Raw genomic sequence first — 144,179 nt, 5'->3', positions numbered from 1 at the left:
GTATAATCATTAATAAAAAAATATGGATTTTTTTTTTTACATTAAATACATAAATCTAGATGCTTTTAATGCGTACTGTACATACAATGCATTTATATAGTCAATTTTGCTTGCATACACATGTTCTGTCAGTCCTCACTATCAGTCACCATTTTCACCTATCTTATGGCTGGTGCAAGTGATATGGCTGAAGCCAAGCATAATTATGAGAAACACATGAGTTGGATTGGCAGCATCTGTGTTGGCACACAGATGCCCACCCTTGATGTTCATGACCTATGTTCATACATCCATGTGAGAAACCATGTGAGCAGCAAGTGTGACTGATCAGCTGCTAAGTAATGAGCAGTGTTGAGTCTAGCAAAAGCTGGTAAACAGCTGCTATATGGAACATTAGCTAGCAGCTAAGGAAGCAGGGTGAGTAAAATTGCTCATCAAAAGACACACAACAACTCTGCTATTCAAAAATCTGGAATGGATTTCAGAGACCGAGCAGAAAACAAAACACAGAACAGAAAAAAACATAACACCAACATTTAGAAACACAAAATTCTAAATGCTAAATCCCGCCCATTTTGAGACTAACGAATCAAGATATCCCATTAAAATTGGGACAGTTGTGAGGTATGTCACTGTCTCCATATATATTTATTTGTTTACCACATCTTCTTGTTTTTACACAGGTGTATTCATTACTGACTGACACATTGTAACAGATCCACAGGTGGTGCTAATTATTTACCTTGTTTCCTGGAAAACCTGCACTGTTAAGGGTCCCGAGGACTGGGTTTAAGAAACACTGGTTTAGTAAACATATCTACAGTATTTCAACTATTTATTTTACAGTGGAGAATAACCTTATTTTTCTTTTATCCCTCCACTGTTACACTGTTTCTAAATGGTGGAAACTCTTGTACAATATTTAATTACAGCTTCACTGATTCTGGGATAAGTTCTGTAATATCAATTCAGCATTCTGTGGATGCGGAATAGTTAATGATGAGTGGGAGTAGTCCAAGAAGCAGGCCAAACGCTCAGGGTCTCAGGAGAATATTTATTAGGGTGGGGCCCTGAAGAGCAGCCTCTATGTATAAGATGCAGGGATCTCTGTTTCTTAATTAGACTACTCAGCTGCAGTTAGGTGGTTCCCCTGCCTGGGTTTTCCCAGTCAGTTTTATCTGGTGGTGTCCAGACAGGGAAATTCCCACCAGTGTAGATTGTCAACGTTTTGGTCTATCAGCTGCAAGTGTCAGCGGACAAGCCACAATGGGTCTGGACACCGTCCTGCAGTGAAGAGAGGGCAAGACTCGTCTCCCAGTTAGTTCAGGGGTTAGTAGGGAGATAAGGAGAGAGTACAAGTCACCAAGGTGGGTTCCTCTAGTTCAGGGGTGGCCAAGCAGTCAGAGATCAAGAGCCAAAAAATACCTATAGGTGCTGCAAAGAGCCAACTTTACCTTTTATATGTGTGTGCATATATATATATATATATATATATATATATATATGGTAGGTGCAACAGAAGGAGGGCGCAATGGTGATGTTAACAGATTATACGGAACAAGGTGGGTACAGAATAGGTTGGCATAAGGATGTGATACAAATCTCTGGGTTGGTATCCAACAATAATGTAATTGAACCAGTTCACAAATCCAAATGCTAGACAGAATGTTCAAACATAACAGTCACTGATGTACAGAAAGTCAATTTCTAATGCCACAGTATGAGGTGTGCTAGCTAACCATATGGAGCTCGTTGAACAGGAGTAATACTGCTTGCGATTCAACAGATAGACAGGGATAAGTGGAAATGTGATGGGGCCTCAACGCGTTTCGTCTTGACAGACTTCTTCAGGAGGAAAAATCTCCTGAAGAAGTCTGTCAAGACGAAACGCGTTGAGGCCCCATCACTTAGCTATAAGCTTGTGTAGGTCACACTACTATCCTGGACATCTATTGTGTATACCCTGATACTTCTGTGTGGAGATCGTTGGTAATACCTGTAAAGCTCTCCAGGGATCCATACTGGTACAAGCTGACCTACTGCCTAATTACAGATAAGCTTACTATTATCTTGTTAGATGTGAGTGTGCATTTATATGATTTCTGAATAAATTTTTTGTACATAAATTACTACACTATATGGCTCCTCTATCTCTACTATTACGGTTAATTGGAGACTGTGAGCGGTGACTGTATGGGGACGGCTGCCCGAGGCTAAGAACTACTGTATACTGCAGTTGCTGTCTTGCCTGTTCCTGACACACCAGACGGAGCTGAGATTTCCTGTCGGAGACCCTGATACAGATAAGCTGGTTTTATTTTACTTTCTGGTACGCTCCCACCTATTTGATTTGTTATCTGGTGAACTGTATCATTACACACATTTCCACTTATCCCTGTCTATCTGTTGAATCGCAAGCAGTATTACTCCTGTTCAACGAGCTCCATATGGTTAGCTAGCACACCTCATACTGTGGCATTAGAAATTGACTTTCTGTACATCAGTGACTGTTATGTTTGAACATTCTGTCTAGCATTTGGATTTGTGAACTGGTTCAATTACATTATTGTTGGATACCAACCCAGAGATTTGTATCACATCCTTATGCCAACCTATTCTGTACCCACCTTGTTCCGTATAATCTGTTAACATCACCATTGCGCCCTCCTTCTGTTGCACCTACCATATCTATTTTCGGCCTTACCAGCCAGAGTTTTGAAGGAAGGCTGCCTCCTCACATGGAAGAGGTGTACATGTGGGTTTAATTTTTCATCACTTCATTTATACAATACTGCATTGAGCGCCAGTGTTTATATCTTGTTGTCTACATATATATATATATATATATATATATATATATACATACATATACACAAGTTAACCCGTTACTCATGCATTCTAGTCAAATCAAGCTACTTAAGGTGTTAAAAAGGTTCTTGTCATGCATTTGGGCCATAGCCCAGGCCTCCTCAGGGGAAGAGCGTTACTTCCCGACGTAAGCGCCCTTTTTTAACGTGATTTTGTCCACATGTCACCACCTCATCATTCTTCTCCATCACCTCATCCTTCATTTTCATCGCCACATCTATCCAGATGTCTATCCAGACACAGGAATCTCTCTCAGCGGTCCTGAGTACCACACTCCTCTCACTCTGTCACCCCCGGCAACCACCAACCACTCCCCACTGTCACCCCCAGCAACCACCAACCACTCCCAACTGTCACTTCTCCTTCAAGAAATATATATATATTTTTTTTAAATCTTTATAAACACTTTTAACAATTAACAAATTAAAAACATCTTAGTATACCAAATTTCAGCCCTTTCTGAATTTTTTTTCCCACACACACTAAGAATTTAGTAGGTCAGTGTATAACTCCGCCCAGCAGGTGGCGCTGCAGCTTGGTTTTATTTTTTCCACACGCAGACAGACTAACACACGCCACTAAGCATTTATATTATAGATATATATATATATATATAAAAAACAAACAAACAGATATATAGAATGGCGCTCACAACCACAACGTAGTCACAATATTGCAGTATAATAAGCAGAAAAGTTCCAGATGTATAGATAGCTCAAGTATGAGCGGCAGCCACGATACCCTGTAGCCAGATGGTTAATCCGGAAATGAAGACACTGTAACAGAAGACAGACAGGGCGCCTCAATGTGTATTACCACTTGTATAGTATAAATGGATATAATATCATGCGTACCATAAGGTATTGGTAGGTCGTCTAATCAGAGAAGGAAGATCCTCTTCATAAATTGTTCCTCCCAGTTGGTGAAATAATGGACAATGCAGAAAACAGAACACAACATAGAGTAGTATTGTCAGGATGTGCAATCACACCACCTGTGGAATATACACCACCTATGGGACTTCCTCATCGTGCAGAAACACATATGCCCAGAAATCAACAATTATGATACATAGGACACCCGTGTGTACCAGCCCAAAAAAGGGTATAAAAATATAAACTGCGTACCAGATGGTCTCTTCAAATTGGCACAAAATCAATCCTTTGGAGGATCAGTTGTATAGTCCCTCTCTTCAAATCTCAGTCATTGGCAGCAATAATGACAAGAAAGGAGGTGTAAAAAATACAATAGTGCTTTATTAAAAAATAAATATATGCACTTACATCAAGGAGTGCAGATAGATGTTAAAGGTAGTAGGCTCAACACGTTTCGTCCCGGTAAAACGGGACTTCATCAGGAGCAGGAGAACAGCAGATACATATACCACTACATTACCGGCTTTAAATAGAGCCCGGACGCCATCTTGGCGCATGCGCAGATGCCGCCACTTACTGCGCATGCGTCAGAACAACTTTATTGATATTCACAAAAACACTAGATGGAACAGTACTATAATTCCGCATATGTAGCATGACACTCCAGTGGAGCCACCCATATGCCCCATAATAGACACTAATAATATATCAAGATATTTACTCTCATTAGCTACGTTATATAGTAAAAGGATATGGTTACACATATTACATAATCCCCATAACGCCAGCGGAATTTGTAGCATAACATCCATATACAAAAAACATTAAAAACGGTTATACATGATGTGATATACAATATATAAAACATATACAAAAAACACATATATGCATACACATACATAATCACATACAAACTAATCAGATCTACCAAACAGTGGGTTAATCTATATCCATTATACCTAAACTCAAATCTGGTGATAATATACCAGATACAGATACCAATTTTGCTGCTTAGTACATATCATCAGCCTGACCAAGCAATAATATCCTAATATTATGAAATGACACCTAATGACTATATCTCTGAACCTTGAATATAATAACTAATAAGAGCGATAAAGTTAATAAAACCACTACCACCCATAAATTAGCATCCTAATATTGTACCCGATATGGTGACTGTACCTTCTAAGAAACTAAAACATTATATGTTTACCAAGGATACCAAGCTGTATAACCTGGGTTTAAATCAGAGAACCATTAATAACTTTATAGAAATACACTACCACAGATAGGGGGGAGGGGGAGGAGGGGGGGAAGGGGAAAAAAGGGATGGGAAAAGGGAGGTGGTGAACACACTTGTGTTGCCTATTGTATCTTATGACTATATAGTAGAAATCAATTCTTAGGAATCATTATATTGCAACCGATGTGTAGCCCCAAAAAAGTAACAACCTGCACCACAATGGATAACAGTGTAAAGAGAATGTTTAGAACTACAGTAAATATCAAGGACTCCAAACTTCCAAACTACAAGAAAGGGGCCAACTCATAGTTCTCATTGAGTCCAGATGGGGTCATAGTACCTAATTGAAAAATCCAAAACATTTCTCGTTGAGAAAGTTTACGCTGTAGATCTCCTCCCCTTGAATTGAGAACTACTCTTTCCAGAGCCATATATTTAAGGTGTTTTGGATCCCTATTATGGTTTAATGCAAAATATCTGGAAACTGAATGACTTTGAACTCCATTTTTGATGTTACAGATGTGCTCCTGGATACGTAATTTTAGAAGTCGTTTGGTCTTACCAACGTACTTCAATTTACATGAGCATTCCAACATATAAACAACGGAGGTTGTTAAACAATCCATCCGCTGTTTAACATTAAATTTTTTACTGTTGTCATGATTGTAAAAAAAGGTTACCGCTGGATTCATGTACTGACATACATTACAATGAGTACATTTGACTGACGCTTGGTTTTATTTTTTCCACACGCAGACAGACTAACACACGCCACTAAGCATTTATATTATAGATATATATATATATATATATATATATATATATATATATATATACCCAGTTTAAACATGCAAATACATACCGTACACACATACATTGGAAACATAATTTACAATAACTTGCTAAGCAAAAAGCAAAATATCTAACACATTGCCAAAATGTTTAGAATAATCATAAAATCCTGACCCCGTGCCTCTAGATCTCACACATGCTCTTTAAATGCTATCAGACCTCCCCACGTACCATCAGATCTACCCAAATTCACCATACATGCAATCAGACATTCCCATATACTCCATACATGCCAATGAACCCCCCTCCACCACATGCCTACAGTCCTACACACATTCCATCATATCTCCCCAAATGCCATCACATTTCCTTACATGCCCCTCGGCCTCTTTACATGCCATCAGCCCTCACATACCCCTTACTTGCCTGCTCAGAGGAAGGAGGAAGAGCACTCTGTCCTCCTCCTTCCCTGATTAGTTTATCTGTAACACTGGGACCTCCCTGCATTGTTCAGAGGAAGTCACAAGATGCAGCTGCCCTCTGTCAGTCTTGCAGCTGAATATTATCTACCCCTGCTGGCACCTGGACAACAATACTTTGTTGATGCTCCTGGCCAGGAGCCACATTTTAAAGCTCAAAGAGCCACATTTGGCTCTAGAGCAGTGTTGGCTAACCTGTGACACTCCAGATGTTGTGAAACTACAAGTCCCAGCATGCTTTGCCAATATATAGCAGCTTATTGCTGGAAGGGTATGCTGGGACTTGTAGTTTCACAACACCTGGAGTGTCACAGGTTAGCCAACACTGCTCTAGAGCCACAGGTTGGCCACCGCTGCTCTAGTTGATATTTCACAGGGCAGTTTCTGAGCCTCGCCACAGACCGCAAATGTTTATTTGACAGTTATGCAGCAACATAATTTTCTCTTGACCGGTCAACTGGACTAATGGTCTAAAATACCCTCTTCTTAGATGTTAGTATTATTATTATTATCATTTATTTGTTAGGCGCCACAAGGTATCCGCAGCGCCGCACACAGTACTAACAGTAGACTATACAGGGTGAAACCATACAGAACAATGAACAAAAAGTACCAATACTTCAGAAACTCCGGCCAGTCATATGCAGTAAAGACGGAGCGGAAGAACAGGAGACAGGAGGGGAGGGGGCCCTACTTACATCCTAAGGGAGGGTAAACAGACCAGGCACAAGAGGAGCCAGTTGAGGCAAGAGGAGAGAAGGGAGGACAAGCTAAAGGGAGGCGATGGGGGTTAAGTAGATGGTTGGTAGGCTTTGAGGAAGAGGTGAGTTTTGAGTGCACGTTTGAAGGAGCATTAGTAAGTAAGACATTAGGGTAGGGTGACACCCCAAATATAAGGATGGTCTCAGACAGTAGCGGCAATCACCACCTCTCTCTTTCTGCTACGAATTCATCTTCCTATACAACCTAGTATAAATCTGAACTTCCTCAACACTTTGTTTTATTGTTTGCTTAAATTTAAGTCATGTAATAGTGACCACCAGATCCCTTTCCTCCCCAGAAAGTGATATTTTAGTGCTGTTAACACTATTCTCAGTCTTTGGCTTTTTCAACCCAAAGTGCTGTATTTTAAATAAAAAATTGCATCAAACTGCAGATATCTTGTATCGTCTTACTCAGGAGTAAGCAATAACATGTTGGAGTAAATGTCGGGTATGTGAGAAACTATAAAAAACATTTAGGTCTACAAATAATGCAAATGTTTTGTGATTGTGCAGATTTGCCTATAAACTAGAAAAAAAACCCTCCAAAATGCTACCAATTAAAATCCCTATTTCACTATCTCACTGAAAAAAATGTAATAAGCACAACTAGACTTAGAAATAAAAAAGTTATTCCTGGCGAAGCAAATGCAGAATGATAATTCAAAAAATGTTTTGGTCATTAAGACGCAAGAGGCTCCAGTCATGAGGGGGCTAAATAAGCAATTGCAAATCATTTTGTTTTAGATTAGTAATCACATTTTAGTTGAGTAAACAAAGTGCAGAAAGAACAGATTTGGTTGCTTTTCTTGGTACTGTAATGAAGAAATGACCCACTAGAGTGCGCTGTTGTTTTACTTTTGCATTTGTTTCTGTTCTGCAGCACATATGAAATTGAATTTAAATTCCTTCCAGGTAATAATCATCATCATCATCATCATTTATTTATATAGCGCCAACATCAGGCACGGGCTGGCAAGTTTAAGCCCGGGGGCGCACAGGCGGTCGCATCACGTGACATGCGATGCGGCCGCGTTATTGATGACGCGCCCACATCGCGTGTCATGTGATGCGGCCGAAGGTAATAAATTGGAAATATTGCACGGGGGGGGGGAGGGGGGGACTGAGTTGGACTGAGCGGCCCATGGGGGCACTGCCCCCCTGCCCAGCCCGCCCCTTGCCAACATATTCCGTAGCGCTTTACAATTGGGGACAAACACAGTAAACTAATAAACAAACTGGGTAAAACAGTGAGAAGGCCCTGCTCGCAAGCTTATAATCTATGGGACAATGGGAGTTTGACACATGAGGCTAAGGCTAAGTCTACATTTTGCATTTCGGCCCAGCCAGACTGCAAAGGGATAATTCATGACTTTTTATGTACAGGTTAATTTTTGTTATTAGTTTCTAAAGTAGAAATTAAAGTACATCTACCTCCTTGTTTTTCTTACCACTTCAGCTCTATTTATGAGGGAGCTCTTGCACTTCCGTAGTGGTTTTCTGGGCCCTAGCTCCCTGGTAGGTGGAGAGGGATGCACAAGCAGCTGCAAGCTCTGATATTGGTCCACACAGCCACCCTCCATGTGTTGTTTAATCCTGCTATGCTCACGGTAGTGGGGCTAAAGCCATTGCATACTGTGCATGCGATACTGTGCATGCAATATGATCTCCTGACTTGGCCCTAGCTGTGGTTGATTATATATTCTGCTGCTCTGGGCAGTAATATATAATACAACACTTCTGCAGGCACCCAAGGCAGGCCCGGATTCCCAAGAGCATAGGTAGCAGTTTTGCTCTATTTAAATATTGAACATTATGGTAATAAAATGCATCATTAGGTATACTTAGAAAGCTACAACCATTTACATTGCATGTGAGCAAAGATGCATATTCACACTTAAGTTTTAATGTCTCTATTTTGTGATACATGTATCTTAAGATACATGAAACTTTAAATCTAATGTATAAATGTGTCCAGAGCAAAGATATGGCAGTCATATTCAACTCATAAACTTGCAAGGCTTACGGACGCACATAGATATGTCTTATAAAAGGTGTTTATAAACATATGTGTAACCCAAATTAGAAGGCATTTCAATGGAGTGTGATTAACTTGTCTCTCCGTGGTTGGGGACCGGGGCAGCACGGTGGCTTAGTGGTTAACACTTCTGCCTCACAGCACTGGGGTCATGAGTTCGCTTCCTGACCATGGACTTATTTGTGTGGAGTTTGTATGTTCTCGGCGTGTTTGCGTGGGTTTCCTCCGGTTGCTCCAGTTTCCTCCCACACTCCAAAAAACATACTAGTAGGTTAACTGGCTGCTATTAAATTGCCCTTAGTCTCTCTCTGTCTGTGTGTGTATGTTAGGGGATTTAGATTTTTTAAGCTCCAATGGGGCAGAGACTGATGTGAATGAGTTCTCTGTGCAGCGCTGCGGAATTATTGGCGCTAAATAAAAAGATGATGAAGATGATGAACCAGGTGCCAACCCAAATATCGATGATGTGGCTAGGGCCATTGGAACCATTGGTTTAGCTGTAGAACTCACGTCTATTCAATCATCAAAGGGAAAGCGTCAGCAAAACAAATGTGGGTTGCAGACAGCGTATGAAGATTCAGGTCTCATGAGCACCATAAATGGAGCCAAGTTGTAAACATGAATGAATACATTGATAATATGTTATCCCCTTCACAGCAGTTAATGTCTGGCGGAGTCCAGGTGGATGACAAAAAGGTCGCCATGGCAATGTTACAGATTCAATTTCCTTGTATTGGCAATGGAGTCATGTGTTACCAAATTAACTACAGAGTTTGTAAGGGTGAAACTTTTACAATTCCAGTAGCAGATAAGGATGAAACAACTGCTTTGTCACTAATGACATTAAGGGGGAGATTTACTTAACAGTGATGTTCCTCGCGGAACATCGTGGCTACAAGATTTTTACAAGAACTCTCCGCTGATTTTTCCTCAGCCCCATAGAGGTGCGAAGAAAATTCAGCAGAAAATTTACCTTAGTAACTGTAAAAAGGCGCAGTCACGATGTTCTCAGGAACATCCCGACTAATTGAATCTCCCCCTAAGTCTAAAAGACTAAAGTACAAGTGCCTCAGAGTGCAGAGTGAAATTGCAGAGTGGCACGAAAAGTACCCGTGATAAAAACGAGTCAGCTATGAATGTGGCAGACAGTCGCAGACAGGACTATTGGTAAATGGACTCGGGAGCCAGCAGACACTTCAGTTGTAAAAATAACTAGTTTACGTCATTGATCCTAACAGCATGGGAAGTAAGAATAATTACTGTCCGCCTGAAAATAAAAGGTAAATCTATTATTACACACATTTCGTACTAGATTATGGAACTAATCTGATTGTCATAAATGTCTTAGAAAACAAAGGTTATAAAAGTAGAATTCATAGAAAGCGTGTGGACTGTGCAAAACAAAGAGGGACTTTAATAGCCACAGAGTCACGGCAATAGGGAATAGGGTTTATGGGAACCATCTCGGAACCCATGGGACTAGCTGAAGCAGAGGTAAAGTGAACACTAGGAGGCCGGATAATGATCTTGCTCATGGAGAGAAGCTGTTCTCTGTTTGTGACTAGCAGATGACAGGAGGAGGAGAACTGGACTGTGCCTGGTTGCTAGGCAACAAGACGCAGTACAACAACTAGAAGGCGGCCGTCTCGACATGGAAGAGGGATGGCGCCTGACAATGTCCTTCCTATACCACACTTCCATGTGTTGCATGCTAGAACATGTGTTTCCAATCAAGAGCAACTATAAACATTCATTTATTGTACAGTAGACATTAACAACATCCTGATAAATGTATTTAATGGGAGAAAGAAAATCTGATTAAAACTCACTTTTTTAAAATGTTTTTTCATTAATGACCATATTATTAACATGTGTTAATGTATGTAATAATATTTCTTTAAACTGTGCATTCTGATGGGATATATATATTTTAATTCCCTCTAACCGCACTCTGGAATACCACATCCAAATAGAGAGAAAGGAAGCGCTCTGTGTAGTAAATTAAGCACCAAAGATGGTAATCAGATTATCTGCTGATAACCTCTTTGGCAATCAGATATTCCTCACTGGATCGAAAATCAGCCTCAATGTCTTTACACTGCAGATAAACCAGGAAAACAGCCGCGCATGTGCAAAATCCACCATACAATTTTTATTATAAAATACTAATTAAAACCCTTACAAAGAATTCAACCGCTTATCTGTGGAAGAGGCAACTCCTAATCCTGATCAAAAAGGTATTTTGTCCGGACACTGTTGTTGGTATAACACGAATGGAGAGAGAACCTCGCTGGAACAGATAACAACCAACTACTTTATAAAACTGTGAGAGACAACTATCCTACGCGTTTCATTTATGGAATGTCATCAGGGGTGTTGTTGTTCTCACGTCTCACAGTATATACGGTTTTAAAGCATAGATAACTACAATACTAGCCTAGGTAATAAGCCACTACAAAATCTGTAGCATTACACAATCAAGAAAATATAAACAGAACAATATACGGATATGTAAGGGACAAAGGAAACAATACAATCTGTAAAAATCAATAAAAGAAGAGACACTAGAAAATACAACTACATTAGAAGACACAACTAGATCAAAGGAAACATAAAAAAAAAAAAAAAAAGAGGACAAGGATTTAGAGAGGGTCACATTGGAAGTTAACATTCAAGAGGGGTAGGGAAGTAAACACAGATAATAGGGGTGGAGGGAAGTGGTAGGTGGAGTGAGAGGAGGGAATTGTTTAGGATAGGGTGGGGCAGCAAATATAGATAATAAAGGTGGAGAGAAAGGAGTGTAGATTAAGAAGGGAATTGACTAAGGATGGTGCAGGGTAAACAAGCATTGAAAGGTGAGTTTTGAAAGATTTGAAGTCTTGTCAGGCAGTGCAGGGAATTCCAAAGGTGGAGAGAAGCCTTCAGGTGAAGATCTGAAGGCTGGAGTGTAAGGTGGTGATAGGAAAGGAGGAGAGTAGAAGGTCATTGACAGAACAGAGTGGGCGGAAAGGGGAGTATTTCTTGATAGGGCTGGGAATGTAGGAGGGGGAAGTGTTAAAGAGGGCGTTATAGCTGAGGGTAAGCAACTTGAATTGTATTTTGGAGGGAATGGGGAACCAATGGAGAGCTTTGAAGAGAGACACAGCAGAAGAGCTGGGTGTTGCCTTCAGGACTCACTTTGACAAACAGGCCGGAGAGGAGAAGATTGGAATAATCAAGGCAGAGGATGATGACAAGAGCATGGATGATGGTCTTGTGGGAGGGAAATTGAGGGCATAGTCAATGGGGCAGGCATTGACGATGGAGTGGGAAACATCATAAATCTTAAGGGTCATAGGAGGAGGGGATGTGAAAGTATGAGGGAAAAGTCAATAAGCCCAGATGGCAGAGAGGCAGGCAGCCATACATGAGAGGAGAAGGGTCAGGAGAGAAAATTAGAGTGTCACCAGCATAGAGGTGATATTGAAGGCCAATATAAGTTGACCAAGAGGGGAGGAGGTATAAATGGAGAAAAGTAATGGGCCAGGAACAGATCTATGGGGGAACAGATAGAGGAAGAGGAGGGGAGCAGGCATTAGTGGAAGAGACACCGAAGGACGAATCAGAGAGGTAGAAGGTAAATGAGGAGAGGACAGCGTGGCAAAGGCCAGGGGAGTGAGCAGAGGATTGAAACTGTTTCTAAAGTGGAAAAGAGGTCAAGGAACAAGAGCAGAGAGAAGTGGTCCTTCAAGTTAGCAAAGAATAGGTCATTAGTTACCTAGTAGGTGATGAGAGGAGTTTGGAGATAGAAATACCATTGGGGTAAACAATGGGGATGTTGAACTCCCCAAAGATGAAGGTGAGTAGATTAAAGGACAAGAAGTGGGAGGAGAGTCAGGCAGCACAATTGATGCAGAAATGGGAGGTAGGGCCCGGGGAGCGGTACATGCAACATGGAGGTGAAAAGGGAACTAAAGACATACGGTCATGGCCAAAAGTTTTGAGAATGACAAAATATTATTTTTCAGAAAGTCTGCTGCCTCAGTTTTTATGATGACAATTTGCGTATACTTCAGAATGTCATGAAGAGTGATCAGATGAAATGCAATTAATTTTAAAGTCCCTCATTGCCATGAAAATGAACTTTATCCCAAAAACAACATTTCCACTACATTTCAGCCCTTCCACAAAAGGACCAGCTGACGTCAGGTCAGTGATTCTCATCTTTAACATGGTGAGTGTTGACGCGGACAAGGCTGGGGATCACTCTGTCATGCTGATTAAGTTAAAATAACAGACTGGACGCTTTAACAGGTGAGTGGTGCTTGAAATCATTGTTCTTCCTCTGTTAACCATGCTTACCTGCAAGGAAACACATGCAGTCATCATTGCTTTGCACAAAAAGGGCTTCACAGGCAAGGATATTGCTGCTAGTAAGATTGCATCTAAATCAACCATTTATCAAATCATAAGGAACTTCAAGGAGAGAGGTTCAATAGTTGTGTAGAAGGCTTCAGGGCGCCCAAGAATGTCCAGCAAGTGCCAGGACCGTCTCCTAAAGTTAATTCAGCTGTGGGATCGGGGCACCATCAGTGCAGAGCTTGCTCAGGAATGGCAGCAGGCAGGTGTGAGTGCATCTCCATGCACAGTGTAGTGAAGACTTTGGAGGATGGCCTGGTGTCAAGAAGGCCAGCAAAGAAGCCACTTCTTTCCAGGAAAAACATTGGGGACAGACTGATATTCTCCAAAAGGTTCAGGGATTGGACTGCTGAGGACTGAGGTAAGTAATTTTCTTTCACATTGTTTGGGGCATCTGGAAAAATGGTTGTCAGGAGAAGAAAAGGTGAGTGCTACCATCAGTCCTGTGTCGTGCCAACAGTAAAGCATCCGGAGACCATTCATTTGTGGGGTTGCTTCTCAGCCAAGGGAATGGGCTCACTCACAATTTTGCCTAAGAACACAGCCATAAATAAAGAATGGTACCAAAATATCCTTCACAAGCAACTTCTCCCAACCATCCAAGAACAGTTTGGTGATGAACAATGCCTTTTCTAGCATGATGGAGCACCTTGCCATAAGGCAAAAGTGATAACTAAGTGGCTCGGGGATGAAAATATCCAAATTTTGGGTCCATCGCCAGTAATCTCCCCAGACTTTAATCCCATTGAGAACTTGTGATCAATCCTCAAGAGGCGGGTTGACAAACAAAAACCCATAGATTCTGAGAAACTCCAAGCATTGATTAGGCAAGAATGGGCGGTCATCCATCAGTATGTGGTCTAGAAGTTGATTGATAGCATGCCAGGACGAACTGTAGAGGTCTTCAAACAGAAGAGTCAACACTGTAAATCTTTGCATAAACTTAATGTAATTGTCAATAAAAGCCTTTGACAGCTATGAAATGCTTGTAATTTTAATTCAGTATACCATAGCAATTTCTGACAAAAAGGTCTAAAAACACTGAAGCAGCAAACCTTGTGAAAACCAATACTTGTGTAATTTTCAAAACTTTTGGCCATGACTGTACAGTCTCAGTGTTAAGGAAGAGGAGAGAGGTGGGACAAGGGGAACAATTCTGAAGGTGCAGTTAGGAGATAAAAAGATGCCTACTCCACCACCGTGGTGGCCGTCAGAGCGGGGAGTGTTTGTAAAAGATAGACTGCTAAATTTCCATATTTCAATATTTTAGATGGAGCTTATGGTGAACGTCCTATAGTGAGGAGTGCTGATTTTGGTTCATGGATCTCTCAGTTCCACTTGCATTCAAAGCATATGTCCCAATGTGCAATTTCCCCTGACACACAACTCCCTAAATATAGCGTATTTCTGTGAGTATGAGGATATTTTGGTATTTGAATTGTTGCCATATGTATTAATCCAGTTGTGTGGGGCACCAACAAAAATTATAGCACTGATACGTCAGTATAGTTAAAAGAAATAAGGGTCGTTACTGAAATGGCAAAGTATTCCTGCACAACTTTTACATGTATTTGCAAATCTCTCGTATTGTCTAACAGAAAACTCTCAATTTATTACTTGTTACAGAATAGATAAACCGTTCACAAACAAAACGGTTTCTTATTCTAACACACCAAAAATGTATCCATTTATAAGTAAGGTCTGTCAGTAACAACAGTTCATGTGGTATTCTTTCCACTGTTTCACAAAAAAAGAGGCTTCATTTTACACTTACTGCGTGCAGGGGTGGATCTTGGAGGTTCCAGTTCCCTCTAGGTTCCTTCAAATCTCTTCTCCATAGAAGTTATTTGAGAGCCGGTTCATCCTATAGTTGAGCAACTAATTCTTGCTCGTATTTCTCTTCTCCCAATGTAACATTTCCACTTGTGTTCCTCTCTCATTGTATAAAGTACTGATGTCCCACAAGTCCGACAGTTGGAACTCAGCAGCACTGCTGTTCTCTATGTGCAATGGTTTTACAATTCTTATAACAAAGTAGTATAGTCTGTGAATATATGTCTCTTAGAAAGTGTACACTTCTTGTGTACGGTACTTCAAAACTAAGTTTATCCAATGCGTTTCCCCTGGTGTCCTTCAGGGAATGAGTGTATGTTGCCAGTGAAGGTAAATTTCCAGCAGATGCAGGTTTTTTTTTGCCACCAACATAACACTACCAACAACTAGAGATGTTCACTGACCCCCGTGTTCTGGTTTTGGATCTGGATTAACTTTGTGCTTTGGTAAAACCGCCCTTGCGTGTTTTGGTTTTGGATCCCGATTTTTTTTCTAAATAACACTAATTTCAAGTCATTTGCAGTTAATTTTGACCACTTCACAGGTCACAATATTATACATACACTTTCAAACTAAGACTGCTGATGTAGAAAACCAAGCCTGCCAGACCTATTTGTATTTCAGCACTGACAATTAGCAATGGAGCTCTCCTCTTTGTATGTTACCTATATAACACAGTACAATGTGACTGCAGATTTATACCCCATTCATACTGCACCAAAATCCCGGGTTTTTGCCGGGGCGAGCTCAAACGACCCGGGTCTTGGTGCAGTATGAATGGTACAAGTCAAAAATCCCGGGTCTAAAAACCCGGGTCTTCAACCCGGGATTTATCGAGGGGTAATTCCCGGGTCGAACCCGGGTTGCCTGCACTATGAATGGTGCAACCCGGGTTTTTCAACCCGGGTTGCACAGAAAACAAGCGGATTGGCTGTCTGCCTGTCTCTGGAGGATGATGTCATCGGTGGGACCCCGTGGAAGATTGGAGAAGGAGTTTAGGAGAAATGGAGAAATATTTCAGCCAATGAAAACTGCTCTGGTGATGACTCCCACAAATTGCCAGGGCACAGACTTGTGCAGTATGAATGGGGTCAACCCGGGAAATTCCCGGGTCCGAGGTGCAGTATGAATGGTGTTTCTGAGCTGGGACGCTCCAAGCCCCGGCAAAAACCCAGCTTGAAAAACCCGGGAAAAACCCGGCAGTATGAAAGCGGTATAAGAAGACCAAGCCTGCCAGCCCTATTATTTCTATTTCAGCAATGACACTTAGCAATGGACCACTGGAGCTCTCCTGAATGTCACTGGAGACTTTGAAGAACACTGCTACCCCCTCCTCTTTCTTTTCTACCTATGACGCTGCCAAACTGCACTAGATACTGCCAAGAACTGTGCTACCCCTTCTGTGTCCCTCTGTGAAATGGCGCTGGATCACCGGGGAGGGCGGTACTTATAGAATCCAAAGCTCGTGAGATCCGACGATGTAACAATGACGTTTTGCCTCGTTTTCAAATTCCGAGGGCACGCAAAAGTACCGAACCCGCTCGGCTCGGTACTCGGATCTGCTAAGTTCGGGTGTGTTCGGTTCTCGGGGAACCGAGCCTGAGCATCTCTACCAACAACACACCGGCTACCACAGCAAGTAGGAATAAACAGAGTAGTGGAGGACGTCAAGGGACCCACTGACTGACTATCCTAAATTCTGGGCCCCATCATCATCATCATATGTTTTAATGATCACAATTTACTTAAGGGTTTTCCGCACAAAACTGAAAATTCTGAATTATCCTTTAATGTTTTTGTTATAGTGTAGTTTTGTGAGAAAATAATCTGTCATTCATCAGATGCAATATGAACATTGCTTGTATAGACACATATAAATTGTTTTCCTGTGATAGAGGAATAGTTCACATGTCAAGGAGACAATACGCATGTGAATGTTCTATTTTTATTACAATGGCTTCTTTCATGTCTATTTTCTCATTCACACCCTACGTCATGGGACTTAAACTCAGTTACATCAGCGCTGCCATGTAATCTAGCTGCCAGGTTATGCAGAAAAGATAGTTGCCTAGGAACTGATACACTGAGCACCTTTGTATGACCCTCTGCAGCTACAGTAACTGCACCACTGCCTGCCTCTCTTTGTTTACAGTTCATATCAAAAGATATTATAAATGATTGCTGTCCAGGTTGACATTGCTTGTTAGGGAAAAAAATAACAGGCATAACTAATGTCTATCTTCTTATTTCTTCCTTGGCGAAAAATGCATTTATATAATATATTCAGATTGCAATATATTCCATCGTTGCCAACTGTCCCTAATTGCCAAAGACAGTCCCACGTGCTTAAGATTTATCCTGGAAATTTCCTTGGTTCTCAATTTTTTCCAACTACACAGAACAATTCCTGTTATTTTATACACTGAATGTATTGAACATGCAAATAAATGACAATATAACCAAGTTCTCTACATGTTACATGAAGTGGGCCTTTCCTGTCTACCTATACATTTAAATGGTGACAAGTGTGATATATTAATTAATGGCGCCGGTAACAAGCCAATGTTGGAAAATTTGTGAACTAAAAATCAAGCATCTTAGTACAAACTATTATGTATAATGTCTGTATAATACATGTAGTATCTCATGGCACCCAACTGTCCCAATCTAGGCGTGATTCTAGATGGTTGTCTTGCTGTTCTGACATCAGAACTTTTGATCCAGCTGTCAAGTCTGCCAAAGTAGCGGTAAGCAAGTGTCGCATCCTTTCATTAGCGGTTTGGCTTTTTCAGTCTCTTTTTAGGGGGGAAGGGAGAGGGAAACGCTGTCCTAGTGCTTCATCATGACCAAGTCAACTGAAGGTCGGGGAGTGAACATGGTATGGAAATGGTCGGGGAGTGGACGTCGTATGGAAACTTACAGATGTGCGAGGTTTTAGCGCTCTCAAAAAATGGAGCATAGCCTAAAAAAACAAAACAAAATATAGGGTAATCAGTAGAAGTGTGGCAAAAGAACACAGCACACATAGTTACATTAAATATCATAATATATAAGTATGTCCATACTGAATATAAAATAATTTATCATTATATATAGTCAACTACTCAACCACAGCTGAAAAATTGCAATTGTGGATAAATATTAAAGAAAAAGGTAATGCAAAGTGATTCCAGGACATGGACAGGAAACAACGGCAACCCGCCACTGAGTACTCATTGTAGTGCAACTGATTAAGGAATTAGGACTCCTGTAGCTTCAAACCCAGTGGTTTGTTTTGTATTTTTAATTGTTTAAATTCTGATTGATGTAAACCATTCCTTAGATTCATTAGCTGGGGAGAAAATTGTAATTTGAGTCTTTCGCAGAAACTTGGGAGAGTTTTAGTAACACATTTAAATAATGTACATTGCAGTAGCGTTATTAGGGTGACATTAATATTAATGTTTTTTCAATGTACTATGAATCCCCTGATGTTCATGAGTTGTGCGGTCACTTACTTGTGAACCATGATGTAACGTGGTACGTACTAGCTAATGTCCTCCTCTTCTGATCCAGCTAAGGTGTGAGTATGGCATCCGCGTCCAGGAGGTCCCCTGGATACTCAGGGATTTAAACACGTGTGTGGTGAGGAGTGGAGGTGCAGTGCAAACTTAAATAATTATTGGGCTCCAGGCCATCTCATAGCAAAAATAAAGAGGTTTTATTTTCCAATGCCTTCTCCTTCTGCACATATCATAACGGATGAAATGGACATAGATTCGAATGAAAAATTCCTCCAGCACAGATTATAGTGGTTACAAGTACAGCTTGCTCCAAACTCCCCCAGCACATAAACTTCAGCAGATTAAGTTAAGCTATTGTCATAAGATCGGGTTAGGGGTTCCATCTTCTGGGGTATACGGCTGCACTTCACACGCAATCAGCCAAATATATCACACCAGTCCAGCGCTTTGGCTTTAAATAGCCTCAGCTAGTTTTATTTACTACTATGAAAATAAACAAGACAGTAACAAAATCCTTGCCTGTCTGGCTTCTTACTAATATATAGGAACACCTCTCTAAAGTGAAGGACCTAGTGCCCCACACATATACAAAGTAGAAGAAGTTACTAATCACACAAACAAATAAAGTGCCACTTAAGTCAAACAGGCGCTCAGAAAGGCAGCTTGTAGCTAAATCAATAAGGTCACAACCATAACCTAAAAGTATATCACATCACAAAAGTAATGGATAAACTGACAGGTGCAAATCAATAATTAAGAAGACGAATGATCTTCAATACATTAAATAATGAATAGCATAATAAAATGTACTGTCACGGGCACTAGGAGTCTTGCCCAGGATTTCACCAGATGACTGGGCTTACCAGAGTAGTACAGTTCACACAACGGTCCTCTGGTAGCGGGGTGACTAGCGGAACAAATATCACAGCAGATGGAGAGAGAATGCCAATAAATAATAGGAAAGTCAGTGACTTGCAGCAATCTTTGGTCAATGAATCAGCGACTAGCTGATATAGTGGAAAGGCAGATTTGAACACGGAGATCAGGATGGATGTGAGTAGATGCAGGGAGGTAGCAGGGAAGTCAGTGGTCTGCGTACAGCAAGTTGTACCACTGCTTATGGTGAAGAGACTTGTCCAGGTGCAGGTAGGTAGCGGGGAAGTCAGTGGTCTGCGTATAGCAAGTTGTACCACTACTTATGGTGAGAAGACTTGTCCAGGTGCAGGTAGGTAGCGGGGAAGTCAGTGGTCTGCGTATAGCAAGTTGTACCACTGCTTAATAGGTGAGGATGTGTACAAGTGTTGATGAGTGGAAGCATACAAAGAGAATAGGATGCAGACACTGAGAGCACAGAGGAACTTGATCCCAATAGGTATGCAGCGTATCCAACAAAGTCTATATAACGATATGTGTGGCGCTGCTTGGTAGAGACTTGCTCAGCACAGATATGCAGGCCAATAATGGATAGTCAATCACAGTTATGCATATAACGACTGAGTAGTACAGTTAATTCCAAACAGGTATGCAGCGTAACAATAACAGTCTATAGCGGGTATGGATACCGCTGTTGAGCGTGGAAACTTGTCCTAGCGGATATGCAGAGTAAACGTAGAAAGTCAATAACAGATAGTCATACCGCTATTCAGTAGAACAGTCTGTCCACAGGGAGATGCAGGAACTGCAGAGACGCTGGACGGCAGAGACGAGTGTAGGAACCACAGGTGAGTAGATCCGGTAATCAGAGTCCAGCTGAGGACACAGGCAGGAAACAGGAGACTGTAGCAGGTATGGAAACCAGCGATGAGTAGCACAGGGAATCCACAGGAACTGAAGACACTAGTAGTACACAGGAGATAGTAGCGGGTATGGAAACCAGCAAAGAGTAGATCAGGAATCAGCAGGAAACTGAAGACACTAGTAGAACACAGGGAACACCTTCAGAGACTCACAGGGAATGAGACTCCAAGATCAGGCAATGAGGTAATGTACACAGGTGCCTTAAATAGGGAGTTGCCTGATGAACCAATTTGGATTAAAAGCAACAGTCACAAGAGTTCTTGGGAGCTGCGCATGCGCAGAGCATCAGGATGGCGGACGGCCGCGGTTCAGGATAGGTGCCGGCAGGAAGGCTAGGGAGCCACGCACCAGCGCAGAGGCACTCACGGTCCGGTGAGTGACATGTACACATCAAAGTCAGCAAGAAGGAGTGTTATTGAAGATGTAGATGCTCCCAGAAATGATCCTGTCATCAGGATCAGCAATAAAGCTCCTTTAATAAAATACTCCTTATATTATGAATGTAAGTCAATGTCTCTATAGACTTGATAAATGAACCTGATACTCTCCGTGTAGATCTCCGTTCTCCCATCACAATAATATAGCGGATCCGTGGTAACCTCTCATAGGTCTGTCAGACGCTGCTCAGATCGTATCAGATCACATTCACAAAAGAATGGCATAGACTTCAAAAGGGTCTTCTCGCGGATCAATCGATTGGTTCTCAAATCGGGTCAGATAGTGGCAGAATCGGTCAGCATGGCCACCCACGGTTCTTTCTTCAACATTGCAGGATCTCTCAGGAGCCATCTGATCTCCTCCCTAGGTATTGAGAGACTGATTGAACTCCTTAACAGCAAATCATCAGGTGCAACTCCTGTTTAGCAACAGAGTGGCTGGTCTGTTAGAAGCCATGGAATGGATGACTAGAGCCCACGGTTCTCTCTTCATTTAAAATCCCAGGGATCCTTATACCAGCCTTTCCTAAAGCTGAAACAAACTAAGAAACTTTTCCCAAACACAAATAATCTCCCTGGAGTTTTTAAATGACAGAAATTCAGGACTTATTTACCTGCCACTTATTACTTTCCAAGTGCTTCTGTCACATTCTCTATTACTCCTTTACTCAATTTCAACTTTACTTCCTTAGGACCATTAACTATAATTATACAGCTGCATACCCAGTGTTGCTGGTTACAGTAGTTCCACACACTCTAGGGGGTATATTTACTAAGCTGCGGGTTTGAAAAAGTGGGGATGTTGCCTATAGTAACCAATCAGATTCTAGCTTTCATTTATTTAGTACCTTCTACAAAATGATAGCTAGAATCTGATTGGTTGCTATAGGCAACATCCCCACTTTTTCAAACCCGCAGCTTAGTAAATCTAGCCCTAGGAATACTTTTCTCTCTCTGACAGGTGTTAGCACACAATGGGCATACTTCTGAGGTTCATTCTCATGCTCCAACAAGGATTAACTGACATCACACTACCCAGGGATTCTCCTTGCCACAGTGCACCCAATCCCTCACAGCGACCCTCTTACTCCAGCCCCACTGCTACATTTCACAGTGCCACTTTCCAATAGCATCCCCATATCCAGGGACCCTTCAAAGCTTGGGAACCACGCTGCAGTACTGTGCAATTCAAGGACAGTCACTCCTCAGGCAGACATCTTAAACACATCCCACTGGCCAGGGACCCTGCCTCACTTGCTTGTAATAATTTCTACACCACAGGACTCCATCTACTTCTCACTGTGGGGACTTCTTTTTAAGAGAGCAGCTGACAGCCAACTTGCAGTGTTTCCCCCTCTCTCAAATCACATGACTTCCAGCCAGTCACACTCAACCCTTCCAAGAGTCTCTCTCCATACATGACTCACTTCCGACACTCTCATCCAAAAGCTCTCCAACCTTTCTGAGAACTTTGCTGCTGGGGACTCTCCCCCTCCTGACTAAATGCTGCTCTCATGCACCCATTATCTGGTGCCTCTTCTGGGTTACCCCTGATATTGCATCAAACAACCCTCTCTATGGACTTCCATTATTGTGGGGCTTTTACCCCCTCTATTACCACCCCTCTTAATAAGTGGGGGCTCTTTCTATTTCCTTTACTAGGCTCTTTTCATAGTGCCTTGCGGAACCCACCGCATACCCCCCACTTGCCAGGGACCACCATCCTTCTTCCCGGGTCCTGGCTATAATGGCTTGCTCTCTTCTAGACGGGATGTCAGAGCAGGGCCGTAACGAGGGTGGTGCCGTCGCCCAGGGCGCAAGGCCAAGGGGGGCGCAGCAACCGCCTGCTAACTGTCTCCGAGTCCATACCTTCAGTCCTTAAGATAGTAGAGGTCTAGCGGGGTAATCTGTGACTCCAAAAAGTCCTCATACTTGCTGTACTAAGAGATCATCGCGTCCATAACAGCTCCGGTCCCCTCTTTCTCCATCTTCTGATCTCCAGGCTCACAGCGTCCTTAGCAACGAGGACTGCCGACTGGGTGCCTGTCATAAAGGCCGGGAAACATTCACCTTTGTGACGTCATCAGGCAGCACCCAATCAGAGGTCGGGCTGTGGTAACCCCGCCCACATGTGTCAGGCAGAACTGCTCTCTGATTGTTGGTTACAGAGCTGCTACTGACAGGTACTCTAAGGTCAACAAAACGTTATCCCAGTATACTGCTTGCCTTTTAATTCGGTGGATTACATTTAGAGTTTATTTTTATGTGCGTATTGTAAAAAAAAAAAAAGATACAGGTATTTGTTATTGTTTTTGTACTGTATACTAAACACAATATTTATCTAAAATATAAGTTGTTGCCATAGGAAAGATAATTTTTAATATAATACCACTTATTATTATAAGCAGTATATGTAAATAAGAATGTTTTCATGTAAACAATAATATTTGCAGAACTTAATAAATATTTGAAAATGTAATCACATAATAGCTTAGTGTACAAAAGCCAATACTCATTGGTGAGCCCTGTCGAACATCACCCCCCTTCCTAAAGTAACTAAAAACTCCCTCACCTGCAGCCTAATGGTGCCTGGAAATGCATTATTTGACCCCTGTGTGGCTACTGTGCATTTGTTGCTAAGGTTGTGCACACGCATAGCAATGGGACCATGTGTTGGGTGCAGAGAGGCTTATTTGAGTGCGATGAACACCCATACACTACATTGGAAAGATGAGCTAACGCCATATGGCGAAAGCAAAGCTTGCTAAATGTGGTCAGATCGCAGTCCCCATAGAGGTCTACATTAGGTTGGCCACACCCACTTGTCAAATGCCACTCCCACTTAGATGGGGGGGCGCCGGTGCCCTGTCTCGCCCAGGGCACTAAAATCTCTAGTTACGCCACTGTGTCAGAGTCTATATAAACTCTGCGTGAGAAGAGGTAATCAGAGGGGAAGAGAGGCGACGATCATTGGTCGATCACACTGGGCGGAATGGAGTGTGAATAGAGATGAGGTTGGAGATGTAGGGAACAGTCGAGTTGGCGAGGGCCTGGTAAGTCACAGTGAGGAGCTTGAAAAGGATTCTGTAGGGGAAGGGGAGCCAGTGGATGGCTTGGTAGAGGGGGGAGAGTACAATCTGCCTAATTGTTATTTGCTGTAACTTGTACTTACTTGTACAGACAGAACAGAGTGCAGTACATGCACAAGCATATTTGCAATATAAAATCACATCACAACACATACAACAAAATGTATATTATAAAATAAATGAACAACTCTAAACAGTAAATTAATGAAAAAAATCTGGTTGCTTAAAAACAGATTGTATATGTTATACATTTTTTTACATTAAATACATAAATCAAGATGATAGGCAGTAGTGTCATTTGAGCTCAGACATGAATTGCAACCAATTGCGTTTATTGGTGTAAGGTCCGTTTCTGATCATGCATAGAGCTATTTCACGCAAGATACAGCACGCAAACGGACTTATGTCCGATCATGAATCAGGCCCATGATGACATTTATCATTTCCATTGGCAGCAATAGACCAATTGTACCTGTTATTTCCATTGTAAGTGTTGGATTTCTTACATGTAAAGTTGACTTGTTGCCATGGAATTACTTTATGAATCAATAATTTGTGATTTGATTGTAATTAATAAAGTCCATATACTGTACAAAACTATTAGTCATTCCCGTTGTATCTGTCCCCTCTTTTTCTGTCTGATCTCTAATGGAATTCTTTGCTTATAAAACATAGGGAGATCTTCTATGAATATTGGTACAAAAGAAAAAGTTATTGTTACCCATAGCAACTAATCAGATACTGTAATTTTTTCAGTAAAATGAAAGCAGTCAGCTGACTAGCTGCCATCGGCAACACATCTTGTTTCTTATATGTGCAGAATAAGTAAAAGTTTTCATGAATATCCTCCATAGGATTGCCAGGTCAGCCATTTAGAGCTAGAAAGTTACAAAAATACAAAAACAACATTTCGGGCTTCACAGAAGTTAATTGAGACACTGTACATGCAAGATGAAATTATTTTTTAGCATTTATACCAGTGTTTATCTGTATATAGAGTATTAGGACCTTATTAAGAGTGGAACACTATGCATAGCTGTAACTTGCAATTGAAAAAGTTGCATGCAAGTCTATGCATATGTATGCCATATTCAGAACTGAAGATGCCTTCAGGTCTGAATGAGTAGCAGATGCCTCTGCTTGACAGGAGACACACCCCTCAGATACATGTATCCAACTTGCTACAATCATCAGCATCAGCTATTTATATAGCGCTACTAATTCCGCAGCGCTGTACAGAGAACTCACGTCAGTCCCTGCCCCATAGGAGCTTACAGTCTAAATTCCGTAACACACACACACACACACACACACACACACAGACAAGGGTCAATTTGATAGCAGCCAATTAACCTACTAGTATGTTTTTGGAGTGTGGGAGGAAACCGGAGCACCCGGAGGAAACTCACGCAAACACGGGGAGAACATACAAACTCCACACAGATAAGGCCATGGTTGGGAATCGAACACAGGACCCCAGTGCTGTGAGGCTATAATGTACAAAAAGTGTTTATTTTATATGTTAGGAAAATAATTGCTATGAAGCATCATTTAAACTTGAATAACCTATTGAGCAGGAACATGTTCCCGACATGCGAACAAAAAAAACTAAAACATTTTTTTACAATCTTTGCTACAACCCGCTCACCAAATCCTAATCTATGGCCGAACGACAACTAAAGTCTCAATAAGCATCTGTGAATCATTTGCAAACGTTTAATTACAAGCGTAACGTTAGTTTGGTTATTCACCATTATCATCATCCAGTACACCTGCCCCTGTGCACCCTCAAATAAAACTGCTTTATCAGCCGTATCTGCGACTTCCCGGTTTGAATCCATACGCAATCTCTCGAACACGCTGTCACCGAGCAGCCATGCACAGTGCGAAAAACGCAGAGATACGCTACGCAAACAGGCATACGTCTGCCTCCGGCCCTCTGTCCATATTTTGTCTTAAATGTAAGCTCACAAACCAAGGCTCAGAATCCTCATTATACTTCCTCAGGATCCTAGTGTACTCACAATTAGGCACTAAATAACACTGAGATACTACACAACCATGTTATGACACAAAACTAAAAAGACAGAAATGTGTCAGAAAGATCATTTTTTTCTGTTTACAAGAAATGAACCATTTTTCACACTGGTTACACTACTTTTACTTATCTACCACTAGCTTTTCGCCAGACAAATAGAAGTCATTATTATTATTTTCCTAATGTATTTACATTGTTAGTGTAAACAGGATACAAACCCTGAATGCACGAAATATTACATCCAGTGGGTTAATATTAAACCCAGTGCTGCGTCTGCAGATCTCACCATTGAAACAGCTTTCTGACCAGTTTAGCGTTTCGCCTGCATCTATTTGGTCCGTATCAGACACCGTACAGTGTATACCGTCCTCTCCCCTCTCCTGTGTACTGAGCGGATCATCCCTGCAGTGACCTCACTGTGTGCACTGGATACAGCGCAGGTAATTACTGTACACAGTGTGTGTGGTGTGTAACTGTGTATGTGCTGTATACTGATGGGGTTACTGCCTGCACCTCACCCTGCTGCTAGCACAGTGTGTAACACGTATATACTGGGTCATCAGGACTGTGAGTATAACACACCATTATCTATACTGCTTATCATATAGTGGGTATAGAGAGTGTATATTAATAATCACAGTAGTGCAGCCGGTATGTGCATTGATGCTAGAGGGAAATGTGTGTGTGTCTTTTCAAGGTTATTTTTTTTTTTACTATGTAATATGTTTATTGTTGTCAAGTTTACTTTTAAGTTGTTCACCTCTACCAGGCACTAATTATGTGCAACTTGGATTTGCTGCAGTATTCTATGTATTAGCTGATAATATATATACCATATTGTAGCTGAAAACGCAGATGGGAAAAACCAAGTACTTTTATAATGGGCCAGCAAACGACAGAACCAAAGCACAGAGAGCGAAGTCTAGCATTAAAAACAAATGGTATTTGCATTGCGCATTCATTGTGTTATTAGATATAGAGAGAGGGAGATATATGCACACACAACCACAAACACACACATTTCATGCATGTGCAATGAGATATGTTCAGAATAAACTATAGGTCTCCAATGCCAACCACTGTAAACAAGACCTGACTTTCCAAATGTAAACATGTCCCCTTCAGGTAACTAAGAGACCATACACAGTAACCTGCAACTAGCAACTTTAGTTTATACCAGTGAAATAGTAATCACTAGTAGACAGTAAAAAGTAGAAACTGTACACAGGATAACTAGAATAGTGCTATTTTCTCTGTAATATAATATTTACAAATTTAAAATCTAAACACAATGCTGAGTAGTGTGATGAAGATTGCGGCATTTCCATACATGTGTGAACAAATTGGTGATTCCGCAATAATAAATATTGTTCATGTGTTTAGTATCATGTGTATAAATAGTGCCAACGATAATACATATGCAGCACTTTACAGAGCATATGTAATCATTCACAAAATGTCCTGCCCCCATTGAGGCTTACAATCCACATATTCTAACACACACACACAGGTCATCATCATCACCATTTATTTATATAGCGCCACTGATTCCGCAGCGCTGTACAGAGAACTCATTCGCATCAGTACCTGTCCCATTGGAGCTTACAGTCTAAATTCCCTAACATACACACACACACACAGACAGACAGAAAGAGAGAGTGACTAGGGTCAATTTTGATAGCAACCAATTAACTTACTAGTATGTTTTTGGAGTGTGGGAGGAAACCGGAGCACCCGTAGGAAACCCATGCAAACACGGGGAGAACATACAAACTCGACACAGATAAGGTCCTGTATGTTTTTGACCTGTGGGGAGAAACCGAAGTACCCGGAGGAAATATTGGAAGAACATACAAACTCCACACTGATAAGGTTCGTAGTCAGAATTGAATTCATGACCCCAGTGCTGTAAACCAGCATTGCTGACCACTGTGCCCCAATCTGCCCCCGTAGAGCTGTAATGGTTTTGTAGTGCTGTACCCTGAAGGACTGTACAGTGAGTCACACACAAACTGGCATAAATGTACACAAAAAGCTTACCATATTTGGTAGTATTCCCCAGAGTTTTACAGTGTTTACCAGATAGGTATAGTTTTTATTATAGCAGTATCTTTTTTTTAAATCTCTTTATTTTCACACTTTGTACAAAAAACAGTGTTGTAGAACATATTCAGCAAAAGTATTACAGAAGCATCAGTTCATTATTGCAGTTTCTTATCTCTCCAGTTTTGTTTTCAGCTGGTTACATCTGTCAGCATGGCCATAAATACAATGTGTAAAATCTAAATAAACAATGATGTTTAGCAGAGTAAGTTCATGTGAGCATCGGCACTCCCCTGGCTCGGCTCCATGAATAGGGCGAGGCTGGAAAAAGAGGAAAGCTTGACTTTCATAAATCCAAAATTTTCTTGATTAAAGAGGCACAAGAGGAAGTTTAAGTTCATGTAGCTGCTTACAACTCTGGTCTACACTTGTTGGTTTGACCTTTATGTTACCTTTCATGTTAACCATTAGATGCACTTAAAAATGTAAGCACTATCCTCAATGGGTCTGTAGAGTTCCCTTCTGAAAATTGCTGTTTTATATTTTTGTAGGATACTTTTAACGTTCACAAGCATCATATTTCAGCAGCAGCAACCCGACATGAGAATTGAAGGAAGCTCCTGGCTGTTCATAGTCTGGGTCAGAGTGTGCATGAAAAACTGTGAAAGATCTACCGTGAATTGAAAATGGAAGTCCTTCCAGAGTGGACATTTCTCTTCTGTTACCATTTGACTGTTATGGTACCAACCATTTTAAATCTCATGGGTTATTGACCCATTTTTAATTCACACAACAATGTGTTAGTGAGTTTAGTCTTCATGCATCGTTATACTGAGAAAAAACCTGATGTGTGTGAGCCGAAACACTCAATTCTGGAAAAAATATCAGTAACTGATCTTCAGATCAAGTGTCTCAAACAACGGGCCTAACTGGCCAATTAAATTCTGGTGAGTCTTTATGGATAGGTCGCTGTGCATTTTTTGCAATCGGATGTCATTGGGAAAATTTTACTTTGTTTTAAGTGAGTTTTATCTCCTTAAACTCTCTCCCAGTGTATTTGTTTTCCAGAACATTGAATAAAAAGTTATCATTCACTCTATAAAGCCACCCTGAAATATGGCTGGATGAATTCATCACATTTCATGGAATAAAACATTACTCTAGCTCCTTAGAGAATATTTGGGTTGATCGGGATCAAGGCTTGGCTAGTGTGGTAATTAGGTGTAAATAAATCTGCAATAATAACTAGATACCTGACCTTTCTCTAGATGACCATCTGCAGGAAGCCGTCTGGTAAGACCGTGCCAGAAAAGGAGGGTGAGGACAATGCTGCAGATCTTCCTCAACGTTCTCGGAGGAATGGCTGGAGTTGGCCTCCTCACCCATTGCAGTTTGTGGCATGGATCACGTATCTTCTGTTTACAGTCATAGGTTTCGGCATTCTTGTCCCTCTCTTGCCTGGACACTGGGTAGCTGCTGGTTACATTGTATCCTTCAATCGTAAATAGTTTTTATTAAATCTTATATCAAAATTAGGGGTTACAGCAAGCAAAACAAGGGAATTAAACATAAAATATTAAACTCGGAGGACAAGGGTAAAGGTGGGGGGGGGACACAAACAGATAGGTAAACATATTACAATATGAACACATATACATTTAGTTTTCTCTCTGTGTCTCATAAATCGTTTCGATTGGTTATGAATGTCTTATGGTTGTTATTGTATTCATTTTATTGGCTGAGAATCAGTCAGGTTACTTCTCCATTGGTCACATATTCATGCCATTTATACCATTTTATGATAGGGGTAAGGTACACCTAATGTCACTATCTGAAAACTCTAGTTTGGTCACAATTTTGTATAAAGGTGAGGGTGAAGCATTTTTCCACTGTTGGGCTATTGCTGCCCTGGTAACTTCATATGTGACCCAGTATATGATTAGCATGCTTTGGGTACAGGTGTAGAAGTGCTAGTTCTGGAGAGGGATTAATGTTGCATTAGTGACTTTACTTTGTTATCTCCTACTCGCGCCAGCAAACTTTAGAGAGGGTGGGCCACATTTTGTGGTGTTAGGTACAATATACTTAATTTATTACATTGTATGTTTCCTTTATCTTTATTTTGGTGGGTCAAAAAGAATAATAAAGTACAACAATAGTTCCAAAAAAAGGTAAAATTTTACAACATGTGCAAAGTTACATAACAATGCTAATATAAACCAGTGTGAACAAGGACGTGACTTATTCTTTTAAAAATATGTACAGTGGGGATACAGGTACGTATCCTTTTAATACAGATGTAAAGCAGGGTTTCTTGTCTAGTAAAAATCAGAATGTGAGTTATAAAACCAAACAATGTTGATAATAGCAAGAGTAGACAGTAGTTTTACAAACGTGACATTCAGCAAAAAAAAAATCTTGCATTGTATTTTATACAAACCTTTTTTTATATGTTAATGAAAGGTGCAAATATAAGATAAAGGGGATCCTGGGATGAGACAGCCAGGATCATTGAAGGGAGCTTAGCTGTTTGATCTGGAGTGTGAAGATACCGGGTTTTCTGGACAACTCTACCCACTTCACACTGGCTGGCCACCCACGAGTGCCATCCTAGGCCAGGGAAGCTTACCCTGTAATCTTCTAAAGTTCTTATTAGTCACTCAGGCAAATGCAGTTAGAAAAGTACAACAGTACATTTATTGTAACAAAAACAATCACTAGATTATTATGTACACGTAATAAATAAATGCCAGGCAGGTTCACCACATCATCTGTCCCTCACCCCACTAGCTTAAGGAGTTACAGTCACCTGACTGTCCAGACTTGACGACCCATGGATCTGCCTATGTATTTCACTGGTAGAGCCACCAGCTACCCTGCAGCTTCCAGCCATCAATTCCCAGAATGAACATTACCTTTCCCCCTGGAGTGGCTCCTTATATCTCGGGTCAAATTTCCACAGTGTTTTCCCCTCCCTGGGCAAACCCCAGGGTCTCTCCTTGTTAAACATTGGTGAGTCCAGGACTAGGGGGTTGGAAAGGGGAGTGGAGATGAGCTGTACTTCCACAGAGACTCCCCTGCTAGATTGTAGACCAAATGTCTGGAGTAGTCTTGTGTGAACAATGGATACTAATTAGCCTTCCCCCTCACCTGTAACTTGCAACCTGATCCCTATCCATAACCCCCTGGCTCCACTTTAACAACAATGAATAACGGCTTCCATGCAATAATATCAAGATACAATATACATATTTACAATGAGCTACAATGTCCACTTGTCCACATGTAATTAGACACTGCAGTTGTACTCTATTGAGCTGGAGAACAAAAGTAAGGGCTATAAAAAGTACATGCTATAATCCACATATTGTGAGAAACGAGGGACAGGCTGGTTAAGGTGTTATGAAACTCATTTCGTCACATGGAGCATCAGCAGTTGATCGGAAACACATGCTTGCTTTTTAAAAACACTCCAGGGGGTATATTTACTAAAATGCGGGTTTGAAAAAGTGGAGGTGTTGCCTATAGCAACCAATCAGATTCTAGCTGTCGTTTTGTAGAATGTACTAAATAAATGATAACTAGAATCTGATTGGTTGCTATAGGCAACATCTCCACTTTTTCAAACCCGCAGTTTAGTAAATTTACCCACAGGCTTTAAAGCAGAGAGAGGTTGAGTTCTTAGGAAAAAAAACATGTGTATAGTCAATGCATTATTGTTAAAAAATATGAACTACACATTTAAACAGTGGATAAAATAAGGTTGTACAAAGATAAGCGACATTTGAGTTCATGGTTGGAGTACATTTCTACAAATAGACCTCAATCTCCTGCATTGTGTGCTTGTAGCTGTATTCTGTGATATTTGTAAAGTTATATAATAGAGGATGTGAAAAATTATCTTCATGTAACCATTAGAGCAACAAAGGAACAAGTTATTTACAGTGTGTTGAATACAGGATTGCTTTGAATATACTAACTGGTGCTGCCTTCTGTCTGAATCCAGTGACTTACAGGCCTAGTGCATCCACTGACATTATATTCTAAACTTGGTGTTACTTTTCATTCCTTTGCATTATTGTTCCTTAGTCACCTGTATGCAGTGTATGGGAGCGATGTTTGCTTTACATTGTATAGTCCATTTCTTGGCTGTAACCATTGATCCAGCAGACGAGAATGTACGTGCCAAGAACTCTCCTGGTCCACTTCCTGTGTTCGACAGGAACAAGCATGCTCATGTCATTGAAAACATGCATTGTTACATCTGTGAGGTGGACGTGTAAGTAGACATTTTTGTGATTTGTGCTACAGTCATACAGGTGAAAAATCTCTTGATTAATTTAATTGAATGCACCTTGGGGGCCTAAGTTGCTTTCTGAACTGAACTTCATCTAAATGAGGACTGCTCTGTCTCTACATTGTAATTCTGTGTAAGACAAGCCATTTCCAAACAAGGGGCCTGATTCATTAAGGATCTTAACTTGAGAAACTTCTTATTTCAGTCTCCTGGACAAAACCATGTTACAATGCAAGGGGTGCAAATTAGTATTCTGTTTTGCACATAAGTTAAATACTGACTGTTTTTTCATGTAGCACACAAATATCAACTTTAAATTTCAGTGTACAAATAAGCTATCAAGTATTTGTGTGCTACATGAAAAAACTGACAGTATTTAACTTATGTGCAAAACAAAATCCTAATTTGCACCCCTTGCATTGTAACATGGTTTTGTCCAGAAGACTGAAATAAGAAGTTTCTCAAGTTAAGACCCTTAATGAATCAGGCCCCAGGTACCTACAGTTGGGTTACAGGTGAAGAGACTGCAGTTTGCTTTTTTTTTCCAACCTCTGTTAGCCAGAAATAGTCTGCTGACACCTCTCATAAGGGCTGTGTGTGTTTAACCGCTTAGTGGCTGAAAGTATTATAGATTCTCCTCCTACTAAATTTTATTTCCTGTTTTCCTATAATGTTTTTGGACAGCAGAAAAGTTGTGTACAGTGTTAGCCATTGATAACAGTAGGAACAAGTGGAATTAAAGTGATACCTTTTATTGGCTAATTGGTATGTCAGCCTATGGAAGAGCTATTTATCTCTAAGACTTGCAATCCTTTATTGGCTTGAAATTGGCCAATAAGGGTATCACTTTATGTCTCCTTTTCTTATTAATTTTTTTAGATAATAAATCCTGTGTTTGAGTAGGTGAAAGCGTTAAATATGCAAAATATGTAGAAAATTGAGAGACTACCAAGCTTATACCCTTGGGTATTTTAAAGCAATTAGTGCAATACCCAGAAATCTATTCCAAATTTTGCATCTTCTCCTGGTTTTAGGAATACCAAATATATGTAGTTTATTCAAACTCTGACACCTTTACAGGGTCCAGAAACGTTATTCATGCAAATAGTATTTTTTGTTTACGAGTAAACAATATGTCATCCACCCTCTTAACTTCACTAGGTTACCCTATTACCACCCTTTACACAATTCACACAAGACAACAACCGTCTGACCGTAGACCAACTTTGCTGTGTGGCTGTATCACATAGCATACAAATCCCTTTTACCTTTGCAATCTGGCTGGACCAATATGCAGTATGTAGATTTAACCTCATGTATCTGACTCCCATTGCCCCATATAGATTGTAAGTTTGCGAGCAGGGCCCCCTTACCGCTTTTTCTGTTTTACCCAATATTGTTTATTACCGTGTTTGTAAAGTGCTCTGGAATATGCTGGCGCTATATAAATGTTCATGATGATAGGTCTGGCCTTCTTTTAGATCATTTTTAAAGCTGATCTAATATTGATTGGCGGATTGCTAACTTAACCATAGTATATCTGGTATTCAATCGCTGCTTCACTGTAATTTGATCTAGCAGTACTGGGGGTCAAGGGTATCCTGACATATAAGCCCCCATCCACGGTACAATTCCCTGGTGATACTATTCAATTGCTGTGCCAAGACTTGAAACAGCCTCTGGGGGTCCAGCAAATTAATCTCCCTAATGATGGAAGATGGTTACAATAACTCTTATTTGTACGTCATGCATATACAATAACAACTAACGCTTAAGCCATAGATGGCAGTAAAGCCGTATCCAACACATACAAGTATATGAAAACATACTTCTTGATCAATGTCATTCTTCTCGAAACGTTGAAGAACAGAACGCCAATTTTAAAAATAAGGGAGATAGTATCACCCAATTAAAGTGTGTGCATCACCCAATTAAAACCATCTGGGTGCAAGTAAAATTCTTCGAGTATGAGGAAATGTGTTTCTTAGAAACAAACAAACCTTTCAGTTCTTAAAGGAGAAAGAGTGTATACAAATATATCTATAATATGTAAAAATGAAAAGTATCTAACAGGGGTAGCCTAATTGTGTCTCCACCACTTACTCCAGAACATATATTTAGATCCTGTTAGGGCTTTAGAGTACAGACAGTACAAATGTATGCTCTTGGTAGCCTGCACGTGATTAAGGGATCATAGTGTTTATACATAAAAGCACAGTTGATTGTGCTGATCAAAGATGTCAAAATTGTTTAGGGGAAAGACCTCCACAATTCGGTCGTACAAAAATGTTTCAGTGCTGCTGTCTATGAAAATACATTATTGCTCAAGATATGTAACTCGCATAGTGATGTCAGGCAGCCCTTACTTATATCCCTGTTCTTTCCCTGCTGGATTGACTTTGCACCAAAAGCTGAATCAGTCCTTCCCCGATCGGCATTTCTGTTGGCGGAAGCCGGAAATTCAGACATTTTAACAGCTTAATAAGAAGAGGAACAAGGTTGATTTGAAGATGATTAGGTTGCAGATCATAAAAAAATTGTTTACCAAGATACAAATTTGTTGGATACAAAATATTTGACTGGATTTAATACAAATGGATTATTTATTTTCATAGCTCAAAATATATCTATAAGAAGGTCTTCTCGGTGGTCAGATGCTGCTAGAGGGTATTGTGAAAATATCACTGAGGTCAATAGAATTGCTTTTACTATACATTATTTGTTAATGCATTTATACTCTCACTGGCACATGTATGTTGCAGATACTAAACATATTTCTCTCCTGTCTTCACAGGGGAGCCAAATCAAAGCACTGCAGTTTATGCAATAAATGTGTTAGTAATTTTGATCACCACTGCAAATGGCTCAATAACTGTGTAGGAGGCAAAAACTACTGGTAAGGTCCAAAAATGTGTTGTTTGTCAATAGACCATCTGGTATGTCCACATTATATTAATATTTCCATATTGTTCAATTTGGTTTTAAATCTTCTACTCTCCTATATATAGGTTGGCTATTGCAAATAGTCCTTGTGGTGGACTTAATAGTAGACCGTTGCAACTAATTAAATTGTTCCAATGGTAGGCTAGCTACTCAGGGAAAATTTTTCTTGACTGTTATATTTTCAATCCACCACACCCTGAGCATGCCCTCACTATTTGCTACAAGATTAAGGCTGACAGGTGGGTTCTGGATGGAGATAAAAGCGGTGGTAGTCTCTTCGCCGATGCTGATAAATTCGACACTGAGGACACCTACAAAAGAAAACCGATTTGAGAAGAGAACGACAAGAATATACACAGACTTACCTGATCAGCGACCGTCCACATATTCGATCCTAGCAGAACACTGACAGGAGGTTTTTCCCGAATGCACAGGTGTCCGGCAGTAGTGTCAGACGTCAGTACGCCCTCAATTTTTATTTTAAAGCAGCAATGTCGGGACCACACAGGTTAACTGTTAAGAAAGGGATCCCGACATTGCCACTTTAAATAAAAATTAATTGAGGGCGCACTGACATCAGACACTACTGCCGGACACTTGTGCATTCGGTAGAACCTCCTGTCAGTGGTCTGCTAGGATCGAATATGTGGACAGTCGCTGATCAGGTAAGTCTGTGTATATTCTTGTCGTTTTCTTCTCAAATCGGTTTTCTTTTGTAGGTGTCCTCAGCGTCGGATTTTTCAGCATCGGCAACGCGTACCCCACCCGATTAAAAGGATAATGATACAGGAAGAAAAAGAATGTTAGGCTGCTGAATGAGCTTTTCTAGCAGACTTATTTGCACCTTAATACAAAATTGGAAAAGTATAAAAAGTGTATTATAAATTGATCTCATTGTTTAAAATCTGTTTTTGCACACACTGCCACTTGCTTTCCTCTTGACATTAGTCTTGCAGGGCTCCTCATAGTAACTACAGGAAGAAATGATTGGTAATCATGTTTGTAGGAAAATGACATCACAGAACAGCCGCAAATATTAAATTTTTTATTTTCTGGTTTTCAGAACTGTTTTGGACATTGGCTTTCCGAACAACAGATGATCTATTTATATATAGGTTTAAAAAATCTGGGTATACTTAAAAGTAATAATTCAAATTTTGACAGGATTTATGCATTTGTTGACAAAATACTGATCCTCTTTAACATTATTAAATATAGAGAACTTTTAAGTTATTGACAAAATCTTGCGTTGAATGGGCAGTTAGAGCAACCAATACAACAAGGTTTAAAGATTTTAAACGTTCTCTTATGTGTTTAATTTTCTAGGCTGTTTTTCAACTGTCTTATATCTGCATTCCTGGGCACCCTTTTGCTGAGTACAATTTCTTCATACGTGTTTGTTGCATACTTCATAGATCCAGCAATGTTAAGGACGGACCAACATTTTCAAGGTTATTTTAATTTGATGCCATTTTTTATCATTTGTATGAAAAGATTTAATACCAAAGATGATTGGTTTTAACAAGCAAGTAATTGACACTTAAAGCAGCATGAAAAAATGCAGTGTCTTATTTTAACATAAATCACAGTGGCAGGGTATAAGAATACACTTGGCAATTGCCATTTTTCCTTGGTGTGATTCCTCAGGATGCCATTAATGATTATAATGCTGCAGTGTTTCCATGGTGACATGTGACTACCATGGCAACCACAGTCACATGGCACATAATTTAGTAAGCAGAGCTAACAAAAATGACTATTGGATACATTTTTACAAGATACTTATCTTGCTATTTAAAGAGGTAAAAATACTTCTATGTGTGATTGCTGCTTTCAGTTTATCAATACTCTGTATTATAGAGATGAATGATATACAAAACATAACTGAAGGGTCAATACTTAACTGAATAAATATGTCCCTCATGCATTTTTATTCATTTCCAGCAAATTGACATTGTAGGCAATACGGTTTTCTCTTTCAGCAGGCAGTATGACTTACAGGCTTGCTTTCCACAAGTGCTTTGTGTGGATTGGTGGATTCATGCACATGACTGGTTATGTCACAGAAACTCAGATCTGTAGTGTCAGATGTTTGACCAACACCAGATCCTGTTAAGTTTATCCTATAGGTCTGGGAGCCGTTTCAGTTGTCTGTAATGGAGAGGGGGAAATAACATACTTATTTAACAGCTGAAGTTTAATGTCAGGGTAGTAGTTAACAATGTATTTTACCTTTGTGGTTTCTATCTGATAAATTAAATAAAATAGAGTTCAGTGCTCCTTTAAAATTTTAGTCATATGAATTTAATTTTACCATTCAATTTCCAAATCCCTCATCTGTAAATTAGGCAGGGTTACCGGTGAAATTTATGCTGATCCCAGCGTGTCACAATCTGATAATTCATACATTTTTTTTTAAATTAAATTCTTTAGTAATCAAGGGGTGGATGATAATCAGTCCAATGCAATATGTTTTGTAATTGTACAATTAATGATGCTACTTTGCACATGCACTAAAAAGGCTCACTCTGATCAACATTTGTAATGTGTATGAAGCAATCATTAGTTTTTAGATTTCCGATAATTTTTAATCTTCTCATATTTAACACAATCGGATTGTAATGTGTGTGCCCCAGTTGTATGTTGATAGGATTGTATAGCAATGCAGTTATTTATTGAACACCAAAAATAATGATATAGTGTCTAGCCCGCATTCAAAACAAAGTGCAGCATTTTACAGGCGTGTTCCATCCCAACCAATCAGATATGAGGTTTAATAAACCAGTAAATAAACAAACTGAGAATTTTATTGTTGGATCTTTGCCGTTAAACTTTATAAGTGGCCAAGATGGGTGTTGCTGTTTCCCCAGCACCACTTTTTGTAAAACTGTCCATTTACATAAGCATTTATAGATGTACATAATCACAAATAACTGTAACATGTTGGGATGCTTATGTATATATTTAATTTGTTTTCCAGTTGTCGAGAACCTTTCGGATATGTGGTTTGTGTTTCTTCCAGCAGCACCAGTTGAGACTCGGGCATCAGTGATTTTGGGTCTAGCAGCTCTTGTTTCAGTAATGGGACTCATTACTTTACTGCTGATAGGACAACTGTTCTGCTTTCACATCTACCTCTGTACGTATCACGGAAACTCGCTCTCTGTTCTACTAAATGACTGTATCAGGGTGAATATACTGTGTAAGATGCACATAGGTACTGCACTTCTGTGTTTGACATTAAGGACCTTATATTTACTGTGTGTGCAGGAAAATAAATTTAAAAATCCAGATTTTATGTTCTATCTTTGTATAAAAATTTGTGTAGCAAACAATAGATAAATAAAACAATAAATGTAATTTATGAACAGCAAATACGCATTAGGCGAACAAGTAAGCCTACTTTTGTATTGAAGAAGTGCAGAAAATAGATTTCATTTTGGCATAATTAACAGTTACCTGATTAATATTGGGAAGTTGTAAGGTCTTCTAAAATGCCTACAAAAAGTCTTGAGAAAAAAGTATACAGTAAAATAATCTTGATTGGTTGGATGTACGGTAAATAAATCCATCAAATACAACTTTTTATTTATGCATTTGAAAGTAATTTTGCTAATTAATTATTAGTTGGTAATCTGTAAATAGAATTAAAGTTATTTTTTTCATTTGTGTAACAATAGACAATGTTGCTCAATGCTTCGTTACCTTTCTGAGCTTGTTTCCTAGTTGGCTGTTACTTATTGTTGCACTTCCGCCAAATAAATAATACAAAAAAGAACTGCATATCCCTACTTCACACATGTATCAAATAGTAATATTAGTAAATGAATTATACAAGAGCATTTTGACATTGTGGTTTTGTTTTGCCCATACCTCCCAGTGTGGAGCAAGCTCAGCACTTATGAATACATAATGCGCCAGCGACAGAAGCAAGACATGAAGTCAAACAGCCGGCACCCAGAGGAGGGGGAGACGCCGCCCACAGGCAGGGCCCAGGTACAGAAACCCCGTTCTTGTAACATGACACTGCTGTACTGGGCTGGCTTCTAAGTATAAAGAAAACATAAAAAATAAAGCAATGACTATTTATTCTTAGTTTCTTAGATCGAGTCTTATATTTTTATTCCGTAGAATAGCAGAATATATTCTCGTTATTAGAAGTATTTATATATAGACTGCCACAATGCTCTGCAGGGCTGTACAAGGCGGTAGTGCAAACAGGTAGACATTTGGCACCTATTTACATAGCAGAAGAAGAACTGAAAAGCATCAGTAACAAATACAAGAACTAATAGAACTAATTTAACATAAATAAAGCCCTGCTACAAAGGGCAGTTATGAGGATGGCAAGGGTAATCGAAGATGACAAGGGGGGCATGGGATCAAGTGTGGAAGGTGGGGGAGGGGGTGTTAAAGAGAAAGGTAGGGGGTAATAATCTTTCTCTTGTCTTCTTGAGATTCACATTCTTCTTTGTTCCCCAGGAGGAGAGTTATGGCGGAAGCCTCATTTACACTAACCCAGAAGTGCTAATTGTGGGTCCTTCGTCTGAGTCGCTGAACACAAAGTGAGTACAAAACTAAAAGATAGATGATAACACATCTTGACATTAGTTTGTTTTCACATTAAATCGGTGTGCAGCCAGATTCTCTGGTAGCATTAATTCTCTGTAATTACATGCTCCCAGGCTTAGTGTGGACAGTAAATAAAAGTCTGCTGGTCCCCTACTGACTTGTAGCATTGTGATTGATAGCTCCAGGGATTACAGCGGCTCTGAATGCTATCAGGAACCTCTACTGTGTGTAATTTTGTACATATTGCTAGTAGGTACAGGTCTATGATAACTAAACTACAGGGGCGGAGGGGCGCTGCCCCCCCGGGCCGCTCAGTCCTACCACTGATACGGCCGGGCGGTAGGCCAGCCGGCCGCCCCCCGGATAAATTATCTCCTGTTTTTACCGGCGGCCGCATCCCATGACACGGGATGCGGCCGCATCAGGTGACACAGTAATAAAATAGGACAAGTACTTATGGATAGGCAGAGCGACAAGAGGGGCCATGGGAGTAGGATACATGAGGACTAAGTACCACATATTGCATATTGGTCCAGCCTGCTTGCAATTGGAAAAAGTGCTTAGTGCGGCCATTTGATTTAGTCACATAGCAATGTTGGTTTGAGGGTCAGTAGGATGTTTGAGTATAGAAATAGAATGAATGTGTATATTGTACATAGACCTCTGTTATGAAAAACACCTGCAGAATATTTGAAGCTGTAAATCTCAGTGCCATTTGGAAGCCAGAGAGTAATATATAAAACAGGGCCAGCATTCGATGTCTCAACCATATCACTAAGGATTCCTCCTTCCATTCATTTCATGATTTCAATACTAAATTCGCTATCTCTAACAAATATTTCTTTCAACACCTACAATTACAGAACTTTCATTTCACTAATAAATCATATTTAAGTATCAGACCATTGACCTGTTTGAAGTCACTTTCCCTTAGGCCAGGCCTGTCCAACCTGCGGTCCTCCAGATGTTTGTGAAACTACAAGTTCCAGCATGCCCTTCCAGCTATCAACAGGTTGTCTACTGGCAAAGCATGCTGGGGCTTGTAGTTTCACAACACCTGGAGGGCCGCAGGTTGGACAGGCCTGCCTTAGGCAATCCTCAACTATCCCTTCTATATTGGAAATTTAAAGCCCCTTAGTTCCTACTAAATTGCACAAAATCTTTCCTGGCTTGCCCAGGAGATGCTGGAGTGGTTGCGCAGTTGACGGATCATTACTCCATATATGGTGGCAATGCCCTAAACTAGTCCCATTCTGGCAGGAACTGTGAAACTTTGCCCCCCAACTATTTCAAATCGTCATCATCCCCATCTCCCCCAGGTTCTTCTCCTACCACGTTGGATCCCGTCCACTACTATCCCTCAGATGAAAATGTTCAGACACATAGCTTCAGCTGCCCTATGTCAAACAGCCACTGATGGGAAACGGCGCTCGGCTCCAACACTACAAACGATCATTGGTAGAATTTGGTACACATACAAAATGTAATATATGACTAGCATTATCGCCAACACATCCAAGTTGTTCAGTAAAGTGTGGGCAACATGGGCTTCTTATTTCCATGTCCAAACCCCCTTCTTAACATAACAATCTAATTTCTTAGTCTTGATCCTCATGGTTCCTGCCCCTCACCCTCTCCTTCCATCTTGCTTTTCTTCTCTGTTCCCTATCTCATAGTCCCTCTTTCCTAGCGGAACACCACACCGCCTCCTCTCCTGAACCTACTCTCCAACTCTCTCGTCTATCTCTCTTCTCTGAAAAAACAGTTCAGCCCCTATTACTACTAACCTCCCAGATGACAGCTCAATGTTACTTCTATGTTCATTCACTCTTATTCCCTACAAATTCTCTTTACACGTCTTACTCCGCTTTTGAGAGTTTAGACATGCACTTTTCTCCATGACGTTATTTTTCTGATGTTACCTGCTGCACTTTGAATAAATAAAGTTATTGAAAAAAATAAGAGTACAGCTGCTTCTCTGACAGTCACTGTCAGCTAAAATTTTCATGCAGATTTAAGCATTTCTCATACTTGAAAAAGGTACTGTCTATTACACTGCAGGGTAGTATTAGCAAGTGCATACTATTACTGCAGAGGAAAATTGGAAATGTAAGCTCCCTGTTACATATTTAAGCTTCTTTACTTTGCTCAGGGTGTGTTTTAACTAACATTTCTACTGTAAGGCGATAGTTACAGCTTGTAACACTACATTGCATTTTCGGGGAGCAGCAGTCAAATATCATAAGGATATTAATATTTTAATTCTACTCATATGTGTAAATAAATAAATCTTGTCCTATGGGGAGGGCTTAACATTAGATCTAGATGTAAAATTTACACTAACCCATAACGATCAATCGGACATTTGCTTGCATTGTCTAATTGACACTAGACGGCTAATTGCTGACTGTTTTCCGAGTTCACTCTTAGTTTTGTAACTGTAAATGAACCATACTGATCTAACATACTATATAAATGCAGTCTGTTCTACACTATCTTTCTAAGTCATTTAAAAGCTCTATGGGATATGCCTGTTTTTATATGTGCATAAGAGATGCAAAGGATTAATCCCTTATCTAATAGTCCTTGAAATATACTCTCTAGTTGGGTGTATCTAAAATGTACATTTCCTGCAGTTATGTAGACCCTATGATGTCTGTTAATAATACAGAGTTGGGGAGGGTGATATATGCAGAGGACATCAAAGATAAAAACCCTGTAATTGAGGTAACTGTTAAATATCTTCTACTGAAAGTGTATGTCACAAGCGGTAAGATAAGCCCTTGTCGTTCTATGGTTGCAAAATGGAGAATTTAGTTCTGTTTTGCGTAGATAACCAAAATAAAGTCTAGAAAGGTGGTTGTTTTTAAGAAGTCTTTGATTTAAACTACTTGTGAATTATTCATAAGAAGATAGAGCAGAAATAAATATACACCAGTGGTTTGAGAGCTAACCGTACACAGTGCAGATATACCAGTATATTTGTTTCAGTCAGATTAACTGAACTACAGATTCTATAAAATGTAAAAATATTTTTTAAATGTTGTAATTGTCTGTGTACCATACTCTGATTTCAGTGTATCCGATGTATAGTGTTTGCTTCCCTTTTGTGGAGGCCTTAATAGATCAGGGGTACTCACTGCATTACACCGAGTAAGAGGGTCTTGGATAAGGGACCTCCAACGGTGAAGTATGATCTGCAACTGTTTGTATTAGGATAAATCATCCTGGCAGCTCTAGTTCAGTAGATGCTGAGATTATAAACGAAAACAAAAAAAAAAATTATTTATATATATATATATATATATATATATATATATATATATATATATATATATATATATATATATATATTTATTTATTTTTTTATTATGTTTAGCTGTTTATCATTTTTAGGAGCTTGAATAAAATGTTTTCACTTTTCGTGTTTAGTCCCATTTTGATCTAATTACAATTATCCAGGGACATTAAATCTGTCTGCATTGAGGACCTGTGTATAGAGACATAGATCCATCCATTTTTCTGCACTCTTACCTTTGCACAATGCAGTTAGCTTATAATATTGTACTCCTTGCATAGAATAGTTGTGCATTTACACTTACTAAATATTGCAGTCTACTGATTGATTACATTTTTTCCATTATTTATTTATAATGTTTATACTCTTGTATCATTGATTTAAAGTGTTCCTTAAGAAATAACACACCTCCCAATATAAATAATTACATTTTATCTTTGCATTGCCAAGTTACTTCTAGTAGGGGTACGTTATTCTATATATTTATCATTTATGGGTTAACTTTTCTTGATAATTCTACCTTCACTAATTAGAGGTTTGAAGTATTTTATCCTTCTATGCTCATAATTTTCTAGGCATATGTCTATTTTGGACCCAAGTACTCCTGCCCCAAAACAGTCCCTCAGTTCTTAGACACTTATATCAGTATCCATTGTATGAGCTTTAATTTATGTAGGTGTTTGTAGCTGACAATACTGTGTTGTGTTTATGGTTAATAATATAATAAAGCCTGTGGAGTTGTTTGTGAATGTGTCCTTGAGACAGTGTATTTGTGTGCAAAAATCATAAATCTCCCTTTCATTGTCATTTGATATATATATTGTAGGGCTGGGGGTATAAACCTTACCATAGCCATAGCACCTCTGACATATCTGTATCTGGTTTGTAGCTCTCCATTGCCCATGAATGCAGCCAATGTAGATGGGTACCCAGACTCTGATCCTAAACCATCACCAACTCTGCACAAGAAGCCAAAGAAGGTATTTATTCATTACTTTTGTCTCCCAGATATCTGTGATACTAGATAGCAATCTGGATTACCTTTCTACAACAGCATTCCTCACGTCACATTAAAACCTTTTCTTCTTTCATCGAACATAGTATGAATCTAATGTCATTTGTACTTTCACTGCATTTGTCCCTGATATTACAGAAATATTGTCTAGTTAGTTTCAGGTAAATTTCTACAGCAGAAAAAGGGTTAATACAAAGAACGTGTGTATATGTCTATAGATATAGAGGGAGAGAGAGATAGATGTGTGTGTGCGTGTGTATGTATGTATGTATGTATGTATGTGTGTATATATATATATATATATATATATATATATATATATATATATATATATAAATCTTTTGAGGGTAGACAATAGATCATCTTTGTTGACAGAATTCAAAACACACATTTCCTGTACATCATAATTATCTGCAACAATGCTAAATGTGTGACAATGTAATGTCACTTCTCTTAGAATATTCAAATATGCTAGAAAGAATTATCACTTCTCAGGATCATTCTGGATGAGTTGTGCGATAATTCAGGTCCCCCGTTGTCTCTGTGCAGCTGTGGATGGTAGATAACACTTTATGTATCGGCCACACCGTGCCATAAACAATGTCCTTCTCCATATCCAAATTGTCCTCCTTATTCAAATCTAGATCCTCAAGCTCTCTGATAGAAAAACAAGAATTGTTCAGAAACATTCAGTTCTAAAACTGTCTGCTAATGCTTTTCAGATTTTACCTTATGGTAGACGGAGCCCTGTGCTTATTGATGAAAGAAATACATGATGTCCACTGTAACAGCCTAATAACGGCACAGGCCATATGCTATGTTAATTGTGTTCTTTTTATGTTGCTAGATCAGGAATCACTTCTTATTCTCAAAACCACAGTTTAAGGAAGGGGAACAGGTTATATATACTCAATATTCGTTCTTATACACATAGAGATGGGGGTGATGTGTTTCTCCTCACTGCTCCAAGGCTCCCCGCTCTGCTCTTCTGAATATACATGGGAGCATGATCAGCAGAGCCTCATTTGGGTCTTCACTTCCTTCATTGAAAGGCAATAAAAGTTCCACTGTGCATGCCCCGGCCTCCACCAATGCTCCGAAACGGAATGTGGGGGTCTCCAGAGTGGTCCACACATTGCCTAGCACCCCTCCACGCAATGCCCTATAGCAGCTTCATGGCCTGCCACAGTGGTAGGCATGCACCTGCCTAGAACAGTGACAAACTAGTGTTTTGAAATTGTTTCTGCATCAACCTAATTATGTAGTGCCAGCGTGACGTCTTACTGTGTAAGCGATTCATTTATAATTCGTACTATGATATGTAATTTTTTTTAACTCCTACCAGAAGAAGAAAAGGAAAAAAGGCAACAAAATTTCACCAGAAGACACGAATAAAGATTGTGGAGATGGACCTGGCCACCACGTTCTTCTGCCTTCCCACGAAGAGAATGGTGAGACATGAGGATGGTTATATTTGGGGTAGGGCATGTCCTAAGTCCACTTTAAATTTCAGTGTACAAATAAGCTTTCAAGCATTTGTGTGCTACATGAAAAACAGCCAGTATTTATAATATGTGCAAAATAATAAACTAATTTGCATTGTAACATGGTTTATCCAGGAGAAGACTTATTTTTTTGCCTTACTTTCCTCAATGACTGACGCCCTTAATGCTCAGGCTGAAAGAATAGATCTGCCCATGTGTATGGTACCTTGCATCATGGAGTTAGCTTATTTTGTTTGCTATTTCTATATTGTGATATTATATTTATTGCATCATACTAGCTGGTGATGTGAATTTAGATTGTGGTGGAGTTTTTGAGTAGACACAAATGTTCCTCAATTTCCACTCAATATCATGTGTTATATTTTTCTAGTTTATGTTGATATATTCCTATCACTGTTTTTATTAGGTGTTCATTTATTGTCAAGTCCAACCCTTTTGTAATTTTACCTATAAAGTAAAGATACAATTATAATTGCATACACCATCACCTATCCTCTGAGACTACAAACAAGGCAGATGCAAAATTAGTAAGTTATCCCAGCTTTGTTGATGATTTCTATCCTGAAATACTCAGATACTGGTCTCCAAAGACTATAATTATAGCTGCAAAAATATCCAAAATAGTGGTCTGCGATGTATCTCTAACATGTTGTGACTTTGGAGCAGTTATTAAGAATTCGGTTTTAGATATAAGTATATTTATTTATTATTTTTTTCTCTTTCCAGAAATTCCAATATCTCCATCACCTCCAAGTTTGGCCATTCCTTCCCCGAATTTCCCATCACGCTCTTTACCTGTCTTGGCTCCCATAAATATCCACCCAATTCAGGCTGCTGGACCTCCTGCAGAATATCACTCCGATTCTGCCGAGTCCATGGAAGAAATCCCAGTAGCCCAGACTCATCTTGGCAGCTCTTCCATGAGTGAAAACCTGTTTATCTCCCCGAGAAGTCCCAAAGACACAGTGCGCGAATGTGACAATGGACTGAAACAAAGTTACCTTTGGCCTGTTAACTTGCAAAAGTTTGAACTGCTTCCAAAAGCTCCATCTGTGTTTGTCAGTGAGAGCAGTGGAGAACCTTTATCCAATGCTCTTGAGATTGAATCCAAAGCACAAGACTATTGCTCTATGCGATACAAAAAGATGTGGGTGGCAAAGGGCAAAGAAGGAGAGCAGGTTCTTTCCATCTCTAATGCAGAGGTTTTGTCCTCCATAAATACTAAACCGTAACTTAATTCTTCTTTTCTATGAAAACTTATAAGCATTTTTTACTAATAAAATCTTTCTTTTATACTTCTATTTGGTTGTATAATTATACAATTTAAACATAACGTGCCAATATAAATTATTGGCAGAATGTTTATTGTATGTTCTGTACCATGTGACAAATTGTAGTTGCAGTACAATCCACTCCACAAAAAAGGTTTAAGTATGAAGTTCATTTCATAAATTTTAGTATTTCACACTTAGTTTGTTGTATTATCTTATCCACCTCTTAATATTTGTATTGTAAATGTTGGGGTGTGTGTGTGTGTGTGGTTTTGTCGGGGGGTGGGGGGGTTCTCACAGGCCTATCGCCTCCACAAAATAGACAAAGCCCACCAGTTTTGTCTGCAATAGAAATTGAAATTTGAAAAAATTACAGCGAAACGCTGAGAATCTGCGGTTTTTCACAGCTGCTGCTTGATAAACATACCCCCTAATTTACTACCAGCAGGAGGGGTTAAGATGCATTCAGACAATCGGGTGACTGCCAATTGTCATCAACAACAGTGTGTATTTAGCACCAGGCGTTGAGCACCCGGAAGAGATACAGCTCCTGACGGGCATGTTCTCGTCTAGGTCTACATCAATCGTATTTTATGCAAAAAAAAAATGCAATTGCATCCTACTCTACATGAGCCCCTCAATCTCCATCTAAGGAAATCACTGTGCTTTTTAAATGAGAAAAAGTCAACATTCATTGTAGACTAGACCCATAACAATTTATCTCAATTAGTTTACAACTCATTGATGCTGAGTGAGTACATATACCAGCCTGCACCTGGAGGGGCCGGTGCATTCTTACATAGGCGGAGGACAGTAAGGGAGCGTTCACAAAATTGCAAACAAATGCAGACAGGGTAAAAGACGCAAATTTTTCTAAGTAAGCCGTATTATTAGTTTAGGTGCAGGTGTAAATCGCAAATGATGACGATCACAGTCTCGGGCACTAGTGAACCATTTGTGATTAGTTATTTGCGATTCACTGATGCTGATTGGTGCTTTCTTCATCCCTCTGACATGTGCTTTGGTTTTGTGTGGATGTTTTGTTTTTGGTTGCGTACATAAGTTAGGGAGTTGTTTCTGCTGTTTCAGAGGGGTTTTTTAAATATGTTTTATTGATGACTAATAGCGAATGCACATAACATTTCGTATATATTGCTGTTATCTGAAAAAATGCTTTAAGCCTGTAGTTATACTGTCAAGTTTTCTTCAGACAATGACAACATGTTAGATTATTTAATTTCTTGTATTCTCACCTCCCTTATTAGTTAAGCTTCCTCACTCCCACCTCATCTACACAACCCACCCTTGACCACCAACTAGTTATACCACATGCAATGTCCACATCACTCTATAGCCAAAATACGACAGATATAGTCAAAGCAGTAAGGACAAGAATGTCCATGTAAATGTTCCTTTTTTTTGCCAATGTAACTTAGCGATGTAATCATATTTGTTTTCGTACAATAATGTTTTTTCTTTTGGTTAAACAAATGGGCATTAGTCCCTTTTCATTTTCACTTTTTTGCTGTTTTTCTCTTGGTTTACTCTAATAAAAGCTATGAGGACTTTAACAATTTAAATCAATTAAGCAGAAAAACTTTTGATGCTTTTAAATAGGCAAAATAAGATTGGAAATGTATTTTGATCTAATTTTAAAGAAACCTTTGCCAGACAGTTGGTAAAACAGAGGATACGTAGATAGATCAAATAAATTCAGATGTAAAAGAAAAAGATAGGGGATGGGCCCTGTTTATAAGAGAGCTTACAATCTAGTGGAAAGGGGCAGAACTGAGACAAGTGGAACTTAAGTTAGCATTGAGGGAGTAGAGTAAGCAGTGCCTGACAGTGACCTATAGAGGGGAGTAGATTCTTACTAAAGATTTGAAGGCTGGGTGTAAGTAGAATTAGTCAAGGTAGGCAATTCCATAGGTGGATATCTGCATAGCAGAAGTCTTGCAGAAAGAAATGAGATGATACCTGATTAATGTTTAACTTTTTTTTTTTTTTTTTTTCCTTAACCATACCTTTGGGTTAGTTTACCCATAGGCAGCCTTATGTTACCAGCCTGACACAACCACGTGGTATGAAATCACTTAAGCAAAAGAAAAAGTAAAACCATTCTTTATTGTACAAAATACACACCAGGATCCAGCCACATAATTCACTCCTCTACTAGCAAAGTAGGGACAAAGCCCAATGTCTTCCTGCTTTTTTCAGCTGGACAAAGTACTTGGAGTCCTTCAGCTCCACTGTACTAGCAACAATACATGAACAGTCTGACAGGAGACATAAACTCAAGTCAATATTGTTCTAAGTAGAAGACTCCAGTTAGCAGGGGGAGGCCGGCTTTTATCATTTATCTAGTCCCCATGGTACAGTGCTTCCCAGAAGAATGATAATTAGATAACAAAGTCTCCCAGGATTGAGATCTGCTCAGTAGAGGAGCTGTCGCCAGCTTCCCCCTCATCTCACATATAGTCAGCAGAACCCCTGCAGTGCTGACCGGTGCGAAGTCTGCTTGGTTGAGAAGTTAAACAAGGGATCCCACTTGTCCACACAATGATTACCCCTGTATCAGGTGTAATCACTTCCTAATATAACCTTTTCCAGTCTTTGGGATGATATTATGTTTACAGCTGACTGGCACTTCCTGTGTAATATGCTAACAGTCTCTATGGTGCCAGAACCCACTTGGTGACATTTTAGAACAGTTGCAATGATATAACATTATAACATACATTAACATTAGCAGTGCCATTATAATATAATTTATAATGGCAAGAGGGGAAGCCGATTGCGATTATCCTTTATTTTCAAGCAGCCTGGCACCCTGCTCTCGCCATAATATGGGATATTACAGGCTAGTCGGTGGCAGAGCGTGGAGGGTATGGGTAAGCGTTTTTGAGATGAGGATTGGAACGTATAAAAGTGGTGGTATTGTTGAGGGCTTTATAAATGAGGGTAAGTAATTTTAATTGGATAGTAGAGGATATGGAGTGTCAGTGTAGAGATTGGCAGAGTAGAGCAGTAGATGTAGAATGGTGAGAGGAAGATCAGTCTTGCCACGTCATTTAGGACCATTTGAATCGGAGACAAATGGTTAAGGAGAATGCCAAATAGGAGAAGATTCCAGTAGTTTTGCTTAAAACAAATGGCAAATTCTACCAATATTTTGATGATGAAGTTGGAAGGACAACAGGAGAGACTGGATGTGAGGTGTAAAACACAGGGTGGAGTCAAGGGTGTCACCTAGGCAATGGGCTTGGAAATTATGGTGTTGTACATGTTGAAGGAGATTTTAGGGAAGGTGGTGAGTCTGGCAGGAGGAAAGATGGTAAGCTCACACACACATACATTCATCAGATGCTGCTTTTTACACCATTTCAGCCACAATATGTATTGCTATAGGCAATGAAAACTTGAAGCTGACGACATTTTAGTACAGGCTTGGTGAACCTGTGGCTCTTCAGGGGTTGTGCAACTACCCAACATACCTTGCTAGCTATCGGCTGACTACTGGTAAGACATGCTGTGGCTTGTAATTTCACAACATCTGGTAGCCATAGGGTAGACAGACCTGTTTTAGCTGATCATCCACCCATAATTGAAGTTCAGGAATCTTGCAAAAATCAGGCAATTGTAAAACAGGTGCAAGTGGTGTTGCAGCTTGTTTCATTATAGGTAACTTGGCTTCCAATTAAATAAATAAATATTTCATTTTAGTCATATCTATGTTGGAACTAGTGTACTATAATGCACATCTATAGTAACTCAATAATTTTTTTAATTGATGGGGTCTATTATCACCAAGTCTGTGGGATTGCTATGAGGACATGATTTGCACCTTTGTTTGCCAATCTCTGTATGGGATGGTGGGAGCAGGGGAAAGTTGATTGACGTGTTTCCTCCTTAACATAAATTTGGGTGGAGATATATTGATAATGTTTTGCTGATTTGGGAAGGAAGTAAAAAGATTATTTGCTAGACTTTGCTAGGAAATCTGTAAGATTCTAACTCTTACCTTAACGTTACCTACAATTATTCAAAATAAAAATTCCTTTCTTGGATTTGGATATTAGTATTGTTGGAAATAAATGTATGACCAAAACAAATTTTTATGGATATTAATGTTAGTCTAGATTTTACTAGTTGTCATCAATCTAGTTGCATAAAATCTGTATCATATGGGCAGTTCTTATCCTTGAGGAGAAATTGTAATTATAGATATTTAATTTTAACAGGCAGAATTTCTTAAAACACAATTTTTAGAAAAGCGATATAAGCAGTTTCTAACTTTAGCAGCAGTTATAGATAAGCCCATTATTAAAGGAGGGTTAAAGATCCTTAGATAATATATACCAGAGCTGCAAATTTGAAGCAATTAACACCTGAAATGTAAGGAATAAAAGAAACTGAGTTGATACAAAAGTGCCCATCTTAAGGCATGCACTTATCCACTAATACTCGGGAAGAATTTAAAATATTATAAATAATATTATATTGTAAATTGTCCCTTATATATTTATATATAGGTGAGCATTATAGGACTATTTTTTTCTACTATATTTTGCTACAAATTTTTTCTGCTTTTGTGTTTTTTGGGGCGCAGACCTCTTGCATTTTAAACTTACGACCACTACCGTCACAAGCGCTAAAGGAACATTACTCTTTTCTTTGATATATAGGTGAGGAATCTTTTATGTATGGATCAGGCATTTTATAATAAAGAAGTATATCTAAACTGTATATATAACATTTTTGGGGGTGCAGTGTTCCCCACAGCACCTATTTCCCGGGTGCTTCACCTGCCTGTTTTTACTTGCCACCCGGCTCTTGTGGTCCAACAGAGTCCTATTATAATAGGATAAACCATTGTTTCTCCTATTAGAACAGTCACTATGTGAGCACTACAGCCAGCAGTGTGTGTTAGACCCCCGACCACCAGTCCTGGCAGGTGTAGGAAATAACCTCCAAACTGTTTCAATATTATTACAAAGTATTACAACTGCCCTCATCCGGCTACTTCTGCCACCCGGCTGGCAACATTTTCTGGGGAGAACACAGGTGTGTAATATTACATTGTAGTAATATATTCAATAGACAAAAACCTTAAGGTTTAGCATGTCCGAATAAAGTTACTTACACTTACCATCTAAAATGTAAGGAAATGATTGAAACTCTGGAACTCGAACGCCAAAAAGTAATGCAATTACAACAGTTAAAGCAGAAACCTTAATGCACGTGTTCCTTCCACAGCACAGACATGGTATGCAATCACATCCTGTGGTTTGCTGCAGACTCAGCTCTATCATGTAGTGAGATTACTGTTGCTCAAAAAATGGTGGAGCTGCTAATTCACAGATTTGTTTGCTTCTCTATGAGCTATAATTCTTTCCTATATCCCTCTTTTACCTTCTCTTTTGTCTGTTCAATTCTACCCAACCTTCCCCTTTCTGTGCCAGCTTCTCTGCCCTTCCCCTTTCTGTGCCAGCTTCTCTGCCCTTCCCCTTTCTGTGCCAGCTTCTCTGCCCTTCCCCTTTCTGTGCAGCTTCTCTGCCCTTCCTCTTTCTGTGCCAGCTTCTCTGCCCTTCCTCTCTGTGCCAGCTTCTCTGCCCTTCCTCTTTCTGTGCCAGCTTCTCTGCCCTTCCCCTTTCTGTGCCAGCTTCTCTGTCCTTCCCCTTTCTGTGCCAGCTTCTCTGCCCTTCTGCTTTCTGTGCCAGCTTCTCTGTCCTTCCCCTTTCTGTGCCAGCTTCTTTGCCCTTCCCCTGTCTAAACTGGCTTCTCTTCCATTTCACTGTTTGCACTTTATCATTCCCCTTTCTGTGGCAGATTTTCTCTACACTTTTCCAGTCTGTGCCGCCAGCTTATCTGCCTTTCCCCTGTCTGTACCAGCCTCATTGTTCTTCCCTTGTGTATGACAGTCTCACACACAATATATCATACCATACCTTTGCATTACCCCTGTGGGCATTTATGTCTTTGTATTCTCAGTTGCACTTTTTGTACACATTTGAAATGCACGATCATTTTTATGTATGTCGTGCTGTCATTCCTGAAGGTATATATATATATATATATTTATTATATTGCACACAATTTCCACTGGATGGCACTGTATATATGCATAAGATACATAAATCAGGATGTTCCTAATGCATACTGTACATAAAATGCATTTGTATAGTTTCTCTTACTTGCAGACACATGTTCTGGCTCATATACAGAGTCAGCACTTACACCAGCCCATTTGCTGGTGCACATGAAACGGCTAAATTACATGTACGGACAAGATGCCCCGAACATGTACATTACCTGCGTTAGTTCGAACCCTTCCCACCCCTGTTACATCCATCAAGTCATAGCCACTCGTGTCGTTTGCGTTCGGACATGCAGCATGCAATTGCGTTCACTAGCGTAAGTCCCGTTCTAGCGCATGTGTTAGGGATCAGTATCACCTATGACAATGAGAGTGTGGGAGATGATGGGGTGGTGCAGGATTTAGAGGACAGTGAGGGCAGGAAGATTTTTTCCCTGTTTTGTCACCATGTGTCCTAACAGATCTGTGCTTGTAGCAAGTACAACTGGGAAGTTCATGTAACAGGAGCCACACACGGCCTGAACAGATGGTCCAGGAGACGATCAACAGCTTCGCTGTAAAGTTTGGACACGTGTGGCACAATGCATAAGTCTGCGATGCAGTGTATGTTTTTGCTTTACATTCTTTATTTGCAGACTATTTGAATAACAGAAACATGAGGGAAGAAAAAGGGATTACAAAATAGAAGCATAAAAGAACCTAAAAAACACAAACGTAAATCCTACAAAAAATATACTTCAATGCCTTAAAAGGCAAAAAGTCTATGCTCTTGTTTTAACTGCCTGGTTTGTGGAAGCTCATTTATATCAAGATAGCATCATGTCCCTTTAAAGCTAAATCTAGATATAAATAAATGCTATCATTAACATACCACACTATACTATGTTAGTAAAAATTGTGATCTATATACCAGAACCAAAGAACACAGTACAGAGTAGACTCCCAATCAAATAACATAGTTCTGGACATAAAACCATTAGATAAAAGAGGTAGGACCGAGATCCAAGATCAAACTAATTACATGTTTGAAGCTAATCTTAGCTGTTCTATTCAATGGCTTACATATGTCAGCCAAACACAGGCTGATCTTGCAGCTCAGTGAAGGTGCCGGACAACAGGTTTAATATCCAATTTGTGCCAGAACATGACCAATTTAGATGAGGTACAGCCATTTGGCTCCAGGGGCGGATCTAGAAAACTGTTGTACCCGGGGCGAGATAGGGGGGGGGGGGGGTGATTTAGGCCCCGCCCCTTTCTAACATCTTAGGCTGCTGACGGCTGCACACTATGTGCAGGTCCGTCCAGCCGTGACAGGCAGGGACAGTGTGCTGCCCGGCTGCTCTGATTGTGTTTTAAACACAGTCCGAGCAGCCGGGCAGCACACTGTCCCTGCCTGTCACGGCTGGACGGACCTGCACATACTGTGCAGCCGTCGGCAGCAAGTGTCTGCTAGGGGGGGCGATCGCCCCGATCGCCCCTCCCCCCCCCCCCCCCCTGGATCCGCCACTGTTTGGCCCATAGGGCAGAGCAGCCTTAAAATGTTCGGCATCATTTGTGCCCACGCATGCTGAAATGGGACATCTGCAATCATATTCCCACCATCTTTACACATGCGATAATGCGCATACTTGTTTTGAGGGTCAAGATTTAGCATTCTAGTCATTTTTAAACCATACGCCTGCAATATTGGGCCAATTGCCCGATATTGTCTGTGAATCTGGTTACAATGAAAAAATGGTGTTTGCATAATATTCTTCCAAGCTCTTCCGATCCGCATATACCATTGTGTACAGGTAAATATGCAGCACAGCATAGAGATCAATAGGTGTCTCAGCTTTGCTACATTCCCAGCTATTTTCTCCTACTGCATTTCCATCTGTTGTGGATGAGCGCTAAGTGGGATTACTGGACAAGACCGATCAATAGGAGGCTAAGAATAAAAGGAAAGGTAATTTGAACCACATAGGATCCCATAATTTTAATCTATTGTCACCTTATAAAGATTGGTGGAAAGAGTGGAGAGTGATGATGAGAAAATTGGCACCAACCAAACTTTTTATTCATACATTCATTAAAATAAGTTCCACTTACAAACGCCAGGAATGCATAGTGCAGTTGGTATATCAATGAATTAGTTATGTATTTTAGCATTAAAACTTCACTTAGTATATATGCCTATTTCCTTTTCAAGCTCTCTCCAATATTTCCACAATTGATCTCAGCAATGTAGCAGAGTCTTTCTGGGAACAGTCTAATTCCATAGGAGTTGCTGCTGGAGATTAAAAGCCTGTTGGTTCCTGGGAGCACTCACCATCCCTTGACTGGGAATACTTCTATCATTAACTTCTAAAGATTAACCCCTTCTTACCTTTGTAAATAGACATTTTGGATGTTAGGTGCAGGAGCAGCCAGAGGTCTGCTGGGGAGGCTGCTACCTTGTTAGAGATGAGGAGTACATTGTCAAACAGAGGGGGTCCTTTACCAGGGACAAGAGAAGACTAACATCATTGGTTGTGGTGACTGTGAGAGAATCATTGTGGAACAGAATGTGGGAGACGGTTTACCTGTGACCAGATTTTGAGAGCTACCGGGTAAACTTTGTTACTTCTTGCTGAAGTGTGCTTTACAAGCAAGAAGAGGCCTGCTCCAAGATAGTCCATGGTGAGTCCAATATACTACAGAAACAACGGTTACAGATAAGAGTATCAAAATATGACATAAAGTGGTACACTGTACTCAAGATACTGAGCCAAAAATACACCTGCCCAATTGTCCCAAAGGCATCGAATACACACCTCCTACACTTTATTGCATATTGCAAGTCTACATTTTTCAGCATTTAATCATAGCCCAAATGAGAACTTGCCACAGACTTTACACTAGGCTGGGCTGGCCCACGAGGTACCGGGGAAATCCTTAGTCGGCCCCGCTGTATAAGGGGCCCCTTTCCTGAGCCCCTCCCACTGGCTACCAGTGGACCAGTGCTCTAATACAGAGTAGTTTCCCGCTCAGCCAGGAACTCTTCTGCAGACCCCGCTATGGTCCGAGTCACTCAGCCAATCGAAGCATGGGTGTGCCCCCTACGTACACTCCCCTAGGTTGCTGTGCATTGTTTGTTACTGGACCCACCACACCAAATTCAGGGTAAAAGTAAAGTGAATAGTAGTTCATCATCAATACAGGTTATTTATTAAATGTTTATGAAAGAAACACTTATAATTTTTTAAATAAACAAATCAATCAATCTGTATTAAATCTATACAAAGGCAATTTATAATAAAGAACATTTGGTAGTTATACTATATAATTTAGAAAAGTTTCACAAGTTTAAAACAGTTACCATGACATCAGAAAGTAGCATGAAGGACCTTCTCCTACAATTTATCGAAAATACATTTCCCCTCTTCATTTCTGGTAACAAACTTTCTCAACACACTGTACAAGTTCAGTGCAGCCGTGTGGTCTTGGTGAACATGAAGTACCAGGATCTGCGTTAGGCGTTTCTCTCGTCATGGTAGACCTCAGATACGTTTTCAGACGGCGGAGTGCGCTAAAGGTGCACTCCGATGTCGCAGCTGAAGTGGACACAGTCATGATGAGCACCAAGAGCTATACCACCTGCTGGAGAAGGGCTTTCGTTCTTTCGTTGTGTCAGACTCCTTACTGAGCTTCTCAGTGAAACCACTGCAGGAGGAGGGGGCTTCGTCGGGCAGATTTTTCAACAGCTGGAGTTGAGTATGCATACCCACAATATCAAAATCTTCAGCGAATAGGCCCAATGTCTCAATGAAACTACATCTCCCACAAGGCTACTGTGAGAAGGGGGCGGGCCTTATAGGCCTGTGGGTGGGGAGACTGAAAAATCCCAGAGCAGAGGAGGAGGGAGATAAAAACCATCCTGAGAGATACTGAGCAGTGTGATAAATCCAGGGAAGCTGACCCCAAGCAGAAGGGCACTGGATTGGTGGTCTGGGCAGAGAGAACAGACAGTCTGCAGGAGGAGGTTTACAAGCACCTCTGAAGAAGGACATTGTGAAATTCAGGCATTTTGGGGGGAATCAAGTTCAGACCCTGGGACCCACACTGGTGCAGATAAGAAACTGTGATTAATTTACCTATCTGTTATTCAAGTGGGGTTTGGACCATATCTGTCCACAATGGCTGAAGAGTAAGGGATAGATGGGTGGGCAGGTAAACGTGCACAAAGTTTTTGTTTAATCAGCATTGGAGCTTAAACTACAATGTGATCCCTCTGGTGTTAAACTAAAGTTGTAGAATTACAAGTCTCAGGATTAAGCAGGGATACAAGCTGAGGATTTTACAGTTGTTGCATACTGAGACTGTTGTACCTTGCTGCAAGTGTTTGAAAGACCCCTAAAAGCTGCAAACTGGACACATGCTGACATCCATACAGAAGGGCCCCAACGTGCAGTGCACTGCTCCATCTATGTGGTGTGTTTGAGTGCTGCCAGTGTGTGTGTTTGGCAGTATATTGTATAGATATAAGTAAGTATATATACATTCACCGTTGAGATAATTCCCAGTACCAGAAGCCAGTAAGGATAGCATATGATATATTGATCCAGTGTATAAGACACCTCTAGTCTTCGCCAGGGACCCCCACAAGGGAGTCTGGGGTTTGCTGCAGGAGACGTGCAGGTTGTATCCCTCCAAATTAGCCACTACCAAAGTAATAAGTGAACAAACGTAGTCGCACAAGCTGAGGTCAAACCATGCAGACCAACGAGGTACCAAAGGAGCAGGCAAAGGAGAGTCAGGAAGCCAGAGGTCAAACCAGGAGATATAGTCAGACCAAAAGGGATATACAAAAGCAGAGTCAGGAGAAACTGGGTCAATACACATGAGGTCAAGAAGGAAGCTGGAAAACAAGCAGGAATGCTGGAGCATAGGGAGACCTAGATCCTCTGGCACCCTAATGGTGCCACAGCCTCCCTTAAATAGAGTGAAAAGGCTTGTGATTGGTGGGCAGTGGAATTGGCGGTCAGAAAACAGCTGACCGCCGACAGGAGAAACTAACAGTGTCCCGTTGCCTAGCAACAAGGACGCAATGGGCTACGCATGTGCCCACACCGGAGGGCCCGACAGGAAAGAGGCGTCCCATTCTCGTGTAGGCAGGCAACCATCCCTGGCTGCTATGGAGCGTGCGGTAATGGCGCCTGACAGATTTATTGGGAGCCCCCCCTCCTGGTTAGGCTCTGAAAAAAGTGCTCACTGACCTGCAGAGTGGGCAGGGTGTGCTGCAAGGACATGTGGCTTCGTAGTTTTGTCTCCACCCACACGATGACATGAATTGATTCATGAAGGGGCAAGGTGACTCCATTCCTGTCATATACCATCGCCCACTTGATGGCATGAATGGCTTCATCAGGTCATGCCTACCTCGTTTTTTTATATCTGGCTACTGCATCTCCGTAAATGCAGATTAAAAAGTACGCAAGTATGATTTTCTGTAAAGAATAAGTGTGCCAACATTATTGTATAATTAAGTGCATCATATTATATAGTGATGCACCTGTGTATCCACTTGGAGGAATTTGTTAAAATGTTACACAGATGTAAGCACTGTGAGTGTGTACATGGCATCACATCCAGGGCAAGCAAAATTGCCTCCCTCTTACTCGTACAGTAGCTGCTCACCCCTCTCTGGACTGTGTCCTCCGTGCTGTTGGTGATGGTGACTGTAGGGGAGTAACAATGCCATGTCTAGACAAAGTGCAAGGTTCACAACACGCAGACGGGTGCTTACATCTAGTGCGATGCTGGGCAGGTAAGGTGCTCACCCTCCTCCAAAGTGTGGCAGGAGCACTGCTGACTCTGGTACTCCGACCAAACAAAGCAGAGATGTCAAGAGGGCCTCCTGCATAAAAGTACCAGGAAGCCTCTGGTGCCCAGATGGCTTCCTGATCTGTCCCATCTCAATTAGAAGGGGGCGATGTGCCCATATTACTGCCATAACATATAGGCAGCATGGTGACATAGTGGTTAGCACTTCTGCCTCACAGCACTGGGGTCATGAGCTTGATTCCCGATATTAAAGTAATTTTATCGTTTTGAAATAAGCATTGCCCAATCAATTGTATGTGTTTCCAAAGCACAAAGTGATTTATTTTAGCAGATGTAAATAGTCAACAATTCAATACATTATTATATTATGATAAAGTACAGTACAGCACAGCCAATACCAAAAGATAAATACATACCAATGCAATCGCATGCGCTCACTGCGCACCCACGGGACCCGATGGACAGTATATCTGTTAGAATACTGTGTCAGAGTTGACTCAGGCTGGTGGGGGATGCAGCTATTATATATACAGTCAGTGTTTCATTGTGAACAATAGAGATGACGTAGCTTGCTTCTATAGGTCCAGACGTTGGGTGGGTTCAGGGTAAACAGATCATAGGCTGATTCAATCTAAGGAATCCAAAGAAGGGGGTCGTCTCTCCAGGGGGTCTGCTCCTTTCATAGCCAGCATCATACAAAGGTTTATTCTCTAATATCAATAACTAAAGTATGCAATGTGCGATCTCTTCGCTGACTGCACCGGACAGCTGCTGATGAATAGGGCTTTAATATGACACCAGGCGTGTTACCTTTCCTATACCCTGAACCTTGAATATCACTGAAGTGTACATATAATCACTATATATATATATATATATATATATATATATATATATATATATATATATATAGACTAATAATAAACCAAATACTATCTGCTCCTGAATTACAGTGTAACGGAACCAATATGAATATGAATTATATAAATAACTAAATGTTGTAACGCGAGTGTGTGCGTGCGTATTTTACCGTTGTCTTATGTAAAAAAATAAAGATATGTTTTAGCCCCTTTGTTGAGACTGTGTCTGATTTTATTTCTACCAGAGCAGAGAGTTACGTACGCCACGTGTTATGTGGCGTACGGATCGCATTTGCATGGCTAAACAATATTAAACCAATATACTTTCGTTTATCCAATTATACGACTTCAACGCCGACCATGGCCTTATCTGTGTGGAGTTTGTATGTTCTCCCTGTGTTTGCGTGGCTTTCCTCCTGGTGTTCCGTTTTCCTCCCACACTCCAAAAACATACTAGTAGGTTAATTGGCTCTGACAAAATTGACCTTAGTCTCTCTCAGTGTTTGTATATTAGGGGATTTAGATTGTAAGCTCCAATGGGGCAGGGACAGCGCAATGGAATTTAGTGCCGCTATATAAATAGATAATTATGATTATGTAAACTGCGACTAGTGGAGAGAACACAATAACATTTTACTAAATGGTAGGTACTCATGTGTGGGTATACAACCAGCTTTGGTGCGTTAACCTCTGTTGTATGGCAGGTGAGTGTAACCTTGCTCAAGGACCAGTGAGCTTGGATTACTGGAACCTGTTTCCTTGTATGGCTTTATCTGACAAATGGGTGGATGGTGACCCAAACTGGTTTCTTCATGGGGCTCCATGGGGTATTACTGAAACTTGATAGGCAAATTGGCATCAGTCTTACCTGTTCTGTGAACACATTTTGTATTAAATTGTCTCAAAATTAGTAATTTTAGCAATAAATCTGCAACATGCCTGCAGACTTTTTTTTTACCTCTACTCCAGGAGAGGGGGGAACATACAAACTCCACACAGATTAGGCTATGGTCAGAAATCATGACCCCAGTGCTGTGAGGCAGAAGTGCTAACCACTGAGCCACCATGCTGGCATATGCCTATAGTTTTTCTGCTGCTGCCGCATTCACATAATGACCAACATATAATATAATAATAATTGACCCTCATAATAAAGCACCAAATATATCACAAGAATTTTTTCATTATTATTAAGAACCCAATAGCATTCTATGAATTATATATAAAATAATATATCCAATCTAAACCTCCATAGCTTTGTTTTAAGTTTCTGTACAACCAATTTATCTAGCTATCAATACGAGTTTAGGAGCTTCTGTACCTGTACATTGTATTATAGTGTATTCTACTACAGTAACTGGAAAATAAAGATTTGACAATATTCCAATCTGTAATAAAAATACTTTTATTTGTAAGTCAACATAAAAGCAGATTAATGCTACACTGAAGCCATGTAAACTTTGGCATCAGAGATCATCCTGTTGGATACATCTCAGGGTCTGCCGGCTCTTGCGCTCCTCCGAGCTCTTTTTGCTGGTGGTGGGAGAGGGGCCGGGGCTCGTGTTTCTGCTGCAGCAGGATTTTGGGCAGCAGGAGAATTTCCTGGCCGGCGACGGCCACCTCTGAGCAGCTGGTTGAGCTCTTCGTCACTGTGGAGCGCCAGCCGCAGGTGCCTGGGGATGATCCGCGCTTCATCGTTGTTCTGCGCTGCGGTACCTGCTTTCTCCAAAATCTCTGCAGTCAGATATTCCATGACAGCTGCCAAATACACCGAAGCGTCCGCTGCGATTCTCTTGGTGTAACGACCCTTCCTGCGCATATGGTGAACATGTTCAGCTGGGCACAGGAGCCCGGCTCTGCATGATGCAGTCTTGTCCATGGAACAATTTTCTCCTTTACCAGCCATTAATGACCTCTTATTAGCTGCTATCTATCAGCACAATAAATGTCAGACCTGGGGGTCACTGTTATTTATAGCCAGCTGTATTATTACATATCTGTGAGGGAATAATCCTGCTCTATGACATCATAGAATTTAGAATGTCAAAGGCCTGTTATGATTGGTCGCCCAGCAATACACTGTACAGTATGTATTCAGTATGTACATAGTGCAGTAAATTAGGGAGTGGGGCCCTGGGGTCCAACATTATTTTTACAGTATATATAATAAAGTATATTAGAGAGTTATCATTCTGTACAAAACCCACCATAAATTTCAACTGAGACATAAATTGTTCTGTAAAAATGATTTTCACATTAATTTCCTTAGTGAATAAACACTTTTTTTTGTGTAAATCCCTTTTTATTAGAAATTAAACAGCTTTTACAAACATCCATGACTTGCATTGAACAATAAATTGAAGATGTTACAGAGTAACACAAGAAAAATAATAGACGGCAATCAGGCATACAACATGCTATTTAGTTGTAAAACATGGGGGGATGGGGGACAGATAAAGATGGGTAAGAGGTGAGCGGGTAAAGCAAGACTGCAGGTGGGGGGTAGGTAGGAGGGTTCAATTGTTCCACTGGGAGTATAGTGGTGAGTCTTTGAATTCGAGCCACTCGAACCATACAAGATAATATTCCCTTTATTTATCCATTGACGAGTAAAGTATATCATCCATATTCCTGTAATATTACAAACATGCAAACCATTCTTTAATGGTAGGGATATTCTGCACTTTTTCTTCTATTTGATTTATTTATTTTTTACTCTCATTTACTTAACTCTGACCAGATTAATTCAATAGTCAATTAACTGTCTTAAAAGGTATCATTGCATGTGTCTAAGGCAAAATATTGGGATGTAGTCAGGGCTGGATTAAGTGGGGAGCGGGACCCCCTCTCTCAAGCTCCCCCTAGGACTAGCAGGGGCTGGCTGTGCTAGCGGCAGGGCAAGGGGGGCATTTAATACAGCAAATTATGTTCTTTATTAATACTAGCCACATTTGTAACAAGACAAAAGTCATTCCTGAGGAGACATCTCTGGGGCTATTTACTAACATAGGGGTATGCCCAGTGCAGTAACCATAGCAACCAGACACCTCCTGTCAGTGCATTATCCTGCAAGCGAGTGAAGCTACTTCCTGGTGCGTTGCTAGGGGCAACAGGACTGGGCACATTTCCCCCTATATTTCTTCTGTTATGGGAAAGTTTTACCAAAATACTCAGGTGTCATATTAAACAAATGTCTTCAATGTTTCTGTAACACAACATGATACATACAGACAGGCCTGGCGCTCCCATTAGGCAACGTTAGGCAGTTGCCTAGGGCGCCGGACTCTGAAGGGCGCCACAGGATTAAAAAGCAGATATACTTTATATTGTAAAACTGTGCGGCGACCGCGGGCATACCTTCCACGGCCGCCGCATAGCTATGGATCACCATCACTGCAACGGCCCGCTCCAACAGCTGATGGGGCGGGCGCACCTCCGTCTCCTTCGCTCCCCCTCACTGACTGTCGAGCGTCACATCATCAGGGCCCGACAGTGTCAGTCAGTGAGGGACGGGACCCTGCAGAGAGGAGCAGCGTTATGGAGTTTAAGTTAAGGAAAGTCCTGGGGGCGGATATTTTGGGGGGGGGGGTCGATTTATTTTTGGGGGGGCGGATATTTTGGGGGTGGGTGGCGGACTTATTTGGGGGGGGCGGATTTCGAAATTGCGCCTAGGGCGGGCGCCGGGGATCCTAGCACCGGGCCTGCATACAGAGGATGTTAGCGTGTGACATCACTATTGTTGTGTGGTAGATCAATGGGCGAACACGCCTCTTTATATGACGGTAACCCCAGTGACCCCTGCTACTTCTCCTCAGGTTTGGTTTTCTCAGGTGTTTTATTTGTATTCTTAAAAAGAAAAAATTACAAAATAGACCAATATCTACACCAGCTCTGCTTGCTATTGAGATGAAGAAAGAATATGTATATATTATGCAGCAAGTTAAATTTGGATCTATGTGTACCGATTTGTAGAGATGCTCACTGACCCACTTGTTTTGGTTTTGTTTTTGGTTTTGGAACTGGATTACCGTTGTGTTTTGGTTTTGGTTTACCCAAACCGCCCTTGCATGTTTTGGTTTTGGTTTTGTTTGGTTTTGTTTTGCAATTTTGTTTAAAAATCAATGTTTTTGGGCATAAAATAACCGAATTTAGTGCTCCAACTGTTTCTTGGATAAGTAATATAATTGTAAAGCTATATAATTATGAAAAAAATCCAGTTTAATTCCTGGTAGGCCGTCATTAATTCTACACACAAACCAGATTGTCTTCCTCTCCATCTATGCATATTCGCAATGCAGCCATCGTCTTTGGGTGTATATTACACCCTACACTTATAGTTAAATATCTAAAAAAAATGGACAAAGGCAGTTTGGTTTCTGGTTGCATCAGACCCCCTCTCCACTAGGAGTAAAATAGAAAATTATTCAGCCGCTATAGACTGTAGACTATAAATAGAAATTGAGAAAGGCAATTTGGTATCTGTCTGCATCATAATCATCAACATCATCATTAGCGCCCTCGTCGCCTACACAAATCTCCCCCTCATCCTCTTCTAATTCCAAAGTGGCATCCTCAATTTGTGTATCACCGGCTACACTCGGGCTGTTCAGGCACACATCAGCAGAACTGCTGAAAGGACCCTTCTTTATGGGTACACTAACAGAATGCTCAAGATTACACATACCACTGGTGGATGGACTCTCCACAGGGATTGGTGTCATATCTGATTCAGAGCAAACATTATCCTCTAATGCCTTAATGTTTTCTTGCAGCTCGGCTTTCCCGCGTAACAGTAGTTGTGCACCACTTTTAGACTTCAAATTACTTGATCTTGCTTGGTCACGAGTGACCGTACAAGAAGGCTCAGTAACATTTTTTGATTCGGCACTAAGAGAGAAAGGCGAAGGCTTTATTCTTTCTTTGCCACTGCGTGTGTAGAATGGTATGTTGACAAAAAAATTTTTAGCGGCAGTTAACTTTTCCTCAGTTACACTTCTTTTTCACTTCAACACGGTAAAAAATTTTTGGGTGTGTGTTTTTTTTCCCCGATTTAAAAAGACTATGTACTTTTACATAGACTTTACTAGATGACGTACTGGGAACACTACCATCAGAACTGGTGCCAGCACCTGCTTGCTGATTCTGCTCATATGTGGACTGCTTTGATTCCATTTTAATGAGCCCAAAGCACCTGTAGTGCAAAATATTGTATAGATAGATACTGCTGCTAAATATGACTTTTGGCAGCCAGAAAAATATTTGTTTCACACTGGGGATTATGGGACACCCCAAAGCACTTTTAGTGCTAAAAATTGTATAGATACTGCTGATAAATATCACTTTTTGACAGCCAGAAAAATTAGTGTTTCACACTGGGGAATATGGAACACCCCAAAGCACTTGTAGTGCAAAATATTGAAAAAAAAAAAAAAAAAAGCCTCCTCTATCCTCCTCTCTTCCTGCTCTAACAATTGCAAATAGAATTGGTAATAATAATAGAATTGAATAGATTAGAATTGAAATAATAATACAAAGAATAAGGTGTACAATTATTGCTCAGCCCCTTCTCTAATACAGCCTGTGACCTAACCCTGCTCTCTCCCTCTGTCAAATGGCGATGGATTGCTGTGTAGACTGGTATTTATGCTTTTCAAATATCGCGAGAACCGAGCTCTGAAATACGAATACGTCACAATGACTTTTTGCCTCGATTTAGATTCAGAATGGGCGGGAGAGTACCGAGCCGAGCTCGGATAGGCGAAGTTCGGGTGGGTTCGGTTCTCGGGGAACCGAGCCCGCCCATCTCTACTGATTTGTAATAGATTGAGATTGGAGCCACACTTAATTCACGGTTCTCTGTATCAACTTTACCCCCTCCACACACACACTGATTATCAAAGTATATATTTTGGGTGGAGGTAACCTTTATGTTTTAACATGCTATTTAGCCTTCTACAGCTAGACTTTGGCTTTTATACAGTGCCTTTCAATGGTAAATAAAACGTACATGATAAATCCATAGTTTTCCTTTCTTTTGCCACGTTCATGTGACCATCTGCATTGTGCACTGTCTGCACACACCCTGTTGATCTGTTTCTCAACCTTAATTCTTGCACCTGCTGTTTTATTATGACTTGTTGGTTTCACTTATGCTGTTGCTTGTGCTGCGCACAATTGAATATGCCCCATAGTTTTTTTTGCTCAAAAATGTATACCTGTCCTATTTAAATGCCACTTTTAAAGCAGATAAATTACAACCATGAGCCTCCAGTGGCCAGTTATAAAAGGGCGGTGGCAGCCTCGGACTGGCCTGCCGGCCAGCCGGGCTGTAGACCGGTAGGCCCGGCCGTGATTAAGCCCCGCCCCCTCCGACATTGGGGCGGAGCTTGCAGGGAGCACCTTGTAGACGGTCGTCTGCGGCGGCAGTGTAACGTTCCTTGGCTCTCTGCGCCTGCGCGGTAGTGTTTTGTGAACTTCAGCAGGGGAGGAGGATGGAGTTCCTACCGCGGCTGTCTTCTTGTCACTAGCCGCGCCGCCCAGAGGAGCAGGATGCCGGAGCTTTTCAAGGTAAGGTAAGTGGCAAAACGAGGGGTTACTATTACTACTTGTTTCCCACAGTGAATGAGGGATACTTTTCACCTCTTTTTTTGCCCCCTCTTTGTACTGCAGGTACTGTTAAAATGCACACAGATAGCTGACTAGCATTCACCATAAGTGTGTACAATGCTCTGGATCTTAGGAAAAAGCTATAAAGGGTTAAGTAAAATCAGCAGTGATTAGACTCCTTTGTTGACATTTATTGTGGGAGTCTATTACATTCAGAATTTATGGAGCAACAACCAATGTGAGGTCCAGAAGTAATGCGTAGCACCTCACTCCCTGCCAATCGAGGAGCCAGAATTGGGAGTGCCCAACCTGTACCCAGAAGCCTCCACAGGAGGGGGATCCAGGTTAACCAGTACTAGCAAGAGGTTACGACTCATGCTGTACCAACAAGATGCAGAGGCTGCAAGGACCAGATATCTTTTTCCTCATTGCCTGTGAGCCTTGTATAAGCATGTGCCCCAAAAACAGGCTGTCATTGGAGCAGGACTGCCTTGCTGGCTGTAAGAGGGGGAGAATGCTAGTAACCACAGGACTGTGCCCAGGGGTTGGCTAAAGAGAGACTGATAATTATAACGTATTCAGTTGTTATGGTATAATTGTTTAACCTTTTAATAAAAAGTACTATAGCTCCGTTGTGTTAAATAAACTTAAGTTTTCATTATTCAGATGTTTGCCTGGATGTGAAAATACCAGTGTACACATTTTAATGAAAAACTTTTGTTTTATACATCACGGAAACATTATCATTGTAAAATTCTGTAGATGGTTTAGCCAAACGGTATTGTCACAAGGCTTAGCAAGAGAGTTCCCCTGCTTTGGTTCTATACACTGTTAAGAACACCACAACTCCTGGGAAACAATAAAGAATATATATATATATATATATATATATATATATATATATATATATATATATAGTGTGAATTGAGAGTACTATAGCTACACAGAGAACACTAAATGCTGAGTTGGTTTGGGTCTATAGTTGAATGTGGGGCTGAGTGTGGGGAGGGGGGCTATCTATTAAATGTGAATATTAATTATTTAATGCTAGCAATGGTAGTGGGAAATGGCTGTATTAAACGTAAATGCTATTGATTTATTGCTGGGGTCATTTGGAGGGAGGGTAATAGGTTTATTTATTAAATGGGAATACTATTAATTTAATGTTGGGGTTGGTTGGACGGAAATAGATCTATTTATCAAATGTGAGTGCTATTACTTTAATGTTGAGGCTGGAGAGAGGCCTAATTATTAAATGTGGGTGCTGTTGATTTAATGGCAGGGATGGTTGGCGTTTCTAAATGTACCCATTATTTTTTCCAAATAGGGCCCTCAACATTCCAGGATGCAGACAAGCCGCAACTAAAGAAACCAGCAGCCACAGGTGGTAAAAGTGACAACAACAGGTAGGACAGTCTGTCAAATGTTCTGAGTCTAGTGTAGGCTTGGCTAACCTGTGGTACTCCAGGTGTTGTGAAACTACAAGTCCCAGCATACCCTTCCAGCAATAAGCTGCTATATATTGGCAAAGCATGCTGGGACATGTAGTTTCACAACACCTGGAGTGCCACAGGTTAGCCAAACCTGGTCTAGTGGAACAATCCTGATTTTTGGTGACTGTTCTGCCCAATCTAAGAGGCAGGTCAAGACTGTGTATTCTTTATACACACACTGCATTCTTTATATACTACACTAAGGTGCTAGCTGTCCTTTGTGGGCTGACCACTCCCCCTCTAGTGTCTGGTCCCGCCTCTATGATGGCTGACCACACCACCTCTGGTGGGCACCTAGTGTTGCATTCCCGGTGGGCCCTTCATGCCCCAGTCCGACACTGGGCGGTGGGTAATTCCACTTAACTGTCCATGCACTTGACATGTTCTTCCCTCACTCACCTGGCATCTGTGCTCTCCCATAGTGGATTGTGTATGCACATGTTCTAGCAAATGCTGGTGTTGCCATACACTCCTCTATTTAAGCCATTCTGCCTTTTTTACCTGCGCCTGAGCAACAGGAAATGTGAAGCGACTTGTCTTGTTTGGCTGTGTTTGCTTATGATTCCTTGCTATTCTCTTTTGTACTTGTGTTGCCTTCTGCTAACCTTATATTAGATTCCAATTTTGCACTTGAGCTGCCCTCTCTACCATCAGCCTGTATCCACCATTCTTCAGTCTGTCAGCAGCCATCTAGCTAGATTAGCTTAGGAGCAGCAAAATTCCATGATTTCACAGCAGAGTCCATCAATCCCTTACAGGGGTCCCAGATAAAGCCAATTGCTAGTGATATAATGAGCCAACAGTGGGACGTAACAGGGCTGGGTGATGTTGAGTGGATGGTATTTTTCTAGATGTAAGCACTGTGAGTGTGTACATGGCCGCAAAATTGCCTTCCTCTTACTCGTACAGTAGCTGCTCACCCCTCTCTGGACTGTATCCTATGTGCTGTTGGTGATGGTGACTGTAGGGGAGTAACAATGCCATGTCTAGACAAAGTGCAAGGTTCACCACACGTAGACGGGTGCTTACATCTAGTGCGATGCTGGGCAGGTAAGGTGCTCACCCTCCTCCAAAGAGTGGCAGGAGCACTGCTGACTCTGGTACTCCCACCAAACAAAGCAGAGATGTCAAGGGGGCATCCTGCACAAAGTACCAGGAAGCCTCTGGTGCCCAGATGGCTTCCTGATCTGTCCCATCTCAATTAGAAGCAGGTGATGTGCCAGTATTAGTGCCATAACATATAGGCAGCATGGTGACATAGTGGTTAGCACTTCTGCCTCACAGCACTGGTGTCATGAGTTTGATTCCCGACCATGGCCTTATCTGTGTGGAGTTTGTATGTTCTCCCTGTGTTTGCGTGGGTTTCCTCTGGGTGCTCCTGTTTTCTCCCACACTCCAAAAACATACTGGTAGGTTAATTGGCTCTGACAAAATTGACCTTAGTCTCTCTCAGTGTTTGTATATTAGGGGATTTAGATTGTAAGCTCCAATGGGGCAGGGACAGCGCAATGGAATTTAGTGGCGCTATATAAATAGAGGATTATGATGATGTAAACTGCAACTAGTGTAGAGCACACAATGAAATTTTACTAAATGGTAGGTACTCATGTGTGGGTATACAACCAGCTTTGGTGCGTTGCCCTCCATTGTATGGCAGGTGAGTGTAACCTTGCTCAAGGATCAGTGAGCCTGGATTACTGGAACCTGTTTCCTTGTATGGTTTTATCTGACAAATGGAGGGGTGGATGGTGACCCAAACCGGTTTCTTCATGCGGCTCCATGGGGTATTACTGAAACTTGATAGGCAAATTGGCACCAGTCTTACCTGTTTCTGTGAACACATTTTGTATTAAATTGTCTCAAAATTAGTATTTTTAGCAATAAATTTGCAATATGCCTGCAGACTTTTTTTACCTGTACTCCAGGAGAAGGGAGAACATAAAAACTCTACACAGATTAGGCTATGGCCAGAAATCATGACCCCAGTGCTGTGAGGCAGAAGTGCTAAGCACTGAGCCACCATGCTGGCATATGCCTATAGTTTTTCTGGCTGCTGCCGCATTCACATAATGACCAACATATAACATTATAATTATTGACCCTCATAGTGAAGCACCAAATATATCACAAGATTTTCTTTCATTATTATTAAGAACCCAATAGCATTCTATGAATCATATATAAAATAATATATCCAATCTAAACCTCCGTAGTCTATGTACAACCAATTTATCTAGCTATCAATATGAGTGAAGGAGCTTCTGCACCTGTACATTGTATTAGAGTGTATTCTACTTCAGTAACTGGAAAATAAAGATTTGACAATATTCCAATCTGTAATAAACATACTTTTATTTGTAAGTCAACATAAAAGCAGATTAATGCTACACTGAAGCCATGTAAACATTGGCATCAGAGATCATCCTGTTGGATACGTCTCAGGGTCTGCCGGCTCTTGTGATCCTCCGAGCTCTTTTTGCTGGTGGTGGGAGAGGGGCCGGGGCTCGTGTTTCGGCTGCAGTAGGATTTTGGGCAGCAGGAGAATTCCCTGGCCGGCGACGGCCACCTCTGAGCAGCTGGTTGAGCTCTTCGTCACTGTGGAGCGCCAGCCGCAGGTACCTGGGGCACATCCGCGCTTCATCGTTGTTCTGCGCTGCGGTACTTGCTTTCTCCAAAATCTCTGCAGTCAGATATTCCATGACAGCTGCCAAATACACCGTAGCGTCTGCTGCGATTCTCTTGGTGTAACGGCCCTCCCTGCGCATATGGTGAACATGTTCCACTGGGCACAGGAGCCCGGCTCTGCATGATGCAGTCTTGTCCATGGAACAATTTTCTCCTTTACCAGCCATTAATGACCTCTTATTAGCTGCTATCTATCAGCACAATAAATGTCAGACCTGGGGGGTCACTGCTTTTTATAGCCAACTGTATTATTACGTATCTGTGAGGGAATAATCCTGCTCTATGACATCATAGAATTTAGAATGTCAAAGGCCTGTTATGATTGGTCGCCCAGCAATACACTGCACAGTATGTATACAGTAAGTACATAGTACAGTAAATCAGGGAGTGGGGCCCTGGGGTCCAACATTATTTTTACAGTATATATAATAAAGAATGTGAGAGAGTTATCATTATGTACAAAACCCACCATAGATTTCACCTGAGACATAAATTGTTCTGTAAAAATGATTTTCACATTAATTTCCTTAGTGAATAAACACTTATTCTTTTAATTTGATTCATTTATTTTTTACTCTCATTTACTTAACTCTAACCAGATTAATTCAATAGTCAATTAACTGTCTTAAAAGGTATTAGAGCATGTGTCTCAGGCAAAATATTGGGATGTAGTCAGGGCTGGATTAAGTGGGGGAGCGGGAGCCCCTCTCTCAGGCCCTCCCTAGGACTAGCAGGGGTGGACTGTGCTAGCGGCAGGGCAAGGGGGGCATTTAATACTAGCCACATTTGTAACAAGACAAAAGTCATTCCTGAGGAGACATCACTGTGGCTATTTTCTAACATAGGGACATGCCCATTGCAGTAACCATAGCAACCAGACACCTCCTGTCAGTGCATTATCCTGCAGGAGATGGAAGCTACTTCCTGGTGCGTTGCTAGGGGCAACAGGACTGGGCACATTTCCCCCATATTTCTTCTGTTATGGGAAAGTTTTACCAAAATACTCAGGTGTCATATTAAACAAACGTCATCAATGTTTCTGTAACACAACATGATACATACAGAGTATCTTAGCGTGTGATATCACTATTGCTGTGTGATAGATCACTGAGCGAACACGCCTCTTTATATGACGGGGTACCCCCAGTGACCCCTGCTACTACTCCTCAGGTTTGGTTTTCTCAGGTGTTTTATTTGTATTCTTAAAAACCAAAAATTACAAAATAGACCAATATCTACACCAGCTCTGCTTACTATTGAGATGAAGAAAGAATATGTATATATTATGCAGCAAGTTAAATTTGGATCTATGTGTACCGATTTGTAGAGATGCTCACTGACCCCTGTGTTTTGGTTTTGTTTTTGGTTTTGGAACTGGATTACCGTTGTGTTTTGGTTTTGGTTTTGGTTTAGCCAAACCGCCCTTGCATGTTTTGGTTTTGGTTTTGTTTGGTTTTGTTTTGCAATTTTGTTTAAAAATCAATGTTTTTGGGCATAAAATAACCGAATTTAGTGCTCCAACTGTTTCTTGGATAAGTAATATAATTGTAAAGCTATATAATTATGAAAAAAATCCAGTTTAATTCCTGGTAAGCCGTCATTAATTCTACACACAAACCAGATTGTCTTCCTCTCCATCTATGCATATTCGCAATGCAGCCATCGTCTTTGGGTGTATATTACACCCTACACTTATAGTTAAATATCTAAAAAAAATGGACAAAGGCAGTTTGGTATCTGTCTGCATCAGACCCCCTCTCCACTAGGAGTAAAATAGAAAACTATTCAGCCGCTATAGACTGTAGACTATAAATAGAAATTGAGAAAGGCAATTTGGTATCTGTCTGCATCATAATCATCAACATCATCATTAGCGCCCTCGTCGTCTACACAAATCTCCCCCTCATCCTCTTCTAATTCCAAAGTGGCATCCTCAATTTGTGTATCACTGGCTACACTTGGGCTGTTCAGGTACACATCAGCACAACTGCTGAAAGGGCCCTTCTTTATGGGTACATTATCAGAATGCTCACGATTAGACATACCACTGGTGGATGGACTCTCCACAGGGATTGGTGTCATTTCTGATTCAGAGCAAACATTATCCACTAATGCCTTACTGTTTTCTTGCAGCTCGGCTTTCCCGCGTAACAGTAGTTGTGCACCACTTTTAAACTTCAAATTACTTGGTCTTGCTTGGTCACGAGTGACCTTACAAGAAGAAGGCTCAGTAACATTTTTTGATCTGGCACTAATAGAGAAAGGCAAGGCTTCATTCTTTCTTTGCCACTGCGTGTGTAGAATGGCATGTTGGCAATTTTTTTTTAGCGGCAGTTAACTTTTCCTCAGTTACACTTCTTTTTTACTTCAACACGGTAAATTTTTTTTGGTGTGTGTTTTTTTCCCCGATTTAAAAAGACTATGTACTTTTACATAGGCTTTACTAGATGACGTACTGGGAACACTACCATCAGGACTGGCGCCAGCACCTGCTTGCTGATTCTGCTCATATGTGGACTGCTTTGATTCCATTTTAATGAGCCCAAAGCACTTGTAGTGCAAAATATTGTATAGATAGATACTGCTACTAAATATGACTTTTGGCAGCCAGAAAAATTCTTGTTTCACATTGGGGAAAATGGGACACCCCAAAGCACTTTTAGTGCTAAAAATTGTATAGATACTGCTGATATATATCACTTTTGACAGCCAGAAAAATTAGTGTTTCACACTGGGGAATATGGAACACCCCAAAGCACTTGTAGTTCAAAATATTGAAAAAAAAAAAAAGCCTCCTCTATCCTCCTCTCTTCCTGCTCTAACAATTGCAAATAGAATTGGTAATAATAATAGAATTAAAAAGATTAGAATTGAAATAATAATACAAAGAATAAGGTGTACAATTATTGCTCTGTCCCTTCTCTAATACAGCCTGTGACCTAACCCTGCTCTCTCCCATCTGTCAAATGGCGATGGATTGCTGTGTAGGCTGGTATTTATGCTTCTCAAATATCGCGAGAACCGAGCTCTGAAATACGAATACATCACAATGTCTTTTTGCCTCGATTTCGATTCCGAATGGGCGGGAGAGTACCGAGCCTGCTCGGCTCGGTACTCGGATAGGCGAAGTTCGGGTTGGTTCGGTTCTCGGGGAACCAAGCCCGTCCATCTCTACTGATTTGTAATAGATTGAGATTGGAGCTACACTTAATTCACAATTCTCTGTATCAACTTTACCCCCTCCACACACACACTGATTATCAAAGTATATATTTTGGGTGGAGGTAACCTTTATGTTTTAACATGCTATTTAGCCTTCTACAGCTAGACTTTGGCTTTTATACAGTGCCTTTCAATGGTGAATAAAACGTACATGATAAATCCATAGTTTTCTTTTGCCACGTTCATGTGACTACCTGCATTGTGCACTGTCTGCAAACACCCTGTTGATCTGTTTCTCAACCTTAATTCTTGCACCTGCTGTTTTATTATGACTTGTTGGTTTCACTTATGCTGTTGCTAGTGCTGCGCACAATTGAATATGCCCCATAGTGTTTTTTGCTCAAGAAGGTGTACCTGTCCTATTTAAATGCCACTTTTAAAGCAGATAAATTACAACCATGAGCCTCCAGTGGCCAGTTATAAAAGGGCGGTGGGTAATTCCACTTAACTGTCCATGCACTTGACATGTTCTTCCCTCACTCACCTGGCATCTGTGCTCTCCCATAGTGGATTGTGTATGCACATGTTCTAGCAAATGCTGGTGTTGCCATAAATTCCTCTATTTAAGCCATTCTGCCTTTTTTACTTGCGCCTGAGCAACAGGAAATGTGAAGCGACTTGTCTTGTTTGGCTGTGTTTGCTTATGATTCCTTGCTATTCTCTTTTGTACTTGTGTTGCCTTCTGCTGACCTTATATTAGATTCCAATTTTGCTCTTGAGCTACCCTCTCCACCCTCAGCCTGTATCCACCATTCTTCAGTCTGTCAGCAGCCATCTAGCTAGATTAGCTTGGGAGCAGCAAAAGTCCATGATTCCACAGCAGAGTCCATCAATCCTTTACAGGGGTCCCAGATAAAGCCAATTGCTAGTGATATAATGAGCCAAGAATGGGATGTAACAGGGCTGGGTGATGTTGAGTGGATGGTATTTTTCTAGATGTAAGCACTGTGAGTGTGTACATGGCATCATACATTGGTCCAGGGCAAGTAAAATTGCCTCCCTATTACTCGTACAGTAGCTGCTCACCCCTCTCTGGACTGTATTATATGTGCTGTTGGTGTTGGTGACTGTAGCGGAGTAACAATGCCATGTCTAGACAAAGTGCAAGGTTCACCACACGTAGACGGGTGCTTACATCTAGTGTGATGCTGGGCAGGTAAGGTGCTCACCCTCCTCCAAAGTGTGGCAGGAGCACTACTGAATCTGGTACTCCCACCAAACAAAGCAGAAATGTCAAGGGGGCATCCTGCACAAAGTACCAGGAAGCCTCTGGTGCCCAGATGGCTTCCTGATCTGTCCCATCTCAATTAGAAGGAGGTGATATGCCAGTATTACTGCCATAACATATAGGCAGCATGGTGACATAGTGGTTAGCACTTCTGCCTCACAGCACTGGTGTCATGAGTTTGATTCCTGACCATGGCCTTATCTGTGTGGAGTTTGTATGTTCTCCCTGTGTTTGCATGGGTTTCCTCTGGGTGCTCCGGTTTTCTCCCACACTCCAAAAACATACTGATAGGTTAATTGGCTCTGACAAAATTGACAAAATTGAAAAGTGTGTGTATGTTAGGGGATTTAGATTGTAAGCTCCAATGGGGCAGGGACTGATGTGAGTGAGTTCTCTGTACAGCGCAATGGATTTTAGTGGTGCTAAAAAAAATAGATGATGATGTAAACTGCGACTAGTGGAGAGCACACAACAAAATTTTACTAAATGGTAGGTACTCATGTGTGGGTATACAACCAGCTTTGGTGCGTTTCCCTCCGTTGTATGGCAGGTGAGTGCAGGGCCGCCATCAGGGGGGTACAGACAGGGCCATCTTTTCCATTGGGCACGATGGGCAGGTGCCCGGGGGCCCCACGGGCAAGGGGACCCCATAGGCAACCCCACGGTGACAGCCAGGCTGAAGACAGCAGCGGAGATTCCGGGATTGGAGGACAGCGGGCCCCCCTGGTAAGAGAATGCAGAATGCGATCGCAGGGGCGGAGCAACCATTCCCCTGGTTCGCCTCATACCTCGCTAATCGCTCCTTCTCTGTATCCACGTCTGGTTCTTCCTCCTCCCCCTACCCTCTCCCCGTAGGAGTCCCGCAGGGCTCTGTTCTTGGCCCTCTACTCTTTTCGCTCTACACTTCCTCTCTTGGTGCTCTCATCTCCTCCTTCGGTCTTCAGTATCACCTTTATGCTGACGACATTCAAATCTATATCTCCTCTCCTGATCTTTCCTCCACCCTCCTCGCTCGGGTATCCGACTGCCTCTCTGCCATCTCATCCTGGATGTCCGAGCGCTTTCTCAAAATCAATATCTCTAAAACTGAACTCATTGTCTTTCCTCTGCCCAGACTCCCATCCCACCATGACCTCTCTATTGTCGTCAATAACACCACCATCTCCTCTATCACCCAACTTCGCTGCAATGGTGTCACCCTCGACTCCTCTCTCTCTTTTGCCCCCACATTCATTCCCTTGCCCAAGCCTGTCACTTCCAACTACGCAATATCACCTGCATCCATCCTTTTCTCTCTCAGGATGCTGCCAAAACTATCATCCATGTACTCATCATCTCCCGCCTTGATTATTGTAACCTCCTCCTGACTAGCCCCCCCCCCACTCCAGTCTCTCCCCCCTCCGCTCTATACTGAATGTGGCCGCAAGACTCATCTTCCTCTCACGCCGCTCCTCCTCTGCCTCGCCTTACACTGGCTCCCCTTCCCCTACAGAATCCTTTTCAAACGCCTCACCACCACTTACAAGGCTCTCTCCAACTTTACTTATATCTCTAACCTCCTCTCCATTTACACTCCTGCCCGCTCCCTGCGCTCGGCCAACGACCACCGCCTCTCCTCCACTCTTATCACCTCTTCCCACTCCAGAATCCAAGACTTTTTCCGTGCAGCCCCCCTTCTTTGGAACAACCTCCCTCGTTCCATACGTGTCTCTCCTACTCTGTGCTCCTTCAAACGTGCATTCAAAACTCACCTCTTCCTCAAAGCCTACCAACCATCTACTTAATCCCCATCTCCTCCCTTTAGCTCATCCTCCCTTCTCTCCTCTTGCCTCAACTGGCTCCTCTTGTGCCTGGTCTGTTTACCCTCCCTTAGGATGTAAGTTCGGATGAGCAGGGCCCCCTCCCCTCCTGTCTCCATACCTGTTCTTCCGCTCCATCTTTACTGCATATGACTGGCCGGAGTTTCTGAGGTATTGGTACTTTTTGTTCATTGTTCTGTATGGTTTCACCCTGTATAGTCTACTGTTAGTACTGTGTGCGGCGCTGTGGATACTTTGTGGCACCTAACAAATAAATGATAATAATAATAATAATAATTATATATCTCTCTCTCTCTCTATATATATATATATATATATATATATATATATATATATATATATATATATATATATATATATATATATATATATATTTTTTTTTTCTACAGGATTTTTTTTTCCATTGCCTTGGGCCGCCTTTCCCCCTGGGCCTCGGGCACCTGCCCATCGTGCTCAGTCGGAAAGATGGCCCTGGTTAATCGCAGGGGGTCATCGGGGGGGCCCTGCCTGCTCTTTTGTACTGGGCCCCACGATTTCTGATGGCGGTCCTGGGTGAGTGTAACCTTGCTCAAGGACCAGTGAGCCTGGATTACTGGAACTTGTTTCCTTGTATGGCTTTATCTGACAAATGGAGGGGTGGATGGTGACCCAAACCGGTTTCTTCATGGGGCTCCATGGGGTCTTAGTTAGACTTTGCTTGATAGGCAAATTGGCACCAGTCTTACCTGTTCTGTGAACACATTTTGTATTAAATTGTCTCAAAATTAGTAATTTTAGCAATAATACTGAAACATGCCTGCAGACGTTTTTTTACTTTTACTCCAGAGAAGGGGAGAACATACAAACTCCACACAGATAAGGCCATGGTCAGAAATCAAACTGATGACCCCAGTGTTGTGAGACAGAAGTGCTAACCACTGAGCCACCGTGCTGGCATATGTCTATATTTTTATCTGGCTGCTGCCGCATTCACATAATGACCAACATATAATATTATACTAATTGGTTTATCTGTTTGTTTTAAGTTTCTGTACAACCTATTTATCTAGCTATCAAAGCGAGTTTAGGAGCTTCTGCACCTGTACATTGTATTATAGTGTATTCTACTTCAGTAACTGGAAAATAAAGATTCAACAATATTCCAATCTGTAATAAAAATGCTTTTATTTGTAAGTCAACATAAAAGCAGATTAATTCTACACTGAAGCCATGTAAACTTTGGCATCAGAGATCATCCTGTTGGATACGTCTCAGGGTCTGCCGGCTCTTGCGCTCCTCCGAGCTCTTTTTGCTGGTGGTGGGAGAGGGGCCGGGGCTCGTGTTTCGGCTGCAACAGGATTTTGGGCAGCAGGAGACCTCTCTGGCCGGCGACTGCCACCTCTGAGCAGCTGATTGAGCTCTTCGTCACTGTGGAGCGCCAGCTGCAGGTGCCTGGGGATGATCCGCGCTTCATCGTTGTTCTGCGCTGCGGTACCTGCTTTCTCCAAAATCTCTGCAGTCAGATATTCCATGACAGCTGCCAAATACACTGTAGCATCTGCTGCGATTCTCTTGGTGTAACGGCCTTCCCTGCGCATATGGTGAACATGTTCCACTGGGCACAGGAGCCCGGCTCTGCATGATGCAGTCTTGTCCATGGAACAGTCTTCTCCTTTATCAGCCATTAATGACCTCTTATTATCTGCTATCTATCAGTATCAGCACAATAACTGTCAGACCTGGGGGTCACTGCTATTTATAGCCAGCTGTATTATTACATATCTGTGAGGGAATAATCCTGCTCTATGACATCATAGAATTTAGAATGTCAAAGGCCTGTTATGATTGGTCGCCCAGCAATACACTGTACAGTATGTATACAGTATATACATAGTGCAGTAAATTTAGGGAGTGGGGCCCTGGGGTCCAACATTAGGTTTACAGTATATATAATAAAGAATGTTAGAGAGTTATCATTCTGTACAAAACCCACCATAAATTTCACCTCAGACATAAATTGTTCTGCAAAAACTATTTTCACATTAATTTCCTTAAACACATTTTTTTTAAATTTATTTTTTACTCTCATTTACTTAACTCTGACCAGATTAATTCACTAGTCAATTAACTGTCTTAAAAGGTATAAGAGCATGTGTCTAAGGCAAAATATTGGGATGTAGTCAGGGCTGGATTAAGTGGGGAGCGGGACCCCCTCTCTCAAGCTCCCCCTAGGACTAGCAGGGGCTGGCTGTGCTAGCGGTAGGGCAAGGGGGGCATTTAATACAGCAAATTATGTTCTTTATTAATACTAGCCACATTTGTAACAGGACAAAAGTCATTCCTGAGGAGACATCTCTGGGGCTATTTACTAACATAGGGGTATGCCCAGTGCAGTAACCACATACTTACCTACTTTCTTCAGCTCCCTTCCGTCATTTCGGCCCCGCCCCCTGTGACGTCATGACGCAAAGATTCATCGGGAATCACGGCGTTTGGGATCTAATTCTGCCCACTTCACTAGGAAGTGGGCACTTCCTAGTGAAGTGGGCAGAATTCGGGAGATTGCCACACTCGCCCAGGAGTCCGGGAGACTCTCGCAAAATGCGGGAGTCTCCCTGACATTCCGGGAGAGTTGGCAAGTATGAGTAACCATAGCAACCAGATACCTCCTGTCAGTGCATTATCCTGCAGGAGATGGAAGCTACTTCCTGGTGCGTTGCTAGGGGCAACAGGACTGGGCACATTTCCCCCATATTTCTTCTGTTATGGGAAAGTTTTACCAAAATACTCAGGTGTCACATTAAACAATTGTCATCAATGTTTCTGTAACACAACATGATACATACAGAGGATGTTAGCGTGTGACACCACTATTACTGTGTGATAGATCACTGAGCGAACACGCCTCTTTATATGACGGGGTACCCCCAGTGACCCCTGCTACTACTCCTCAGGTTTGGTTTTGTCAGGTTTTTTATTTGTATTCTTAAAAAGAAAAAAATACAAAATAGACCAATATCTACACCAGCTCTGCTTGCTATAGATATGAAAAAAGAATATATATATATATTATGCAGAAAGTTAAATTTGGATCTATGTCATACTTGCCAACATTTTTTTTTCTTTTTCCGGGAGATGCCGGCTGGGACGTGGGCGTGTAGGGGGCGGGGCTGCGAAATCGCGTCATTTTGGCCCCGCCCCCGTGACGGAATGACGCAAATCGCGTCATTTTACAGTGGGGGCGGGGCTAAACGCCGCGATTCCGGGTGAATCGCGGCGTTTAAACTAAATTTTTCCCCCTTCCTATCAGGGAGATTGCCACACTCGTCCGGGAGACTCTCGCAAAATGCGGGAGTCTCCCGGACAATCCGGGAGAGTTGGCAAGTATGATCTATGTACCGATTTGTTACAGATTGAGATAGGAGCTACACTTAATTCACGGTTCTCTGTATAAACTTTACCCCCTCCACACACACACTAATTATCAAAGTATATATTTTGGGTGGAGGTAACCTTTATGTTTTAACATGCTATTTAGCCTTCTGCAGCTAGACTTTGTCTTTTATACAGTGCCTTTCAATGGTAAATAAAACATACATGATAAATCCATTGTTTTCCTTCTTTTGCTGCGTTCATGTGACCACCTGCATTGTGCACTGTCTGCACACAGCCTGCTGATCTGTTTCTCAACCTTAATTCTTGATCCTGCTGTTTTATTATGACTTGTTGGTTTCACTTATGCTGTTGCTTGTGCTGCGCACAATTGAATATGCCCCATAGTGTTTTTTGCTCAAGAAGGTGTACCTGTCCTATTTAAATGCCACTTTTAAAGCAGATAAATGAAAACCTTGAGCCTCCAGTGGCCACTTATAAAAGGGAGGTGGGTAAATTCCACTTAACTGTCCATGCACTTGACATGTTCTTCCCTTACTCACCTGGCATCTGTGCTCTCCCATAGTGGATTGTGTATGCGCATGTTCTAGCACATGCTGGTGGTGCCATAAACTCCTCTTTATGACAGGAAGAGTCTTAAAGAGATAGAGACGGAGAGAGAGAGAGAGAGAGAGAGAGAGAGAGAGAGAGAGAGAGAGAGAGAGAGAGAGAGAGAGAGAGAGAGAGGAAGGGAGTCTCAGAGAGAGAAAGAGAGAGACAGGAAGAGAGTCTTACAGAAAGAGGTAGAGAGTCTTAGAGAGAGAGAGAGAAAGAGAGAGAGTTGTTGTTACTATATTTATTTTCAAATATTTTTTTTCCAGATTTAATTTTGTTATAAAAAGTCAGTGGGGAAGTCCCCAAAAAAACACTGTGCTGTTTCCCTTCTGGTGATGCAGAAGGGGCAGTGGACATATTGGCACAGGTTCCGGGAGTGCATGAATGTCCTGAGAGGCAGACATCCCTGGATAGCCATCCATGCAATGTGTTTGTGTCTAGTAGTCAGCCTCTTAGAGGCCACATTCTCCCACACATGTTTTGTTGTGTTTGTAATCAGCACTTTACATGAAAGGTACCTAACTAGATTATAAGTTTGTGGGAATTGGGACTGATTTGAAGCTCACTGATGAACTGGCTTTTTTGTATGAATTTCAATGGCTCTTTTTAGTGCATTGTCTGGCACCCTGGATTGGTGTGTGTCTGATAAAAGCACGCATCCCGGGGGGGGGGGCGTCAGCGCTCATTGCCATGTATTAGCTGTAGAATTACCTCAGTTATCCAAGAAACAGGTGGAGCGATCGTTGCCATGTATTAGCTGTAGAATTACCTCACTTATCCAAGAAACAGGTGGAGCGATTGTTGCCATGTATTAGCTGTAGAATTACCTCACTTATCCAAGAAACAGGTGAAGCGATTAATGCAATGTTTCCTAGATGTGGTAGGAACTGTCATGTGTTTGAGTCATGTCGCTTACCATCCAGACAGATCACTGCAGTATTTGGCTGAAAGTGAATGAAAAGCATATCGTGACCTGTGAGATGGTCAAAATTGAATGGAAATGACTGCAAATTAGTGTTAGTGAGGTTAATAATAATGTAGGTACAAAATAATACCTAAATTATGTTATTGTAGCCCAAAAAATTGATTTATTTTTTAAAAAAAATAAAAAAATAGCAAAACAAAACCAAACAAAACCAAAACACGCAAGGGCGGCTTTGGCAAAACCAAAACACGAAGGTAATCCAGATCCAAAACCAAAACCAAAACACGGGGGTCAGTGAGCATCTTTACTTTGCACACCCATCGGGAATACTATGTTGCTACATGTAATCCTTAATATGTAGAACATAACTAAGAGACTGAAATAAGAGATGATTCAATATCAAATATGAGATATAACATCTAATACACATTTGCTTTTGACCAAATAAACTGGTACATCCTTGTGGCTCATTAATACAAAAAAATTAAAACTAAATATACATATAGGGGTGTCATTTGTGACAACTATAGTTTGGATGATATCCATATATCCCCAGATATGAATGAGAGTTCTAGGATGCAATAATATGATGACATAAAGCTATTGAAACAATAGTAGTTATACAATGAAAATCTTCTAATTGATGAAAGCAATTGTGAGATCCAAGATTTGGGGCATATAATAATTGTGACCAGTCCCACCATAGGGTCTATTTAATTATTTTTATCACTCATTTTTCCTATTTTCTCACTATAATTTTATATATATTCGCCTATATTTTTCTGGTCAATTATGATATTTTAACATTACCTAATAAAGTTATAATTTTAATTACTGTTCAAGACTGGAGTGCTTCAAAATTCAACTCTTGCCCTTTTTTCTTTTCTATATGACAGTTCATTAAGTCCCAGTGATTGAACAATGTGTCCCATTATTTTAAGCACCTACCTGGCTGAATTTTAAGAAGCTCTAAACATTTACTGTATATGATAATCAACATTTAACTCAACCTGGTCAAATATATATATATATATATATATATATATATATATATATATATATATATATATATATATATATATATATATATATATATATATATATATTTGACCAGGTTGAGTTTCGAAGTTCGAAATTCAGAAGTGGCGGTATGAACAATGTTATGGGAATATTAGTGAATGGAATTTGATAAATTTACAATGAAGACAATAGGAGAAGTGGCGGTATGAACAATGTAATGGGAATGTTAGTGAATGGAATTTGATAAATTTACAATGAAGACAATAGGAGAAGTGGCGGTATGGCATTCTATCGTTTATACCCCCCACTTCGACCACTGCTTGTAATTGTAAAAACATACTTCTGGGGTCCAAGTAGGTGAACACAAAAATAATCTTCAACATCATCATCAACATTTATATATATATATAAAGTGCCAGCAAATTCCGTAGCGCTTTACAATTGGGGTAAAATAATTATATTTATAGAGAATACCAAATTTAAAAGTCAAGCATTTCTCTGCTACCTAAATGGTAGAGTAAAACTGCATTTGCGACACTGCCAAACATTTTGCAAACGTTTCGTTTATAATGAGAAATCTTTCTTGAACAATTTCATGTTTTTTTCATTAAATCTTCAAAGGCCCATCAGGGACACCAGGTCTAAATTTTAATGAAGATTCTTTACCAGTTGTGCTACCATGCCCTTAGTGCCATATCAGTGGCGCCCGCAGGGGGGGGGTTCTGAGTCTCCAGAAACCCCTCCCCCTGCGCTAAGTGGCCACCATAGCGGCACTATCCTATACAGCACCGCCACAGACGCTTCTTTGACAGCACCGCGGCTGCTGTATAGGACAGCGCTGCCGATACGGAGCTGCTGCGCATGCGTCCGCTCTCACTCGTGGGTTTTGGGTTTTTTTTGGGGAAACCCGCCCCCCTGACAATCCTGCGTGCGCCCCTGCATATTAAAGGATTTTCCTTGAATTAGTCCCTTGTAGCAATAACAAAAAAATTGCAAAAACAGACATGCTTAATAACTCCAGTGCTGTATCTACAGACAGGACAAAATTTGATAGATCCCAAGGTTTATGGGTCTTGATCGTGTATTCCAAGTTTCAAGGAAACCCATTAAACAGTTGCTAAGCAATTAAAGTGCAAAGTTGTGGTCTAACAAAGGAATGCTTCTCAAAAACTGTGGTACCATAAGATATTTGTTTTAAATGCTGTGGTGAATTTACTTGCTCTTAAATGTGGTTTTGAAAGTACAACCCACTTATACCTGTGTCTGTGCTGCCAGATGCCATTTACAAATACACACCGTTTTGGTATTCAATTTTTTATCCGAGACCGGCTTAATGCCCCAAATCAGTTTAAATGTGGATGAATCATCTGTACTATCAGTCGCACATGCAGAAGCCTATTGAGTCCAATTTTGTTAAATTAAAAACAGTGGTCATCTGGTATTGTTTGTGAGGTTGTACAGTATGAAATATTGCACTCATTACGGCGTTTGTTTTTTATTGGCATGTAAACCACCAGCATGAGAGAGTGATGTCATTCAACCTTTTTACTATCAATTTCATGACACTTTTAGCTCCTCTTTCCAAGATTACGTGCCCAGAACAGCATCAATTTTAGACACGGGAAAACTGAGTGAGAGGGGATTGTTAGACTGCGCTGCTGGCAAAGACATCTGCAACACCCTCACAACCAAGAGCAACTGTACATGCAGACAATAGTAAATGACAGCATTTCATGTTGATGGACATGTTTGAGAAGATATCCAGCAGCAGATTTGTCATTTATCTAAGTTGACATTGTATATAGTATATGATTATAGTATCCCTGTTTTCTAGAATACAACGCTAACTGAACACTATAGGGATTTCCCATTTTCCAATATAATTTTTGTTTTAAATACATCCTTTTTGAACACTAACTTGTACAGTGAGTACATACTGTATATTTAGTGGGGACCCCTGCAGGCCATCCTCCATAATCGTTTTGGAGCACAGGAAGATCCGATAATCAATAGTCAGGTCCTGATTGGATAGCGTTGGCACTCACAGTCAGGAGCTGCAGGGCTCTATAGTTCAAAGTGCAAAGTGGTAAAGGCACAAAATCCGTTTGAACCTGTGCAATGCACACAGGCTCCCCTAGACGTAAAATGCATGGGTTTGCGGACCAAAATTGTGATGTTTCGGAGAAGCAGATCAGGGGGTAAATGTATTAACATGCGGGCTCTTCAACACCCGCGAGTTCAGCGTCTTCGGCGATTAAATTTAAAGCGGCGCTGCATTGTAAAGGGAAACTTCCCTTTACAAGGCAGCGCCGCTTTAAATTTAAGCGCTGAAGACGCCAAACTCGCGGTGTTGAAGAACCCGCATGTTAATACATTTACTCCCAGGTCTTCTAAATAATTGAAGATCTCAAAAGTGCACTTTGGGATTCACAAACCCTTGTTTATGCCATGTTCATATAGTAACACATGCAAGTTAAATAGGTAAATTAATGTTCAATAATGCTTGAACAGAAATGCTTCTGCTAAAGAAGAGAAGTTGATAAAGGAAACAAAGATAATTTGTGAAGCTAGCTGACTTCCACTGCCCCCCCCCCCCTCCTTATGAGTGCACTCACTTCCTTCCTCTTTCAAAATAGCATGTAATTGAATCAATCCTGGATCCCGCAGTTCAAACTTGTGCAGCTTACTGTGACCCTCAGCCCTGCTCCCCCAATCAATATCTTATGCAAAGAAAGGGAGGGAGGTCTGCATTACCATTGGCAGTATACTGAAGATTGTATGTATATATTATGTAAAAGTATTTTAATGTGTTTTATTTTTTAATATAAGACTAAAAAGAAATATAAAGAGTATTATATATAAATATGTCTCTTTTTCTTGCCTTTGTGCCCAGACTCTCAGGAGCAGAAGATGCTGTCCCTCACTGCACAAAAGTCAAAAAGTGGGGAGCAGAACTTGTCTGGGGGGACATTGGAGGAAGAGAGCGAGGGTCTAGGGCAGCCAGAGAGCCTGCACCAGGTTTGGCAAGAAAAGAACCTCCTCCACTCTGCTTTCAGTTACTGCGCTCCTCACATAGTGATTACATGAAAAATGCCCTTACTCTTGCAGTCAATGTAGGACAGTGATGGCCAAGAGGTTGCCTTAGGGCCTAATGCGGCCCTCCAAGCCTTCACCTGCAGCCCCTAGCTCCTTCCTGCTTTATAATTAGATTTATATGTTATAGCTTGCAATAGAGCAAAATTACAGTTGTAAGGATTAACCAATAACATAACTGGGGGGGGGGGGTGAAGCATAAGTGACTGCAGTGTAAATATTGTATATCAAATGAATCAATTGATAATTTGAGCTTCTCTGTGAGCGAAGGTGTAAAATGTGAAGCCAGTAATTTGAATGGGTCTTGATTTGGTGGCTCTGCCCACCTCTGTGTTAAAAAAGTAACAGTGTCATCTTTAGGGGAAGCTGAGCAGCTTCAAAGACCTCCTGGGGTGAGCTTATGTCCTGGTATAAAAAGGGGTTTTGCCACTTGAATAGACTTATAGGAACCAATCGGCATGTTGTCTTACACAAGGACGATGGCTTGCTATATTTTATATAGACAAATATACTTCAGTTTCCAAAATGCAACTTACAATCAATATATTTAGTGAGCAACCACATATTCATAAATAGCTTGATGAAGGGCAGTCCATATGTCAAATAAAGCTGTCTGCCATGCAGAGAAGGTGATGAAATCAGTATCAGCTCAGCTGATACACTGGACCTATGCTGTTTGGTATCTATAAATTTGTAAATTTATATTGGATTTATGAATAATAAAATAGGGTCTGTGTGGCTCTCCACAGGAAAGTTAGGTCACATTTTATAGCTGGGTATTAAATCAAGGAAGATGCAAATTGTGGTTGTAAACAATGTCACTGGCCCCCTCTGGAGACCGCAACCCCTGGAAGAGGGGAAAGGTGTAAAAGTGTCTTTAAAAAGATGAGACCGGTTACAAGAAACTGTCAGTCTTTTGGGAAATCAATTATCATTGATAAGCTGTCCATTCTCCAAGCCATTCTCACATTTTCTTTGGGAAGATTATACAACTCATCTTTAAATTTAGATTCTGAAACTTTGTCCTTTTATTTTTAAATCTGTTTGCCGTATATTATGTCACCTCTTCTTAATTGTTTTTATAACCTGTAAGCATTGTACTTTTGTATATTACATCTAAAAATTAATAAGTGCTGTCCTTATTGCTCTAAACAAATTCACAGTCTTTTATAAAGAAGAATGCTCAACCATGCTAACCCTTTAAATGCTGAGGTGTGAATTGTGAATACATTTGTATACCAAGCCTAGTGTGTGCTTGCATGTACATTTGTGTCATAGAGCCTTGAGGTGTTAAGTGTTAGCCCTTTGATTGCTGGTGTGTGTCTTGCTAACCTGTGTGCAACAAGGAGTGCTCATTGTGTGCCGGCGAGGTATAACAGTATATTGTGGTCCTATTGCCCTTACTCAATAGGTGGTGGCAATACCGAAGTGGGTGTGGTTGTGTGAGTGCTGTTTGGGGACAATTTGGCAAATCTATAACCTGTGTGATAGGTGAAAGAAAGTTTGAGTGCTGGATTTGTGTGTAACATACAGTAAATACTTTCAAATCAATAGTGCACAGAGTGCGGTTTGTGACTGACAAAGGTAGTTAAGACAAGTTTCCTGACAAAATATTGTTTGACTGTTTGAATATATGATAAGATATTAAATCAGGGAGTGGCTAGAAGTGGTTATCCCTGACATCCATGTTTTAGAAGACCACAGGAGCACCCCATTTCAGGGCTCTCATTTTCTCTTTACTAGATTTACTTGAGAAAGGAGAAATGTAAGGCGTGGAGGGAAATTTCAGGCCCCGATACAGCAACCACTTGGGGCTTCTTCCATAGTCACCAAAGGGGGCGTGGCTACACCAAGTTGGTGATTCCTCCCATTGCAAACGCAGGTCAGGGCCTTCAGGGAGGCACAGGTACTTTGTCCCTGCTCCCCCCCCTCTCTCTGCACCCCTGATTGAATCTGTGTGGTGTTCTAATTAGAGATGAGCGGGCTCGGATTCCGCTAATCCGAGCCCACCCGAACAGTGCGGATCCAAACGGGATCCGAGCACTGTTCGGATATTTCCGGCGGGCAAAAAAATGAAAACGAGGCTCTGTCGTCCAAGTCTCGCGCCGAATCTCGCGAGGGGTGGGAGGGAGGGCCCAGAACAATTCCATCTTGTACCTCTTTTTTTTGGCATTATGTGCTCAAGCTACCTCGGTGCAACCTTTTGGCCTAAAAACAATATTGTGAGGTGTTCAGAATAGACTGGAAATTAGTGGAAATGATTGTTATTGAATGTTATTGAGGTTAATAATAGCGTAGGAGTGGAAAAAAAAACATAAAACTGGTTTTTAGCACTTTTTATGTTTTTTTCAAAATAAATCCCAACCAAAACCTTTCATCAGGTGTTTTGTGAAACAAATCCGAACCCAAAACCTCAAGCAAATCCGAATCCAAAACACGAGACACCAAAAGTGGCCGGTGCACATCCCTAGTTCTAATATATATGGGATAACCTCTGCTGCTAAGAAGTTGAACTCCTGGCTGTGTGCACTATGGAATAGATTCGACAAGCAGGTAAGGAAACAAAATTTGAGATGGCCAAAAGCAATCAAGTATGTATTGTGTAGCATTTGAAAGGCATGCACCAATGCCACTAACATTTTTATCTTATTTAAACTTGGCTACTTTGCCACATTATTAGGACCTAAAAAAGGAAACCTGTGGCTCTGCAGCTGATTAAAAGCTACAATGTCCCTGTCCTTTGGCTGCTAGACAGGGGCGGACTGGGCCGGGGGGCAGGGTGGCATCGGCCCCCCAGGCCGCTCAGTCTAACCGCTGTTTTGGCCGGCCGCCTTCCCCCCTATGGATGCAATATTAGCTGAATCGTCACAGACAGCCGCATCACGTCACACGATGCGGCCGCGTCATCAATGATGTGGCCACATCACATGTCATGTGATGCGGCCACCTGTGCGCCCCACCGGGCTGAAATTTGCCAGCCCGTGCCTGCTGCTAGAGCATGCGGAGACTTGCAGTTCCAGCACAGCCAGAGAACATAGATACCCAATATTAATATAAAACAAGTATACTGTAGGCAGCAGCAACCAATGCTAGTCTGTGAATTAGTGGAGTACATATTGTTCATATTAGGCACTTCAATCAGAGACCAGTAGCTTTTTGTAATCAGTCAAAACGATACATTATTCAAAGGAGACTGTGTATAATATTTTTGTGTGCACAAGCTGAAATATAATGCTCAATTATATACTCAAGGGAACAAAAATATGCTTGTTAAAATGTCTAAACTCAGTTATATCATGAGAAGCATTAGGCTGCTGGCTTACTCTTAATCCCACTTAGCAACCAGATACAAACACAGTGAAAAAATATAGAACTGTGCATGATGACTGCATTGAAATATGATGATTGCCTGCCTTTAATCTTCACCTTAAAGTCCTAAATGACGGGAGGAAACCACACGCGATTCAGAGGCGTCTTCTGAGTACTGCACAGAGCCAGCATTAGTACAACTGACCATTCAGTGCAGGAGACAGCTCTACGGAATTAGCTGAACAAAAATATCCTCAGAGATCTATTGTGACAGATGTTTCATTTAAGCAGAGTTACAAAAATAGCCCTAAAGCAAGATGATGTAACCCTTTACCCACTTCATATCTAATATTTCACCCACGTGTCCATCAGGCCAGGCCTTCATGATGCAAAATGGTGACAAATTTCAGGATCACAAGTTTCAGCAACAGAGAACTTTCACCTCCAAATGATATGCTGTTTAACCCATTGAAATGGATTAGTAGCATCTTGTTAGTGTTCCATGAGCATTTTAGATTATTATAAACCTGATATTTGGAATATTAAAAGCAGCTGCCCTCGTCTACACATATACAAGTCTTTAAGTAATTTATTTGGGACCAAACATATTCACATCCTGATCCATTTCATATCACCATGATGTAATGAATACTTTGTGTGTTATCTACTCCAAAGGGAAAATGGTATAAATATGTTAAAAATTAGATTTGAAAGGACTCTCCTGGTTGAAAGAAACTTATAGCTAAAGTGAAGGCTGTATGTTTATGAAAATAGCTTCTTTAAGACTGGTAACCAACCAATGTTAGGTAAATGCCAGTGATATCTCAAAAACAAGTATGGTATGGGGGGATTGGAACCATTAGGTCCCTTCAGGGCCAGATTAAGCGGGCCTGGAGCTGTTAATTCTGAAGGGCCTATTGTGAGCAGCAACATGCTACCAGAGGGAGTGTGGCCAGAATCATGGAGGGCATGGGCAGTACCTTCCAATCACCTAAATCTCCCTTTCCTCTTCCACTCTGATAGCAGGCACCACAAAATAATAATAATAAAAAATGAAATAAAAGTAGATAGACTTAACTGCCACCATGTTAATCACCCCTTCTGAAGGAGAAATAACAGGGATGTACTGCAAGTAACACAAAGCTGATATAAGCTGCAGATGGAAGATGTGTAATTTACTGACGTTACCCCTTACACAACTTAAGACCTACTATTTAAACCTTAAAATAACAACACAAGACAAGAGTTTGGGAGAAATAATAGGTCACAGTTTACTGAATAATGAATGAGCATAAATTGATGGTGGAGAAGGCAAGTTGCGATACGGCACAACCAATATACATAACCAAACAGTGTATGGCCATACGGCACTAACCACTGGTCCCAGAACCACAGTCATATATAATTGGCAGGTGCTAAATCTGACGGCAGAGTGACAACAACTCATCTGGACTCACAATGCCTTACCCACACAAGGCCTATCAAGGGATTCTCCAGCCAGGGGAACCAAGAGCCAAGGTACTTCAAGGAGGGCAGTGACCTGCGGCCAATCAGCGATAGCATCGGTCGTCAGCTTACAACTGCCTTTCTGCCAAAGCTGTAGACTTTAACAGCCTACAGCCCACCACCAAGGGACCTAATTGCTGCCCCCAACTTCCAAAAGTATCGATGAAGTAGAACAAACCCTCATCAGAAAGGTGAACCCCATCCCTAAGATAAAGTTGAGCTTCCTCTAACGTGATTAACGGGTGCCTAATACTAAAACCTCCCAGAGTCTGTGCTACTTTACCAATGGGGCATCACCAATGAAACCTGGGAATCACCTCAGACCAGCACAGTGTTACTGCTGGCCAGCATGCTTTTATCAATCGTAAATCCTCTCTAATGGCTATAATGATATAATGAGGTCTAATGGCTATAATGAGGTCTAATGACTTGCCGTGACCAAAGTCGTTGCCACCAAGGTGAACTACCAATATATCAGGGGTGGTATGCTGCTCGATTTCTGATGAGAGTAATGGAATCAGGGAGGACCATTTTAAACCGCCATTAGCCAGCAAATGCACAGTTACTGGATGTTAAAATCTAGGGCATTTAGTAGCAGCATGATGTCTGGCCGCCCAATGAATATATGAGTGTCTACTCGAATCTTCACACCTTGAACACCTGAAGGCAGAAACACATCAGACACCAGCCAATACTGACCTCATTTCGCTGTTTCCGCATTATATCACCCTTTACATCTCAAAACAGGGGGGAGTTTGAATGTGTTAACCCATATGAAGGCGAAAAACCCATCAAACTCTGGAGACACACCACTAATCAGGCCTTGATCCATGAGAAAGTGGGAAACTTCCTCCACACCCCTGTTAAAAGCGATGTGGAGGTGAACCCTGGTTAACACAAGGGCAAGAGCAATAGTAACACAAAGTAAATCACTGGATCATCATCATCATCGACATTTATTTATATAGCGCCAGCAAATTCCGTAGCACTTTACAATTGGGAACAAACATTAATAAGACAATACTGGGTAATACATACAGACAGAGAGGTAAGAGAACCCTGCTCGCAAGCTTACATGTGTTACATCATATTGCCCAATGGACCAGCTAGAATGCAAATGTAAAAGTATTGAGTGGACTGTGTGTGTGGCAATGTTGGTCAGAGGGTTATTGTCTTGTGTTAGCTGTGTACAGGGTGGTAATAGGGTAATCTAGGAAGATTAAGATGGTGGTTGAGGAATATCATAAGGTTGTCTGAAGAGGTGGGTTTTCAGAGAGCGCTTGTAGGTTTGAAGACTAGAGGAAAGTCTAACTGTGTGAGGGAGGGAATACCACAAAGTGGGTGCAGCACGAAAAAAGTCCTGTAACCGAGAATGGGAGGAAGTGATGAGAGTGGAAGAGAGACGCAGATCTCTGATTGAGTGTGAGCACTTCAATTTACTGCTGAATCAGTGAACTTTGTAATAGCAGTACTACTGGACTTATACTGCTAAATCAGTGACCTTTGTAATATATTAGTACCACTGGACTTATACTGCTGAATCAGTGAACTTGGTAATATATCAGTACCACTGGACTTATACTGCTGAATCAGTGAACTTAGTAATATATTAGTACCACTGGACTTATACTGCTGAATCAGTGAACTTTGTAATATATCAGTACCACTGGACTTATACTGCTGAATCAGTGAACTTTGTAATATATCAGTACCACTGGACTTATACTGCTGAATCAGTGAACTTTGTAATAGTAGTACCACTGGACTTATACTGCTGAATCAGTGAACTTTGTAATAGTAGTACCACTGGACTTATACTGCTGAATCAGTGAACTTGGTAATATTGCAGTACCAATGGGCTTATACTGCAGGATTGGTTTTGCAAATTTTGTTGTAATTAAATTTTTTTTAAATTATTTTTTTGTATTTTTTTTTATAACTTTTTTTAAATTTTTTAAACACTTGGGAATAATGGGGAAATAACTATGCCCTTAGAAGCACAGAGCACAGGACACAGCACCACTGGACTGAACAGGACACAGCACAGGACCCAGCAGCACCACTGAACTCAAAATTAACAGAGCACAGCACACAGCACCACTGGACTGATACTGCAGAACACAGCACAGCACAGCACGGCACGGCACGGCACGGCACGGCACGGCACGGCACGGCACGGCACGGCACGGCACAGAACTAAACAGCACAGCACAGAACTAAACAGCACAGCACGAGATCTACCAGGACAGAGGACCACCTAACACACCCTCCCTCTACCCTGATCAATGCCCGAGTGAAGATGGCGGCGACTAGCGGGGAATTTATAGGTTCCGAGTATCGCGAGATCCGACAGCGGGATTATGACTCCGAGCCTCGGTTTCAAGTTTTCATTTGGCGCCAATACCCGGATCTGTCTCGGATCCGACTCGGATCGGCAACGTTCGGGTGGGTTTGGATTCAGGAAATCCGACTGCGCTCATCTCTACTTAGAGCCAGTGCTAGCAAGCATTCCATAGCTTCTTCATGCCAGAAACCAACCCAGACACTTACAGTACGCTATCCCCTGTATGTAACACATATTGTATGTTGAAGACTGTAAAATAGAAGTAAACAGGGCAATGATCCGCAAGCATGTGAAGAGAAGTGGTGTGCAAAGAAAGGTGGCAAATTGCCACAAGTCCACTAGGTGGCACTCTGCAACACTTAGTTCTACTTTAACACCATATACCTTATTGATTCTTAGCGCTTATTTATATTGCGTCACCATAGACCGCAACTCTTAACAGTTGGGAAGATACACAGTAATAAAACAATATTGGATAATAACAGACACCTAGAGCCCTACTCACAAGCTTACAATCTATAGTAAAATAGGATTTTGATATATAAGGTTATATGTCACATAGCACATATTGGTCTAGCCAGATTGCAATGGCAAAACGCTCTTAGTGGGGCTCTGTGGTCCTTTCACCTAGCAACATTGCATAGAAAAAAAGAGGGTTGTTTGAATATAGAAGGAGAATAAATGAGAATAAAGAGGCATTTGGAGTAAAAAGCCTAAGTGTAAATGAGAGCTTGGGAGCATGTTTGTTTGGCAGTGTCCAGAGCATTTCCATTGGGGTGGCAGTTAGCAGTATATTTGAGGAAGTCATTAGACGTATCAGGTTTTCCCTCGTTATGAAGACATTATTTCTTTAGTGCGCATAAGCTAAGATAGTGGTTGATGCAGAGAGTAGAGAGTAACTGAAGACGTGATCAATGCTTGATTCTAAGGTTTGGGTAAGATGTAGTAGTAGTACTGCCCAATTAGGAGAGGAGAATGTGAAGAATTGGGGAGAGACGTTGTTGGAGAGATTTGAAAAGTTGTTAAAAATTATTAGAAGTGAGAGTTCAGCGGGTATGAGGAGGCTTTAGTCTGTTGAAAGCAAGATTAAGGCATGACATATATGGGAGATGTCCAGGGGACTTTTATTTGGTGATATACTGTAGTTACCAACACAGAGAAAATAGTCAGCAAAGTACATTGTTCAGGGCAATTTATAATTGCATTTTATATTTTAATTGATACACCCATCACATTTCGAACTTAATTAATAATAATTGACACCAACAATAACTAAAATGTAGTTTAGCAATTTCCCATTGTATTTATCTACATTAAATTGATGTTGATTATTATGGGTTATTGCACATTAGCACATTTTTTGGGGAATTATTATTGCTAAATTTATTCATATCTCATTAGCATTTGGGAACACAATAAAAAAACAAGACTGATCCCTATGTTTTTAAATTATTTTTATATTTTACGGGGCTATCCTTAGTGTCACCATGCCCCCTGTTCTCACGTGATCTCTCCTTCGAATTTGAAAAGTTGGCAAGTATGCCAGTTATACCTGTTTATCTCATAATATCAAGCTTTAAATGTAGACTACCGGTTTTGTTTCTCTATTTCTAGTGATAACAATCTTTCATTACTCCAAAATATTATTAACTCCTTAACAACAGCATTCTGACTTAATTTTTAATATAATATTTTATTGTATTATACACTGTTCCTGTATTTTTTTATTTTATGGTTTTCTAACCCAACCTGTATAAACTAGGGATGTGCACCGGCGACTTTTGAGGTCTCGCGTTTTGTGTTTTGGATCCGGATTTTCGTTATTTTTGGGGTTCGGATTTGTCTCGCAAAACACTTGACGAAAGGTCTCGGTTCGGATTTAAGGTTTTGGATTCGGATTTTTTTTGAAAAAAACATAAAAAGTTTAAAAATCAAGTTTTTGGGCTTATTTTCACTCCTAGGCTATTATTAACCTCAATAACATTCAATAACAAGCATTTCCACTAATTTACAGTGTATTCTGAACACCTCACAATATAGTTATTAGTCCAAAACGTTGCAACAAGGTATCTTTCTGGACTGCGTAGAGGAGTGGGTCACCACAATATCTATTAAAAACCCTGAACTTTTATGATTCGCACCAATAAATGTACCTGGACTGCGTAGAGGAGTGGGTCACCACAATATATCTTAAAAACCCCTAACTTTTATGAATCGCACCAATAAATGTACCTGGACTGCGTAGAGGAGTGGGTCACCACAATATCTATTAAAAACCCTGAACTTTTATGAATCGCACCAATAAATGTACCTGGACTGCGTATAGGAGTGGGTCACCACAAGTTATATTAAAAACCCTGAACTTTTATGATTCGCACCAATAAATGTACCTGGACTGCGTAGAGGAATGGGTCACCACAATATCTTAAAAACCCTGAACTTTTATGAATCGCACCAATAAATGTACCTGGACTGCGTAGAGGAGTGGGTCACCACAAGATATCTTAAAAACCCTGAACTTTTATGATTCGCACCAATAAATGTACCTGGACTGCGTAGAGGAGTGGGTCACCACAATATCTATTAAAAACCCTGAACTTTTATGAATCGCACCAATAAATGTACCTGGACTGCGTAGAGGAGTGCGTCACCACAATATCTATTAAAAACCCTGAACTTTTATGAATCGCACCAATAAATGTACCTGGACTGCGTATAGGAGTGGGTCACCACAAGATATATTAAAAACCCTGAACTTTTATGAATCGCACCAATAAATGTACCTGGACTGCGTAGAGGAGTGGGTCACCACAATATCTATTAAAAACCCTGAACTTTTATGAATCGCACCAATAAATGTACCTGGACTGCGTATAGGAGTGGGTCACCACAAGATATATTAAAAACCCTGAACTTTTATGAATCGCACCAATAAATGTACCTGGACTGCGTAGAGGAGTGGGTCACCACAATATATCTTAAAAACCCTGAACTTTTATGAATCGCACCAATAAATGTAACTGGACTGCGTAGAGGAGTGGGTCACCACAAGATATCTTAAAAACCCTGAACTTTTATGATTCGCACCAATAAATGTACCTGGACTGCGTAGAGGAGTGGGTCACCACAAAATCTATTAAAAACCCTGAACTTTTATGAATCGCACCAATAAATGTACCTGGACTGCGTAGAGGAGTGGGTCACCACAATATCTATTAAAAACCCTGAACTTTTATGAATCGCACCAATAAATGTACCTGGACTGCGTATAGGAGTGGGTCACCACAAGATATATTAAAAACCCTGAACTTTTATGAATCGCACCAATAAATGTACCTGGACTGCGTAGAGGAGTGGGTCACCACAATATCTATTAAAAACCCTGAACTTTTATGAATCGCACCAATAAATGTACCTGGACTGCGTATAGGAGTGGGTCACCACAAGGTATATTAAAAACCCTGAACTTTTATGAATCGCACCAATAAATGTACCTGGACTGCGTAGAGGAGTGGGTCACCACAATATATCTTAAAAACCCTGAACTTTTATGAATCGCACCAATAAATGTACCTGGACTGCGTAGAGGAGTGGGTCACCACAATATATCTTAAAAACCCTGAACTTTTATGAATCGCACCAATAAATGTACCTGGACTGCGTAGAGGAGTGGGTCACCACAATATATTAAAAACCCTGAACTTTTATGAATCGAACCAATAAATGTACCTGGACTGCGTAGAGGAGTGGGCACTGGGCACCACAATAAAATATATAAAAAACCTTCAACAGGTCTGCATTACACTACACATACGGCTGATCCTCCATCCTCTCCATCATATACATGTTGGAGTTTTAGCGTGTGACAACCTCTTGTTTTTGATAATGTCAGTGCATTTTGAATATTTTTCAATTTGCCCCACACCACTGAATGTACTTTATCAGTTTATCTATGATACGCATCTATCTATCTTGACTGCGTAGTGTGGTGGCCCCGGTACACAATTTTGTACCGAGGCCACAATATAATTAAAAAACCCTCCACGTGTCAGAATTCCACCAAACAAGTATCTGGACTGCATAGTGGGGTGGCCCCGGTACCCAATTTGATACCGGGGCCACAATACCTCCTCCAAACATGGTACAGACAATTCGTCATTGAGAGACCCCAGACAGACAGGGTCGAAGTGTTATTGTTTGACTTTGTAAACCCAAAAAAATGTCCCTGTTGCACATAGTCGTGCAATGGACAGTTACTTTTTTATTGAAAGACTCAAGCTTTCAAGTGTAGTGTTTATAAAATATAAACAACAATACAGTAGTTTTAGAGCACGTCAATACCTCTTGTTTTAAATTATGACACGGCATTTTACTTTTGGTTTAATTTCTTGTATTTTTTTAAATTTGGTTTTACTTTTTGAACATGGCAAACGACTGTTGATTGGTCATATAATGCAAAAAAAAAAGGTCCAAGATGGAATTGTCCTTGGGCCCTCACACCCACCCTTATGTTGTTGAAATAGGACATGCACACTTTAACAAACCAATCATTTCAGCGACAGGGCCTACCAAACAACTTTGGCTGAAATGATTAGTTTGTTTGGGCCCCCACACCAAAAAAGCTATTCATCTCTCCCTGTACAGACTAAACAGGCTCTACTGAGGCAAGATGTCGTCCTCATCCTCAACCTCTGATTCCTCTCCCCCTACAGTGTGTACTTCCTCCTCATCACACATTATCAATTCGTCCCCGCTGGACTCCACAACCACAGGTCCCTCTGTACTATCTGGAGGGCAGTGCTGTACTTCATTGAGGAATTGATTATTCATTTTTATAAACATCATTTTTTCAACGTTATGAGGAAGCAACCTCCTTCGCCGCTCACTGACCAGGTTCCCCGCTGCACTAAAAACTCTTTCCGAGTACACACTGGAGGGGGGACAACTCAGGTAAAATAGAGCCAGTTTGTACAGGGGCTTCCAAACTGCCTTTTTTTCCTGCCAGTAACAATATGGACTGTCTGACATGTCTACTTGGATGGTGTCAGCAAAGTAATCATCCACAATTTTTTCTATTGTGACAGCATCCAATGCAGCGACAGTAGACATGTCTGCAATGGTTGGCAGGTCCTTCAGTCCGGACCAGATGTTATCAGCATCCCCGCCAGCGCCTCTTTTGGGAAAACTGAGCTTTTTCCTCGCAGCCATAGATGTGGAAGAAAATGAGGGTGGAGCTGTTGGCATGTCACGGTCCTCTTCAGAGGACAATCTCCTGACCAGCAGGTCTTTGCACCGCTGTAGACTTGTGTCCGCCGGAAACAGAGACACAATATACGCTTTAAACCGAGGATCGAGCACGGTGGCCAGAATGTATTCCTCTGACTTTAAAAGAGTGACCACCCTCGGATCCTGGCAAAGCGTACGAAGGGCTACATCCACAAGAGCTACATGCTTGGTGTAATCGCAATGGCTTACCAGCTCCTCCCTCACTTTCTCCAGCTGCTTCTGCAACAGCCTGATCAGGGGAATGACCTGACTCAAGCTGGCAGTGTCGGAACTGACTTCTCGTGTGGCAAGTTCAAATGGCTGCAGAACCTTGCACAACACGGAAATCAGTCTCCACTGCGCTTGACTGAGGCGCATCCCCACTCCTTTGCCTATGTCGTAGGTGGCTGTGTAGGCCTGAATGGCCTTTTGCTGCTCCTCCATCCTCTGCAGCATATAGAGGGTGGAGTTCCAGCGCGTCACAACCTCTTATTTGAGGTGATGGCAGGGCAGGTTCATGCTTTTTTGATGTGCCTCTAGTCTGCGGTAGGCACTGGCTGAATGCCGAAAGTGTCCAGCAATTTTGCGCGCCACCGCAAGCATCTCCTGCACACCCCTGTCACTCTTGAGGTAATGCTGCACCACCAAATTAATGGTGTGGGCAAAACATGGGACGTGCTGGAAATTGCCCATATTTAATGCCCGCACAATGTTACTGGCATTGTCTGACACCACAAATCCCCATGAGAGTCTAAGTGGGGTAAGCCACTGGGAGATAATTTCCCTCATTTTCTCTAATATGTTGTCAGCGTTGTGCCTCTTATTAAAGCCTGTAATGCACAATGTTGCCTGCCTTTGCACGAGCCGCCATTTTGTAGTTGCTGCTACTGATACAGCTGTTGCTGTGGAAGGGAATGCATCTACCCAGTGGGCTGTCACAGTCATATAGTCCTTCGTTTGCCCAGAACCACTTGTCCACATGTCCGTGGTTAAGTGGACAGTGGGTACAACCGCATTTTTTAGAGCACTGAGGACACTTGATCGTACTTCTCTGTACATTTTTGGTATCGCCTGCAAAGTGAAGTGGAATCTCGACGGGATTTGGTACCGGGGACACAATACCTCCATCAACCCTCTAAATCCCACTCCACTGATGGCGGACACCGGGCGCACGTCTAACACCAACATTGCAGTTACAGCCGCAGTTATACGCTTTGCAATAGGGTGACTACTATCGTATTTTGTGGTCATGGCAAACGACTGTTGGACGGTCAATTGTTTTGTGAAAGACTTAGCGGTCTTACGACTTCCCCTCTGGGAAGATGACCGACTAACAGCAGCAACAGCAGCAGTGGCAGTAGTAGGCGTACCGCTGCAGGATTCCTCGGATGAATCCCGTATTGAGGAGGACTCAGTCTGGCTGCTGACTTGGGCTGCAGGACTGAATCTGATGGAGATTGTGGAGGAAGTTGACGAGGAGGGTGTTGCTGGTGTGTATCCAACTGGACCACGGGATTTAGGTGTCCCTGTACCGATGAGGGTCCTAGCCCCAGTTCCTGAACTAACCACTGAACTATGAAGGTTATTCAGGTGACGTATAAGGGAGGATGTTCCTAGGTGGGCAAGATCCTTACCCCTGCTTATTTGAGCTTTACATAAGCTACATATGGCCATACATTGGTTGTCTGGATTTGGATAAAAATAACTCCAGACCGAAGAGGTGCATTTTTTGGTCTTCTGACCAGGCATGACGATGGGCTTTTTCATCCCATGGACATCGGCTGTTTCCCCCCCTGGTGCCTCATTTACAATAACCACATCACCATCCTCATCAAGTTCCTCCACAGCGCCAGCTACATCATCAATAGCCTCCTCCCGAGCCACCTCTTCCCGTACAGTGATGGGAAGGTCAGGCTTGACAACCACCAACACCCTTGGACTCGCCTTGTGGATTTGTGATAATTTCTCTTTAGAAGGCAGAGTTGTTTGCTGTTTTGTTGCTGACAGCATAACTCTCTTCAATTTTTTGTAGGGGGGGGGGAGGAGGAGGAGGGCTAAGATCCGTGGGTGAAGCTGAACCACTAGTCATGAACACGGGCCAGGGCCTAAGCCGTTCCTTGCCACTCTGTGTCGTAAATGGCATATTGGCAACTTTACGTTTCTCCTCAGATGATTTAAAGTTTCTCTTTTTGCTACTTTTTCTTAACTTGGGCTTTTTGGATTTTACATGCCCGGTACTACGAGATTGGGCATCGGGCTTGGAAGACGACGTTGATGGCATTTCATCGTCTATGTCATGACTAGTGGCAGCAGCTTCAGCATTAGGAGGAAGTGGGTCTTGATCTTTCCCTACTTTATCCTCCAAATTTTTGGTCTCCATTATATGTAGCACAAGATACTGCAGAATGTGTGAACTTGGTAATATTGCAGTACCAATGGACTTATACTGCTGGATTGGTTTTGCAAATTTGGTTATAATAATTATTATATATTTTTTTTTTTTTTACTTTTTTTTTATTTTTTAAAAACTTGGGAATAATGGGGAAATAACTATGCCCTTAGAAGCACAGAGCACAGGACACAGCACCACTGGACTGAACAGGACACGGCACAGGACCCAGCAGCACTACGGAACTCAGCAGGACAGAGCACAGGACACAGCACCACTGGACTGATACTGCAGAATGTGTGAACTTGGTAATATTGCAGTACCAATGGACTTATACTGCTGTATTGGTTTTGCAAATTTGGTTATAATAATTATTATATATTTTTTTTTTTTTTAATTTTTTATTTTTTTTTACTTTTTTTTTATTTTTTAAAAACTTGGGAATAATGGGGAAATAACTATGCCCTTAGAAGCACAGAGCACAGGACACAGCACCACTGGACTGAACAGGACACGGCACAGGACCCAGCAGCACTACGGAACTCAGCAGGACAGAGCACAGGACACAGCACCACTGGACTGATACTGCAGAATGTGTAAACTTTGTAATATTGCAGTACCACTGGACTTTTACTGCTGAATGTGTGAACTTGGTAATATTGCAGTACCAATGGGCTTATACTGCAGGATTGGTTGTGCAAATTTTGTGGTAATTAAAAAAAATTAAATTAGTTTTTTGTATTTTTTTAAATAACTTTTTTTTTTTTTTTTAAACACAGGGGAATATTGGGGAAATAACTATGCCCTTAGAAGCACAGAGCACAGGACACAGCACCACTGGACTGAACAGGACACAGCACTGGACCCAGCAGCACCACTGACCTCAGAAGGACAGAGCACAGCACACAGCACCACTGGACTGATACTGCAGAACACAGCACAGCACAGCACAGAACTAAACAGCACAGCACGAGATCTACCAGGACAGAGGACCACCTAACACACCCTCCCTCTACCCTGATCAATGCCCGAGTGAAGATGGCGGCGACTAGCGGGGAATTTATAGGATCCGAGTATCGCGAGATCCGACAACGGGATTATGAGTCAGAGCCTCAGTTTCATATTTGAATTTGGCGCCAATACCCGGATCTGTCTCGGATCCGACTCGGATCGGCAATGTTCGGGTGGGCTCGGATTTCAGATATCCGAGCCCGCTCATCTCTAGTATAAACCTAATTTTATGGCAAATGACCTTTCTTAGGATGATTCCACTTCCATCACCTCTCTTCCTTTATCCCTTCCTCCCCTCTCATCCCTTTCCTTTTTTTTAGTGTAACAGATACTTACTAAATCTTGATCCATCATCCTTCTCTCCCGGGCGATACTACTGTGATTTCACTTTAACAAAGAGATTCTTATTATGCACCTACAGAGACCACAGGCAGCACCATTTCCTAGGACTGCTCAACGTATCAATATTTGTTGTTGTTCATTATCGCTTATCTCAGACAAGTAAACTTTGAGGTGCTCAGAGCTTGATTCGGATGTGGCTGCAGGAGCTTGAGTTTGACACGCCCCTGCGGTACATTGACTACGGGAAAACGCCCCTTCCCCTCCCTGTTCACCGCCAGAAATTGTAGGCTGCAGTAAGTGTCCTTTGTGTTCAAAGATGGAGCGGACAGGGCTGCGTTTACCGGCCTATGTCCCAGTTCTGGGCTTGCGCAGTGATTTTGCGTACGCTATGCTCAGAATCATCAGATACGTGCCTTGATGAATCAGGCCCGATGCCTCTTTGGGGTATATTTACTAAACTGTCAATTTGAAAAAGTGGAGATGTTGCCTATAGCAGCCAGTCACATTCTAGCTGTCATTTTGTAGAATGTACTAAGTAAATGACAGATAGAATCTGACTATTTTCAAACCCACAGTTTAGTAAATATACCCCTGAGCAGGGGCGCACCCAGGGGGAGAGCAGCCAAGCACTGTCTAAAATTATAGCCCAGCCCCCATGCATGTTGGCCATGCCCACCAGCAGCGTTTCATGGAAACCCCTCTCTTCAAATCCTTCATTTGCCACTGCTTAGTGTCACATGGCAACTTATATTTTATATTTAATTGTCTTAACAAGCCAGGAGTTCTAAAGGTGAGCATTGCATTTATATAACATCTGAAAGATGTTGTTATATAAGGGTAAAATAAGAAAAACCTTGCAGTCAACAAGTCACAGTTTTATCTTTTCCTCTGTGTCTGCAGCATCTTCAAAAGGTGTAGATGCATCTTATGTACTTGTAGTTTTTAATTGTTTTGTAATATCTATTTGTCCTATATTTTCCTGTATACTGTCTCCCCTTTCTCCTTCCAAAAAGAGATCTTCCAAAGTTTCCTTTTTTTGAACCAGGTAAAATCCTCATTATATATTTTGCCTGGATTTCTTCTTTCTTTGACAGGAATCATTTTAATTTACTTTCAAAGAAAAAGGGTTCCTTGCTTTGCCAGGTACTTTCTCCCCCTAACCAATATCTCGAGCTGTTCTGTTTTCACTTACATTTGATCATAATCACATTTTATCTCAATTAAAACAATTGTCTATAGAGAGAACACCAATAATTTACTTTGCCATCAGTTTTCTTGCATTGTCATTAGATATACAGTATAAGATGGGTCTGCAAATCTAAGACCTTTTACTATAACAGGACCAATGATTTTAAAGGGAAAAAAAATATTTTTCGATTATTAGGAATCATTTATGTAATTAATTGTTCTGCATCAAGTTCAAAATATTGTTTTTAATTGTTAATGTTTCTATATTGTATCTGTAGGAGAGAAGTATATTTATATTGCAATATCAAAGCCCTTAGTAGCCAGCCTTAACATAGCAGTTTAATGGTCAAAAAACAGGCCTTTGGTTGTTAACGCTACATGCACTTTCTACAATGTCTCTGATACAACCAAGGGATTAAAGCAAGGCTAAAGGGAAATTACAATTTATCTGGAAAGTAATAAAAAAAACACATTTGTCCATATTAACTTTGTTACAATATATGTCCTTTTCAGGCATTTTGAATTAATATTGATGATAGATTAAACTTTTAACCTGTATTGAAAACCAAAGAATGTTGAACTTTTCATCCTCAGCCAAGAAGCTGCCTAATATTAACACGTTTCCTTTCCAACATTTGTCATAAGCACAGTGGCATTTTATGGGTTTAGAGCAAGGGACAATAGCAGACACTATTAATGCCAACCTTATTACATGTTCCACCACCTATTACAAATGTGTTTTGTAGCCTAAATCTAAAAGGACTTACTGTGGTTCTTGCCAAAAAAATTGTTTCCTTGCACCACCCCTATATCCCCCTTTTCTTTATCCTTTGTTAATACTGGCAGCAGTGTTTCACTGCAGAGCAATAGGTGCGTCAAGCAGAAAAGCTCCATTGATTTACTATAGGGCAAGTTGGATGCAGTGCAAAAATATTTGATTACCATTCTTTAGGTATCTAAGGAGCAGTCCCTGTGTATACATCAAAGCCTGGAAAACACAACACTAATTGCTGATGTTAATACAGCTGATGGCAGTGTTTAAGGGAGAAGCAGATTAACCCTTTCCATGGCCTTCCAGGACCATGTAGGATAGAACATATCTTAATACTTACCGGTATATCCAAAGCCCAAAACACACATGAATGTGATGATGATCATCTCATGTAAGTCATTTGTTTTCATGTTTAATCATTTCCCATACAAAAGGAAAATGTCTCAGTTATTTTGAGAATTGAATGAGAATGATATTTAACACCATTCTCGTTGTTTAAACACAAGTGCATGAGGAAAATAAATTGAAGCATCCAGGAACGGCAGGAAGGGGTCATATTGAAGTGTTTGTGTGTTGATTGTGTCTACATTTAAATGTGCATGGAACATAAATGACAAAAACACTAGGTAAGTTGTTTACAATGATACAGTAAAATACTGGAGACACATGGGCTGATCCTGGTCCTCAGCTCAGTTTGACGATATTGGGCACCTCATTACTATACAGGGCACAGAAACTTCACGAGTCTGCAACTCTGAAACTGAGCTAACCGGAAGTAGATGGTGACAGGTCATCTTCATTATTTTATAAGTGGAGCAGCAAGCAGCAGTTCTATCATTTTGCACGAGAACACAAGTTCGTTTTTTGTAAGAATCATGTCTCCATTATTTCTGCCATGCTCTTTTGTTGATATATATATGTATTTTATAGAGTAGTGGGTAGAATGTGTGCAAAGGTCCTCAACTGAATAAACCAAAGGAAAGACCGTAACCGTCAAATTGCTTCATGCATTCTATTTAAATACCTCAATGGAAATGTGTGACAGACAGCTTGGGATCATGTCACATGGAGAGAAGAGCTTGTATAAATCCAGTATGTACATGGTTAGTGCTTGCTCTGTATAAAAGTAGTAACCCCAATACCGTTTTCGCAGTATTTTTAAACCAACGCGTTTCATGTTCTGGGGAGTCAGAACACATAGGAAGTCAGAGCATATGGCTGTAATACATAGGGCATAGGGTTTGATCTGATGGACATTTGACCTACATATTAGATTTATCACATCTTCTCTCCACTGAATGAAGAACAATGCAAATTACTTCCAGGACTTTAGGGGATCTACATGGGACTCCTTGCTAATTTATTTCCAGATAAGCTTTCTTTTATCTTCAGTTTAATTACCTGAAACCAGTTCTGTGGTTGAGTACCACTTACTAATCTGGAAAGTCATCCAATTGCATTTAATCTACACATGTTCCTCGCCTACTATTCTGGTGAACGTCATCCTGAATATGAGATAGAAAAAAATGTGGATTCTAGGAAAATTTGTGACTCATCTATTGGAAAAGATATGGTGATAGATAATTTGTTTTATGGGTTTTTCCCCATATATTTTTATTGATGTGTTACAGTTCAGTAAACAGATAACTTATGTAATAATCAATAAAACTTCATAATAAAAGAAAAATATTAACATATCAGACTTGTCACATATAAATAACAATAGATTTACATGGCAAATAATTAATTTAGTAATAACTGAAAGGAATGTTAAAAGGATGAAGAAAAAAAATGGATATTTGTAAGGGAAATAAAAAATAAAAATAAGTAAGGGTAAGGATATGGAGTCTATATATGAGAAAAATGTTATGCTGTGTAATGTAATAGCAATTATGAAGTTGCTCCATACAACTTTAGCCTAGGGGACCAAATAGCTAAGCATATATTGTATTAATCATTTATTATACTTGTGAGTGAGGCCATATGGTAGGTTGGCCAGATTGTATTCATGACTAAAGTTAAGTTGATGTGTTTCTCCAATTGCAAACAATGACAAGATTTGTGAGGTTCAAGATATAATTTATTAGGGATAATTATATATTTTTGGACTATCATGGATAGCGCCATGTAAAAGGAAGTATGATGGGCACATAGGAAGATAATTTATCCCAGAGTTTAGAGATATGAGCAGAACCACCAAATATGGGGCAGGATCCCTTCTCCCCACAACCACTCCAGCAGAAATCAGAATTGTTTGGGTTGATAGCATGTAATCTATTGGAGTTGATATCATCATCATCATCATCTATTTATTTATATAGTGCCACTAATTCTGCAGCGCTCTATAGAGAATGCATTCACATCAATCTCTGCCCCATTGGAGCTTACAATCTAAATCCCCTAACTTACACACACAGAACGAGAGAGACTAAGGGCAATTTAATAGCAGCCAATTAACCTACTAGTATGTTTATGGAGGGTGGGAGGAACCGAAGCACCCGGAGGAAACCCACGCAAACACGGGGAGAACATAGAAACTCCACACAAATAAGGCCATGGTTGGGAATTGAACTCATGGCCCCAGTGTTGTGAGCAGAAGTGTTAACCACTAAGCCACCATGCTGCCATAAATTTTAAAGGCATTTTCTTTAGTTTTGGCACATATGGAGCTTCTACTGTCTTTTCTCTGATTTTAGTCCATTTATCAACCTTTAGAGTCACCCCTAGTTACAGCTCCTTTGCAGTCTCAGGCTCGCCCTTTCCTGTGAACCAAATATAATAAGTAATTTCTAAAGTGTGGAGTTAAGCCCTCTTGAGAATGCTCTGCACCCACACAATGCTTCAAATGAAGTTGATTTAGTCACTATACTCCATAAATCATGGGAATGAAAGAAATGTATAATTTTTAGATTTTGAAAGATTGAATATTGTGGCAGATTAAATATTTTCTTACAATTTGCTGATCTGAGCACCAAATTCAAAGGGGCAATATCAGATAAAAACTAAATGTATTTTTTGAAGACCATTTTTTTGCATTAGTCCATGTGGAAAAGCCGAATTATCCCATAACGATATATGTTGGTGACATGATCCCAAATTGAAATAAAAAATGGAAAGTTGGGGGTAATTGTTTTGTAGATGGCCAAGGTTTGAGAATGATCCCAAGGAACATACAGGGGAAGAAAAACACAAGAGCTCAGCCTCAATATCCACCCATATATAAGTAATAGTCCCAGAATGGGTTCATATTAGTTGTAAACTATGACAGTCTTTGTAACATTTTGGAAGACTTGGAACGCTGAACCCGCTCACGGCCTCCTTTTTGTACAGTTTTAATTGCGTTTTGGATCTCTTCCCAGACCAAACTTTGTGATCTCCTTTTGTAATGATTTTAACATATCAGATGGTACTCTAACTGTCAGAGTACATAAAGAATAAATCAATTTTGGTGGATATTTATCTTAACCACTTTTATGTTTCCCAATCAAGAAATATAAAGACTGTACCAATCCTTCAATTTTTTTCTAGATTCTAGAAGCTTTCAGAAGTTAGCAGCGTATAGGGAGTCATAGGGCCTGATTCATGTCTGGACGTACATCCATTTGCGTAGCGTATCTTGCATGAAATAGCTCTGTGCATTCTCAAAAAACAAACCTTATGCCAATGAACGCAGTTTCTTACAAATCATGTTCGAACGCAAATGACACAACTGTCTACAACTGCCTACAACTGTAGAGGAGAAACGGGGGAGGGAAATGGTGGTTTACTGTAGATAATGTGCAGTAAGGGCTGTGCCGAGGGTGTCCCAATGTAGATGTGGCCGATTCAAGTCTCTTGTTCAGCTGTATCATTTGCACCAGCTACAAGACAGGTGTAAGTGCCGACTGATGGTTACGACTGACCTGGTATAGTTTTTGTTTTATAAACTACACATATGCATGCAGGGCTGCCAAGAGGAATTCAGGGCCCTGGTACAACAATTTCATGGGGTCCCCCTTATAGTCGAGCATGCTAAAAAAAAATTCCCTCAAAACTCACCCCCACATTCAATAGCCCCCAAACCACCCCATCTTAAATTAACAGCGCCCACTATTAAATTGCCTCACCATCACCCTACAAACAAAATAGCACCCATTAATTATCCACCACCTACCTCACACACACTACATTGCCACAAGCCCCCTGTGCCATCACACACACATTACTGTGCCCCTTCATCACAACTACACTGCACCCTCCATGCTGCTTTCCCCCTTCTATATCACACTGTGCCTCTCCCCCCATTTTTTATCACACTGTGCCTCTCCCCCCATTCTTGATCACTCTGTGCCTCTCTCCCCCCTTCTTTATGACTCTGTGCCTCTCTCTCCCCTTCTTTATCACTCTGTGCCTCTCTCTCCCCTTCTTTATCACTCTGTGCCTCTCCCTCCCACCCCCTTCTTTATCACTCTGTGCCTCTCTCCCCCTTCTTTATCACTCTGTGCCTCTCTCCCCCTTCTTTATCACTCTGTGCCTCTCTCCACCCTTCTTTTTCACTCTGTGCCTCTATCCCCCCATCGTTATCACACTGTCCCTTTCTGCTTTCCTCCCCTTGCCTCTCCGTTCATTTAATTACTTTTTGTTAGCTTCTTTCATTTCTTCTCTTCTTTCCTCTTGCTTGGTCCCTTCTGCGGCGCTCCTCACTGAATGTCAGGCGTGAATAAAATTCAGCAGTGAGGGCCAGGGCCGGAGCCTGTTGAGGGCCAAAGGTAAATTGTAACCGCCCTCCCCCCCCCCCCCCCAAAGCAGCCTTGTATGCATGCCATTAGCTAGCACAGAACGTATTTATAGGTAAGATTATATTATATGTACAGTACTCGCTAAAAGCATCTTTATGTATTTATGCTAATACATGTATATATAAAAAAAGTTATTCTTAAAATCCATGTTTATTAATGATTGTACTGTACTTTACACCCAGATTCAAATGGAAATATAACTTGTGTTCCGCTTGGATTTAAATATGGTAGGAACTGCGCTCAGCTTCCATGCTTTATTTATGTAATTAATGTAAAAAAACATTTAAAAAATATTTTTGAAAATAAATATTTCATTAAATTATTATTTTATTTTATATTATGTTATTTTTAGGCCTTCTGATGTGACATTATTGTATTAGGCATGTGCATATACCACAGTCTGTTCTGTGTGTTTACTGAAGGTAAGTACTGTTTAGGAAGAGTGTAATTACACCCAGATTCAAGTAGAAACAAATCTTGAGCGTTCTGTGCTCTTTTTTTAAAACACAACTTATGTGCAAGTTGTGTGTGGTCTTGATTTAGGCTCATTATGTCTAGTTATATTAAATAACCAGATATTTCAAGCTTTCATCCTACCATTTAAATTTAGGCTTTATTATCAAAATCTCAATTGTTAGTGAGGACATATTTAATGGAAGGGCTTCAAATTTTGTATTGTTAATTTTGAAATTTGAAATATCACCAAAATCTTTGGGGTATATAATGAGAGAAGATAGCTAAGAGCATATCATGCGCATATAGCAAAATATTATGCTCACGAGAGCAAGAGTATATTTCTGCTATATCTTGGTTTTTACGAATTTTAGAATCCAGATGTACTAAAAAGAAGGGGTGATAAGTGGCACCCATGTCTGGTGCCATTTGCAGGGGTTGATAAGAATACCCATTGGAAATAATTCTAGTTGTTGGGCTATGATAGAGGGATTTGACAAAATGTATAAAGTCTCTGCTAATGCCCATTTTTGATAGAATGTTTAACATGAATCCCCAAGAGTTCAGATCAATAGTCTTCTCTGTATGTAATGAAAGCACTAAGGAAGGCACTATCGATCACTCTCCTCACATTAGAAGATTGTCTTCCAGGGATTAATCCAACTGGATTCAGGTGGACCAAGGTTGTAATAACAATAGATAATCTTGTTGACAACATTTTTTTGCAAAGATTTTCAGAGAGATGGCTTAAGGTCACAACCCTCCTTAAGGATCTCTATAGTGTTTGCACCTGTGGTTTCCTACAAAAAATATACTTACTGCCTTTGAGAATTTTATTAAAAAGTTTCAGCAGTAAAGGTAATAATACAGTAATGATTTTTTTTAAAATAAAATATAGATGTGTAATCATCAGGGCCAGGACCCGCACAGTTCCTCAAAGTTGCAATGGTTTTTGTTATTGTTTCTGGTTTTATTTTAGGGTTTTGATTAGTTCCCTGTTGTTCTGTGAGCTGAGAAAACTTGCGTGATCAGAAATTCCTGTGTTTTTTAATTAAGTTCAAATGATATAAATCTTACTCAATTCTTAAAAAATTTCTGCTTTTTTTTGTGGGTCATGAATGGGATTATTTAATTTATCACTTATATTAAATGTTCTACGTTTAGTACTTTTTGTTTTTAATTTATTTGCTAAAAGGGATTCATTTGCCTTATCGCCAGCTGTCCTAGGGGTATCTTTTACTGTGGGTTTGAAAAAAAAATGGAGTTGTTGCCTATATAGCAACCAATCAGATTCTTGCTGTCATTTTGTAGCATGCACTAAATAAATGAATGCTAGTCCCTGGGCGCATAAACAATGCCTGTTTATGCCTGTTCTATGCAATGTGCTGATAGTGACATACCATATTAAGGTTTTTTCATCACTGCTATATGTGTGTCTATGTACAGCTTTATATGAGAGTTGCAACTCTACTATGCAATAAACTGTCTATTTTACATGTTATCATTGTTTATGCGCCCAGGAACTAGCAATCATTACCATTGTATCCAAGGGTTGAGCCACCCTTTAACTCACCCCTTCCCCTTCCCCCCTCCGGTCCCACGAGGCTGCAGTGTCCACCACCCACACTTGTAGGGAGCGCTGAATCACCATCCCTTCTACTAAATAAATGAAAGCTAGAATCTGATTGGTTGCTATAGGCAACATTTACACTTTTTCAAACCCGCAGTTTAGTAAATATAGCCCATAGTATTTCTGGTCAAGGCATTGGATACCTCTCACCACCTTCAACCCAAAGAGCTCGTTAAGCTTTCCTTTCAGGGCTAGAATATTTAGATATAATTTTTTTTCTTAGGAAATTTGTGATGATTTTCTTTTAGGGTTTTTAGTTCCAATTCTAAGTCATTAAAATGTTTCTTAATTATTTTTTTTGTGTGATGAGAATAAACTTATTAATAAACTCCTGGTGGCGGGTCTTAGCTCCAAATAACCATTTCACTGGTATTTTCAGGTTTATTAATATCTAAATATTCCTTATTTGAGCCTAAAAATTTCTTAATTGTTTTCTTATTAATTAATAAATTATTATTTAGATGCCAGTGAATGTTGTGAGGGTGAAGAACGGAAGCCATGTGTGGTTCAAAGCACATGTGGAGCACCATGATTAGAATCCATGCCGTTATGACCATCGTTTTTAATCTTGCATGTAAGTTGCAATTTTTATCTTGAAACAAACTAAACTCTGTTTTGGACTTTTTGATTGAAATAAGGACTTTAATATTTATTTAATCAGGGGTACCAAAATTGGTGTGATCATATATATATGACATTGGACTTTAATGAATTCTTAGGGTGTAGTGTTAACAGTCATTTTGTTTAGTTTCTTATCTATTTTTGAATAGCCTTGTTAAGTTTTAAATCTCTGGTTTGTTAGCTGCTCACTACATTAGGTAAGTGAGGCACTTACCGTTCATACAATCGGACCTGAGCTCATACATGGAGAGCTCTGATCATTGGCGAGAATTTTCTCAAGGTCCGAATTTATGAAAACTATTTATGAAGCAGCCTGTGCAGTTATTAATTACAAAGCAAAGATTGCTCTTCTTCTAGTGATCTCCGGGCAGAATTCATTATCGGAAACCAAACAGTAGCAATGTAATCCCTGACACTGCAGGTTGCTAATTTATGTGGCTGGACCGGGCCGCATCAGCAAGCACAAGGCCATATATGGGGCTTTATATCTGATGGGCATCAGACTGTATGTAAAGGGCATGAGCTATTATCAGACATTGGAGCAGCATATGGTGGGCTTAGTGACTGTGTCTTGGGCATGTGGGCTGTAAATGATGAACATGGAGCTCTGTAATATGATGGACACAAATATGTATGGCAAGCTAACTTAATAATGTTTTTGACATATTGCACTATTTACTAATTTTAGTTTGAAAAATTGCCATGTCTGTAACAGTGGTTAATGTTATTATAATTTCCATGTCTGAAACTGTAATTCCTAGGTGCAGAATTTTTCTTGTATTAGTTGGTCTTATACACATAGAAGCATAATTGCAATTCACAGTTATTAAAGCAGATATCATTATTGAGGAAACCAGGTAAAAAATATGTAGATTGTTCTCATATTGTTGTCTGGTACATCCTGCTATAATACCCTTAACACGCAACTGCCCAGCGTGCCCATGCGTTAAGACAGCCCTGTCTTAACGCATGGGCACACTGGGCAGTTGCCCAGGGGAACCACGAGCATAGGTGCCCCATAGGCTTGCCAACTTTTCAGTATTATTCCCAGAATTTGTACTCAGACTGTTCATGTGCATAACGGTGACCAACTGTGCAGGAGAACGTTCATTTTCTAGACTAAAACTGAAAAAAAATCAGCTGTGCAGCACAATGGAGCAGCAGAAATTGAACTGGCTTTCACTCATGAGTATGGAAAATGACATCCTGAAGACCATTAATTTCAAGCCAATTATAAAGCAATTCTCTGCAAATAAATTTTGCAAATGTTTGTGTTGAACACTTGAATAATAATAAATAATTCATAGTAATTTTGCACTGTGCCATCTCCGTCTGTATGGTTTACCAAATGAGTACCATTTTTATGTTGAATTTCTTGTTTTTCAACTTCAAGGCTTGTTATATTGTCTAAACATTTGTGTGGATTAATCTATGTTTTTTAATGTTTGATGATTTTGTTGGATGTACCAATATATATAAGCTTAATTTGATTGCTAATTTACATTTTTATTACTGTGAGTGGTGTGTAGGTAGGGCCCCAATGCACTACTTTTCCCGGGGGCCTTAACATTTAATTTATTGTTGGTGTGGGCTGTCCTGTGAGCTGACAAACATGTGACACTAATGTCATATGAACAATGAGAGCAAATGAGGTGAAAGTTAGCAGACTTCCTACAGTTGATGTCGCAGAAAGGTTCAAAGGAGCACACTGAGCATATATTGCCAGTACATGGAACGTTCACTGTCATTAATATTTATGCCTGGCAAGAGGATAGGTTTAGAATGGCAAGTATAACAATGAATTTAGACAAAAATAATGTAGCTGTAAGACACCTTAAATACATGTGTTTAATGTATAGCTGTGCACCTGACTTCCTAAAATATGGAGAACTGGTCCATAATGAAGTCATCATATGTCAATATGATATTAGTTTGTAATTTCATTAGTGTTTTTAATAACTAATTACTTAAAATGTAAAAAAGGATTGGGTGGTTGCAGCTTCAAAAACTAAAATTCCAGTCATTGACCATTTGTTTTGCTGAAGATCTGTTATTAATTATCTGTTCCTATCCAGGTCAAGTTAGTGCCAGTCTCTATGGCAATCTCTTTGTAAATACACACAATAAATAAAAGGCTCATTCATAATTTTGTGTGATAGGTTTTCTAAAGAATTTCAAAGCAGTCATGTTTTGGAAAGTTGCACATAAAGAACAATCTGTGTTTAATTAGACTCAGTGTTCAGTAATCTACTGATTGCACTACATATGGGATGTTCTGTGTTATGTACACCACTTCAACTGTACACAAGTTTTGTGTATATAGCTGTATCATAGCTACATACCCAAGCAGTAATACTTGTCGTCACCCAACATAAAAGGAGATTATCTTAGTTTATGTACAAAAAGTCACCTAGCAGAGTTTTACAGTGTGAGACCTAGTTATAGAGGATGAAAAGAAGTTATCTGCCCTTTCAATAGATTAAATTGTATGGCTAAAGATTGATTAAAGGTTGTGCATTTTCCAACTGAATTTGGCTTAAGAATGTTTTAAGCTGGGTACACATCTATGCAATTATCGTGTAAATCAGAAAGTAAATGAACATTTGGTTCGATATTGTAAGAGTGTGTACGCTTCCACGATCATGTTTTATAGTACCAAAACAAATTGCATCATTTGATTTAGTTTTATAAAGGTCCTAAAATTCATGATCAACGATGGAACGATGTCGGGCAAATGTGGTAGTGTGTATGCACTCACGGCCAGCGGTGTAGGCAGATATCTGTAGAGTGTGTACGGAGTCACGATCTTTTCGGCAGATGGTTATGAGAGATAAAGAGCATGAATCGGCATACTCATTGGGACATTCAGTCATTGGTAAAATCGTTACAGAAATTGCATACGCAGTAAGATTGCATAGGTGTATGCCCAGCTTTACTGCATGAACAAAGGAAGGTTTGATGTTTGTGGGATAAACAATCCCAAGCAGGGATTGGCTGGTCTGTAGAGTAAGGGAGCCCCTCAGCCACTTTGGGCTGGGTAACTGGACTACCTGACTACCTGCATTCTTTATCTTTTAACATATTCCTATTAGGCTTCTGAGCCGAGTTTTGCCCCTGAAATTTGTCAGCCAGCTCCTGATCCCAAGCTGCAATTTTAATATGTTCTGTATAGAAGCAACAGAGTATTACTACACCCAGTGCCGTAACGAGGGTGGTGCGGGCGGTGCCGTCACCCAGGGCGCAAGGCCAAGGGGGCGCAGCAGCCGCCCGCTACCTGCCTCCAAGAGAGAGAGAGACATTCACATTCCCTTTCAAGACTTTGAAGCTTCAACTCTTAAGTCCCGCAGTGCGTTCCACTGACAGGAAGTTCGACATTTGGAACGCAAATGCCGAACTTCCTGTCAGTGGAACGGGACTTAAGGGTTGAAGCTTCAAAGTCTTGTAAGTGAATCTCTCTCTCTCTCCTCCCCCCATGAAACATATCACAATATAATTAAACTCACTTAAACCTACACATATTAACTGCATAAAATATTACAATACCTATCGCTATATATTTTTGAAATATACCACTGTGTGTGTGCATATAACAATTCTTTCACTAAAGTGCTAGCTACGCCCACTTGTCAAATGCCACTCCTACTTAGATGGGGGGAGCCGGTGCCCTGTCTCGCCCAGGGCATCAAAATTTCTAGTTACGGTACTGACTACATCACATGCACAGCTCATCTCAGCACGGATGTGTGAACATGCTCCCTAATGGTCTATTTTTGGCAAATGTAACCCTCTGGTATGTGTATATAGCACTAACTTGTCCTGCAGCCATCTTTGATAGGCTGGGCAAGTGAGTCCTCTCTCTATGATTGGCCCCAGAGTGATGCTTGGACGATCTACTGCAACTGAAATTGAGCCCTTCTGATTGTTAATGTAATCTGCAATAAAAATATATATGTGAGTTGTCAGTATTTAAAAGACAAATACAGTCATTTGTAAGCATTATTAGATTTACCAACATGATAAATACCACACATTTATATATCTGTATTAAGAAAGTTAGTTACTTTAAATGAATGCCCTTTATTTTGCTGCCTTCTGTGTGAACCAGCAAATAATTGAATTTATCTTGTATTCAGTAAAATATTTAATTCTAAAGAAGCTGAATTGCATGCACATACTTGTCCTGTTTTATGTTCCATTTAATAACTAACCATCCTGATTAGGCATTATCATCCTCCTCTTCAATTTTTCACTGTATGATAGAAAATTGACCATCACGCAAAAACTGATACCCTAAATCTTGTATCCTATCAATATCAGCAAATTGGGCCAATATTGGCTCATGTGTGCCCCCAAAACACAAACACAATGCCCTCAAATGATTCCATTGTTATAATATATATAACTATTAGTGCCATTTCACTGTATGATAGAAAATTGACCATCACGCAAAAACTGATACCCTAAACCTTGTATCCTATCAATATCAGCAAATTGGGCCAATATTGGCTCATGTGTGCCCCCCAAAACACAAACACAATGCCCTCAAATGATTCCATTGTTATAATATATATAACTATTAGTGCCATTCAACACTGCTATTGCCCTGCGTGTACCGTACCCTTCTGAGTGCGCTAACAGATTCCAGTGTGGTTCAGAAGTGGTTTGGGCTCTAGCACTGAATGTGTGGGTATATTTTAAAGTGATCCTTTTGCTCGAGCAGAGTGGCACTCTACCTCCGTGTGTAACCATCTTAAGATCTTTTTATTCTAGTATCATTATAATATATAATAATATATAATAACATATCTAATAAAACATGTTGCACAAAGTAGATTTATAAACAGCAAATGCTGAAAAGAGAAAGAGGCCAAAGCAAAGGCAATAATTTACCATTTGTCTCCATATAATGTGTGATTAATTATGTGCTCCCAAAGAGGCCACAATGTTGTGAATCTCTATGGTAATCCCTTTGTAAACAAACACAACAAAACATACTCGTTTATCTTGTAGATCTTGGTCTGGCACTAATAAAGCTGAGGACCTTTTCTGTTGGATCAGATAATAGGAGGATGACAGTTCCTAAGAGGACAACTACGCCTTAAATACACATAGCTCTATGTACTTAAAGCCTACTTATAACAATCATGTAGTCCTGACTATAGGGATATTTGTACATACAGTATTTATATGTAATTGTCACAAGAGGCCGTTTCACATTGTATCATCTATTACTGAATTAATGGTTTTTCAACGGAAGTTGCAGGTTTTATATGGGGCAAAGGTCTGGCAGATATTTAGTTTAAAAGTATCCCCAGTCAAGAGATGGCGAGTACTCCCTGGAAACAATTTCATAGTCAGCCTTAAAGTCATACTTGCCAACTCTCCCTGAATGTCAGGGAGACTCCCTGAAATAGGGGTGATCTCCCTCACTCCCTGAAGAGTCTGACATTCTCCCTGATGCTGAGCCAGTACAAGACGTGTTTGGCTTCGCCATCTGGGGCATGATGACACAGTTCAGAAATTGTGTCCTATGACCATGTATTGATGTCTATGGAGGTGGCCATTTTCATGGAGACCAAGATTTAATCAAAGATTGACAGGTAAGACAACATGACTTCAGTAATGGAGACAGAAATGTAAGCGACACCTCAGTCTCTAGAAATTCATTAGCTGCTTTTTTTTAACGCATAGTTGCCTACTCTTCCAGAATGTCCGGGAGACTCCCGCATTTCTGGGATCCTGAGAGAGCAGGGAAACCTCCCGGTTCTCGCTCTCACAATAAATAAGTGGCGGGGCTTAATGATGCAAATATCACGTCATCTTAGTGGGTCCAAAATGATGCGATTCGTCAAGCCCTGCCCCCGCACGCCAACCTCCCACGGGATCTCCCTGAAGCCATCGAGGAAAAGTTGGCAAGTATGCTTAAAGTTAATATGTTAATCTCCAGCTGCGCTTCTTAGGGTCCTATCGAAGTATGAGCGCATAATATGAAAGATACTTTTCAATCCTCATCGCATAGATGAGGATTAAACGATCTTTCATATTTATCAAAAAATACCACTTACTTTTCACGGGCTCTTTACTGCCTCTTCTGTCCAAAGAAAATTGTGATGATTGACTCTTCCTGCAAATCCTAGTGTGCATGCGCCGACCAAAAGTATTGGGCATGCGCACAGAGAGCACTGAACAAGGAGCAATTAGCATGCGGCAGGCAGGGATCACATGATCCCTCCACACATGCGATGAAACTTTTCATTTATGATAATGTACGCCAGAGATAATTTTTTCTCTTCGGCTATTGTTAAATAGCGTTAACTGATCGGTCCCCATACACTGTTATGGGTACTGCTCAGTAAAACGAACACAGACGCAAAGCAGCAGATATCCATTTTTCAGTTAATCTTTCGGGGATTTAACAGAGAATTGTTGTTTGATAAATAGGCCCCTGGGAGTTAGGACACTGCCACAGTGGTGATATCAAAAGTGAAATAATTGTAGAGCACTAGAGATTAGAGTTGCACTTACAATACCAGGAAGTAATTCAGCAAGTAGTATATCAATATTGTCCAAGCAATGCTGATCAGGTTATCCACAATCTATACACTGCTATACATTTCGGGTAAGACCCTTTCAACAGGCAATGTGGTTTCTGAGATGGAATGTTTTCTTCTTTTTTATCAATCTTTTTAATGATTTTAAAGATTGAAGTTAATCTCTACCACTGCCAATATTTTCCTATATTCTTTTATTTAGGGGCAGTTCACCAGTCCCTGCCAACCCAGTTGGATCACATGGCCTGGCTCACCCTTCCCAGTTCGGTTGGTTACATGGACCCAGCTCAACACTCCCACCCTGGCCAGCCACATGGTCCTGCTTACTCAATAGTAAGTACTGTTCTAGTACAAAGCTCCTCAAAATCCCTTTAATTGTCGGGAACAGAGATTCTACTTTCCCACCAGCAAAACAAAGTTTAGAGTAGCACAGTCTATGCAGTGTGCACAGTCCCCCATTGCCTTGGGCAGTGTTAGGCTTTGGGCAAACATAATGCCCAGTGTCTCATCAAACCATAGAATTTTCTGCCACTTGGTATGTGAGTCTCCCCCAAAATTAGACAAGATTTCATATGTGATCTTTAGCAATGTTTTTCTTTTTGCAATCCTTCCATAAAGAGAATATTTGTGAAATGCCCAAGCATATATGGTTCTATGCACAATTTCTCCCATTTCTTCCATGGAAGTCTTTTATTCTGTTAGGGTGCAGTTGGCCCCTGGGTGATAATCACAAACATTTTTTATGATCAGTTTTGGAGAATGACTTCTTCATTTATTTATGCTGGAAGTGACAGTGCTGTGGGACAGGAAAAGTCTGACATTTTGAATCCTTCCTCTGATTGTTGATTTTCAATGACATTTTCTCTGACTCACTTTGAATGTTCTTTGATCTTTTTGATGAAGCTCTTATTTGGAAATGCACTTGGACCTATCACAGACAGAGGGATTTATCTTGAAATCAATTGACACACTTTTATTGCAGAGAAACTCTGTTAATTATGTGACCTCTAAAAAGTTAATTAGATGCAAATGGGGTGAATACATATGCAATCTGTTATTGTCTGTTATTTTGAGTTGTAATTAAGAAAAAGCTTTGTTTATTTTATATGACATTACAGTGTATTTTGTGTTGCTTAGTGGTAACAATCCCTAAATACATGTAAGAAACTTAATAAAGTAAATACTTTTTAAATCTCTAGTAAAGATCTTGGTAAAAAAACAAAAGATGGATGTCTAAAAGAGAAAGTAATATAGGTAGCAAAAGGTAAAAAGGCATATAGTTTTGTTTTTTTAATATCTTCCTTGTTATTTACATAATTGCCTATGTTTCAATGTGTCCTCCACGACTGGAAGAAGAATAATGAAACAGAGCCAATAGTCTATTGAAGCTATTATGTCTGCCACTCAGAATATATACAGTAAGTCACTACTCCCTTGAAGCAGGAGATCCATGTCCAGATTGTTCTACCATCATAGTTCTTCAGCCACCAACCCACCTCCAAAAAAACGTGGCTCCATGCACCAGTCTATTTCAAAGGACATTTTTTAAAAAAAAATAATTAGGGTAATTAATATGTTTCATTTAGACTCATGTTTAGGTTTTTGCTACAATTTAGGCTTTTTTAAGCTTTTGTCCATTTTTTAAAGGGTTAAAAGTTATGGAAAGGATTAGTATTAGGTCTAGTTTATCCAACCACAAACAAACTCTACACATTACTGGAACTAGCCAGGGAAGTAATAGTCTAATGGACATTGGGCCTTAAAAAACAATTCTGCTGCCTGGGTAACTGGGCATGCCCAGAGGGAGATGTACAGTCAGTGCTCTACTTTAATCTTGTGTACTGTTCACTGTAGGAATTACATCTATAACCAATGACCAGGTTTGATATATTTAGAGCAACCAAAATACTGTAGTTCGTAAACTTCTGCATCCAAGTATATCATTAATGGTAAAATAAGCACTTTCTCATCTCCTTTTGCAGCTTCAGCAGTGAACTGCAGCTGTAATAACACATTTTGTTGGGCATGCTTATGTTTTGAAGTATGCAAATCAGGCAGCGAGAGATTCATTTCATTCATAGTGCTGAGAAATCCTTCACCTGTTAACAATTAAGACTGTGAATTCCAGCTCTGAGTGTTTAATGCAGCAACAGTTCCCTAGGAAACCACACTCTCCAGGCCAGGCCAGGGATCAGAAAGGCATTATCTAACAGCTGATGAAGATGTGATATGTTTCTTTAAAGGAATAGTACCCACTCACAATTAATAGCAGTGATATGTTCAACATATTAACTATAAAGTAATTTACATGGTGTAAGCCTTTTCCTGCAGAGCCCTATGGAATGATTAACTTATGACTCTACCCAAACGATGCCCAGCTGATGTCAATACAGACTGGTTTTTGTAATGAACACCACTAGGGAGAATGGATCCCTTGTGCTAACCTAGATTGGTGCTGGCAGAATAGAGATGCAGAGTCTAACGGGTTCACCGAGAACTGTCGCAAGGCGGGATGGGCTTTGCTGCCGAGAACTCACAGGTCACGGTCCTCTGGACTGCCTCCACGCATAGCACAGTAGAGGAGGAGTACAGGATTGGAATACTAGCTTAGGTCAGGTAGCGGGACTGGTACAAAAGGTAGACAGAATTGGTGCCGAATCAGAATCCAATGGGGAGGTCAAACAAAGCCGGGAACTGGTACACAGATAGGCAGATGCAGTATTGTAATAAATACTAAAATTTACTAAATGTATTAAAATGTACTAAACGTTGCCAGCCCGGTGGTAGTCACTGATAACACCAACAGTGACTGCCACAACCCCAAACAAATGAAAGTGACTTGGGCGACTGATAATAAAAGATGACTGACCTTAAGAATGACAGAAGTCCCCGACAGTGTCCTAACAAATCCAGATCACCAGTAAGAACGGCATCTTGTTTTGACGTCATCAATTGCGACCTGTATATCACTATTTTTAAAGCGGCAATGGCGCTTGTCATCCGACCTAACTCTTACACTTTGGCGTAACTGTAAGAGATGGGGATTTGTTAGGACACTGTCGGGGACTTCTTCTGTCATTCTTAAGGTCAGTCATCTTTTATTATCAGTCGCCCAAGTCACTTTCGTTTGTTTGGGGTTGTCGTCCTGTATGGCGTTGACACCACCTACGTCCTTTCGTACCCCCCAACCTGCCAGCCAGACCCTGTGAATCAGCACGAACAAACTCTGATCAAAAGCTGACATAAAAAGGTTTATCATTTTTTTCTGTGTGTTCAACACCAGCTTGTTATATAGGTGCCAATAGAAACAAAGCACTATCCTGGCAGATAATGTTTAGAGGGTTATAGGTCTTGAGGGAGAATAAAGGCCCTATAAAGAGGGAGAGTTATTTCACGTTGGACCTGGTCACCACTCAGTAATTGGCTTGTCATGAATTGTGCTAAGCTTCTTAATTTAGGATGAATTACACAATATTTATCATTGTGATTGTTATCACACATACTGTGTGATAGATTAAAATGAAGTGACCTTTTCACTGGAAAATCTATTTCTCAGAATATAGTTAAGCACTAAAAGCAATGGCCCATTTTAACCACAGTCAAGTGGACAGCATGAAAGGCTAAAATTTTTCATGGAAAACATTACAAGAAAACAATAAGTGCATCCCACACTGCAGAAGCACTTACACTAATGGAATTTCAAAAGAGACAGTAACAAGTCATATGTGATCTTTTAATGGGTTAGACATTTAATACTAGACAATAAAAAAACAGGCCGTAAAAGCTCAAGGCAATATATCAACTAAATGCATGTTTTAAACATCTAGTATAGCATTCATGTAATCTTGCATTAATGTACTAATTCATTTCCATTTGTATTATTTACTCGAAAAAAAGTGACCTGGGTATTGCCCAGTGTAACATTGTTATTCCCATGATTTGCTTGTCTTTCCTATTGATTGCATTGTGCAGATGTGCAGTTATAAGTAGGGATGTGCACCGGCGACTTTTGAGGTCTCGTGTTTTGTGTTTTGGATCCGGATTTTCGTTATTTTTGAGGTTCGGATTTGTCTCGCAAAACACTTGACGAAAGGTCTCGGTTTGGATTTAAGGTATTGGATTCGGATTTTTTTTGAAAAAAACATAAAAAGTTTAAAAATCAAGTTTTTGGGCTTATTTTCACTCCTAGGCTATTATTAACCTCAATAACATTCAATAACAAGCATTTCCACTAATTTACAGTGTATTCTGAACACCTCACAATATAGTTATTAGTCCAAAACGTTGCAACAAGGTATCTTTCTGGACTGCGTAGAGGAGTGGGTCACCACAATATATATTAAAAACCCTGAACTTTTATGATTCGCACCAATAATTGTACCTGGACTGCGTAGAGGAGTGGGTCACCACAATATATTAAAAACCCTGAACTTTTATGAATCGCACCAATAAATGTACCTGGACTGCGTAGAGGAGTGGGTCACCACAATATATATAATAAGAAAACCATCAACTGGTTTGATTCGCACCAATAAATGTACCTGGACTGCGTAGAGGAGTGGGTCACCACAATATATTAAAAACCCTGAACTTTTATGAATCGCACCAATAAATGTACCTGGACTGCGTAGAGGAGTGGGTCACCACAATATATATAATAAGAAAACCATCAACTTGTTTGATTCGCACCAATAAATGTACCTGGACTGCGTAGAGGAGTGGGTCACCACAATATCTTAAAAACCCTGAACTTTTATGAATCGCACCAATAAATGTACCTGGACTGCGTAGAGGAGTGGGTCACCACAATATATATAATAAGAAAACCATCAACTTGTTTGATTCGCACCAATAAATGTACCTGGACTGCGTAGAGGAGTGGGTCACCACAATATATTAAAAACCCTGAACTTTTATGAATCGCACCAATAAATGTACCTGGACTGCGTAGAGGAGTGGGTCACCACAATATCTTAAAAACCCTGAACTTTTATGAATCGCACCAATAAATGTACCTGGACTGCGTAGAGGAGTGGGTCACCACAATATATATAATAAGAAAACCATCAACTTGTTTGATTCGCACCAATAAATGTACCTGGACTGCGTAGAGGAGTGGGTCACCACAATATATTAAAAACCCTGAACTTTTATGAATCGCACCAATAAATGTACCTGGACTGCGTAGAGGAGTGGGTCACCACAATATATATAATAAGAAAACCATCAACTTGTTTGATTCGCACCAATAAATGTACCTGGACTGCGTAGAGGAGTGGGCACTGGGCACCACAATAAAATATATAAAAAACCTTCAACAGGTCTGCATTACACTACACATACGGCTGCTCCTCCATCCTCTCCATCATATACATGTTGGAGTTTTAGCGTGTGACAACCTCTTGTTTTTGATAATGTCAGTGCATTTTGAATATTTTTCAATTTGCCCCACACCACTGAATGTACTTTATCTATGATACGCATCTATCTATCTTGACTGCGTAGTGTGGTGGCCCCGGTACACAATTTGGTACCGGGGCCACAATAAAATAAATACACCCTCCACGTGTCAGAATTCCACCAAACAAGTATCTGGACTGCGTAGTGGGGTGGCCCCGGTACCCAACTTGATACCGGGGCCACAATAAAATAAATACACCCTCCACGTGTCAGAATTCCACCAAACAAGTATCTGGACTGCGTAGTGGGGTGGCCCCGGTACCCAACTTGATACCGGGGCCACAATAAAATAAATACACCCTCCACGTGTCAGAATTCCACCAAACAAGTATCTGGACTGCGTAGTGGGGTGGCCCCGGTACCCAACTTGATACCGGGGCCACAATAAAATAAATACACCCTCCACGTGTCAGAATTCCACCAAACAAGTATCTGGACTGCGTAGTGGGGTGGCCCCGGTACCCAACTTGATACCGGGGCCACAATAAAATAAATACACCCTCCACGTGTCAGAATTCCACCAAACAAGTATCTGGACTGCGTAGTGGGGTGGCCCCGGTACCCAACTTGATACCGGGGCCACAATAAAATAAATACACCCTCCACGTGTCAGAATTCCACCAAACAAGTATCTGGACTGCGTAGTGGGGTGGCCCCGGTACCCAACTTGATACCGGGGCCACAATAAAATAAATACACCCTCCACGTGTCAGAATTCCACCAAACAAGTATCTGGACTGCGTAGTGGGGTGGCCCCGGTACCCAACTTGATACCGGGGCCACAATAAAATAAATACACCCTCCACGTGTCAGAATTCCACCAAACAAGTATCTGGACTGCGTAGTGGGGTGGCCCCGGTACCCAACTTGATACCGGGGCCACAATAAAATAAATACACCCTCCACGTGTCAGAATTCCACCAAACAAGTATCTGGACTGCGTAGTGGGGTGGCCCCGGTACCCAACTTGATACCGGGGCCACAATAAAATAAATACACCCTCCACGTGTCAGAATTCCACCAAACAAGTATCTGGACTGCGTAGTGGGGTGGCCCCGGTACCCAACTTGATACCGGGGCCACAATAAAATAAATACACCCTCCACGTGTCAGAATTCCACCAAACAAGTATCTGGACTGCGTAGTGGGGTGGCCCCGGTACCCAACTTGATACCGGGGCCACAATAAAATAAATACACCCTCCACGTGTCAGAATTCCACCAAACAAGTATCTGGACTGCGTAGTGGGGTGGCCCCGGTACCCAACTTGATACCGGGGCCACAATAAAATAAATACACCCTCCACGTGTCAGAATTCCACCAAACAAGTATCTGGACTGCGTAGTGGGGTGGCCCCGGTACCCAACTTGATACCGGGGCCACAATAAAATAAATACACCCTCCACGTGTCAGAATTCCACCAAACAAGTATCTGGACTGCGTAGTGGGGTGGCCCCGGTACCCAACTTGATACCGGGGCCACAATAAAATAAATACACCCTCCACGTGTCAGAATTCCACCAAACAAGTATCTGGACTGCGTAGTGGGGTGGCCCCGGTACCCAACTTGATACCGGGGCCACAATACCTCCTCCAAACATGCTACAGACAATTCGTCATTGAGATCCCATTAAGTATGTTAAAGACAGACAGGGTCCAAGTGTTATTAGTTGACTTTGTAAAGAAAAAAACTGTCCCTGTTGCACATAGTCGTGCAATGAAGACTTACTTTTTCATTTAAAGGCACGATCTTTCAAGTGTAGTGTTTGTAAGTCTAAGTCATATTATACTTTTGGTAAAATTGTTTTTTTTGGTTCCTCTTTATGTTAATTAATTAGTAATAGAATTAAAGTAGGAAATAGAATTAAATAGAATTAAAGTAGGAAATAGAGTGGTATAGAGTTGTAGTGTGGTATAGATAGAGTGGTCCACACAATATAATAATAAAACCCTCAACTGGTCTGAATTCCACCAAACAAGTATCTTGACTGCGTAGTGTGGTGGCCCCGGTACACAATTTGGTACCGAGGCCACAATATAATTAAAAAACCCTCCACGTGTCGGAATTCCACCAAACAAGTATCTGGACTGCATAGTGGGGTGGCCCCGGTACCCAATTTGATACCGGGGCCACATTACCTCCTCCAATTTCCAAGTGTAGTGTTTATAACATCTTAACACTACACTAATTCTAGCACGTCAAAACCTCTTGTTTTAAATAATGACAGGGCATTTAACTTTTGATTTAATTTATTGAATTTGTTGGCATTTTCTTTTACTTTTTGAACATGGCAAACGACTGTTGAATGGTCACATAATGCCAAAAAAAAAGGTGCAAGATGGAATTGTCCTTGGGCCCTCCCACCCACCCTTATGTTGTTGAAATAGGACATGCACACTTTAACAAACCAATCATTTCAGCGACAGGGCCTACCAAACAACTGTGGCTGAAATGATTGGTTTGTTTGGGCCCCCACACCAATAAAACAATTCATCTCTCCCTGTACAAACTAAACAGGCTCTACTGAGGAAAGATGTCGTCCTTATCCTCAACCTCTGATTCCTCTCCCCCTACAGTGTGTACTTCCTCCTCCTCACACATTATCAATTCGTCCCCGCTGGACTCCACAACCACAGTCCCTCTGTACTGTCTGGAGGGCAGTGCTGTACTTCATTGAGGAATTGATTATTCATTTTTATAAACATCATTTTTTCAACGTTGTGAGGAAGCAACCTCCTTCGCCGCTCACTGACCAGGTTCCCCGCTGCACTAAAAACTCTTTCCGAGTACACACTGGAGGGGGGACAACTCAGTTAAAAAATAGAGCCAGTTTGTACAGGGGCTTCCAAACTGCCTTTTGGAGTTCTACCACGTCACTACCTCTAGTTAATTTAGATTGCAAGGCTTGTAAATATAAATACTTTGAAGATAAAAAAAAGCAGGCTGCACAGACTGTGGAGCTAGAAAGTGAAATTAAATGGACCACGTTACTTTGGTGGCTATCTATGCCCCCCCCCCCCCGCCCTACACTTGTAGTTGAATATAAATAAAGCAGCCTGCATAGACTGTAGAACTAGCAATTCAAATATACAAAGAAATGGACAAAGGCAGTTTGGTATCTGTCTGCATCAGATCCCCTCTCCACTAGGAGTAAAACAGAAAACTTTTCAGCCGTTATATAATCTAGAATATAAATAGAAATTGAGAAATGCAATTTGGTATCTGTCTGCATCATAATCATCAACATCCTCCTCAGCGCCAGCTACATCAATATCCTCCTCCCAGTGCACAACATTCACACCTTCATTAGCCAAATCTGTAACTGGACTGTGGGTGATCCTTCCAGCATATGCAGAGGGCGTGCTGCAAATGCTGGATGGAGTCACCTCTTCCCGTACAGTGATGGGAAGGTCAGGGTTCACAACCAACAACACCCTTGGACTCGCCTTGGGGATTTGTGATGTCATCTGTTTAGAAGGCAGAGTTCTTTGCTGTTTTGTTGTTGTTGCTGACAGCATAACTCTCTTAAATTTTTTGTAGGGGGGGGGAGGAGGGCTTTGATCCTTGGGTGAAGTTGGACCACTAGTCATGAACACGGGACAGGGCCTAAGCCGTTCCTTGCCACTACTTGTCGTAATTGGCATATTGCCAACTTTACGTTTCTCCTCAGATGATTTTAAGTTTCTTTTTTTGCTGTTTTTTGAGAACTTGGGCTTTTTGGATTTTACATGCCCTGTACTAGGAGATTGGGCATCGTGCTTGCCAGACGACGTTGATGGCATTTCATCGTCTATGTCATGACTAGTGGCAGCAGCTTCAGCATTAGGAGGAAGTGGGTCTTGATCTTTCCCTACTTTATCCTCCAAATTTTTGCTCTCCATTATATGTAGCACAAGATACTGCAGAATGTGTGAACTTGGTAATATTGCAGTACCAATGGACTTATAATGCTGGATTGGTTTTGCAAATTTGGTTATAATTATTATATATTTTTTTTTTTTTTTAATTTTTTATTTTTTTTTACTTTTTTTTTATTTTTTACAAACTTGGGAATAATGGGGAAATAACTATGCCCTTAGAAGCACAGAGCACAGGACACAGCACCACTGGACTGAACAGGACACGGCACAGGACCCAGCAGCACTACGGAACTCAGCAGGACAGAGCACAGGACACAGCACCACTGGACTGATACTGCAGAATGTGTAAACTTTGTAATATTGCAGTACCACTGGACTTTTACTGCTGAATGTGTGAACTTGGTAATATTGCAGTACCAATGGGCTTATACTGCAGGATTGGTTGTGAAAATTTTGTGGTAATTAAAAAATATTAAAGTAGTTTTTGGTATTTTATAAAAAAAAAAAATTTTTATTTTTTTAAACACAGGGGAATATTGGGGAAATAACTATGCCCTTAGAAGCACAGAGCACAGGACACAGCACCACTGGACTGAACAGGACACAGCACAGGACCCAGCAGCACCACTGACCTCAGAAGGACAGAGCACAGCACACAGCACCACTGGACTGATACTGCAGAACACAGCACAGCACAGCACAGCACAGCACAGCACAGCACAGCACTAAACAGCACAGAACTAAACAGCACAGAACTAAACAGCACAGAGGACCACCTAACACACCCTCCCTCTACCCTGATCAATGCCCGAGTGAAGATGGCGGCGACTAGCGGGGAATTTATAGGATCCGAGTATCGCGAGATCCGACAACGGGATTATGAGTCAGAGCCTCAGTTTCACTTTTGAATTTGGCGCCAATACCCGGATCTGTCTCGGATCCGACTCGGATCCGCAACGTTCGGGTGGGCTCGGATTTCAGAAATCCGAGCGCGCTCATCCCTAGTTATAAGTAGAAGCAGGGGCAGTCTGGGCTGGGGGGCAGGATTGCATCTGCCCCCTGAGCCGGTCCCATAGTGGGCTACCTTGGGCTGGGCCACCTGCATTTTTTTTCCTTTAAAATGTTCCTAATAGACTGGCGAGTCGAGTCTTGCCGCCCGGGCTAAAATATACCAGTCTTCACCTGTGTGGGCAGCACATCGGCTTAGTGGCTAGCACTTCTGCCTTACAGCACTGGGGTCATGAGTTCAATTTCCAACCATGGCCTTATCTGTGTGTAGTTTGTATGTTCTCCCTGTGTTTGCGTAGGTTTCCTCCGGGTGCTCTGGTTTCCTCCCACTCCAAAAACACACTGGTAGGTTAATTGGCTGCTATTAAATTGCCCTTAGTCTCTCTCGGTCTGTGTGTGTGTGTGTGTATGTTAGGGAATTTAGATTGTAAGCTCCAATGGAGCAGGAACTGATGTGAATGAGTTCTCTGTACAGCGCTGCAAAATTAGTGGCGCTATATAAACAAATAGATGATGATGATGATGATGCCTGTCCCTCTAAATGTCTGCAAAGTGTTTCTGTTTACTTATATGTAGATAATAGTGTCTTTAAGCATGTATTACTGTGTGTTTGTGTCTCACTGACATTCTAAATTAATTTTCCTAGAATTGTGTGGTTTACATAATTGATTAATCCATTTTTTATTTGTTGATCCAGAATTCAAGTCTGGTGAGTGTCTGCCTCTTGTCTCATATGTAATACCATTGAGATTTCTGAGCTTTTGATAGTGCACCCAGCTACTTGATCACATGAGTGCAGATACATATTCTTTTTTTCCAAAGAGAAAGTGACAAAATTAAAATTGAAGCAAAACTTTATTTTCACTAGCTGCTCCCATTCCAGTGGTGGGTTTGAGTTTGCAGAGAGAGAACCCCTCCCTCTTCCTTATCTTTATTAGTCCTAACAAAAGCAAAGTATCTGAAGGGTGAGCTAACATATAACAGACTGGTAGTAAAAATTCTTTAATTTCCAAGGAAACCATAATAATCAAACATCATTCCGTTTCTTTAAAGTATTTACTTAAATTAACTATAATGTTTGGCCTGTGATTTTTGACATTTAAGAGTGATTTAAAATGTGGTTACCCAATATAATTTAAAAAGTATATATAAGAGATATGAATATGTATTTTCCTATCTGTCTGACACTTGACTGCTAAAGGTGTGATAAATGTAGAACTGTCCAAACGTTGCTGTGAATTCTCTACACTGACTTAGGTGATGGGAATAATTTACATACATTTTTCCATCCACAATTAATGCCATTTTCACCAAGTGAAATGTTTTGCTTGCAAGAAGCAGGTGACAGATGTTTCAAAACATTCTAATAGAGTAATTAACTGGTATAAATTCAGGGCCTGATTATCCAATAGACTAGCTAGGCTGCAGCCTAGGGCACAAGGCTTTTTAGGGGTGACATATTGTGGGGGGTGCAAAATTGTGACAGGGAGAGGTGTAAACTGAAATTCTTTTAAAATATTAGAGAATAGTTGTTCTCCAAAGTAAAAATAAACATGTAATAAGGTTTAAATGTTGATGTATTCCCATGGTACAAAGACAATGAGTCATCCTTCAGTGGGCACTTGATAAGCAAGTACAAAAGTCATGGATGACAACATGGGCAGACATGACAGCCCCCTCCCCTTTCACTTCTTCACTCTCATTAGCATCATTCAGGCCTACACCCTGCTATATATTTGTGATTTTAATGAAAACAAAATGAGTGACAAGGATTGCCATGACCCTTTCAAAAAGCCAAGTGGTGCTGAGTTTCGAAAAAACGGTAACAAAAACATTGGGGTGAGGAGCTTATGGAAGATGGATTTTAAATTAAGGACAAGTTTGTTTTTAACTACTGTGTATTAGCCTGGCATGGAAGATGGGGGGCGCTACGAGGTGGCCTAGGGCTACTTGAACCCTTACTCAGGCCCTGGCGATGCAGAAGTTAAGCAGGCTTCAAAGATCTGAAGGTTCCCCAAAGCAGAAGAGAGCTACTCAGTCATCAGCTAAAACTATTGCTAGAAGGAGACATCCATTATAAAGAGTTGATGTTTTCAAAGTAAAAAAATTTACATATAGAAAAGGGGCAGAGGGTTGGGGGTACACATAAAACAGTTACGTGCTGGTGCTGACAGATTCAAGAGCATTTAAATGTAGTAGAGTCCAGAGTTTACTGACCAGGCCTCCTAGGAGTGGGGACAGGTAGTTAAGTAGAATCAATAGGATCTCTTAAGTTCCAGCCATTCTAAGCGTCTTCAGAGGCTTGGCTACACTGGCCTCACACAATTTCTATACTCACACAACCTATTGGACTCTCTTAAGTCCAGCTTTCTGCCAACTTTTTTTCTATATGATTTCTATGCAAACTAGCTTCTCTGGATTTCAGCATCACCTCTATGCAGATTATACCATGTTTATTTATCTTCTCCTGATCTCTCTCCATCTGTGTTGACCTGCATTACTAAACTCCATCTTTCAAATCGTCCCACCAGTCAATAGAAGCTACATAACATACATCTGCAGTTCTGTTGACAACACAACAATAAACCCTTCTCCTCCTTCTCACTGCCTAGGGGTCATCCGTGACCCAGAACTGTCCTTTGTTCCCCACATCCAATGTGAAGGATTTTTTAACCACTTGTATGCCTGGGCCATGAGAAATGCTCGTATATGGATTACATACATCTATTGTGCATAGTAGAGGGTGCTGTGGAAAATTTGATAAGCTATGTAACTTAACAAGCAAGCTTGTGTCTTTCAAATATGTCTTCTCATGAACAATACAGGGTTGTGTTGTAAAATAGAGTCCAGGAACTGTGAGAAGGCTTAATGTACGCCCCCCCCCCCCCCCCAGAAATGATAGGTCTGCCAGGTGGATACTTTTGATCCTTGTGTATTTTTGGGCACTGTGTACATCTTAGGTATAATAGGAACATCCTGTTGTAATTGTCTTTGCATTTCTTGTCTATAGTCTACACCAGGGTTGTCCAACCCGCGGCCCAGCACGCCTGTAAATGTGGCCCAGAAGGAGTTTTGGTTGTGGCAAGGGGGCAGCACTGTTAATGGAAAAAGAAAATCCTGCAAAAAAAAGAAAAGAAAATATTTACCTTGCGGTCACACGGTCCCGTCAGCTGGTACTCCGGCTCCCTCCCTTGTCTCCTCCTCTGTGCGGTGCTCGCAGTGAATTTCGGGGGGCGTGATGTCATCACGCCCAACATCCATTGCGGAGCGCAGCACAGAGGAGACACCCGCGAGAGAAGAACAATCAGCAGCACAGAATTGGAGAAAAGAAGAAGAGGACAGGGGATTTTTTTTATTATTTCAAGGGACGCTGACCAGTGAATAAAAGTCACCTGGTCCTGGAGCATCATGGACCTTATCTCCCTGCTACATACTTCTACTTGTAATACTAATGGGGCATTATATATTATTCTCTTTGGCCCATTATAAGTTGTTATCCCTTAACTAACATAGTGGTGTAATTAGCAAAACAGGTCACAATTTGGGGTCACAGTGATGTATATGTCAGGTACCGCAGGCCTGGTCAGGGCACCCTGATATACAATGCCTGGCTGAAATGCACTTTATTGATATTCCATTGAAACAATACAAAAAGTGATTATAGTATAATAACTAGAGAGGATTTTTTGAACAGGGCGATTGAAAGGTAAGTATATGGGGATTTGAAAAAAAAGTGATATATATATATATATATATATACACACACATACACACATATATATATATCATTTTTTTCTCATATATATATGTTAACTATGGTTTTTTGGATGATCAGCTATCGTTATTGTATCTTATGTGCGGCCCAAACCAACTCGTCATCTTCCAATGTGGCCCAGGGAAGCTAAAAGGTTGAACACCCCTGAGTTAGAGGATAATGGGTCAAAGGTTGATTTGTCACGTTGGATAAGAAAGCTATTCCAAGGAGTCTCTACTGGAACGTTGGTGTCGTGTTTGTAAAAGTCTTGTAAATGGAGTTTACGGGAACATTTGTGTAGTTCCACAAGCCAGTCAAATTCCCGGGGGTAAATGTATTAAGAATTGGTTTCTGCAAGTCACCGGATATCGGCGACTTCGCAGGGGAAATTTAAAGCGGCACTGGCTTTCAAGGCAAGTTTTGAAAGCCATTTGTATGGACAAATGACAGTCCTTTAATTAAAACATTGATTTTGTGCTGGGTCAAATTTCTGGTGGAGAGATTGAATATCACATTCTCTTTCTGTGTGGTGCTTTTTGCACATAGCTTGCTGGGAACAGTGGCGTCACATTTAAAAATGCTACTTTGTCTTTGTGTTTAATTTGCACCATTTTTGCAGCATGTATTCAACATGTACATTAACCCCCCTTAATGTGTCAAAGATCACAGGAAACCAAAATCTGTTTATTATTTTATTGCACAATGCAATGGGACCATGGAGGAGATGGAGAAGCTGACACTAACTATTGTGCAAGGTTTAGTCACAGAGACCTTCAATGCAGTGGTACCATGCAGGTGCATGGAAATGTTATCACTAACTTATGGTGCAAGGTTTAGTCACAGGAACTTTAATGCAGTGGTACCATGCAGGTGCATGGAAAAACTAAATGTGCAAGGATAAGTCACTTATTCTTATTTTTTCTTTTTTTTTTGTTCACTTTTTTCTTCTTTTTCTGATGCTCTTTAGGGTCGGGTGAGGTGACACTGGCAGCTAGAGAAGGTCACCATCATCATGTGTCTTCTTTACAACTTCAGACATTTGTGTTTGTAAGGCTGGGTACACACTACACTGTTTTCAGCCAATTACTGGGCCAATCAGACGATAAATGACTGATTGGCCCGATTATCACAGTAGTGTGTACCCTGGAACGATGAACGATCATCGTTCCAAAGCACAGATGATCGTTTGAGATGATTGGTCATACTGTTTAAAAAATGTCTTTCACTTATAAACAATGTCTGTCCAATTCTGCAGTGTGTATGCACTCTGCGGAAATGGTACGATAATCTAGCTGTCACAGATTTAGGGTATTTGCTTACTGATTTTTGCACTACTCACCAAAGAGGTGCGGAGTCTAACGTGTTCCTGGTCTTCACCAGGGATCCCCGCAAGGAAGTGTGGTCTTAGCTGCGGGAACACGCAGGTCGCGGTCCTCCAAGGGAGTAATCAGTGAAGCAATAGATGAAAGTGGTGTCGTACAGGCCGGGTCCAAACCGTGAATTCAGGAGATGTCCAAGGGAAAGTTCAAAGCCGTAGTCAGGGTAGCCGGGTCGGGGTCAGAAGCACAGGAGGAAGAATCAAATATCAAGCCGAGGTCAAGTTCACAGGGAGCACAGAACAGGAGTAGTAAGTAACAAGCCGGGTAATACACAGGAAGCGCTGGAAGCGGTACACAGGAACGCTGGAGCTAGGGTGAGACCTAATACTCTGGCACTCTCCATGTGCCAGAGTGAGGCTTTTATACAGCTGCAGTCCCAATCATTGGCGGTGGTGACGCTAAACACCACCGCCGGAGTTACTAGGAAGCGTTCCGTTGCCTAGCAACAGAACGCGCGACCGCTGACCCGGAAGTACGCCCTGGCAACCGAGCGCTCTGTCACAGAAGCAGACGTCCGTCTCTGTGCGGCAGACATAGCACGGAGACGGCGTCTGACACTAGCTATTTACCGGACGTTTGACAGCTGGTGTCCGGGGTCCGGAGGCTGTCCATGCTTTGTGAGGTGCAGGTAGGGTTAATGCTGCCCTGTGCGCTGGTCCCGTGATGTGTGGGTAGCACTACTTTTCAGAGGGGGGGGGGTCTAAGCTTGACTTTACTGCAGCACAATGGTTCAGCCCGTCAGCAGAGAGGGAGGAGGGAGTGAGAAGAGACATGTGCAGGGAAACCTCTCACTGAAATATTGCCTGTGAGTCTTGATGGAGAGTTGCTAACAAGAAAGGTGCACTAAAGTTAAAACTAGAGATGGGCGGGCTCTGTTCCCTGAGAACCGAATCCACCCGAACTTGAGGTATTCGAGTATGGAGCCGAGCAGGCTCGGTACTCTCTCGGAATCAAAATCGAGGCAAAACGTCATTGTGACGTCGTCGAATCATGGAGCTCGGTTCTCGCGATATTTGAAATGCTTAAATATCCGCCTCCACAGCAATCCAGTGCCATTTGAAAAAGGGAGAGAGAAGGGATAGGTCTCAGCATTAGAGCAGGGAGAGAACAGTTATTAGAGCACTTATTAGAGCACTTATTACAGCACTTATTACAGCAGGAAGAGAGGAGGATAGAGAAGGCATTTTTGCAAACATTACCAACTCTTTGGGATGTCATATTCCCTCCTCAAGAAACTATTTGCTGCCTGCAGAAATATTATTATACCAGCAGTATATATTTTGGAATTTGCACTACAAGTGCTTGGGGTGTGACATATTGCCCTTTTTCCAAAAATCTATTTTCTGGTGCTGAAATTATTAGATACCAGCACTATATTATTCTGAATTTGAACTACAAGTGTTTGGGTGTCAGATATTCCCCAGTTCTAAACAAACCATTTTCTGGTGTTAAAATTACCATATATCAGCAGTATATATTTCTGAATTTGCACTACAAGTGCTTCGGGTCTCATTAAAATGGATTCACAGCAGTCCACATATCAGCAGGATCAGCAAGCAGGTGCTGGCACCAGTCCTGATGGTAGTCTTCACTGTACGTCATCTAGTAAAGCCTATGTAAAAGTACATAGTCTTTTTAAGTCAGGGAAAAAAACACATAAAAAAAACCTTTAACCGTGTTGAAGAGAAAAAGAGGTGTAATTGATGAAAAGTTAACTGCCGAGAAAAAAAATTTGCCAGCATGCCATTCTACACACGTAGTGGCAAAGAAAGAATGAGGCCTTCGCCTTTCTCTATTAGTGCGAGATCTAAAAATGTTACTGAGCCTTCTTCTTGTACGGTCACTCGTGACCAAGCAATACCAAGTAATTCGAAGTCCAAAAGTGGTGCACAACTACTGTTACATGTGAAAGCCAAGCTGCAAGAAAACAATAAGGATTAGAGCAAAATGTATGCTCAGAATCAGAAATGACACCAATCCCTGAGGAGAGTCCATCCACAAGTGGTATGTGTAACCGTGACCATTCTGATAGTGTACCCATAAAGAAGGGCCCTTTCAGCATTTCTGCTGATGTGTCCATGAACAGCCCGAGTGTAGCCGGTGATACACCAATTGAGGATGCCACTTTTGAATTAGAAGAGCATGAGGTGGAGATTTGTGTAGGCAATGAGGGCGCTAATGAGGATGTTGATGAGGATGAGGTTGTTTGTGTAAGTCCTGCACCAGTGACAGCAGTTCTGGCACGTGACAAGAAAAAGGCCATTGTCATGCCTGGGCATAAAACAAAAAAAGACACTTCTTATGTGTGGAATTATTTCTACCCAAATTCTGACAACAGTTGTATAGCCATTTGTAGTGTAAGTCAAGCCACAGTCAGTCGAGGGAGGGACTTTAACCATCTTGGAACCTCATCCATGTTTCGACATTTGACGAGAGTTCATGGCAAGGGTTTTGGGAAAAGCTGAAAGTTATGGCAAAAAAAAATAACAAGCACTCCATCATCAGCTAGGACCCTTCTGTCACCTACATCCCGACGGCTGCAATCTACACCCACAACACTGTTCTCATCAATATCCTCAGTAGTGATCGGAGTTAGCCCGGCATCCCACTTAGTAAGGCTGGATGATTCCTGCATTATAATTGATTCCTCTGAAGAATGTTTAAGCGTTAGTCCCACTGCTGCTGCTGTTGCTGCTGCTGGGGGTGAATCTTCTTCCCATAAGAAGGCCAAGAAAAAGAGCACTACTACATTACAACAATTAACTGTGAAACAATCTTTTGCTAGAGGAAGCAAATATGACAGCAGTCACCCAGTCACCAAGCGGATCACAGACGCCACGACTACTATGCTAGTGTTCAATATCCACAATAAATGCACCTGGTTTTTCACAGTTAATTGATGTTTTGTGTCCGCGTTACAAAATTCCATTGCAACACCATTTTTCCCGTAAAGCTATTCCGCAACTATACCAAAAAGTTTGTAAAAATGCAGTAATTGCGCTCAAAAATGTCATTCTGCCCACTGTACACTTAACCACAGATATGTGGACAAGTGGAAGTGGGCAAACCAAAGACTATATAACTGTGACAGCCCACATTGGTCATTAGCTTTCACCAGCAGGAACAGCAGCAGCATGTACACCACTACATTACATTTGTCACAGGCAGGCTACTATTTGTATCACCGGCTTCACTAACAGGCATACAGCTGATAATTTGAAAACTAAGGGATGTCATTGATACATGGCTTATACCACTTGGACTCTCCTCAGGATATGTCATTTCTGATAACCCCAACAATATTGTGCGAACATTACAGCTGGGTGAATTCCATCACATTCCCAATAAACTTGGTGGTGCAAAGCTTCCTAAGAAATAACCGTGAGGTGCAGGAGATGCTTTTGGTGGCCCGCAAAATTTCCGGCCATTTCAGGCATTCTGCCACAGCATGTAGGAGGTTGCAGCAGCTCCAAGAACAATTTAACTTGCCCTGCCACCAACTAAAGCAAGAGGTGTTAACAAGGTGGAATTCCACCCTGTACATGCTTCAGAGGATGGAGGAACAGCGCAAAGCCATTCAAGTGTATTGCACAAGCCATGACATTGGGAAAGGAGGGGGGGATATATTTCACTCTTGCACAGTGGGGAATCCTTTCTGTGCTGTGCAAGGTACTGAAACCATTTGAAGTTGTGACATGTGAAGTGAGTTCAGACTGCTAGCTTGAGCCAAGTCATTCCCTTAATTCGACTATTGGAAAAGCAGCTTGACAAACTGAAGGAGGAGATGAAAGAAAGCAATTCTGCAAAGTATGTTGGCCTTGTAGATCAAGTACTTAATTCACTATGCACTGATCCAAAAGTAATCAAAATCTTGCACTCGGATCACTACGTTTTGGCGACTGTGCTTGATCCAAGGTTTAAGACCTACATTGATTATTTGCTTCAAAATGACCGAGATGTGAAATTTTGCAAGGAGCTGTTGCTCAGCAAGTTGTATAATTTGCAGGCAAGTGTTAGAATTAAGGACGGCCTAGCAGGGATTAAACTGTACTTTTCATAATTTGCACTAATAGGGTTTGGGTGTACACTACAGCCAAACTGAAAAGCTGCTTTGGGCATTTCAATTGATCGCCCAGTCTTTGCAGGGTGTTTTTTTTTATATATTTAACTATTAGTGTAGGGCGTAATATACAGACAGACACTAAACTGCCTTTTTTGCTATGAATTTCAATAGCTCCTTTTAGACCGTTGGCTGCCACCCTGGATTGGTGTGTGTCTGATAAAAGCACACATCCTGGGGGGGGCAGGGGGGGAAGCGCTCGTTGACATTTATTAGCTGTAGATTTACCTCACTTATCAAAGGAACAGGTGGAGCACTAAAGTAAGTTATTTTTGACCTAAAAAATATTTTTTTTTAACAAATTGCAAAACAAAACCAAAACACGCAAGGGCAGTTTTGCCAAAACCAAAACACGAAGGTAATATCTGGAGGTAATGGTGTACAGTGTGTACACATAAATGGGCAGGCTGATCGTAATTTTTTTTTTTTCACGTCACTTATTTTTGCTGTAGTGTGTACCTAGCTTAACCTGCAACAACCTAAATTTACAGCTTATTAGGATAAAGATTCACTTTTTCATTGTAGACATAACTTGTTGAGGAAATCTTGTACATCACTGGCATACACTCTAAAAAATACTGTAGCTGTATAAATTTACCTCTCCTTGAGCCTTTAGTAGTCATGTGCTTCCTCTGCTTTCTGTAGAGTCTCCTCTTTCGGGAGCTCACTGCCTGGTTTTTGGGCATGTGGCTCCTCTTTTGATTTCTGTGATGGGCCATGGTAATAGCCTATTTGCCTTCAGCCAGGACAAGATGACTTGTGGCCTCCCAGCCCCCTCTTTTATGAAACTACTGGGTCCTTTATGACATCATATGGGTGGGGTTTGGGTGTGGGTCTGGCCAATTAGGTGTGGCATTGTCAACTTGCCATGTGGGTGTGACCTATTCAAAGGTCAAATGGGTGTGGTCTCTTTTTATACTTAAATGAGCCTGTTTATTGTGTTATATAAAATTTACTAGACATTAACATCCAAGCAATAATAAAATAGATGTTTGGAATAAATGTTTCTGGAGAACAAACAAATAATCAAGCTTTATATTTGGTTTGTAAACACATTCACAAATGTTTGGAAATAGCAGGAAAAACAGCTCAGACAGACCTACACGGAGTGGGAGGGTTATTGGGTACAGCCAGGGTTTCCAGCCATCAGTAAATTTATGAACAGCAAAATAACTGAATTTGCCACCAGTCAGTAGCAAAAAACGAAATGTCGGCAACAGGACCTGATTATCAGAAATGCTGACTAGGCTGCAGCCTAGGGCACAAGGCGTTTTGGGGGTGCAAAATTATCACAGGGAGATGTGTGAGCTGAAATTCATTTTAAAATATTAGAAAATAGTTGTTCTTCAAAGTGAAAATTAAAACATGAAGGAAACTTGATAAGGTTTAAATCTTTAACTATTTCCATGGTATGAAGAGAATGATTCATTCATCCTTGGGTGGGCACTTGAGGATAAGCAAGTAGGAGAGACAAGGATGGTAACAGACATATGATAGCCCCTCCCCTTTCACATCTTCACTCTCTTTAGCGTTCGTCCATGCCTCCGTTCTGCTATGCAGTTGAGATTATAATGAAAACAAAATGAGTGACAAGGATTGCCATGAACCATTTAAATATCCAAGTGGTGCTGAGTTTTAAAAGCACAAGAACATAAACATTCAAACATTGGTGGGGCGGCTGGATTTTAAAGTAAGTACAAGTTTGTTTTTACCTATCATGCAGTAGCCTGGCGTGGAAGGCTAGAGGACTCTAGAAGCAGGTTAGCATAGGGCTACCTGAACCCTTAACCAGGCCCTGTATAAACATTCTTAGCTTCTTTACTGAGCCAAGCAACAGAATAGCTTTATTTTAATACAAATTGCATTTTAGTGTGAGACATATAGTAGAACTTGCAAATAATGCAGAAAAGCCTTGTGCAAATACACTGTATGTCCCATGTCAGTATACAATGTACTCTGTATGATATCCACCACCAGCATATTGTATTCCTATGGCATTATACACATACCCCCAGGGGTGTTGAGAGAGTAGGGGGTGCAGGTACAAAGTTCCAGGGCCCAGGCCTGCCTGTAGTGGGAGGCCAATCTCGAAGGAGCCCCAAGTAGTTGCTCTATCACACCCTGAAAGTTCTCCTGGCAGCCCTGCATACTCCGTGGTAACAGTCTACATTCGTAATTATAAAGTTAGAACAAACTATGGCATTCCTACTCCCACCCAAACCATGTCAATTTTGGATGAAGCTATGACATTTTCTAACAAGCCATACAATTTTTGGCTGCTGACCTTATGCCACTATATACAGTATTGCTCCTTTGAGCCAATAATTGGATTTTGCCTGGGGTTGCTACTTACTCAGTGGTGGAGCAGTCCCAGACTTGCTCTGCGATTTTCATATTCCCTGAAGCTTCATGTTTAGCATGCAGGTGTCACTATTAGAGATCATGCCTATTCTCTAGCATAGCACTACTTCTCTGCTGCTGAAGGGTTTTTATTAGAGATGTTCACTGACCCCCGTGTTCTGGTTTTGGTTTTGGATCTGGATTAACTTCATGTTTTGGTTTTGGATCCCGATTTTTTTCTAAGATCCTTTTTTTTTTTTTTGCTAAAATCACATATTTTTGCCTTTTCCCCCCTACATTATTATTAGAGATGCTCACTAACCCCCGTATTTTGGTTTAGGTTTTGGTTTTGGATCTGGATTACCGTCGTGTTTTGGTTTTGCCAAACCGCCCTTGCGTGTTTTGGTTTTGTTTGGTTTTGTTTTGCAATTTTGTTTAAAAATCAATGTTTTTGGGCATAAAATACCCGAATTTAGTGCTCCACCTGTTTCTTGGATAAGTAATGTAATTGTAAAGCTAATAAATTATCATAACAACAGTTTAATTCCTCGTAAGCCGTCATTAATTATACACACAAACCAGATTGTCTTCCTCTCCATCTATGCATATTGGCAATGCAGCCATCGTCTTTGGGTGTATATTACACCCTACACTTATAGTTAAATATGTAAAGAAATGGACAAAGGCAGTTTGGTTTCTGTCTCTCTAGGCCCCCCTCCACTTGTATAAAATACCAAAAAATTCAGCCGTTATAGACTGTACAATATTAATTGAAATGGACAAAGCCAGTTTGGGGTCAGTCTGTGTATGACACCCTACCCTTAATGAGAAATTGCCAAAACAGCAGCCTTTCAAGACGGTACGCGATATAGAAATGCCCCAAGTCCCTTTCCTCTTTGGGGGTAGATTGCACCCTACACTTAAATAGAAAGTTTTAAAAAGATGTTATCATCATCATCATCTTCAGCTTCATCCTCATCAGTGTGTACGTCATCATCACAGACTATCAATTCATCGTCACTTGAATCCGCCACTAGAGAACAGTCAGTGCTTGGATGTCTTTGATGGTGAATGCCTTCCTCGTGGAAGATATAGTTCATTTTTATAAACATCATGTTCTCCACATTTTTTGGAAGTAACCTTCTACGGCGATCACTGACTGAGTTCCCGGCTGTACTGAATACTTGCTCAGAGTACACACTGGAGGGTGGGCAGCTTAGGTATTGCAAAGCAAGTTTGTACATGGGTTTCCAAATGGTCTGCTTTTCTTCCCAGTAAGGAAAGGGACTGTCTGACTGTCTAACATTTCCATATAAATTACCTCTTGAAAATAATCCTCCATCATCCTTTGCATGTTAATACTCGTATTGGATGGAGTTATGGGCAAGGTCACACATTTTTTTGAAAAATCCTTCAAACCAGCCCAGATGTTCAACTGTTCTGGTCTGCCCCCTGCGTCTTCCCTGCTTCTTTTTGGAAAATTTAATGCTTGAGAAACTGAAAGAGGACACGTTGTCAAGCCAAGGCCCAATTCAGCGGACAACTTGCTGAGCAATAGCTCCTTGCAAAATTTCACATCTCGGTCATTTTGAAGCAAAGACTCAATGTAGGTCTTAAACCTTGGATCAAGCACACTGGCCAAAACGTAGTGATACGAGTTCAAGATTTTAATAACTCAAGGATCATTGTGAAGCGAATGAAGTACCTGATCTACAAGGCCAACATACTTTGTGGAATTGCTTCATTTCATCTCCTCCTTCAGTTTCTCAAGCTGCTTTTCCAATAGTCTAATTAAAGGAATGACTTGGCTCAAACTAGCAGAGTCTGCACTCACTTCACACATCACAACTTGTTTCAGTACCTTGCACAGCACTGAAAGGATTCCCCACTGTGCAAGAGTGAAATACATCCTCCCTCCTTGCCCAATGTCATGGCTTGTGCAATATGCTTGAATGGCTTTGCACTGTTCCTCCATCCTCTGAAGCATGTACAGGGTGGAATTCCACCTAGTTACCACCTCTTGCTTAAGTTGGTGGCAGGGCAAGTTAAACTGCTCTTGGAGCTGCTGTAATCTCCTACATGCTGTGGCAGAATGCCTGAAATGCCCTGAAATTTTACGGGCCACCGAAAGCATCTCCTGCACCTCACGGTTATTTCTTAGGAAGCTCTGCACCACCAAGTTGATGGTGTGAGCAAAACAGGGAATGTGATGGAATTCACCCAGCTGTAATACTCGCACTATATTGTTGGCATTATCAGAAATGACATATCCTGGGGAGAGTCCAAGTGGTATAAGCCATGTATCAATCACATCTCTTAGTTTGCGTAACAAATTGTCAGCTGTATGCCTGTTAGTGAAGCCGGTGATACAAAGAGTGGCCTGCCTGTGACAAATGTAATGTAGTGGTGTGCATGCTGCTGCTGTTCCTGCTGGTGAAGGCGAATGACCAACCCAGTGGGCTGTCACAGTCATATAGTATTTGGTTTGCCCACTTCCACTTGTCCACATATCTGTGGTTAAGTGGACAGTGGGCAGAATGGCATTTTTCAGTGCAATCTCTACATTTGTACACACTTTTTGGTATAGTTGTGGAATAGCTTTACGGGAAAAATGGTGTCGCGATGGAATTCTGTAACACGGACAAAAAATCTCAATTAACTGTGAAAAACCAGCTGCGTTTATTGTGGATATTGGACGCAGATCTAACACTAACATTGCAGCCATGGCGTCTGTGATTCGCTTGGCGACTGGGTGACTGCTGTCATATTTGCTTCCCCTAGCAAATGATTGTTTCACAGTTAATTGTTCAAATGTAGGACTGCTCTTTTTCTTGGCCTTCCTCTGGGCTGACGATTCACCCCCAGCAGCAGCAACAGCAGTGGGACTAACGCTTTCTTCAGAGGAATCAATTATAGTGCAAGAGTCATCCAGCCTTAATAAGTGGGATGCAGGGCTAACTCCGAGCGCTACTGAGGATATTGATGAGGATGGTGTTGTGGTTGTATTTTGTAGCCATCGGGATGTCGGTGACAGAAGGGTCCTAGCTGATGATGGAGTGCTTGTAATTTTTTTGGAAGAACTTTCAGCTTTTCCCAACACTTTGCCATGAACTCTCGTCAAATGGCGTAACATAGACGAGGTTCCAAGATGGTTAAGGTCCCTCCCTCGACTGACTGTGGCTTGACATACACTACAAATGGCTATACAATTGTCTGGATTTGGGTAGAAATAATTCCACACATAAGTGGATTTATTTTTTTTTATGCCCAGGCATGACAATGGCCTTTTTCTTGTCACGTGCCAGAACTGCTGCAGGACTTACACAAACAATCTCATCCTCATCAACATCCTCATTAGCGCCTTCATCGCCTACACAAATCTCCCCCTCATCCTCTTCTAATTCAAAAGTGGCATCCGCAATTTCTGTATCACTGGCTACACTCGGGCTGTTCAGGCACACATCAGCAGAACTGCTGAAAGGGCCCTTCTTTATGGGTACACTATCAGAATGGTCAGGATTAGACATACCACTGGTGGATGGACTCTCCACAGGGATTGGTGTCATTTCTGATTCAGAGCATACATTATCCTCTAATGCCTTACTGTTTTCTTGCAGCTCGGCTTTGAAGCGTAACAGTAGTTGTGCACCACTTTTAGACTCCAAATTACTTGGTCTTGCTTGGTCACGAGTGACCGTACAAGAAGAAGGCTCAGTAACATTTTTTGATCTGGCACTAATAAAGAAAGGCGAAGGCCTCATTCTTTCTTTGCCACTGCGTGTGTAGAATGGCATGTTAGCAATTTTTTTTTTTCCATCGGCAGTTAACTTTTCCTCAGTTACACTTCTTTTTCGCTTAACACAGTAAATATTTTTTTGGTGTGTGTTTTTTTCCCTGATTTAAAAAGACTATGTACTTTTACATTGGCTTTACCAGATGATGTACTGGGAACACTACCATGAGGAGTGGTGCCAGCACCTGCTTGCTGATTCTGCTCATATGTGGACTGCTTTGAATCCATTTTAATGAGCCCAAAGCACTTGTAGTGCAAAATATTGTATTAGATAGATACCGCTGACAAATATGACTTTTGACAGCCAGAAAAATTAGTGTAAAACACTGGGGAATATTGGACACCCCAAAGCACTTGTAGCGCAAAATATTGTATTAGATAGATACT

General features: G+C 41.0%; 1 protein-coding gene and 1 long non-coding RNA gene across 2 annotated transcripts; one reads left to right on the top strand and one right to left on the bottom strand.

The window, feature by feature from the left end:
* Nucleotides 1-26,500: 26,500 nt before the first annotated feature.
* Nucleotides 26,501-47,128, top strand: ZDHHC1 (zDHHC palmitoyltransferase 1). Its single transcript, XM_075188876.1, has 12 exons — nt 26,501-26,594; nt 28,749-29,144; nt 29,466-29,684; nt 32,301-32,476; nt 35,289-35,390; nt 36,764-36,888; nt 38,418-38,576; nt 39,318-39,433; nt 39,920-40,002; nt 44,197-44,287; nt 45,668-45,773; nt 46,554-47,128. The coding sequence occupies exons 3-12, from the start codon at nt 29,466-29,468 to the stop codon at nt 47,057-47,059; spliced, it is 1,683 nt and encodes a 560-aa protein (XP_075044977.1). The 5' UTR covers nt 26,501-26,594; nt 28,749-29,144; the 3' UTR covers nt 47,060-47,128.
* LOC142104290 (uncharacterized) lies at nt 36,469-138,425 on the bottom strand. The gene is made up of 3 exons (XR_012679552.1): nt 138,258-138,425; nt 115,338-115,458; nt 36,469-37,588 (listed from the first exon to the last, which is right to left on the bottom strand). It is a non-coding gene; the product is annotated as an uncharacterized LOC142104290 (long non-coding RNA).
* Between the last annotated feature and the right edge of the window lie 5,754 nt (nt 138,426-144,179).

Source organism: Mixophyes fleayi, chromosome 10 (assembly GCF_038048845.1).
Source record: "Mixophyes fleayi isolate aMixFle1 chromosome 10, aMixFle1.hap1, whole genome shotgun sequence".
NCBI classification, from domain to species: domain Eukaryota; kingdom Metazoa; phylum Chordata; class Amphibia; order Anura; family Limnodynastidae; genus Mixophyes; species Mixophyes fleayi.
Note: the sequence above shows the minus strand (reverse complement) of the source record. Positions and strands in the feature narration are given on the sequence as shown.

Coding starts and splice junctions, on each gene's coding strand:
- ZDHHC1 (XM_075188876.1), top strand. CDS start 29,466: ATGACCATCTGCAGGAAGCCGTCTGGTAAGACCGTGCCAGAAAAGGAG. Junction 38,577..39,317: donor CTGCTTTCACATCTACCTCT/GTACGTATCACG, acceptor CATACCTCCCAG/TGTGGAGCAAGCTCAGCACT. Junction 39,434..39,919: donor CGCCCACAGGCAGGGCCCAG/GTACAGAAACCC, acceptor TTTGTTCCCCAG/GAGGAGAGTTATGGCGGAAG.